General features: G+C 37.8%; 2 protein-coding genes and 2 pseudogenes across 3 annotated transcripts; all 4 read right to left on the bottom strand.

Annotated features, from left to right (window-relative positions):
• Positions 1-6668: 6668 nt before the first annotated feature.
• LOC742953 (elongation factor 1-gamma-like) lies at positions 6669-7974 on the bottom strand (annotated as a pseudogene).
• Positions 7862-13913, bottom strand: LOC107970831 (26S proteasome regulatory subunit 4-like; annotated as a pseudogene).
• A 12887-nt stretch (positions 13914-26800) lies between these two features.
• Positions 26801-53063, bottom strand: SPTSSB (serine palmitoyltransferase small subunit B). 2 transcript variants are annotated; one of them, XM_054681227.1, is made up of 4 exons: positions 52465-53063; positions 41186-41278; positions 31641-31680; positions 26801-27787 (listed from the first exon to the last, which is right to left on the bottom strand). In XM_054681227.1, the coding sequence occupies exon 4, from the start codon at positions 27753-27755 to the stop codon at positions 27525-27527; it is 231 nt and encodes a 76-aa protein (XP_054537202.1). In that variant the 5' UTR covers positions 27756-27787; positions 31641-31680; positions 41186-41278; positions 52465-53063; the 3' UTR covers positions 26801-27524. The 2 variants fall into 2 exon arrangements, with proteins under 2 accessions (XP_054537202.1, XP_003950276.1); XM_003950227.4 differs by lacking the exon at positions 31641-31680.
• Positions 53064-109986: 56923 nt separating this feature from the next.
• LOC742934 (large ribosomal subunit protein uL23) lies at positions 109987-110538 on the bottom strand. The gene has a single exon (XM_054681228.2). The coding sequence runs from the start codon at positions 110526-110528 to the stop codon at positions 110058-110060; it is 471 nt and encodes a 156-aa protein (XP_054537203.1). The 5' UTR covers positions 110529-110538; the 3' UTR covers positions 109987-110057.
• Between the last annotated feature and the right edge of the window lie 33641 nt (positions 110539-144179).

Raw genomic sequence — 144179 nt, forward strand, 5'->3', positions numbered from 1 at the left:
ATAATAAAATAGAAAGAATTGTTAAAGTAAGATGAAATTGCGGGGCACAGTGACACGTACCTGTAGTTCCAGCTCCTCAGGAGGCAGAGGCAGGAGGAACACTTGAGCCCAGAAGTTTGAGTCCAGCCAGGGCAACATAGTGTGAGACCCCACGTCTCTTAAAAAAAAAAAAAAGATAAAACAGAATAATTTCTTTTTTCAACTCTGAGTTTGCTGATTAAGATCCTCCGGGAAGCATGGGATTAGAGAGCTATGTGTGGATAGTCCCAATCTCAATCTCACATTTCTCCCTCTAGTATTATGGCATTGTTAAAGGAGGATCTAGGATTTCAATGTTGCTAAAGATGAAAGCTTAATAAAATAAGACTATTAACTCCTTTTTACAGAGAAATTAGTTTGAATTTACATGACTGTGGCAGACTATGTAACTGTCAACATGTCACTAAAAAATACATGTACACTCTGTGGATGTGGACCAAGATGGTGGACTAGAAAGCTCCACTAATTGCTCCCCCTGCAAGGATACCTAATTAACAACTATCTGCATGGAAAAATCACTTTAATGAGAACCAAAAATTAGATGAGCACTTGCAGTACCTAGTTTTAACCTCATGTCTCTGAAAGAGGCACTGAAGAGGTAGAAAAAACAGCCTTGAATTGCCAACACCTGGCCTGCCCCATCCCCTAGCAGTGGTGGCATGGTACTGAGAGCCTTTCTGTGAGCTAGGGAAAGGGGAACACAGAAATTGTGAGGCACTAAACTCAGTCTTGCTCTGTTATAGCAGAAAGAAAAACTGTACCAAACTCAGCTGATGCCTGCCCATGGAGGAAGCATTTAAATCAGCCATAGCCAGAGGGGAATCACTGATCCCAGTGGCTAGAACTTGAGTTCCACAAGCCCCACCACTGTGGGCTAAAGTGTTCTGTGGCTCTGCATAAGCTTGAAAGGCAGTCTAGGACACAAGGACTGCAACACCTGCGGAAGTCCTAGGACTGAACTGAGCCCAGCTCAGTGGACTGGGCGGGGGAAGTGGGGTGGGGGGGGCATGTGACATACTGAGATACCAGCTGGAACAGCCAAAAGAGTGCTGGCATCACCTTTCCCCTAAACCCACGCTGCACAACTTGCAGCTCCAAAATAAACACCTTTCTTCCACTTGAGGAGAGGAGTGGGAAGAGTGAGGAAGACTTTGTCTTGCATCTTGGATACCAGCTCAGCCACAGCAGGATAGGGCACCAGTTAGAGGTGTGAGGTCCCCTTTCCAGGCCCTAGCTGCCTAATGACATTTCTAGACACACCCTGGGCCAGAAGGGAATCCACTGCCTTGAAGGGAAGGACTCAGCCATGGCAGGATTCACCACCTGCTAACTGAAGAGCCTATGGGCCCTGAATAACCAGCAGCAATGCTCAGGTAATATTAATACATCCAGGGCCTTGAGTGAGCCTCTGAGACTTGCTGACTTCAGGTGATACTCAGCACATTCCCAACTGTGGTGCCTATTGGGTGAGACTCCTTCTGCTTGAGAAAATAGAAGGAAATGTAAAGGGGACTTTGCCTTGCACTTTGAATACCAGTTTGGCCACAGCAGGGTAGAGTACCCAGAAGGGTCTTGAGGTCCCTGATTCTAGGATTTGCCTATTGGATGGCATTTCTGGACCTGCCCTGGGCAGAGGGGAGCCTGCTACCCTGAAGGGTGAGTCTGATGCCAGGCAGCATTCACCACAAGCTGACTGAAGAGCCCTTGGGCCTTAAGGAAACATCAGTGGCAATCTGGCTGTACTCTCTGTGGGCCTGTGGTGGTAGTAGCTATGAGGTAAGTCTCCTCTGCCTTTGCAAAGGAGAAGGAAAAGTGGGAAGAACTGTGTCTTGTGGTTTGAGTGCCAGCTTAGCTGCAGTACAATAGAACACCAGTTATATTTCTAAGGTTTTTGACTGTGGTCCCTGGCTCCTGGATGGCACATCTGGACCTTCCCAGGGACTATGAGAACTTACTGCCCTAAAGGGAAGGATACAGGCTTGGCAGCCTTTGCCATTATGGATTGTAGAGCCCAAGGGCCTTGAGTGAACATAGACAGTAACCAGGGAGTGGCTAGAGTAGGCCTTGAGTGAAACACAATGCTGTGCTGCTTAAAGTCTGATGAGGCACAGTATTAATGGTGGTGGCCACAAGGGTGCCTGTGTCATGTCACCTCCAGTTCCAAGTGGATCAGAACAGAGAGAGACCCAGTGTCTTTGGGAGAAAGTAAGAGAAAAGAGCAAGAGTCTCCGCCTGATGATCCAGAAAATTATTCTGGATCTTTTCTAAGACCAGCAAGTTGGTACCTCGACAAATATGCAAGAACCACAGCCTTACTGGGCTTGGGGTGCCCCCTAAAACAGATACAGCTTAGTTCACAACACCCAAGTCCTTTCAAATATCTGGAAAGCCTTCCCAAGAAGGATGGGTACAAACAAGCCCAGGCTGTGAAGACTACAATAAACACCTAATTCTTCAATACCCAGCCACAGATGGACATCTACAAGTATCAAAACCATCCAGGAAAACATGGCCTCACCAAATGAACTAAATAAAGCATCAGGGAACCAGTCCTGGAGAAACAGATATGTGACCCTTCAGATAGAGAATTCAAAATAGCTGCGTTGAGAAAACTCAAAGAAATTCAAGATAACATAGAGAAGGAATTTAGAATTTTATTAGATAAATTTAACAAAAATATTGAAATAATTAAAAAGAATCAGGCAGAAATTCTGGAGTTGAAAAATGCATTGCGCATACTGAAGAATGCATCAGAATCCTTTAATAACATAATTTGTCAAGCAGAAGAAAGAATTTGTGAGCTTGAAGACATGCTAAATAAAAATACACAGACTGAGGAGGCAAAAGAAAAAAGATTAACAAACAATAAAGCACACCTACAAGATCTAGAAAATGGCCTTAAAACAAAATCTAAGAATTATCTCCTTAAAGAGGAGGTAGAGAAAGAGATAAGGGTAGCAATTTTCTTCAAAGGGATAATAACAGATAACTTCCCAAACCTAGATAAAGATACCAATATCCAAGTACAAGAAGGTTATAGAACACCAAGTAGATTTAACCCAGAGAAGACTACCTCAAGGCTTTTAATAATCAAACTCCCAAAAGGTCAAGGATAAAGAAAGGAAGCAGCAAGAGAAAAGAAACAAATAACATACAAGGAGCTCCAATACGTCTGGCAACAGACTTTTTAGTGGAAACCTTATAGGATAGGAGAGAGTGATATGACATATTTAAAGTGCTGAAGGTATAAAAAGTTTTTCTGTAGAATACTATATCCAGTAAAAATATCCTTCAAACATGAAGAAATACAGATTTTCCCAGACAAACAAAAGCTGTGGGATTTCATCAATACCAAATCTGTCTAACAAGAAATGCTAAAGGGAGCACTGGAATCAAAGAAAAGGATGTTAATGAGCAATAAGAAATCACCGGAAGGTACAAAACTCACTGGTAATAGTAAGTACAAAGAAAAACACAGAATATTATAACACTGTAACTGTGGTATAAACTACCCTTATCTTAAGTAGAAAGGCTAAACAGCTAATCAATCAAAAATAATAACTAAAATAACTTTTCAGAACATAGATAGTACAATAAGATACAAATAGAAACAACAAAAAGTTAAAAAGTGGGGGAATAAAATTATAACATACAGCTTTTATTAGCTTTCTTTTTGCTTGCTTGTTTATGCAAACAGTGTGTTATCAGGTTTAAAAAATGGGTTATAAGACAGTATTTGCAAGCCTCAAGGTAAACTCAAGCCAGAAAACACACAAAGAATACACAAAAAAATAAAAAAGCAAAAGAAACTAAATTATGTAGCCAGAGAAAATCACCTTCGCTAAAGGGAAAACAGAAAGAGAAAGAAGGAAGAGAAGATCACAAAACAATGAGAATATAAACAACAAAATGGCAGGATAAGTCCTTACTTATCAATAACAATATTGAATGCAAATGGACTAAACTCTCCAATCAAAAGACATGGAGTGGCCGAATGGATAAAAAACATCAACAGCAACAACAACAACAAACAACAACCACCAAAAAATAAGACCCAATTACCTGTTGCCTTCAAGAAATACACATCACCTATAAAGACACACAGACTGAAAACAAAGGGATGGAAAGAGATATTCCATGCCAGTGGAAACCAAAAAACAGCAGAAGTAGCTATACTTATATCAGACAAAATAGATTTAAAGAGAAAAACTATAAGAGGCAAAGAAGGTTACTATATTATGATAAAGGGGTTAATTCAGCAAGAAGATATAACAATTATATATGCACCCAACACTGGATCACCCAGGTATATAAAGTAAATTTTATTAGAGCTAAAGAGAGAGATAGACCCTAATACAATAATAACTTGAGACTTCAATACCCCACTTTCAGCACTGGACTGATCTGCATACAGAAAATCAACAAAGAAACATTGGACTTAATCTGTACTATAGACATAATTGATATTTATAGGACATTTTATCCAGTGGCTACAGAATACACATTCTTTTCCTCAGCACATGGCACATGCTTCTCTTCAGGAGATGTAACTACTTCTGACTCCAAGTAAGTGTTTCAATAACACCCTGTGCAGATTTCAAGCACTAAATTTAATTCATGTTATTGTCATTATCTATATGTCTGTTTACCAAACCGGATATTGGCCTTTTCATGTCATTTTAGTATCTTCTGTCTTTGTATCCACACAGTAAGTGTAGTGTCTGAGGTGTTGTAAGTCCTTCACAAATATTTGTTACAGACATTCATTTGTTGAGGAAAGAACTCATGTAGTTTATTTGATCACATAATGAGAGCTTTGTACTACTTTCTGTTTTCCCTGGCTTGCCAAAAAAGTTCAAGCCAAATTTTATGCTCTGTGACAATAGCTATCTTATCCTAACTCTAAAAGATATTTTTAACTTTTGTTTTTATTTTAATTAAGCTAACTACATGTTTTCATCTAAATGATCTTAAATGCATTTTGGAACTATAAGGAATATAAATTATAAATAAATACACTTAGCAAATTTTGGCTCATCTCTATGTTGAAGGAAGATCCAATCAATGCCTCTCACCACGATGAAACATTAAGAAACATCAAGCAGTAATAACTGTTAGATAAACAGGCAAAGGTATTATGTGTTATGCTTATGAATAGAAAAGGCAAATAGAGATTACTCAAAGAGTAGACTGGAGATTTATAAACTGTAAACAGACACATTTACATGGCTAGAGTTGCTGAGATGATATTATGCAGTGAGGAGACTCATGTGTTGAAAACATTCGTTTTACTGTTAGTTATGTATTGGTTGTTTTGCTACTTAGAAGAAAGACAAAAGGATCCTCAGAGGAGAAGGAGATTATAAACCTGGTGAGACAGCTGCGTAGTGGCCCAGTTATGAGAAAAGCAGAGGTCAGATGCAGGTACCAAGGTCAGGCAACAGAATCCAAAAGGTACACTTCTATCACTATGAGAGAAAAAGAGTATTAGATTTGAGATTGGAGAATCTCAATGATCCAAGGAAATTATCAGTTGCTTTGGATAGTTACAGTGACATAAATCCATAGGAATATTATTTTGTGAAGTAAGGAGCATATTCGTTGTGAAATTACTCTTGGTTTTGCTACAGGCTTACCAAAAGGCTGAAGGCTAGAGTGAAATGGGAAGACAGAAAACAACAGGAGGGAAAAGGAAAATCAGAAGGCATGATGACAAGGCAGAGCTTTATTTATTAAAGTTATACTTTGGAAAATTTGAGAAAGTAAAGGAGTTGATCATTTTCCTGAACTGTAAACATACCATTACTTACAAAGTAAATAGCACTTTCTAGATGAAAACAAACTACTGAAAGAATGAACAAAGAAGCAGTCATTTCACCATCAAGTGAGTCAATATTTGCTTTTTATGGTAACCAGAAATATCTGGGTTTGTTTTTTAATCTTAATGGTATAAATTTTAATGACAAAGATTATTTAGCCTTTAGTAAAAAATTGGAAATTCCTACAGTGAAGTTTGCTCTTAGAAATGGACTCCAGTTTTAGAATGAAAAGTGCCCTAACTTAACACTTATTTGTTTGTCAAGGTTGATGAGACTATCTAGACATTGTGAAGTGGAAAAGGAATATGCCCACAGAGAAGGCTGGCATCTGCACTGGGAAAGGAAACTTAGAGGCAGTTGCTGGGCTTGGCCTGTGGTAAGGGTTCTTGTCCTTGACACCTGCTCTCAGAGGTCAAAAAACTTTTAGCCTTCCTGAGGCCATTTGGGGAGTCTGAAACTTCCAAATTCATTATTAATATTGAATTGTGAGATTTCACATAAAAATCCACATTTCTGATTTCTTTTAAAAAATCAGATAACATTCCAGCATAGCAACTATCAATAGGAACTGAATAGAAGCTGCTCATTTGGGACAGAGCCAGGTCATGATTGTCCCTTCCCTAACCCCACTATTTTTGCCAGACATGGAGGCTGAGTTGCCATCTATCAAAATGATTGCACAGCTGTTTGCTTTATTATAGAATTAATAAAATATTGAAGCATTTCTTTTTTCTCAATGTTCAGTTTTCTTTAATGACCCTCATCTCCCTGAAACAAAGTTTCAGGTAGCTGGGTGATGGCAAGAGATGTTCACTTGACGATTTTGCCCTGATTGAAGGCTTTGCCCACATGCTGGAAGGCTCTATCCCAGGAAAAGTACTCTTGAACCTGTATCTGGGTCTCATCACTGCCAGGATCCAGTTTCTGCTACGTGTATGACTCGTAGTCCACCTGCCAATCTGGACTCAGGGGAAAGGCAAGCTCCTGGCCTCTGAAGACCCAGATTCCAGAAATGGAGCTACTATTGTTGGTTCCAAAGAGGATGACATGGCAAAGGTGTTCTTCCTCAGCTTGTCTAGTCATTGGAACATTTCAGTGATGAGGTTGCAGCTCATGAAGGTCTGGGTGAGCTCTTCAGGGAAGTGATACTCAGAGAACCATAGGGACCAGCCATCCTTAACAGAGTGCTTCCAAAAATATGGCAGTGACACAGTGTGTCCTAACTGGAGCACTTGGGTGTAAATTCACCCAACACAAAGGTACCCTTGGGCAGCTGAGCAAAGAGGCCCTTGGCCTTGGGCTCAGCAGCCGGTGCCTGCTCACATTCATCCATCTCCTCCTCAGAAGCAAGGGAAGCCACACTTTTTCCTCTTTCTGTTCAGCCTGAGGCGTCTGCTTCTCTTTTAACGAACCTTTCTCTTTCCATGGGTTTCGTTTTTAGTCGGGCTCTCTGTAGAATTTTTAGCATCAAACTGGGCCATCTTCTCACACAGTTTCACTTATTCCAAGACAGCCCGCAACTGGGTCTGGTTAATGCAGATGAGGAGCCAAGGGTTGATACTGAGAAAGGCTTGGTGGAAAGAAGGCTCCAGCCCCTGCTTATAGAGCCATAACAAGGTGCAGACAACTGTGATGTCAGCCAGTTACTCATTCACCCACCAGAAAAGTCCTCATCTTCAAGTGAGCATCCAGCAGCTCCAGAATTCATCTCATGTCCTCTTTTGCATTCTTAGTGGCCTATTTGTTGTGGTGCACGATGCCCAAGGTAGGGAAAAACCAAGTACTGGCTAAGGGCACTATGTTGTTATCAGCAAAGCCTACCCACTGCACCACCTGGGCTTCTGCTTCTGGAGTACTTTCCTGCAGCTCCTCATTGCTCACATAGTAGGTAATGACATTACTCTTAAACACACAGGCTCCACTGTCACCATCAAATGCTGGAATCTTGCCAGCAGGAAATTTGAAAAGAAATTTAGGGTTGTGGTTGGTTTGGCCAAAGTGGAAGTGGGGATGGTGCAGAGAGCATGCAGACCTGAGCCCTGCTGTATTGAGCAGTGATGAGGGCTTTGAAGGCCCTCCAGTTTTCAGCATATGTGTACAGGATCTAAGCCATCATGGTGATTCTTCAGAGAAAGGGAAGGGAAGAAAAACAAATCAAGAATGCATTTGGCTGCAAGTAACAGAAAAGCTGACCAACATGACTTAAACATGAAGGGTTTATTTTTCTCATATTACCAAACCTATGCAATTACTGGCAATTGGTTTAGCTACACAACTGCACCCAAGGGTCTAGACTCTTGCTTTACTTTCTGCTAAGCATCCTTCACAAGCTGGCTTTTGTCTTTGTGGCTATCTCCTCACAAGTACAAAATGGCGTTTGCATCTCCAGATAATTTGTCCACTTCAAAGCAGGAAGAAGGGGGAATGATCAAGGGCCAAACCAATTGTATGTCCCTTCTACAGAGAAATTTAAAATTCCTCAAGTCAGCAGCATGTTCTGCCTACATCTTATTGGTCAGAACTGGGTTACATGGCTAGAAACAAAGGAAACTGAGAAATAAGAAAATGTGAGTAAAAATTTTGGCATGGACCTGGTTCTAGGCACATTGCCACCATAAAAAGCTCAGAGTTTCACTGAAAAAAAAAATAGAAAGAAAGAAAATAAGACTATCTCTTGAGGTAGGAAATATTTTATTTAAGCCTCAGGGGTGATCTGTACCCATGGATGAAATTATAGATACAAAAACTAAGCTGGAGATCTTAAACCCAAAGTCCACAAGGGGATAAATGACTAAAACAGGCAAGTGACTTGTGTACATCTATATCTTCTCTGCATAATTATTTCTAAGATACTCTTCACAAGAAATATGACTTTTCCAATTGTTCTGGAATCATGTGGCATCTTGGTCCATTTTTATCACACTTGTGTATTTTGCATATCAGTCTCCTGTCAGATGATGGTTTGCAAATATTTTCTCCCATTCTATAGGTTGTCTCATCACTCCATTTACTGTTTCCTTTGCTATGCAGGAGCTTTCTAATTTAATATAGTTCAATTTGTCTATTTTTGTTTTCATTGTCTGTGCTTTTGGAGTCTTAGCTGTCAAGTCTTTGCCTAGGCCAGTGCCCTGAACAGTTTCCCTTTGTTTTTTTCCAGTAAGTTTATAGTTTGGGGTCTTATATTTAAGTGTTTAATCCAATTTTTTTGTACATGGTGAGAGACAGGGGCCCAGTTTCATTCTTCTGCATATGGTTATCTAGTTTTCCTAGCACCACTTATTGAAGAGATTGTACTTTCCCCAGTGTATGTTATTAATGGCTTTGTCAAAGATCAGTTGGCTTTGAATATGTAGATTTATTTCTGGGTTGTCTATTCTGTTCCATTAGTCTATGTACCTATTTTTATACCAATACTAAGCTATTTGGGTTACTCTACCCTTGTAATATATTTTGAAGTCAGATAGTGTGGTGCCTTTAGCTTTGTTCTTTTTGCTCAGGGTTGCTTTGACTATTCAGGCTCTTTCATTGTTCCACAAGAATTTTAGGACTGCTCTTCCTATTTCTGAGAAAAATGGCATGGGTATTTTGATAGGGATTGTATGGAATCTGCAGATTGTTTTGGATAGTAGAAAAAAATTTTAATGTGTAGATTATATTGAAAATATTTATATTCAAAAATAGTTTGGATTCTAAACACTTAGATTTTACCTGATTAAAATCAGAAGTATTGATCTTATTGTTAGAAGAAGCTTTGGTTATCTTAACAGACAGTTTCTACATAAACAATTATTTGATTATACAAAATATCAAATGTAAATAGAAATAGACCAAGAAACAATAGACATAAATAATTATTTAACCAGTAGCAATCATTTGGATCACCTTTTAAAGGAATTTTTGGATACATGAAAAATGGAAAGATATTGTAATAAGATAACGCAGCACACAAAGGCATTTGATCCTAACTCATCACTGTTACTACACTTCTATTTTTCAGTAGTGGTGGACCCTCATTATTGCCCATCAATCATTCAGTTTATTATATAAACCATAATGCAGGACCTTGTATTCTGCAGACAGCACAGGTCTTAGAATGCCAACATCTGTCATGGGCTGTAAGACACAAAATTTAAATGTTTATTTCATTCACTACTTTAGACTTTTCTCTTTTTTTAAGTTCTAAGATGGACCAAGTTATCCTGTTGTTTTTTCTCTTCAGGAGGAATAGACAAGCATTTAAGGCAGCAAGTACTGCAACTGGCTGCTTGGAAAGGCAACAACCAAGGAAGGGCAACAAGGAAAGCCATAGTGACATTGTGCTCCAGAGGCTGAAAGTGCTTAGGATCAGCAAGGCAGCACTTTCCCTTTTCCCTTTGCAGGCCATGTTCTCTAGCGCGTTGCCTCAGTGCCCTTGCTAATAGCAGACATTGCTGCTCCCAGCCCAGCATTTGCAGCCTCAGTTTTAGCTGGCTTGGCCATGCTGTTTCCTGTGGTTGTGGTTTGTTAATTTTCACTGCTGTATATCGTTCCATTATGCAAACCTGCCACAATTCATCAATATTACTGTTAATGGATTTTTCTTTTTCCTTTATTTTTTTTTGGTGAAAGAGCATGCTTTATTGGAAAGCAGAGTGCTGCACAGTGACCAAGAGATGAAGGCCGCCCAATGAGCATTTACACATTTTACTCCAAAAGACACACAAAACGTCTTACCAACAAAAATAAACTGGAACAGGAGTTCCTTTGGGCAACTCCCCAGCCTCATCCTTTTCAGGGATTGGAAAATCTCCCAACCATTTTCCTGATGGCAGCTGTGGTTCACTAGAGATAGAGCCCCTTGGGAGTGCCTTCCTGTTTTTTGCAAAGAACATTTTCTTTATATTTTTTGAAGTCTTCATTTGTTACCTTCGTTCTGTGGCTCTCTTAAGGCCATCAGGCAAGCTTCTGTGCAGATTGCCTTGATGTCAGCACCAAAGAGGTCATCTTTAGTCATTATCAAGTCGTCCAGGTTTACATCATCGGCCAGTGTCATCATGCTTGTATGCATCTGAAAGATGCTCTTCTTAGTATTTTCATTAGGGAGGGGAATCCCGATCTTCCTGTCAGTGCGGCCTGGTCTGCTAAGTGCTGGATCCAAATTTCTGTTTGCTTTGCGGCCATGATAACTTTCACATCTCCCCTAGAATCAAATCCATCCAACTGGTTCCACAGTTCCAACATTGTTCGCTGAATTGCTATCTCACCACCAGAATTTGAGTCATATCTTTTTGTTCCAGTGACATTAATATCATCAATAAACACAGTGGATGGTGCGTGTTCTTCAGCAACTTGAAACAATTCCAGTATGAGTTTGAGCCCATCACCCAGGTACTTCTGAATAAGTTCAGAGCCAACCACTCTCAAGAAAGTGGCTGAGGTTTGGTTTGCTACCGCTTTGGCTACAAGGTTCTACCTGTGCCAGGTGGACCATAGAGAATGACCCCCCACCCCGTAGGAAGCTTTACACCCGTCTCTTCATAATATTCAGGTTGGGTGAGAGGAGGCTCCACAGATTCCTTAATTTCCTGAATTTGGTTGTCCAACTTTTCTCCCAGTATCAGCATAGGTCTCCTGGGGAGTCTTTTCCACCTTCATCACTGTGACTAGGGGATCCGTGTCATCCATCAGCACCCCTATCACTGCATGCACCTTGTGGCTGAGCAGAACCGAGCAGCCAGGTTCCAGCAGATCCTTGTCTACAAATGAAAGAATGCTGATGTAGTGTTCTGAGCCCACAGATGTAGAATAATGGCATGATTGTGATCTCTTCCAAGGTTCCTACTGCTATTGGGGTCCCCCCTCAGATCATCCACTTTTAATCTTTTCTGTTGCTTTTCTTCTAATGGTTTCATTTATTTCTGATTTCTAATGAATTCTTCCTCCATGAGAAGACAGTCTTCAATTCTCTCTAACTTCAGTAATTTTCATCAGCACTGAGTGTGAGATGTCACCAGTGGCAGTTTGCTGGCAGCATCTGGTCCCTTTGTTTTCTTCTTCTCCACTCTAGTTGGTACAGGAGGTTCATATTTATTTTTCTTGTCCTGTCATTCTTCTTGCAAACTCCAGGACCATAACCCCCACTCTGACTTTCACCCATCTTGCCTTGGCCAATTGAGCTGCCAATTCTTTCTTAATGTCTGTCTTTTCATTAGGCTGTGGCTTCACAAGGTGTTCGTTAGGTTTTTTTTTTTTTTTTGGATGAATGGATACTGAGTAGATGGTGTAATGTCATGGTGATGTGAGATAATCCTGGAAAAGGTTAGTTGGGGCCGTACTGCGGAGAAGTGCAAAGTCTGGTGAGAAGTTTGCACTAATTTGTTAGACAATGATGCTTCAGAGTGGAGTGATCAAAAGCACAGACTAGGAGCCAGACTATCTATGTGGGTTCCACTGCCGGTCCTACCACTTACTAGCTGTGTAACCTTGGGGTTACTTACCTAACATATCTGTGTCTCAGTTTCCTTACCTGAAAAAAAATGGATTTCATAGGAGGATTGTGAAGATTAAATGAATTCATATTTATAAATTGCTTAGACCAGTACCCAGCACAAGGTAAGTTCTGCGGCAGTGATTATTAAATAAAATGGGTATCCATCACAGGTTTTTGAACAGGGAAGTGGCATTTTTTGGAGCAGAATGAGAGGCTGTAATAAAGGCAGGGGCAGTGGTCCAGGCTACAGCTACTGTTATGGTCAGAAGGCTGATTCTCACTGACCTCTGTTGCCTGTATAAGACATACTTATGAGCAACTCACAAGCAGAAAATAACTTGACAATAGGGATTGAGAAAATTACATTTTCAAAAATTTTATCCTTTACCTTTGCAGACAAATTCTGAGTGGGTGGGCAGTTTGGAATTGCAACCTCTAATTAGAGAACTTTCATCTTTTATATCCACCAGTGAATGAACTGTAGTTACCACAGTGGTGGAATTTCAGACCAGCAGGAGAGGGACTTTTTCCATCCCACTGAAATGGCACAACATAAGTTTCTCCCTATGTTGCCTAAGCATGAGGTTGATTTATTGAAATTTGCAGAAATTTCCACTGGAAGTTTCCTGCAGTGAAGTTGTCTCTGTAGAGCTGGGTCATCTCACTGAAGCCACACTATGGAACAGTGAATATGTGGGAGTTTAGGAAGAAACAGATGCTACATTCCAACTGGGCACTTTGAAACATTTAAGAAAAGGATCACTTGCTGACTAGGGAAAACAACAAGGAATGATGCAGAACCCTGAAGCTAGCAACCCTGGGGAAGCCTGATCATCTTAGGTCTGAATTGCATGCTTAATCTTATTTAATCCTCACATTATCTCCATAGCTATTATTACTAATACTTCTCAGATAAGGAAAACTGAGGCTTTAAGAAGTTAAGTGAGTTGCCCAAGGTCTCACAGCTCGTAAGAATCACCCGAATCAATTTTAGTGTTAGGTTTTCTGAAGCTAAAGTCCATGCTCTTTTCGCCACTTGAGTAATCTACTGACCTTTTATTTATGCAATAACTTTATATTTTACTCTATTAGGTGAGTATACTTGTATAAAATTCAAACATTACAGAAATTATAGAGTAAAATTATGGAGTAAAAAGTTCAGTTCAGTTCTTCTGACCTCTGTCCCTCAAACCACTTTTTTTCTCAGAAGTTATCATTATTGACAGTGGGACGTGGCTTCTTCCAGATACTTTTTCCCCTGTGCATTTACAAACTTAGCACATATATGACTATTTTTACAGAAAAGGTAAACTGAAGCTTAAAGAAGTTAAAGTGACTTGCCCATGGTCTGTTTCTGCTGGATATCCACTGTAAATAGGGTCATTTTGTTAATAATTTCCTTTAACTTCTTATTACTTTGTGCTTTTTTTCCTTTTACTTTGGACCCTTCCCTCCCAGAGTGATTTGAATTATTTCATTATACTGTGGCTTAAATTATACAGATATATATCTACATATCTATAGATAAATATCTAAATATATATTTAGGTATTAAACTTCCTGGTGTCTTTATCGTTATACATAACTACAAAACCTGAATAAAATTAAGAAACAACATAATTTAAAAATTAAAGTTAAATCATCAATGTTAATGCAATGCAATTTAATGTAATTGAAATAAAACTGCCAATGTTTGGGTTAATTATAGGAAGACATTTTATTCACTTGTTGACTTTTGATTTTGAGCATGATAGTCCATTTTTATCTTTTTTCTTTTTTTGCTTTTAAACAATAAATACATACTCTCATTTTATCCTATGGCCAGTCAAAAGGCAATAAAGCAATGTAATAGTGCATGCCCAAACAATACTGAAACATTTTTAAAGGACTATTTACCAAAAATATTTTTCATGTATTTCTACAACTGTAAGTTCTGGTGATGAACTTTTGCAATCTGATCAGTACAGAGGTAGATATACACAAAGAATCCACATTTCCCACATTTCCCAAATGGTACTAACTACCATACCACTGTATCAGAATTACTGTGTATAAGATGACTCAGTTCTCTCACAAATTATTCCTTGTTTGAACTATTGGTAAACTTTTGTTTGCATAGTATAAAATGAGGCAATCTGGCCTCCAGTGGACGTTGGTGCCTTGTTTCCATTCTGAGTCCACCTCAATTTCTTCCTCATTAGCTGCCCCAGTTGGTATATATTACTGCCCCTTGTCATTTTCATGACACCATATGTAAACCTCAGTTTATTCAGTAACTTAAAAAACTAAAGTTTCAGTCCATGAAGATGTCTTGTAATTCTATCCCCAGGAAAAAAAATTTTTCCTTCTGAAAAATTGCAAAAGGAAGAAAGTATACTATTATGGAACTTGTGATCATTCATAGAGAGTTGTGCTCAAGTTCACCTTTGTCCTGTAAAAAAGAAAGATTTGCTAAACAATTAATAGAGGAAAGGTCATAACATCTTTATGCAAAACATTCCCATTTACAGAGAAGTGTGGAAATGGGAAAATCTCAAGCTTTGTCATATAATTGGTTAAAATAAATTACAAGTACAATAGCAGATACAGAATGTTGTCATTTAGATACTAGGTTGTGCAGGCTCAGATACATTCAGTTACGCGTGTTAATACATAGAAATGAAATACTATTCCTTCATAGGATCACTTGGTTATAACCTGACTAAAAATAGCAGTACAAAATGCAGGGATTGCATTTTGTGGGTATTAAGTGGTCATTTAGACTGATGCAGAATATGCCTATCTTTTTAAAAGAGTATCAATCATATAAGAATAAAAAATTAAAATAATCTCAAGGTATTTGTGATACAGTCACCCACCCCCACCCCAACCACAGCTCTGGATAAGTGAGAAGTTCCCAGTTTGAGAATTGCTGTGCACTGTGTTCTACTTCCCTGCGTGGGGCACAGAGGCCATAGGCTCGGGGGTGGGAGGACAACGCTGCTGAAGGGAGTGAACACACACTTACCTTCAAACTCTTACAGGGTTCTGTCTGCTGCTGGCAAGGAAGTTGGCCAAGTTAAGAATGGGATGCTGTGGTCTGTGTAGTTTTATATCTCCCCAGTGCCCAGGCCAGGGAGATATTTCTCCATTTTGCAGACAGGCTTAGACTAAATTATTTCTGTGGATGTCCAGACTCTGCCGGATTGATGTCAGCCTTCCATGTTACCCATCTCCTAGTTTGTACTATGGCTTGAAGCCCCTCTTTCCTGTCCTAAGATATACTTACTCACTGTGAAAGAGAAGAGAAAAAGCCATAATGGAGGTTCTATGGCATGTAATGTCCTCATGAATCTATTACCCTGGTGCATAATACATTTATTATTCTAATTGGCATAAGTACCAGAAGTGTGTTTCTGGATCTTTCCTTGGGATTCAACATGGGTATCCACTCAAAGGAAAGTGTTCCCTTAAGATACTTCATTTCCAAAGTAACTGATAGTTAAGACAAAGACAGAGTTCCTTTTTTCTTTTTTTTCCCTCCTTCCTTCCCTTCTTTAGTTCCTCTTCTTCCTCTCTCTCCTTTTTTCTGTCAGGTATCCTTTAAGCAGAGCTGTGACTGGACAGGGATCCCCAGACCCCCAGGACTGTACTCCTCACACCAGACACCTGATGAGAAACATAAATCAACAATATATTGAGAGTAGAATGATAGTTATCAGAGGCTGGGAAGAGTAGTAGGGCAGGGGTAGGGGGTGGGATCTGGAGAGAAGTGGGGATGGTTAATGGGTACAAAAATACAGTTAGATAGAATGAATAAAATGTAGTATTCCATAGCACAGCAGGGTGACCAAAGTCAACAATAATTTATTGTAGATTTTAAAATAACTATAAGAGTATAATTGGAATGTTTATAACACAAAGAAATAATAAATGCTTGAGGTGATAGATACCCCATTTGCCCTGATGTGATTGTTATGCATTGTATGCCTGTATCAAAATACCTCATGTACCCCATAAATATTTACACTTACTATGTACCCATAAAAATAAAATAAAACCCAATATATTAAGAAACACAGCCTTACAGAAGAATTCCAATTAATAAATGTAAAATTAAAGAGGGGGAATAAAAAGCCATCACTGGGGAAATACCACAGTAATAACTGTTGCAGACAAGATCCAGTGACAGATAAAATTAGTGGGCAAAAGTTTGAGGAGAAGTAGGATATCAGCATCATCTCAAAATATCTCTCCCAAAGCACTTATCCCTTATAAAGGGAAGAATAATACATTTGCAATGGAGAAACCCAACAACACCACAGTAATCAAGTGGTCAAGATTAATGTCACTGGTATTGAGACATATCAACATTACATACCTGCTGATAGTGTGCACTGGGAAAGACACAGTATCATTTTTGCCATAATCTTTCCAAAAAGGCATAAAGCCTCTATTTAATCATGAGAAAACATTAGATAAACCCAAATTGAGGGCCAGTCTACAAAATACCTGACGAGCCCTCATTAAAAGTGTCAAGGTCACAAAAGACAAGGAAAGACTGAGAACTGTCACAGATTGGAGCAGACCAGGGAGACAATCAAATGCGATGTGGGATTCTGAATTGATTCTTGAATAGAAAAAGGACATTCAGGGAAAAACTGAAGAAATTCAAATAAGAGCTGTAGTTCAGTCAATGGTGTTGTAACAATATTAATTTCCTGGTTTTGATAATATACTATGGTTATACAACATGTTATTAAAAATATTAGAAGAAGCTGGGTGAAAGGTATATGGAAAGTCTCTTTTTTTTCAACTTTTTGGCAAATGTAAAATTATTTCAAAATAAAAATGTAAATAAATAAAAGAAACACTTAGGACTAGAATGGTCATAATAAGTTTCCTGTGTAAGAAATTATTTGATCTCAGCCTTGAATTGTGGGCAGAATTCCATAGGTGGAATTCCAGATAGGGAAGCTCCCAGATAGGGAAGGAACAAATCACCACTTGATTGATCAATGGCAAGAACACAGTGGGCCATGGATATTGATGTGAGGTTGGATTTGTAGTGGGAAGAGAGAAAACTGGATTGTGAGGATTCCTGAAAACCTGGTCAAGAATATTAGGCTACAAGCCTGCAGCAGATAAGAGAGAGTCTTTATACATCTGAGAATGGGAAGGCTGTTGTGATCATCTGGATGGGACCGGAGGCCTTGCTAAGTTTGTGTGTTGACAGTGAGGAAGGAGAATGAATATGACATGAAATATTATAGGAAATGTTCAAGATTTGATGAATATAAGGGAAATGAAGAAGAGTCAAAGAGGACTTGATTTTAAGCTCAGACAGGTGGATGGTGGTATCATTCACAGTAAGAAATTCGGGAGGCAAGAAAATCTGGGGTGAGGGGAAAGGATATCATATAGGTGTGAAGTTTGAGATATTGCAAGAGATTCAAATGAAAATATTTTAGTAATAGTTCTAAGGACATCTCTTTCTTTATTTGTTTAGCAGACATTTATTCCCTACTTTGTGCTAGGACTCGTGCTAGGTGCTGGAGATAAAAAATCCCATGATGTGGCTCTTACCCTAAATGAGCCAGGGAGGAGACAGACACTGTATGGAGGGTTGCATACAGGCTGGGATTACAGGGAGTATGACAAGCTTTAAGAATTTTCCCAGTGTTGGGAATATGGGACTACAGGTCAGGCAAATACAGAAGATACGAAAACTTAGGAGTCATTAGCCAAAAATGGTAGTGGAAGCCTTGTATGGCTAAGTTAAAATTTAATAGAAGAAGAAAGGCAAAAGTTCAAGAGGTAGTCCTGCTGAGACTCACCCCGAGAGAATAGGAGAAAGTCAAAAGTCACTCGCAGAAAGGAAGAAAGTGTTGGAAAAGTTGCAACAGAATCTGTAGTCATGGAACCACAGACATGGAAGAGAGTTTCAAGGAAGTGGGAGTTTGCCAGTTGTTTGGATTTTGAGGGGATCAGTTCAGTGGAGTGAAAAGGTCAAGAATTGTAGAGAAACTAGAGAGGAAATGAAAGCATGGAGTACTCATTTGAAAAGTATAGTAATGAAAGAAAGCCAAGAGGTAGGAAGGTTCCTGGAGGGGGCACCAAGAGTGTGTGAAGTAGAATCTTCTCCACTCATTCACTCAATTCAACAAATACTGATTTCAGTTGCCAGGCACTGTGATGGGTATTTCATGTATATTTCTCAGTTAGTTCTCACAACTTTTTGAGTGGGTATTATCTCTTTAGCAAACTTTTTTTGGGGAGTCTACTTGGCACCAGAGAGTATTTCAGTTGATGAGGACACAATAATGGACAAAAATAGGCAATCCCTGACGTCTTGTCACTATTGACATTAAGCAAATTATGTCACACGTCATGAAAAATTGCAAAAGGAAGAAAATATACTATTATGGAACTTGTGATCATTCATAGAGGGTTGTGCTCAAGTTCACCTTTGTCCTGCAAAAAAGAAAGCTTTGCTAAACAAATTAATAGAGGAAAGGTCATAACATCTTTATGCAAAACATTCCCATTTACAGAGAAGTGTGTAAATGGGAACTGTGGGTTTGCTATAACTCTTAGGGCCATTCTAATTGTGGGCACTGACTTTAGGTGACTTCAGATAGAAACTTGTTCTGCTATTCTCTTGAGTCTTTCAACTCACAAATGAACCTTTTCAAAGTCCAGAATGGTTTCAGGAGTGTGCTCTGAGGGTGGTGGAGCTGGTATTTAGCATTGAACCTGGGAAACAGGGTTAGGTTGTCCAAATGCCTCCTCCACCCTAAACCCCAAGGGCAGACAAGAATTTGGAATCTGCAGATTCTCCTTATCTGGGGTGGAAACCGTGGAGTTTCCAGGCAACATTCTCAATGCAGACTTTGGAGTTTTTCACTTGGTCTTGAGACCCTATTTCTGTTCTCTGAAGCTCCTGATCATTTTCCTTTTTGCCCAGGCCCTGATCTCTGTTTTTAACTTAGTCTGATAAATTGAAATAATCTCTGATATGTTTCTTTTTTCTAAGTTGGTTTCTTGGAAGGGTAAGGCTTTCATAATTCTGATAAGTTTTATCACTTTTTTCCCTGCCCCTCATTTGGGAGGCAGATAACTTCAAATTTCCAGGCTATATTATTGTCTTTAGAGCAGAGTAATTTTTGAGTTTGGTTTGAGCATCTTATTACAGGAATTAATTAACTCAAAGTCATTCTGGTGCACCTTTGCAGAAATGAGAAGCAGTCATGTCCTCCCTGACATTTGTTTTCTGAGCTCCTCAGTGTTTTCAGGTCTTACAGGTAAATGTGTCTTACAAGGCTAGTATCTTTGCATGACTATAATACAAAGTCACCATAATGGTTAACTTAAACAATTATTCATCATTACAACAAATTTGAAAAATGTAAAATTAAATAAAAGGCAAGATTATAAAAAAATACTATTCCAATATGGTCCCTTTTTATTCTATCTGGTCACTGTACTTTCCTGTTGGTTTAACCACCCATAAACTAGGTCACAGAGTGTGTAAGTAGAGCCATTTTTAATTTGTCTGGACTCACCAAGATGTGGCATCTATTTCTTCACACGCTCATGAAGTTAGTGGATCATTACCTTTGATTTATTGGAAAGTCTGAAGCTCTCGTCTGTAAGAAGGAACTATTTCTCTTACTCTTTTGCCCTGAATTATTTTCTCCTTCCCTAATCAAGAATTTTATCAAATTTTTCTTTACTTTTCTAACTACTCAAGAACATCACCTAGAAGTGATAATATTAAGACTTTCATATGAAAAGCAAGTTAGTCTAATTATAATAGCACTGAACTGCATTTTTATATATAATGTGAGGTTTTCTTTGAGTTTTGGGGAGGGATGGTTAACTCTGTTTACTGAAAGATATATTTAGAGGTCCAAGTAATATAACCAATTGGCAAGGGAGAATATATTAGAGAATAAACTGATTTTAATTGCTAATTTTAATGTGGCTAATTGCTGTTCATCCTCTAAGATGTAACTCAGGCATCGCTTCATGTAGGAAGACTTCTCTGAATTTCCTCATCCCCACCCAAAAGCACTAGGTAGGCAAACCAGGATCTACGGTCATCCTATATAATGCTCTGTCTAAATCTCAAAGTGCTTACCACATTGATTGATGTCCTATAATCACACAGAATCAGTGAATGATAGAATGCAGAAAAAGGTGTGGTATAGTGATGGTTTATGTGGACATGTAGAAGGTGCCATTCCTTCCAATGGTTAAACACTTCACCTCTGCAGCCTCAGTTCAAATCTCAGCTCCCTTACTAACTGTGTAACCTTGAGCAAGTCACTTAAACAATCTGTGCCTCAGCTTTCCCCATCTGTAGAATGAGGATAATGATATCTATTTAACAGGATTGTTGAGAGAGTTAAATGAATTACATATGCAAAATGCTTAGAAGAGCACCTGATGCATAGTATACATGCCGTATAAATATTAGCTATTTATTGTTATGGCATGTAGTTGGCCTAATAGAAGAGGTAGAATTTGAACTGAAGTTGAAGAATAAGTGTATCTGAGTATATAGAGACAAGCTGCCAGTATGTGTGTACACATTTCTATGTGGCTGTAAAGATTAGCAGTTACAGTGTTGTAAGTAGGTGTTTTCATTTTATGTCTACAGGTTTCCAGCCACTGCACTGGGTTAGGAAAGTAATTCTACAGTTTTTGACCCAGCAGAACTTAGAGTCCACTTCCCTTCTACTGATCTCATGATAGACACTGATATGTTCATAATGGCATTCTTTCCAACGAGCAGGTATAGCTTCAAAGTTCTTCACAACATGACCTTCTAGGGTGGCCCTGCCAGTGATCACAAGAGCCAATAAGAGAAAAACACACACACTATTCCCAGAGGAGTCATTCTTTTCACAGCAGAGAAACTGGATCCCAGAGAAGTGAAGTCACTTGTCCAAGGCCACACACAGGCAGCCAGAGCAAGAAGAACTGGGGTCACTCTACCCTCTGAGGGGTGATTATCTTTCCATCGTCCATATCACTTGTTTATCTCAGTTTCTAACTAAAATTTTCTGCCACAAATATTTGCAAACCATCTGACAAAAGTCTAATATGTAGAATCTCTAAGGAACTTAAACAGCTCAACAAGAAAAAAAAAAACCCATTAACAAGGGGGCAAATGACACGAACAGACATTTCTCAAAAGAAGACCTACAAGTGACCAACAAAAATATGAAAAAATGCTCATCATCACTAATCATCAGATAAATGCAGATTAAAACCACAGTGAGATACCATCTCACACCAATTGGAATGGCTATTATTAAAAACTCAAAAAATGACAGATGTTGGTCAGGATAAGGAGAAAAGAGAATGTTTACACATTGTTGGTGGGAATGTAAATGAGTTCAGTCTCTGTGGAATAGATTGGAGTATTCTCAAAGACCTAAAAATAGAACTGCCATTTGATCCAGCAATCCCATTACTGGGTATGTACCCAAAGGAAAATGAATCATTCTACCAAAAAGACACATGCACTCATGTATTTATTGCAGCACCATTCACAATGGCAAAGTTATAGAATCAACCTAGATACCCATCAATGGTGGACTGGATAAAGAAGATGTGGTACCTATGCACCATGGAAAACTACGAAGCCATAAAAAGTAATGAAATTATGTCCTTTGCAGTAACATGAATGTAGCTGGAGGCCATTATCCTAAATGAATTAATGCAGGAACAGAAAATCAAATACTACATGTTCTCACTTATCTGTGGGAGCTAAACAAGGGGTATACACAGACATAAAGAGAGAAAAAATAGACACAGGAGACTTCAAAAGAAGAGAAGGAGGGAGGGGGGCAAGAGTTGTAAAACTACCTTTTGGGTACTACATTCACTGTTTGGGTGATTGGTTCAATACAAGCACAAAAAGCACATTATGCAATATATTCATTATATCCGTATGTCTGTGTAACCAACCTGCATATGTACCCCCTAAATCTTAAACAAACAAACGAACAGCACCAAAAAAAACCCACACCAGTTCTGGAGCCAGGTCTGGGTCCAAATAAGTTTGTTAAAAAAAAGTTCTGCCACCAATTATATTGGTACAGGCTTAGATGGTGGAAGCATATATACATATACATAAATATATATGTGTATGTATATATGTATGTATATATTAAATTATGTATGTGTGTATAGATATATCACATTAAATACATATACCTGCAAGTAATTAAAAACAAAAGGAAGCAAGGTACATTCATTGATCCATGAGGTGCCCTATTGTGATATTATAGTGAAATGCATAAAGCTTTGCATGCTCTGCAGTAGTGCTGATGGTACTATCTATCTGGCTTAACCAAATTATTGTGACATGATCTTATACTCAGGTTGCAAATGAAAGCGCTCCACCAAGCTCCTCGGCAGCAGACTGAGTGTCCTTTAGAGCTTCATGCCTGTAAGCATAATTTGTGATATTTTACTGCTCTTAAATGATGCATGATGAAATGATTGAAGACATCATTATGTGGAACAAAATGCATTGGGGAGTGTGATGCTAACTATTAAGCACTTCAAGCTTCTATGGGAGTGTTGAGTACTTTTACTGAAAAACAGTAAGGAAGCGCTGTTTGTTATGATCAAGACTGTATCTAAAGAAAGAGCAGTGCCTTAATCATATATAGACATGTTCGGCAAGCCTGGCAAGTGGGAGGGAGTAAGAGGAGTATGCAGCTTGATGCTGGATTTTAGTGATTTAATCAGCATTCACTAAAAGCCTGTTAAAGTGGTTCCCAATCTTGGCAAAATATTAGAATTATCTGGGGAATTTTAAAAACTACTATTTGGGCACTCCCTTCTGGGGGTTTCAATTTAGTTTGAAAATTTAGTCAGGGCCAGGCATTGGTAGTTTTTAAAGCTCCCAGACCATTCTAATGTACAGCCAGAGCTGAGAACCAATGGTCTAGTACTTGAGGAGAAAACAGTTGTAGATCTTTACAGATGCATCAATGAACTTTTTAAAAAAATGTCCTCCCTTTTTAAAAAATGCTCACATGGGGATTGTTGTGAGAATATAGGAGCAGGAGAGAAGGAATAATGGGTAAAGAGAATACAGGAGAGGGACAAATGTCTCTCAAAACCTTCACCAGATGTTTAAAAACTCACCTTAGGTGAGTGGCTTCATAAAAATGCTAGTGACAAATCATGTCTGGAATATGACTCAATGTCTCTACTCTGGAGTTGTAAAAGGGCTTAGTTTGTTCATCAATCCATTCGTTTAGTGAGCTTTTATAAGAGTACATGGTGCAAAAAACAATGTGCTGTGTTCTTTGTGCTCTTCAGAAGGAACACCTGCATAATTCTGAGGCAACCAACACCTGAAAGGTACAGAATATGCACATGTGGGTGGTGGACTTCTCTTTTTCCCTCTTTGGAGCCAGGTACTTTCTCTGGCTCAGGTAAATATAACTCAGGACTGGGAGGAAGGCATTGCATTTGCATGGTAAGATAAGCAGGGTTTCAGGGGGTTACATTTTGATAGTGTAAGAGCCAAGGGAAGATGTCCGCTTTGCCCTCTGAAGGTTCACTGAAAAATCAACTGACAAAAGGGAGATTAATAGGAGAAATGGCACACAAATTTATTAATGTGCATGGAGAAGAATCATAGAATGATTACCCCAACACCCCAATGGGGGTACAGATGCTTATATGCCATCTTGAGTTTACAGAAAGAATGGAGGACTTGGATCATGGCCCAAAACAGGTTATGGTGGTAAATCATGCCTCTGTCCCATCCACTCTTACACCATAGCCAGTGCCATCATCTTACAGTATAAATGACATCACATTCCTTGCACATCACCCCCCTGCTTAGTGTCCCTCAATTAGAGACGTTTGAATCCTGCTCTACTGCAGCTGGAAGAGCTATGTTCCCTTTGCCCCAAGGACTTCATCATCCCCAACCACCTGTCGCTGTCTCTCTAGCACACTAGTGTTTTCTTTTTAAACTTTATCACAATTCATAAATATTTTGCTTGCTTGTATTTTTGTTGTTGTTGTCGTTATCTTGCCTACCAGATACTATCATTAATAAATCCAGAGATGTTTCTGCTTCTGTCTCATTCATTTTCATTTTCTAGTACCAAGCCCAAAGACTAGCACATGGTAGGCTTTTATTCCCTATGTATTTTTTTTAAAAGTTTCAAACATAATTTTAACAGAATTTGACAATTAATGCCTGTATACCTAGCATCTAGTTTCTATTGTTATATTTTCCTCATCACATATTTTTTCATTTTTCCATCCTTGTATCTATCCATCAATATATGGTTGACTTTTAATAAATTTATTGAATGAATGAATAAGTGTTACTCTTTTAGTCCATAGTCAGGAGCTGTCCATCTTTTGGTTGGCCCAATACAGACACTGAGCTTCTTTGTTTTTGTGTGGTCACAAGGTAGAAGGAGCTATATAATGTCCTCGTGGGTGGGAATTTGCTAAGCCCTGTATCAGGGGATTCAGAAATAAGGACAAATCTGCCTTCTAGAATCACCCCAGTAAGAGGATCTAAATATATTTGTGATGGAAGAAGAAAAAAATAGAAAATGTGGATGACTGTTTTTTTTCCACAAACAACTTAATGAAGATTGGTTAGTCCTATCTTGATATTTAAACTGCCTGATATCTTGACATTTTGTGTTTTTTGTTGCACAAGCAGATAAAAGTAACTGTTGACTTGGCCAATACCAGGGAAAGAACATTTTACAATTTCTCGTTCGGTGAGTGACAAATGCAAGCTCACCGGAGCCATGGAACCTTTGGCCTTTCTTGTTTTTAAAGTTCTGTACACATCATTGAAATATCCAAGTAATGGAAGCAAAGGAAAAACACACAAAAAGTGTTTCTAATCTAGGCAAACTGGGGTCAAGGTAAAGAATGTCTCTCTCCATGTCTAGAAAATAAACTTAGCAGGCAGGGAAAGTAATGCTTACTCTTCTTTCCCACTACATGCTGATAGGTTTTTTTTCCCAAACTATTTTTGATTATGTTTTTTGGACCCTGTATTTATTATTTTGACTGCTCAGAAGAAACACCTTCGAAGTGACATCCTGGGGTGGTGCTTTGCAATAATCTTTTATTAAGCTTTGCTGTGTCTGTTCATGTTTATTTTAACTCTCTTATTTTTAGATGGAGGATTTTTTGAGAAGGTCAATGCAGTATCTTTGTGATTGAATTCCAGGAGTACTTAGCAGGGGTCCATGTATATAAGCGTGTTGAATCATTATGAACTGGGAACGCATCCAAGTTCATGCTTAACTGAGAATTCTCTTTAAATATTTAGAAGTGAAAGCAATCTTTCAAAATAGTCACGTGGGCCTTGGAAGCATAGAAATGGGTGAACACAGCATCCTAGGTACAGCAGCAAAGGTGACAGCTGGGACCTCAGCTTATCATTCCTCCAACCTTGGCTGTCTCCTAACGCTCTTCCTTTTATTTGATGGAGTTCTACTTTCAAACGTTGGTGACACTCATCCCATCAACTTTCATCTGTTCATTTTGTCCTCCCCTGGGTTTTCGTGTGCAAAATATTTGCAGGGCCCGGTGTGGTCCTGACCTGGATTTGCATCCTTGCTATGCTACTAGCAGCTACTAGTAGCTGATCGACCTTGAACAAGAAATGTAACCTTTTCAAGTTCCAGGCTCTTTACCTGTAAGTAGGAGACCTTTATACCTACTCCAACATGGAAAATGTGTCCAGCATGGAGAAGTTCCTTGATAAATGTTAGGTTTTTGTTACCATTTTAAAACCAGTTACCACATTGGATTACTAAAAAATGATAAGCTGGGGAGAAATATGCAATGTAACATCTAGATATTTAGTGCAATATGAATAAAAAGTAAATCTGGAAGTAGATATTTACTTACAAAATTAATTTTATTTTGCAAAACTCAACAAATACATGTTCAGATCTGGTTTCTCTTCAAAACATGTGTTTGTTTTTTTAACAAACATGCAAGTTAATTTGGCATGCCAAACATCTTTCTCTCTAGCTCGCCTTGGAAAAATTTTTTTCATAACACAAACAAGGGTGCAAATATTGTCCAAACCTATTTACATTTTTACCCTCTAGGATTACATACATTAATATTTATTGGGAGGAAAGCAAAACTGCAAAACGTAGTCTTTGTCATTCACATTTGCTTCAGCAGTATAATTAAAACCTTATATTTGTTTTAAAGATAAACAGTTTGAAGGAAATTTAATAAATCTTGTTTTGGCTCTGCAAAGGAGCCACCATATCAAAGCACTTAACTGGAGCTGTTGAATTCCTGCTAGTAGAATATTACTTCCAGCCTATTTATTAGCTTGTCTTCCGGTGGCCCAATACATGCTTTTTTTCCTCTACACTGAATGAAAGTACAAAAAGAAAACCATTTCTTTTCTCTTTTTCCCCCAGCATCATGCGAGGCAAGGCAACACCACAAATACAATATCTGAATTTACTTTTATTATACTTTAGTTTCTTACACTTAAAATTATTTTGTATTATAATACTTACTTGGTTATCTAAAATCAACATTGTTGATTTTAAACGGTTATAAAGCCAGACTTTAAGAAGCATTTAAAACAATTCATGAACTCTGTATGAAAGGAAATAATTGCCTCCAGCTTATTCTTTTGCATTTGAAGTAAAAGAATTTCCAGTATCATCAGTTTACTAGAAAATAAGACTTAGGGGGTCCATATAATTTATTCACATCTTTTTATACATCGTAAACAAGGATAGGATACTTCTGACAGTAGCCTATAAAGATTTTTTAAAATTTATCCTTCAGTATAGAATAAGTGTCAAGCGAGCACTTTAAGCATGATTCTGGTAGGTCTGTTAGGAGTCTATTTTCCAGAAAAATTTTGTAGGAAATTGTTCTGATTTTAAATAAACTAAATTCATAGATTTGTGTTGACAGAATATGATTTGTGAGGTAAAGTCACTGTATTATCTCCGGTCTAAAGCACAATGTAGCATGTGCGAAAGAAACTGAAGAGACATGTATTTCAAACTCCAGGCAGAAAGGCAGAATATAAGAGTGCATAGAGAAGAGAGTGCTTTTCAGGTCAGATAGTGAAGGAAGACACAATAGTTACCTAAATCAATAAGTTGTAAGCAACATATAAATATGCAATGCCATTTCACTGAATGTGAACAGGATCAATTAGAAATTGTACTGTGATATCCACATATTTTTGAGAAAAATTCCCAAGCCAGGCGAATGTGGATTGGAATAAAGACATAGGCAGTGTATACCACCATAGCAATAATGGTTAGTAAGATGGTGTTAAACATAGATCGCTCCCAGGGCTCTAAAACAGCACAGCAGCTAATGATTTGGTATTGATAGTAGAGCCAGGAGAAATATTCCTTCACACGCCTCAAATCCATGGTTGGCTCCTTCAAGCTGCAGTAAGTTTGTCCTGTTAAAGAATGTAACAGATTAGAGGATGAGGAACCAAACATAGAATCTCTTTAAAATTTCATGATCTCAGCATGTTAAAATCTTTCAAAGATTTGTTAAAGATCATTGAATATATTATTAATATATGAATATTCTGTAAAATAATACATACTATATTAACTATAAAAATTAATGTCACCACTACTAATAATTACTACTAAAATTGGCAGCAATAATACTATTAGTAACAGTAACATCTATCTAAACATGACAATTGTTAGAAATAACTTTAGTGATAATGGTACCTAAAAATTGAGGTTAGCCTCATTTTCCTGAGCCATGTATACAAAGAGAAATAAAAGTGAACCTAAGCACAGCTCTGAGGAAGAGACTTTTGAGATAAGGTCCAAGGGATCATTATGAGTCAAATGGATAGAATAGACAGTGAAGTGGGGAGAACAGCCAAGACAGAGGGAACAATATGTACAAAGGTTGGAGGTGGGAAGAAGTAGGTTGGTTTTGAGGGGCCACGGAGGGAGAAGGGAGCAGGGAGTGTGATGACACTGAAGAGGTGGGAATGGCCACAGTGAGGCCAGGAGCTGTAGGGCCTAGTTGGATAAGTTAACTGTTTTATCTTCAACCTCTGAGTTAGGGCAATGCTGTGGTGGGTTTGAGAGGAGGAGGCTTTAAGTTCATGTGGTAATGCTGCATTCTGGAGTCGAGTTGAAATGACTTTGGAGCCCAAGTATTTCAGAAAATCTGTACCTCTACTCTTCCCTAGGGCATTACTATTTCAGAATCAACAGTGTACTGAGAACCTGTTTAAAATATTCTTAAATACTCTTCATTTTTACAAATGAGATAATATTGCTTATTTAGAAATATTAACTTTTCTCTATATGTTGTGGCTATTTATTTATTTATTTGTTTTTGAGAGAGTCTCACTCTGCTGTTTAGGCTAGAATATAGTGGCACAATCTTCGCTCACTACAACTTCCACCTCCCAGGTTCAAGAGATTCTCCTGCCTCAGTCTCCTGAGTAGTTGGGATTACAGGCATGCACCACCATGCCCGGCTAATTTTTTTTTGCATTTTTAGTAGAGATGGGATTTCACCATGTTGGCCAGGCTGGTCTTGAACTCCTGACCACAGGTGATCTGCCCGCCTCAGCCTCTCAAAGTGCTGGGATGACAGGCATAAGCCACTGTACCCGAACTTGTTGTGGCTTTTACAAATGCATTAATTGTTGGGCTCGGTGGCTCACACCTGTAATCCCAAAACTTTGGGAGGCCAAGGCAGGCGGATCATCTGGGGTCTGGAGTTTGAGACCCGCCTGGCCAACATGGTGAAACCCTGTCTGTACTAAAAATACAAAAAATTAGCTGGGCATGGTGGTGGGCACCTGTAATCCCAGCCGCTGGGGAGGCTGAGGCAGGAGAATCACTTGAACCTGGGAGACCTGGGAGGCAGAGGCTGCAGTGAGTCGAGATCTTGCCATTGCACTCCAGCCTGGGCAAAAATTCTGTCTCAAAAAACAAACAAACTGCACTAATTAAGTGATGAGTAATGTGGTTAGGAGAATTCATTCATTCATCGAATGAATACATTTTAAGTATTACCATGTGGCTCCTTCTGAATATTAATGGCTTCGGAAAGACTTTATTCTCAAAGGCATTACAGTCAGGAGATGCTCTTCCAGGAAGCAGCAAACTGGACCATGTAACAAACATGCAGTGATCGAGGGCCCAGGAATGAGCACTAAGTGGGAGGAAAGGACATGGAAAAATGCTAAGGCATGGTGGGACAATAGTCTCAGGTACTAGAGAGGCTGAGGCCAGGGGGAAGGATCCCTTTGGTCTAGGACTTCAAGTCCAGCCTGAGCAACATAGTGAGATCCTGGCAAAACAAAACAAAACACTCTAAATTTTAAAAAAATTGCATTGATTAATTTCCCGGCTATTGCTTTCTCTATTAAAATTAGAATTCCTTGCTTGGGCAGCCCTAGCCGACACCTTAATGATGGCCTTGAGAAAGACCCTGAGCCAGAGGCATCCAGCTAATCTGTATCCAGATTCCTGAGCCATAGAAACTTCAAGCTAATTAATGTCTATTGTTTTAAACTGCTAAAAGTCAAACAATCAATCATTGAATAAAAGAAACAGCAGATAAAAAGCACACCAACATGTATAGCACCAACAGTGGATACATGGTAAGATCTTGATCACAAATACCCCAAATCTGCAATGACTTTAAATCTGGCTGTTTTAAATATACTTCTGCACTGCTAACCATTTAAGCAGTTAAGACTTAAAAAAATTTTTTTTTGCCAGTTACCACAATCTCAGCCCTCTAAGTAGCCAGAACTGACATGTGAAAAGTGTCTCTTGAAAACACTGATTGTCTCTTTTTCTCTGATTCATTTTCCCCTTATTGATGATAAGCAATTTTAAAGACAGTTTGTGTGTCATTTCTTATCATGAGAAGGTGAGAAGAGGGAGAGTTGGTTATTATTGGTGAACCATCTGCTACAATCTATTGTTAGAATGCACACTATTTTTAGGTTCTAGATTTGCTTAGGTAATATATTTCTACCTTCTGTGAGTCAACTTTCTTATCTCCTGTGGGACTATATACAAGATTAAAAGGAAAAAACCACTTTAGACAATTTGATGAGTAATGTGGTTAGGAGAATTCATTCATTCATTGAATGAATACATTTTGAGTACTACTATGTGGCTCCTTCTGAATATTAATGGCTTCGGAAAGACTTTATTCTCAAAGGCATTACAGGCAGGAGATGCTCTTCCAGGAAGCAGCAAACTGGACCATATAACAAACATGCAGTGATCGAGGGCCCAGGAATGAGTACTAAGTGGGAGGAAAGGACATGGAAAAATGCTAAGAAGAAGGCTAGAAAAAGAGCCTGCATTTGAGGAAATAAGATGACAGAAATATGAAATTAATTATCCACTGATAACCTGGAACTAGATGATAGCAAACATTTTAAAGTCCTAAATTTTCACAGTGAAATGTGATATTAATCTATCCACTTCCTTAGAGACCTAGTGCTATATCTCAGCAAAGCTAAACCAAGAACTTGAAATGCTTACTTTATTCAGGCACACCATGCATCTCCTGTTTTTAGTTAGGTGCTTTTGAAAAGATGACTTTCGATATATGGAAAAGAAGGAGAGAGTAGTTTATTCTTTTTTAAAAAGAAAAGTTTCCTCTAAACTTGATGACTTTAAAAATGTTCTTAGATCTTTCATGAGATTGTGTATTCAAAGGTGGCACTCCTAAGCAGACTGTGATGTGGCTTCAGGCAGGGGTACAGTGGCCTGGATACAGTTTGACTCTGACATGCTGAGACAGTGATAATACCTGCTGTAGCCTGAATGTTTCTGTGTTGGAAGTCCACTAAAAGGTTATTTCATAACTGGGAATGCAGAGTAAATGATTATTTCTTATTTCTGATTGTTACTACTCTTTTATCAATGGGTGGTGATTTCCCTCTCATTAGATTTGTGTGCGGTGGAGAAGGAGATGAAGTTACATCTCCTCTCTCAGATAGAGAGGGAGAAGATTTGAGACTTATGACTCATTACACAGGGGCAGGACTTTGTTCTGGCTTGGATGGAGAAGAAAGTGAATAAATGTAACAATTTAAAAAAACCACATGTGGTAACACGAACACTGCTGTATGAGTCATGGAATGTGAACACAGTTGAGGGGAGCTTGCAAGAAAAGTATTGGCTGGGCTTGCTCGGGGAGCTCTTTGTTGTTGTTTTCTGTTTTGGGGAACAGGACTGGAAGGAAGTTAGGTAACTGCAATGAAAGAGGCGTAGCAGGTGATTTGGTACAGTGGCATTTACCTTGGAAATATTGCAGAAAACGTGATCAGTAGCCCTCCCCCTGCCAAAAAAGAATTACCCCAAGTTACTGGATTTTCTCATTAAGGAATTTCCTATTCTAAAGGTAGCTATTCTCCTGGGGAAAAAAAAAGACTTAGTACATTTTGGTTTAAATTTACTTCTAGAACATCAGAATCAGGGACTGAACAGTTAGAAGGGCCTAAAGTTGATTTTTGGGTTAACTCCTTCTCAACTCACTTTGGAACTCTACATCAATCACTCAGCTTCATTTTTTTTTGTGCTTCATATTTGGAACCTGAAAATCTGAGAAGTGATAAAAGTGTCCTGCCAGTTGCAGAGAGAGATGCTGTATCTAAAAAGAGACTCTTTCTGTACTCACAGTAGCTTTCTTTGGAAACAGCTTAATATGACTTACTCAAGTACAAGCCCTCCTTTAACTGAGTAATTCATTTATTTAAAAAATTAGAAATACAGCGATTTCCTTCCTAAGAACACAGTATGGAAAGGGGGATAAAAATGAGTAACTTTACAGTGGAGAAAACTGATAAGCCCTGCTTCAGCCAGGTGGTCAAGGCCAACATTGATCATTATTAATCATGTTGATAATAATCATGATATGAATAATCTTCATGATATGATGTCAAAAAAGACACTTTACCTCTGTGATCTTCTTCCCAATAACCCATAGATCCAGCCTAATCATGAGAAAGGTATCAGACAAATTCCATTAGAGGGACATTCTACAAGATACCTGACCAGTACTCCCCAAAACCCCCAAGGTCATCAAAAACAAGCAAACTGTGAAAAATTGTTATAGCCAAAGGAGGCTAAAGGAGGCATTATGACTAATTGTAATGTGGTATCCCAGATGGAATCCTGGAACAGAAAAGGGACATTAAGTAATAACTAAGGACATATGAGTAAGGTAAGAACTTTAGTTAATAGTAGTATATCAATATTGGTTCATTAATTGTAATGAATATGTTATACTAATGTAAGATTTTAAAGGGGACACTGGATTCAGGGTATATGGGAACTCCCTGTATTGTCTTCTTGATTTTTCTGTAAATCTACAACTGTCCTAAACAATGAAGCCGATCCAAAAGAGAAAAGATTAATTAGGAAAGCCTTCAAAGGTCCAGAGTTATCCCTATTCTAAACTCCAGTGAACTTTGCTGAAGCTTTACTTCCTATCTGGAAAATTTTTCCCAATAACTATGTACATAGATGAGTAATATCCTTGCATAAGAGACTGGCTTTTAAAATTTCTTAAACATAATAAAGAGGAAAAATACATCTTACATTGTGATCCATGGTGTATACACACACACATACACACACACAGAGAGAGAGAGAAAGAGAGAGTCATATAACTGAAACAAACGTCTCTCAAAAGAATACTTTGCAGAGCATGCTGATATTTTTATTCTATTCTGTTCCATTATATTTATTCTTATCTATTCTAGTTAATTCTACCTTATTTTGTTATTCTCTTCTTTCATTAAAAACATCATGATTGTGTTTACTACATTGATTTCTTAACCTACTAATTGCAACCTGAAGTTGGAAAAATCCAACTTTAAGGCTTAAGTGTTAGCTTCTCTAAGATGTCTCTGTACTGTCCAATATGGCAGCCACTAGTCACACATGACAATTTAAATGTCTAGTGTTTAATAGCCACATGTGGCTAGTGGTTACCATATTGGAGAGAAAAGATATAGAATATTTTCAACATTGCAGAATATTTTGTTGGATGGTGCTGTGGACTCTCCATCTGTTGCTTGCACTAATGAAATAGCTACCTGCTTGTCTCTTTTTTACCTTACAGTCTTCTAAACTGCTGCTAGAATTAACTGTCCAAACTTAACAGATTCATTTCTCTTCTTGAAAGCCTTCAATGGCTCTCCATTTCCTATGAAATAAAACCTTCGTTTAAGGCCCTTCACAGTTTCATTTCTTCACCTCTCCAGTTAAATCTCTCAACTCTCCTGCTAAATGCCATTCATTCTAAAGCTTCTATGTTTTCATTCATGCTCTTTTCTTTTCTTGAAATTTTCTTGTGCCCCTTCTCTGCCAGATAAACTCCTATTTTAAGCTATTGCTTAAAGAAGCTATTTTAAGGCATATCTTCTATATCCTTTCTTCTATGAAACATTCTCAGAAGACCCCTCCCCTGCAAAGGAAAATATTATTACTCTCTTTTATGTGTTACCATTGTAGCAACATTTTTAGTTATGCACAGTCTGTTTCCCCACAAGACTATGAGGGCTTTGGGTACTGGGAATGTGCAGCATTCATCTTTTTATCCCCAGTGCCTGGTTGGTGAGCTGGCCTGTTGGCTGACTGACCGATTCAGCTGTAAGGTGGTTGAAGGCAGGAAGCACACTCGAACGTACTTAATATTTCCACAGCACAATGTGGGGATCATAAAAGGTGCTTCTGAATTCTCATTGTCTGCTTTCAGGCAATGAGTTTTAGACAGATTATTTTGTGAAAATTCAGTACAATCTGTTTTTTTGAAGCATGGAAGGGAGCTGGTGCTAAATTTTTAAAAATATATATAACAAATGCTTTTTTACTTTCTTATAATGTTAAAAGTTCATGGACTCTGCAGGGGAATAAGAAAGACTTATGAATTAGTTTTAAATCCTATTGAAATAGCTCTTAGAAGTGCTTACTCTAGGTGAGTAATAATTTAAGATTGATAGGTAGAAAAGTGGTTCTAATGGGAAAAATTCCAGGATGGGAACACCTGGACACTTGAAGACTTGAATTCTATTGCAGCTCTTTTCCTCTCTTTCTATTTATTTATTTTATTTGTGTCTTTGGGTAAATTCCAAAATCTTCTTGTGTCACAGTTTCTCCATGTGTAAAACTGAGATAATTGATAATTGTCTCTGAGCCTGTTTGAGTGATGTAGTAAGGAGAGTTGGAATGGGTTTTAGCTCTTTAGACGTAATAGTAACATTCACAGCAACTGTAGTGTCTTGTCATTACTTGTAGATTTGTAAAACTTTAAGCCACTTGCAAGATTTTACTAAATTATAGACTCAAAGAGTCTTTGTGGAATATAACAGTTACTTCAACAATGGAGTGATTTGTATATTTGATGGGGAAAAAACTACCCCTTATTTATGTTTGCTAATTGAATCATCTAGTACCTTAAAATAAATAAATAAATACACACGTTTGTAGCCATGATTGCTACATGGCTTCACTACTTGAAAGGTATTGGAACCTGTAAACAAATGGCCAAATATTTCTTGGGCAGGGCCACCACATACTGTTGTGTGGGCTGTGCACTGCACAACCAATGTGATTGTTCTTGTCTTGGGGGCCTAATCACAAGCTGCATCTTCATGTGAGCACAATTAGATTCACAGAGATACAAAGACATGCAATTTCTTATTGTATCAGAGACATGAATGTGGTTTAAGTTTATCTGATTAATGGGGCAAAACCTTATATTGCTTCTGTGTAAGAATTAGACATAACCTCAGTTTATTGGCTGATCAGTTTCCAGATACCTTGCTCTACATTCTCTGTGGGTGACCCCAATGTTTTCTGTGCCCTACAGAAAATTCCATCCTTGTTTAAACTTTTGGAGGAGAATTTTCTTTTCATCTTAGAATACTCCCCAGCCTTCCTTTGGCAACCAATTCCTCATGTTGACAGCAGAGTGAATACCAGAAGTCAGACCAGAGGTGAAGATTTGGAGTCCAAGTTTTTAGGGGAAGCTGAAAAAAACAACTTAAAAGTTTATGATGAATCAAAGGTAGGGAAGAAAATCGAACAATCATAGGGAAATTAAGGAACTTTCTCTACACATTCATTAGTTGGATAATTTTATAGACCCTCTAGAGATAAGAAACAAACAATTGTAAGTCAAAGCACATTATTGCTTTAGGCAGCAAAGTTACTCTAATTAAATTTTATAACCTTATACTTGGAAGTTTACTGAAATAATATACTAGAAGGAAAAAGTCTCACTAACAGTTTAGTCAAGTTGTTGTTGATACAGTGTTTTGTGTTATATACAATAACAGAATGTTTTATGGCTACCTGAACTCACCTTATTTTATTTATGCATTTATTTATTGAGACAAGGTCTCGCTCTGTCACTTAGGCTGGAGTGCAGTGGCATGATCACAGTCATTGCAACCTTGAACTCCGGGGCTCAAGATATCCTCCTTCCTCAGCCTCCCAAGTAGCTGGGACTATTGGCACATGCCACCATGCCCAGCTAATTTTTAAAAAACAGTTTTGTAGAGGCCAGGTTGTACTTTGTTGCTCAAGCTGGTCTCAGACTCCTGGCTTCAAGTGATCCTTCCACCTTGACCTCCCATAGTGATGGGATTACAGGCGTGAGCCACCACACCTGGCCTGAACCAATTTTATTACCTTTCATTTGTCATTTGTATTAACACTAACAAAAGCAAAACAATTTTAAAAACATGTATTTCTAGTCCAACTATCAATTGGAGTCATTGTGCAACATGGTATGTGTTGAGTAACTGCAATTTCAAGGCAGTCCTATTTTTTGGTCATCTTCTGATAGACTACAGAGGAATTTATGAATGAAAAACTTCCAGCTGGGAAAGAAAATTTGGAATTCGACTTTAACAAAAATTCTCATGATAATATAGAAAATACTAAATTCAGATTAGATTAATCTCAATATTGTGTGGCTATCAAAAAGAAGAAACATTTAGAAAATAAAGAGTGCCACATACATTGATGCCGAGTAGATATTAGGAGTAGGAAGAGAAATTTGTAACAAGGGAATGGTCTATCTTGTCTTGCTTCTGCTGTCCTTTCACTTCCTAACATAGAAACAGGGTAAGTATCCCTGTTTATTTCTGGCAATACTGGAAGGGAGAGTAGGGCTTCTAGGTCAAGGTTTAGCTACAATGTCCTTTCTTAGGATGAGCTTCTTTATAACTATTTTATTTAAAAAGAAAAGAAACTTTGTTGTTATATAAAGAAGGAAAAGGGAAAATATATAGCTTCTGAGTGGCTTTTTCCTTTTGAATATATTGTTGCCAAGGGCTGCCAGGTTGTTTTTAGAAGCAAAAAGCGAACAAACTGCAACATTAACAATGGCATTAAAGCCATCAAAAGTTGTTTTCTAAGTCATTAAATGTGTATCCACATTCACAGAAGCATTATTCACAATAGTCAAAAGGTGGAAGCAATCCAAATGTCCATGGACAAATGGATGGAAAAAATAAGATGTGGTGTATACATACAATGGAATATTATTCAGCTTTAGAACAGAAGGAAATTCTGGCACATGCTACAACATGGATGAGCCTTTTTGTTGAAGTGAAATAAGCCAGTCACAAAAACTGTATGATTTCACTTACATGAGGTATCTAGAGTAGTCAAACCCTAGAAACAGAAAAATGATGGTTGTCAGGGACTGGGGAGATGCAGAAATACAGAGTTACTGTTTAATGGGTATAGAGTTTCAGTTTTGCAAGATGAGAAAGTTCTAGAGATTGGTTGAAGAACAATGTAAATATACTTAACACCACTTAACTGTAGTCTTAAAAATGGCTAAGATGTTAAATTGTATGTGTAGTTTACCACAATTAAACATTTTAAGAAATCAATGAATAACCCTAAAAATTATGAAGGACTGAAATTTTAAAATAAACTTTAAAACAGTCTGAATAATATTTTTAAAAAGTTATTAAAAGTCAATAAGAGTCTCAAGTTGGAATGGGGCATTACTAGTCTAGCAAAATCACATCGATGTACCATACAAAGCTGAGTAAACAAATAACCCCAAAGGTCTTCAAATAATAATTGTGATGTCCCAATTGGGGTTCCCTTCTTGGTTGTCAAAATAGAAGGGGAAAACTCAGAAGAGCCAAACCCCCAAGAACCTTCTTGAGATGAGAGCTGACATATTTAGGTTTATTCCTGGCATCAGTGAAATTCTAATAGCTTAATCTTCTACAGTACTTGTGGGAACTGTGAATTCTATGATATGCTTAACTGCCTTAGGAAAGACTTGCTTGATGTTTTTTCTAAGGCCTTTGTTTTTCTTAAGAGCTAGAAGCCTGACCATGAAAAATTAAGCCTTTTTCTCTTCCCTACCTATTGTTATTACATTTTATGAATCTTCAGCAACTGAAGACTTTTATCCAGTGAATAATTTGAGGGTGAAAATGGTGAGTTACTGCAATATTGATCTGTCAGGAGTACGTTGTTCTCAGAGTTCTGCCAAAGCAAATCTGGTTGTATAAGGAGCTGGTCAGCCAAGACCTTTCCAATAGTGTTTTCTAATACTAATTGTCTGTTTTCTTTTCACTTTTTTGGGTAATATTGAATAGATATGTTTATACAACTTTTTAAAAAAAACATATTTATCTGTCTCTCCCACTTCTGCTTATTCTTTATTTCTTATTACATTATCTGGAAAGCTGTGGTGATGAGGTCAGTGTTTTTCTTATTTTGGTGACTGACAACATTGAACTTTCATAGATGTGATTTTGTGACAGTAGTAATCTAGCCTGCTGCCCTTTCATTGCCCTCAGTTGACCTGCTTCTGTATCTCAGTTATTAACGCTTTTACAGAAAAGAGTGGAGGCTGGGCGTGGTAATCCTCGCACTTTGAGGGGCTGAGGTGGGAGGATCGCTTGAGCCCAGGATGTTGAGGCCGCACTGAGCTGTGGTCATGCCACTGCACTTCAGCCTGGGCAAAAGAGTAAGACTCTGTCTCAAAAAGAAAAAAAAAATAAAAATAAAAAAGGAAAAGAAAAGAGTGGAGAACTAGGCAGATCAGGCCATAGAGACACGCATAGCATTGATAAGGTGCTCTCTCTGCCAACCCCTGAATCAAGGGACATTTCCCTGCTTGGTTGGTTATACTGCTGTATTCCAGGTCAAATGGTTTCAGAGACAGAGGGGAGGTGAGAAGGGAAAGTAGAAGTTTATAGTCAAATTCATGAGTATTCCGTGAAAACATGTTGCTTTAGGCACATAAATCGCTTAGATTTTATAATCTTATACTTAGAAGTGAATTACTGCAATGATATACTAAAAGAAAAAACTCTCATTGACAATTTAGCCAAGTGGATTTCTGATTCTCCTGAGAATAGTGTGGATATATTACTGTTGGGTTCATCCTCCTTCACCTGCTCCCAGCCATATGGCTACCTACATGCTTCCAGTGCAAAGAAAAGGAGTGGTGAGATAAAACGATTTACTCCCTCTGAATAAAGCTGGCTTGTTGTCAGGACGAAGGCCAGAGGGAATCTTCCAAAACATAAAAATACTTATATTGGGATATTGTAGTAAGTCGGATATTAGCCGCCCAAAACCTATGTCCATGTCTTGGAAGCAGTGAATATGACCTTTTTGGAAGAAGAGTCTTTGTAGTTCAATTAAGTTAAGGATCTTGAAAAAAGAGCATCCTGTATTACTCAGATTAGCCTTAAACCTAAGGACAACTGTTTTTAAAAGAGAGACACAGAGAAGGCCCTGTGAAGACAGGCGAGATCAGAGTTAGGAAGCCACAAGCCAAAAAAAATGCCTGAAGCCACCAGAGCTGGAAGAGGTGAGGAAGAATTCTCCCTAGAGCCCTTGGAGGAAGTACAGCGCTGCCAACACTTTGATTGCAGACTTCTAGCCTTTGGGAGTATCAGAGAACAAACTTCTGTTGTTTTAAGCCGCTAAATCTGTGGTGATTTGTTACAAGAGCCCTAGGAAGCAAATACAGATATCTTCCTTAGAAATGGTAGAATCTCATAATGTGATCTCTTTGCAGGGAATAGAAACTTTTGTTTTTGTTTTTTTTGGAGATGGAGTTTTCCTATGTTGTCCAGGCTGGTCTGGAACTCCTGGAGTCAAGTGATCCTCCTCACTTCAGCTTCCCAAGTAGGTGAGAATATAGGCGTGCACCACTGCCCCCGGCAGAAACAGCAGTTTTCAGTACCAGTGTGGTAGGCAATGGCTAGATGCCTAACTTAAATTATCCCTGTTTTAAAGATAAGGAAACGGAGGCTCAATGTGTCATGAGGGCCATGTGGGGAGCTGGGTGAGAATCCTGCTGACAGGTCGTACGGTGAAGTGGTTACAAGCTTGGGCTCTGGTCCTGTCTGGGTTTGAATCCCAGCTCTGTTCTTACTAATTTTGTGACCCTGGCCAAGTTACTCAATCACTCTGACCCTCAGTTTCTGCAGCTGGAGAACAGGAATAAGATAACTTCATTCACACAGATGCTGGGATGATTAAAAAGTATAAAATATTTAGAATAACACATAGGAAGAGCTAAGTGAATGTTAGCTATTATGATTACTACCACACTATTCTAACATGGTATTGCTAGATTATGACTACCAGGCAAAGAATGAAAGAGAATGGGATCATTTTTAAGGCAGGGCATATGACTTTTATTGGTTACTAAATTCAAAACCAGTTTTAGAGAGGTTATTTTTCAGAATGTTTATTCAATTTTGGTGTGGCTGTCATAAAGGGGACAAACAGGCTTCAGCAACCTCAATGGCACCTGTTCTTTGCTGAATACCTTACAGTGTTCTGCAAATGCCAGGCATCCTACAAGTATTTTTGAATTAGTAAAATCAAGGCTTGTTATCAATAATGTTAAGGTAATATTGAGCTTTCAAAAATATTTTGAAATGAAGAAATTATTGCCAACCATTTCAGAGTTACAAATCTCCAAAAACACTGTAGCAAAAGGGGAAGGATTGGGAAGCAATCATTCATAAGATAAATCTATTTGTTTTTGTCCACATCCCCTACCCTTGGCTGATAGGTCACTTTTACTATAGGTCACTCACTATAGATTGAATAAAAGTGGACAGGCAGCTAGTAGTATCTAGGTGTTTTTTTTGTAATTCTATTTCCTTTTCTTTCTTTATTAAAAATAAAGGAACCAGAAAAAAATTAATGTTCTGTTATAAACATTAGGCATCTTCATTTTAATTGTTAATATTTTTGGAAAATAATGTTTTCATTTTACCATATTTTTCTCTTAATTTGTCTGATCTGGGTAATTAAATGCTTATTAAACATATATTCCTCTCTTGTACCAAAGGTCTTCAAGGATAAGATGCTGCTCCAGTTAAATAAAAGATGAAGGATGTCGAAACACAAGCAGCCTTTAACCAGTAGACCCATAAATAAGACAGTAGCTAGTGCTATGCAATTCTAACACTGGCAGTTGTGCTGGGATTGGCCTCTTCTAGGCTAGGAGTTCTTAACCTGGAGGTCAAGGACTTGGGGGGAGGGTCCTATGGACCCCTTGCAATGTATTCAAATTTTGCATAAACATTTTTCTGCACACATTTCAAAGGAACTTGGAATATCCGTAAGTTGAGACCTCCAAATTACTAGAGCTAATTGCCCCATTTTTTTCCTTTGTATCATCTCAAATTCCAATATAATATCTAGTGTATAATAAATGTTTGCTGGCTGCTTAGGAGAGAACTAGATGTGTTAATGACGCCATCTCACAGTGAAAAGGGGCAGATCTCTCACAGCAAGCCTCCGTGATATAATCAGAATTTACTTGCCTAAGAAAGTCCAGGTCTGGGTCTTCAGCCTTGCTCCTTCACGAAATGATCCTGTGTGGGTTAGTTCTCCTCTCTGGGTTGCTGTTTCCTCATCTGCAAAATAAAGATTTGAATTAAATAAACCAAAAGATGTCTTCAAATTTTAAAACCATTCTGTCCCATGTAAATGGTCATTAAGCCATCTAGATGGATAATCTCTCACAAAAGTCTAGAATGTGTTATAAACACAAGGCACATCAAGCCAGCCTTATTTGAAAAATTATTTTTAGAAAAGGTCACAGTTTGAAGATATGCCATTGGCTAGTGATTCCGCAATCAGGACTATAAAGTGCCACAGGTACCAGGGTTGAGGGGAGGCCCAAGGAGGGACAAAGGGAGGGGCTAAGAACACCCCACCTCACTTCTTTTGGAGCAGACTGCTTTTGATCTGCTCTCTAATTCAGTTTTTGGGTGAGATTTTGTTTGTAGAAAATATTTCTTGACTTTATTAGTCTCTCTTAATATCCATGGGGGGCACGGGGAAGAGATTAGATTAGTCACTATCTATAAAAAATTTGTCTTTAAAATCACATTGGATATAGTCAGAAGCAATAAGGCTTATATCTTATTGTGTCATTTATTTGATGTGGAACATCAGGTATGTCATACAGTCTTTCTCAGTCTTTTTCCTCATATATAGAACAGTGATATTGTCTTATGCATATATTAGGTGTGAGAATTAAATGAGAAAATATCTGTGAAAATGTCTTGTAATTTGTGAAGCATCATAAAGATGGTTAGTGTGTCTTCAGTAGTTAGCCCCAGATTTTTGCACTTTGCCCTGACCATTTGTAGCTTTTTTGTCCATATGAATTAAGTTAAGAAAAGTACGTATCATCAAATTTCCAGATGATCCCATGTTATGGTGTAGGGGGATAAGAGACTTAGCAGATTGCAGATTCTGAGGGTAAAATGGGGAAATAAAAAGGTCCTGTTCTTCCATACAAAAAGACAATTGGTAAAGATAAGATTGGAGAAAATTAGCTTATAAGGAGTCCCAGTAAAAATACTAAGGATTTTTTATTGGCTTCAAGTTCATTTTAAACCAATAGTTTTGTGATATGACTGCCAAATAAATAAATAAGTGGTCCAATATTCTTACATATCTATAGAAATATGTTGTCTCAGATGAGAAAAAGGGGATATGGCTTCTGGCTTTGATTAGCATTCTTCCTCTAGCTGTTAAAATGGTCACTCCAGCAAGCTAAGCATATCCATAGAAAGCTAGATGGAGAAGTCCTGGAAGGTTTCCTCTGGGAAATGCTGAGAGAAGATTTGGGGGGAGGAATGTGTCATGGAGGTCTTAAAAGATCTAAAAGGTATTAAAGGGTGTTATAGGCTGACATGGAGGAGAAGATTTGGAACTGTTGTTTTGTTTTCAGAGGTGAGTCTTAGGAAAAACTTTAAAAAATCAGAGCTGTCTAAAGCGGAATGGGTTATGTGGTGAGGTAGTGAGAGCTCCATTAGGAAAATTGTCCAAGCAGAGGCTAGACAACACCTTCTAAGGGTTGCTATGCATCAGGAGGCAGGTTTTAAGAAGATATTACTAAAATCTCACCGATTCTAAGATAGTATTTCTACAGTAGAATTAAATATTCCACCAGAGAATTATTTACTTTGTTAAAATGTTTTTGTCATATTAAAAAAAGTGTGGAGTTTGAAATTGGCAAACTGGAGTTTGCTATTGCATGGTATTTGGATATTGTTTAACCTCTTTGAACATTAGTTATGTCATCAGTAACATGGTGATTATCAATTATTTCTGCATTATTGTGGAGATTAAACAATGCAACATTGGTGAAAGGTCCTTAGTGATGACTGGTCTTAGTAAGGGCTCAAAGATAGTAACTTTCGTCCCAATTATTATTTGTTCCTTCTATTTTCTACATGCATTTTATTTCCTCTTATCTAACAGATTCCTTTTAGGTGATTCTACTGAATCCTTCAGGGACATATGATATAAGTGGGTGAAATGATAACTCCCATGAGCCTCGTAGGAAGAATTCACCCCGAAGGAAGTTAGCAGATCACAGAGGTACTGTTTTGTATTTGCATTGATGCTTGTTTCCTCCTAAATAGAGGTAACTTGTGGAACAGCTTTTCTTTGTTGTTGTTCTAAATTATAACCTGATTTTCCTGCCCATCAAAACCAGAACTAGGCCAACCTGATTGATTTATTTTTTCTTTGTTCAAAGTTTTAGGCAATAAAACAACCTACTAAAATTTTAAGGCCCAAGCTCTCCATCGCAGAGTAGACATGATATCTGCAGCCTCTAGGAGTAAGAAGGGTTAGTAACTGAACTATTGGGCTCAGTTATGTATGTTTCTATGCCTAATTTTTCTATCAATAAAGTGAACCTAAATCAATTTTACTTAAAATTGCTCTTCAATGGGTGAATTAATAAAGGAGAAGCAGTTTACTCTTCTTAGAAAAAGATCAAACACATGAGATCCTGTTCTCTCAAGCATACTGCCAAATATTAAGTAAGAATCTTCCACTTCAAATGCATTGAGCTAAGGGACAAATGTACTGCGACTGCACCTCCCCATGACAGACCTTTGGTAAAGAGTTCACATCAAATTTTTTAAGTTGTTCACTTTGTTTCTTAACTACTTTTTGCTTTTCCTTCTAAAAATCAAATTTGTACTCCACAGCATTGACTATTTTAGACTCATTCCCCACCAAATATAAGAATTTATTTTTTTGATTCTATAAACAAGAAACAAATTAGAATCTATAGCTAATCAAAATTGATAACTGTGAGAGTGGGAATGATCAAGGTACAGCTTGTTATTGCTTAAACAGTTGCCTTGTTTATGATGACAAGTAATTACATTAAAAAGCTGCATGACCAGACTGTGAAATAACTTATTTAAAGGATTGTTAGAGGAACTGGGGCTATTTAACATATATTATTCATAAAGCCCATGAAAATTGAGTAAGCGCTTTCTACGGTATCTAATTTAGTGAGTAGTAGTGATATTATGTTTGATTACAAATGTAGAGTTTAGACAACACTTATAAGAAGTTGTTGAATTTTTCTGTTGCAGCTTTATACAATATGATAGTAATAATAATACGTACAAATGTATGCTTCTTTGTATTATTTACAAATATATATATTTATATCCACTAATATGTATGTATATCATTTGTAAATTTAAAAGTAACCAAATTAATTTATCATTTTAAAATAAGGTGTCAATTATGTTCTTAAGAGTTTACAATTGCTAAGTACTAGATTAGAAAGTTATTTATTTATTTCAAAATTTCATTTCCATTATGTTGGTTCCATTATGTTTAGCTTAAAAGATTTTAGAGAAGACCAAATGTAAACTTTTTAGGAAAAACATTTCTTTATTTTAACTCTTAACCTCACTAGAGAGATAAGGTTCTATGTTATGTGACAAATAATGCTTCTCCATCAATAGTATAATACATTTAAAAAATGTCTCTAGAAATAGTACAGTTAATCAGATTTTCTTGACTATTTGAGTGACAAGTACTGACTTTTGTATATTAAATTCAATATTAGTGAAGGTAGATCAGATAAAGATAGTAGCTAAGTCAGAAGACTTTGCTGACAACTTTAAGAGAAATATTGTTGCTATGCTAATAGACTGGTTTTTAATCACAAAGAATAATTTCTTTGTTTATTAATAGTTTTAACTACTGTTGAAACCATACCTGCTCTTATAGAAATAAAGTATCCCCTGAAATATCACAATAAAAATTATAAAATATTATGAAAAATATAGACAACCATAATTTTACCGTTTTTAAAAAACTTTGTATATTGTTAACACTTTAGATTTTTTTCTATGCATGTTTTACTTTCACACTTGGTTGTAATCAAAGTATGTATTTAATTCTGTATTCTGATTTTTTCAATTAATTTTGCTCAAAGGGATTTTTAAATATCTTTACACAGTTTTCTAATCATCTTTCTAATGATTGCATTAGGCTAAATTTCAAGGTACCTCAAGATTTATTCCATTTGTACCACAAACATTTATTGGTCACTACTATAAGCTTAGCATTGTTTTAGGCACTTTACAAAAACTTCTACCCCTGTGCAGTCTATGGGAAGATGACACAGGATGTATAGATGGTACATGAAAAAAAAATCCATAAAATCTCTAATTCAGTGCTATTACTATCCTAGTGTTAAATACTTCAGTTTTTCATTAAGTTGCTGATTATTAGCCAAGGCAGTAAAAAATATGTATATATGTTTGTGTAGATCCTGTGGCAGGTTTAAATCTATTAAACTTAAACTACTTTTTTTTAAAATTTCTCTATCTAAACAGATATACAGCAGTCATAGCCTAGTAATAACGCCAGAAAAATTTTGAGACCAAAGGAGAGTTCTGCCTGGATAGTTGATCAGGACGGCTTCTATTTTCAGTGGGCCTGGGCATGTGTGCCAGGCATCACATGCTTTCCTTCATGTGTGATGGCTCCCAATTCAGAGATCCCACAGTCATCAAAGGTCCCTATCTGAGTAATTAAAAATGTTTTTGAGCGAGATTTAAAATTTCCTATGAGGATCCCTTTGGTAGGGGAAGAGCCCAAGCATATTCTCTCAGATAGAAGTAGAAGAAAGCAGCAAAGTTACTGGGTTTCCATATGTTGGTCACAGGTTAGCTTTTCATCTCATTTAGTTGGTAATAGATAACTCCATATGGGGAGGCACTATGCTAATTTTGATTAAAGGTCACACACAGAAAAAAGCATTAGATTTTCAAAAGAAACAAAAAGATAATACAATACCCTTAGATTTAGATAAGACTAAACTTCAAATAAGATGCATCCATATATATATAATATATATTTATTTAAATTTTTTTTGCTTTATTTTCTACTTCTTCATCAGTGAACATTCATTGGTGCTTATTTCTATGAGGCACAATTAGAATGTTCCAGAACATAAACATGAACTGATATTTTGGCTATATATGGGGAATGTAAGTGTGGTATTATTGCCCCAGAAAAGTTGCTTTGGGCATGACATCTTGCGCTTTTTTCCTTCTTTCTTTTTTTGAATCATTTTAACTTTCTTGTTCAATAGGCTATTTACATTTATTCCCAAATTCTCTTTTTAATATTTTTATAGATATTGAACTCAAAGTGATAACTTTAGCTTGGAATTACTAATTGAAAACCTTTGATCTTATAATGGAGCTGAAAGAGCAGGGATGCAATACTTAAATGGCAAATTGTCACCTGGAAGCTGCCATTTTATACTGATAATAGTAGCAGATATTTATTGAGCAACTTATGTTTTGGAAGTTTGATAAGCACTTTATATGAATTACTTTATGCAGCTCACTTAACAACAATATAAGAGATGCACTACTTCTATACCTGACAAATCATTTATCCATCCTTCCAGCCAGCTAGCCACTCAGACAAGTATTTAGCAAGGATGTAGGAGGGATATAAACTGTCAATAAGATAGACACGGTCACTGTCCTTAGGCTGCTTTCTAGAGAAGAGGAGGAGCAATTAAGCAAGCATCCACACGCAGTGTGGTTTATGCTATGATAGGGAAGTGTAAGGTTCTCAGGGGCATAGAAGAAGACTCTAATCCAGTCTGGAGGAGGTGTCAGGTCGGCAAATCAGAAAGTTGTTGTCCTTATTCCTGTGTTCTCAGACATTTTGTTGCAAAAGGCATATAACATATCATCAGAAGGAAAGGTCTTTGAAATAAGGTCCTCTTCTGTCTTGTTACCTAAGTGCCTACCACATAGTAGCTGCTCAATCAAAATTTGTTGAATGAATGAATGAGAATTCTAACGCTCCATAATAACTCCCTTGTGACAGGGGGTCTTTTGACTTATTTCTAACTTTATCTTTATTCTGAATATTCTTAAACACTTTTCCTCTAAGCCTGAAATAAATGTATCCTTTTGACTTACAAAATCAGGTCTCTGCTCCCTTTTAAGCCATTACTAAAAGCTCTAGTCCAAGAAAGCTGCTGCACCCATTATATTTCACTAGAAAGAGACCTCCTCAGGTCTCCTTTAAACCAAGTGCCCTGAGTAGGAATTCTGGGACAATCTGGTAAAGTGGAGACTGGTTGCTTTTTCCCTCTTTTTTTCAGTTGGTCTGTAGGATTTGATGCTCTGCTCACTTTCCATAGTTCTGAAAGACTTGTTCTCCCTTTACCTGGGCATGATGGCCTGGAAATTTCTCTTACCTTACTTCTCCCCAACACTTTCACTCTTCAAACGGTATTAACTTTGGGGAACTAGTTCTTAATTATTTACCACACAATTCTCTGGAAGACTGTAAGAATCCAGGACAAAGCTAGAGGAAGAGGCCAAAAGCAAACTAATTCTCTGGAAGACTACAAGAATCCAGGACAAAGCTAGAGGAAGAGGCCAAAAGTAAACTGAAAGCCCAGGCTGATGATTTCTTTGAGCAATTTTTGTTATTATAATGCAGTGATTTACATAGGTTGTAATTCGCGAGAGCAGGTGTTGGGTTATGTCTTCCTTATGCTTACTTGGAAGGCCTTTGTGCTGATATACTATTTTTTTCTGATGAAACAACAGCAAATATAGGCAGCAAAATAATCTTGGTGGTTGAAGCTAATGGCAAGGGGAAACCAAAGCTTCCCAGGGGAAGAGAGAAATTAACTGGGAGCTGGTAGTCCTTTTGGTGAGTTACAGTGGCCAGGTTTGTATGTGATTTTACATTTTTCTAATTGCATGATCTTAATTCCTAGTCTGATCTCACTATTTAAAATTGTAGCTCATTCTTTTCTCTGTTTTATGTTTCTTCAGAGCCCTTATCTTCATTATGTAATTTACTTATTATTATTAATGTTTGACATCTTGGGAATTTTTGTCTGTTTTGTTTATTACTTATCCAGGGCCTAGAAGTGACCTGGTACAGGGTAGGTGTGCAATAATTCATTTATCTTTTTTTAATCTGTTGAATAAATGAATCATTAATCCTGATGAAAGCAATATTTTAAAAGTAACTATAATCAAGTTTTTTCCTACATATATTGATTTTATAAACAAATGGCTGGGCCAGGTGCAGTGGCTCACACCTATAATCCCAGCACTTTAGGAGGCCAAGGTGGGTGGATTACCTGATGTCAGGAGTTTGAGACCAGCCTGGCCAACATAGTGAAACCCCATCTCTACTAAAATACAAGAAAATTTAGCTGGGCGTGGTGGCAGACGCCTGTAATCCCAGCTACTGGGGAGGCTGAGGCAGGACAATCACTTGAACCTGGGAGGCGGAGGTCACAGTGAGCTGAGATCATGCCATTGCACTCCAGCCTGGGCAAAAAGAGTGAAACTCTGTCTCAAAATAAATAAATCAATAAAAATAAAATAAATAAATTGCTGGACATTAAAAATTATTTTATATAAATCTTTTAATTAGAGAAAATATTACAGTGGACTTCTACAAAAGCTTTGATGGTCAAAACCCACACAAATCAGCATGATATGCTCCTCAAAAACGTACACATGAAAGAATAAGCCTGTGCTGGTGAGAATGGAAAATTCTGAGGTTTCCTGAAGCCGGTAGACTTAAATCCCTAAAGCTAAGGGTATGGTTTGTTTCAGTGAACTAATAACTGTCTGGCAGCAAGGCTGAGGCTGCTTGCCACCCCCATGACACTCTGAGGCTCACTAGTTTTATATTTCCATTTCTGGACGAAGCATTATCATTTGATTTCATGGTTCTTAGTACAGGATCAGGCAGCTTGTGGGAACTCAAAACATAAAAGATGAATAGAGGAACATATTAATTATTTGGGAGAGTCTCCTGCATTTGAGGTTGTCGTAATCACAGCAGATGCTTTCTGACAATGACATGTTAGTATGCTGTGAAGACTTCAGTGGCTGCTCCAGCTTTTCCTCTTCCCAAGACTCTCTGGCTTTTAGGGCCAGTCTAGTGTAGGCAAAACTGGGTTAATCTGAGTAGAAGGCAATTACACTTTTGGCTGAGATCCAGGTACCTTCCTCTCTCACCCAATGTGGGCCTGAACAAACTCAACCGCTGGCCTGAATCACTGATAAAGGACTAGACATATCTAGAAGTAGGAGGAACAAGTGGCCTCACAGGTCCTGGATTAATATAATGAGTTGATGAGTCCAAAAAGATATAGCATTGCAAGCAAATTCTTTGTAGGACTATACTAATGACATCTGACTTAATTCTAGGTGGAGAAAAGTTTGGGCAGGCATGTAAACATATGTGAATCACATAGCTGTGTGACACCTGTGAAATTCTTAAATATTTCATATATTTTAATGTGGTCATTGGGGAAAAGCCTCACATAAACTATTGGTCAAATGGCACATGCGGATTCAGCAACTCTAAGTTTTAAACCCATTTGTTCTTTTAATACTCTGGAAAATTTTTTTAAACCAGCTTTATTGAGATAAAACTCACCATACAGTTTACCTACTTAAAGTACACAATTCAGTGGTTTTTAGTATATTTACAGTATTGCAACCATCATGACAGTCAATTTTAGACCATTTGCATCACCCCAAGAAGACACACTGTAGCCTTTAGTCACTCCCGTTTTCTCCCTAATCTTACCTTCTACTCCAGCCTCAGGAAACAACTAATCTACTTTCTCTATAGATTTGCCTATTGTGGATATGTTATGTAAATAAATCATATAATATGTGGTCTTCTTTCACTTAACGTAATCTCTTCAATGTTCATCCATGTTGTAGTATGTATCAGCCACATGATTTTCATTGCTGAATAATATTTTATCATTTCATTCCATACTACATTTTATTTATCCATTCATCATTCAATAAACAACTTGGGTTGTTTCAATCAGCTTCTTTGGGTGTTACGAGTAATGCCACTATGAACATTTGTGTACAGTTCTTGAACGGACATAAGTTTTCAATTCTCTTGAATATATGCCTAGGAGTGGAATTGCTTGATTATGTGGTAACTCTATTCTCAACTTTTTGAGGAACAATCAAACTCTCTTCTATAGCGATTGCACCATTTTCCATCCCCACCAGCAATACCAGCAATATATGACAGTTCAATTTTCTCTACATCTTCTCTAACACTTGCTATTATCTCTTTCTTTCTTTCTCTTTCTTTTTCTTCTTTCTTTATTTTCTTTCCTTCCTTCTTTCTTTCTTTCTTTCCTTCATTCTTTCTCTTTCTTTCTCTCTCTCTCTTTCTTTCCTTTTTTTTTTTTTTTTGTGATAGCCATTCCGGTTGGTGTGAAGTGGGATTGTATTGTGGTTTTGATTTGATTTTCATTTCCCCAACCACTAATGGCTAGTAAACACCTTCTCATGTGTAAATTGGCTGTTTCTACCTGCTCTTTGGAGAAATGTCTATTCAAATTTTTTTGTCCATTTTTAAATGGGTTGTGTTTTTGTTGTTGAGTTCTTCATTTTCTGTCTTAAGAGTGGAGGATGGTTGGAGGAAGAGAGCCTCAGAACTCTCAGTTGCTCTCATCTAGAATAGAGCTCTGAAACACAAAGCTGGGGATGATGAGTAATGCTGGTGGCCTGCTTCTCTCAGGGTATACTGTAGACGAGGATCTAGGTTGAGAGGGTGCCCTGTGTTACTGGCTGCACCCATCCTTAGTGGGACATCATCACACTCAACTGGAGAGGGTGGGGAAATATATTGTGGTTCAAGCGTCACAATTGTTTGCAGTTCTTACTGAAATATAAGAGATTGTCTTGAATAAATGAATAAATTGTCTTCATGCTGTATGTCCTTAGGACAATTTCCAGGAACTTTAAATGGTTATTTATCTATAATTTTCACCAGTTATTGTTGTTTTTAGGGAGTGGATTTGAAAAGCTCTTCACATCACCATTCTGGAAGTGAGTCCCATTTGGATCATTTTTTATGAATATTTTGTTTCTTTTATACTTGGTGGTAAGATAGTGGTAAAACTCTCTTTATAATTAGCGTAGTAGAGATGGAATTGCTGTACAATTATAAAGGGCAGTTTTTATAAAAGTATTTGCAAATTTACAGTGAATTAAGAAAACCAATGAGAGTTGAGAACTGGTTGATTTTCAACTTCAAATCGACTTTCAACTTCAAATCTAGTCGAATTCTAGAATGACCATGCTTTGTTTTGACAAATAATTTTTAATTTATCGTCATTAAATAGTTGTAAATAAATATCTGGATAATGAGAGTGACAGTACATTTCATACTACAGCTTGTTGGTTTTGGTCTAGTTATCTATGTACAAAGCCTTCACAGCCATTGAGAAAGTCACCGAAATTACCTGTTTTAAACAGCATAGGAATAATTCAGATGTGGAAATCAAGTTATTAAAAATTCAACACTTTTATGTATACATTTTAGAATTTCACTAGCAAAAATGACCATGTCTTTCTTAATTTTTGTCTAATTCAAAATAAGTACTGCACCACAAAGTCTTTTTGAAAAACAACTTTCCCAACTCCCCTGATGCAGTTATTTGGACTTTGGGGCTAGTTCTTACATTTAACAATTCTTCAAACTCCTTATGTGATTGTGGACTGGGCTCATATGTGAATTGCCAACCAGTTGAATGTCACTTTAGTTGAAACAAATCTGGAGTCCAACTCATATTTAAAATGCTACTCTAAACATTTCCCCACCTTCTCCATCCCCATGGCAAAGTTAACTATTTAGCTAACTCTAGCTGGCTGTCTTTTGGTGAAGAAGTTTGGTTACTTATAAAGGATGACTTAAGTATCTTTGAGAAAATACATACTGCTTAATACTTACAAGAGAATGTTAAAATGTATTCCTTGTTGGAAATTCTTCACTTTTTGGCAGGTGACTTGTGTGTACTATTGCCTAAAGTACAGTAGTTTAAGTAGCTTATGGGCAGAGAGGGATTGTATAGGAGCACGGAACTAGGTAAAGATGAATATTTAAGAAGGAAACCAAGCACAACCCAATGATATTTTCCTGAGTCGTTAATGGACTACACAAAGGTAAATAGTGAAAATAGCAAAGAAATTTTTTCTTCTTTTAGTTTGGAAAGTTTCAGTGTTAAAGTTTGGCTTCTACTGAGTGAAACATCTTAGTTTCCCACATAGTGAAAGGTAAATGGAAAAATCCATCAATTCTGAAAATTGTAATGCAGTTAAATAATAAACTGATAAATTGCATTAAAGCTCAGTATTAATTTTTTCCTCCTATAGAGACAGGAATTCTATCCTACTAAAGCTACTTAACAGTTCAAGTAGGTATTTTGGAAGATGCTTACCTCCCAGTTGGGTGTATCTCCCTGCGGCTTAGGTGAGCGCCGAGGCTTTGGCTCCTCCCCAGCTGCTGCGAGCTTCCCACTGCGCCGGGCGCCTGGGAGCCTCCCGGAGTTAGGTGTTCGGCCCCGCCCTCGGGACTCTTGCTAAAACTCAAATTCTACCTGGCTAATTCCGGTGATTAATTATTGACAAAAGGAAAACACTCCTACGCAAACTTGTGTCCAACCGCACTGCTCCCAGCGACTCCTTCCAGAAGAGAATGCCTGCTGCAACACTCCCCTCCCCCCTTTGCTCTATGGTCCCAACTTCTCATACGCTGCCACTCTTAGTCCTGGGCGATCAGACTGGTCCTCGGAGGAATGCAGCCCAACGACTTCTACATTTTAAAATCTGGTTTTCTGCAGCTCGTTCGCACTTCTCCAGGGACCAGCCTCTCGAGAGGGGGCGCTTTCCCGGTGCAGGGGAAGCCGGGGCTCCGAGAGCAACAGAGGCGGCTGAGGCGTCGCTGTCACCTCCGGCTGCTGCAGTAAAACCCCGAGCCGAGGCGGGGACGGGGAGGAGGGGATAGGGAGGCGCCCTCCCCCGCTCTGGGGCTGGGATCCCCGACTCTACTGAAGGGGCACGTCCTTTGGCGGTGGTAGAGGGGCGGGCGGATAAACAGGAGGTAGAAGGTGGGAGCTCTGGGGCTTTAGCCTAAGCTGCGTTAAAGCGCTCAGGGAAAGCCCGCGCCCAGCATCCATCGGGCTGCAGACTTTGGCAAGGGGGCGAAGAAGCCCGGGTGTAAGCACAGCAGGACTGCGTCTGAAACTCGGCATCAGGCTGCTAAGTGAGCCCAGGGCTCGGGCTGGGGCAGCGGGCGGCCAAGCAAGCATCCCACCCCATTTATTTGTCAAAAACCGAAGAAAGCAAAGCCTTTTAGCACTGGCAGCTAATTTTGGTGCCTCTGAACGTGTGAAACGCCCCTCCCCGCCCCACTCGCATCCTGCCACCTTGCCCGCGGTAGCTGGGAGGTTAATCGTTAAAAAGGTGGACTCCCCCAGGGAAACAGATGAAAGGATCGTGCCCAGAGAACTTGTGTGTGCCCACTCACAAGTGCAGAGAATTAATCTCGGCCCGGACTGCGGCAGGAGGGCAAACTGGGGAAAGAAGGCTGGGAGGCGGCCCGATGGTGCAGAGACGCGCGGCGCCTGCTCCCGCGGCTCCCGGGGCTGGCGTGCCCTGCGCTTACGCTCCGCGCTCGAATATCTTCCCCGGAGGGCTCGGGACCAGCGCGAGCACCTTCCCTGGAAGCCCACATCCATCACCCAGCGATCTCCTCTCCATCGAGAGCAGGGCTTGCTGAGAGTGGCGGAGGACCTTGAAGGCTCCCGGTTCTGTATCTCCGTGGCCGAGACGCTTTCTGCTCGAGGCCCAGGGGAGTCCGGGAGCGAAAGCCTCTTTTGATGAATGAGCATTTGGGCAGTATCTGCCCATCAGCCCCCACTGCCGAAGGAGGAGACACTGCACATGCTCGGCCAGGGCTGATTGTGTTAAAGCGCGAATTTTAGCTGCTGGCAGGTCTCTGCTCATCCTCACAACGCGCTTTCAGCGGGTTCCACACTGCCAGGGCTATTACGAAGAGGGAGGCTCACGTTATTGGGCGGTGGTGTCTCCATGCAGGAGGGAGAATGTCCCCAGAGGAAGCTAAAGGTAGATGGGGGCAGGGAAGGGAACCAATAGAAACAGAGCACCTGCTTGGGCCCGTGTTAGCCATTTTACGTAGTTATCATTTCCTTCTGCTCCCGTGTCTAAATAGCAGCAACCACTGCTAGTGTTATTTATTTCTTTATCACTTTATGTTGGTCACATTCCTTATCTTTTGGCTTCTCCCGACACACCTTGCAATATTGGCAGGGTAGATATGACCACTCAGGGCATGTAGATCAGGAAATAGAAACCCTAAGAAACGACTTGGCGGGGGCTACCAAGCCCATTTTGGTGAGGCCAATTCTATTTACACTGGTAAATCTTATTTTTCATTATCTATTTCCCCCACTTAGTTGTGACACTCCACCCTCCATACTGTGATTGCACATTTGTGGAAATATAGAAATAGACCTTCTTGGCAAAGGTTTGTGAAATGGATATGAGACCTTGCAACTACTCCAACTGGAGGTTGGGGGAAACTGGCACTGCTGGCAGATGTATTCAGGCCATTAAAAATAATCTTAAATAACATGCACGTATTATAACCACACACAGGAACATCTTTATGAATATCTTAGCACCTCCAAACGGAGAATACATATTAACATGTTTTCCATACAACTATAGAACATTCTCGAAACTTAACTAGATCACAAACTATAGGTCAACACTTTTATTTTTATTTTTATTTTGGAGACAGCGTCTCACTCTGTCGCCCAGGTTGGAGCGGAGAGGCACAGTCACAGCTCACTGCAGTCTCAGCCTCCTGGGCTCAAGTGATCCTCCCGCCTCAGCCTCCTGTGTAGGTGAGACTACAGGCACGTGCCAGTACACCCAGCTATTTTTTAAATTCCTTAGAGAAGGGGTCTCATTTTGATGCCCAGGCTTAGGTCAACACATTTTAAAAGGCAGAAGTCATACAGACCACATCATCCATCAAAATACAATAAGGATAAAATTAACAACAAACATTTACCCTGATTGATATACTATTGGAAATTTAAAGATGCTTTGAATCTGTATTAAAAAGCACAAATGGGAAAATTACAAACTCTTTAGGAACAGAAGAAAAACAAAAACCCTACATAACAAAATTGAGAGAATACAGAAAAGCCCAACAATCTATGAAATTACACACTAAGTGTCTTTATTGCAAAACAATGTACAAGGAGACTTAGAAAAAATTGTGAAAGAATTATGTTAACTAATAAAGATAACAGCAGAAAATAATAAAGTAGGAAAGTAAAAAACAAAAACAAAAATGAAAAAGGAGACTTGATCAAGAAAAGAAAAAAATATTCTCTGGAAAGATCAAGAAATAAATCTAGAAAAGATCAAGAAGCAGAGAAGATACAGATAACATTAGGAAAGAAAGGTGGCATACAACCACAGATAAGGAAGATATTAAAAAATTTAAAAAGCACCTCAATTGATATTTTTTTGCGCATGAGATGGCATCTTCTTTTGTTCTGATTACTGGAACTTGTGAGATAATAATTAGTTAGCACTACAGCTTGTGCAGAGGTGAATGAAATTTGAAGAACCAGGCAGAATTGTTAAGAATATAATAGTGTAAGAACATAAAGTAATGATAATTGTATCAACTGATCATTTTGAACCAGGCCTTTCATCATCAGTATCCTAAAGTTTCTATCGCATAACTAAAAAACACACTGCTGGAGTAGAAAACTTTCAAAAGTAATCATCACTAGTGTGTATTCCCCTAGGTAACCTGAGATGTTTGGAGACATATTATTGGGAAAGGAATGGGTCCACTTTGTAAAACTGTGTTTAGGTTTTTTTGGGATGTCTCTGGAGTCTACAATATCAGGAAGAAGAAAGGAGTTGATGGGAGAATCCACTTAAAATGACCCATAGTCAGCTACCCAATCTTTCATGCATTTGCTGAGAGTAATCTTACTTTTAGCAGATGAAAATTCAAGGATAAAATATGAGTTTTTCTAAAGCTTCCAAACCTGACCATGGTGAAAAGAATATGGACTTTGAAGAAAAACAGCTCTGGATTCAAGTCCTAGCTCTTTCTACTAATCAGTTCTGTAGTCTGAGACAATTAGCTGTATCAGTATACTTGGTTTTCCCAATTATAAAGTAGGAATAATATTGACTTCATAGGGTTCTTTTGAAAATTAAATGAAATGTCATTTACAAAGTACTCATCATATGGTTCCTGCAGAACCCCGAACCCCATTCTGCCTTTCTTTATTGCCATCTTTTAGTAACTTCTCTTCTGGCTATTCACATTCCTTCCATTTTGTCACTGGGATGTTACCCCTTCTTCCCTTCCTTTCAGTAAACCATGCGCCTACTCCATGACTTACCAGCAATCAGAGAAATCCAAGTATCATTACTGAGTACCCTTGGGTTGCTTTGGAAAGATCCTCTTAAATCTAAAAATAACTTAGCCCCTTTTTTACAAGGTGTAAATGGCAAAAATGAGGCCTGCTTCTTCTTTCTTTCCTTCCTTCCTGCCTGCTCCCACCTTTATTTTTACTTACCACATTTTTTTTTGAGTTCCTATGAAACTATGCATGAGCGACATTCCCCAACTCACTGATTCTTGTTTAACAAGTATGCATACGCTTAGACTGAAGTCTTTCACTGGGGAAAGACCCTAATCTTGAAACACTTGTAAAATTTAATGTTAGAATAAAGACCATATTATTAATGATCAGTAATGACAATCAGTAGTTTATTCTAAAAATTGGAAAAACAGCATTCCATTAAGGGACTTAATGTTGATGTCCCCATTAATCACTAACAAAAATAAGAGATTTATCAGAATAGGCACAAGTTTTTCCCTTAAAAAGCCTGTCCCCATCTGCCACTATAGAGCTGAGGAGTAGCAATAAGACCAGTTTAACAAAAGATTTTCTGCATCATTTATTCTAAAGCAGTCTTTTAAAAACATTATTTCTATATTACATTATTATTACATACAACATCCATTTTGGTGTAGCTATATCTATTTGGGCAAGACAAAGAAGACAATGGAAAGTCAACAGAGTTAAGAGAAAAGAGTGAGGCTCCACTTAATTGTATTAGGTAATATCCTGGCTTAGCAACTCTTATCCTCTTTTATTGATCTCATTTTCAGAGGGGAAAAAAGAAATAAAATGAGTAATCCATGAGGATATTTGAAAGTATAAACAGAAATTTGAGGCAAATTTTATTTACTTTTTTTTGGTTTGCTTTCTTAAGGTGCAGATTAACCCTTGCTTATTTCTTTTAAACCTTGTTATATTAACACTATTTATTTATTTTTTATGCCCTAAAGATACTACTACTCCCCCAGAGTAGAACTCTTCCTAACATTCAGTAGAATTTGAAGGGTATTTGAGGGAATTGTCATATGTTAATGGAGTTTACATGTTCTAACAGCAAGTAGCTATGCCCCTCTGGTATACTAGCTAACTTCTTAACCATTTTTAAATGTCCATTGCAGTGGTATTAAATACATTCATAACATTCTGCAACCATTACCACCACCTCTCTCCATAATTCTTTTCATCTTATAAAACTGAAATTCTGTACCCATTAAACAACAACTCCCCATTCCTCCCTCCATGCAGCCCCTGGCAACCACCTATTCTACTTTCTATCTCTATGATTTTAACTACTCTAACTGTTTCATATAAGTGTACTCATACAGTATTTGTGTGGCTGGGTATTTCACTAGAAAACTGTTCTCAAAGTTTATGCATGTTGTAGCACAGGGGTCCCCAATCCCTGGCCCTGGACCAGTACCTATCTGTGGCCTGTTAGGAACTGGGATGCACAGCAGGAGGTGAATGGTGGGCCAGCATTATCACTGGAGCTCTGCCTCCCATCATCAGATCATCATCAGCATTCGATTATCATCGGAGTGCAAACCCTATTGTGAACTGCGCATGTGAGGGATCTAGAACGCATACTCCTTATGAGACTCTAACTAATGCCTGATGGTCCGAGGTAGAACAGTTTCATCCTGAAACCATTCCTCCCCTCCCCACCTCCCTGTCTGTGGAAACATTGTCTTCCATGAAACAGGTTCCTTGTGCCAAAAAGGTTAGGGATCATTGTTACAGCCTATGTCAGAATTTCCTTCCTTTTTAAGGCAATATTCCATTATATGTATACGACATTTTGCTTGTCCATTCATCTATTGCTGGGCATTATGTTGCACTCTTATGCTCAGTGATGCATCAGTAAATGAATTGGTTACCTGGAGTTAGAGGTTGTTCCAGGTACCTACATAACTGGACCATATCATGGTTAAACCTAAGATCTTGAATAAATTACTGGAATACATTTATCAATAAAGGAATGAATCTCACTTTCCTTCTGGCTGGTATAAGGAAAGCCCCATTAATAATCTTACAGTTATCCTTTTTTTCCCCTCAGAATAAGTAGGCAATTTTTTCTCTGTAAAATGGAAAATATTTTTCCCTTCACTGCTATATTGTTACAAAGATGCATGTGATATCCCCCATTACTATCAATTCTTTTGCTTTAGTTTTCCTGTACCAAAATAGAATTTTATTTTCTTCATTAATTAGTCCTTTAGATTAAAGGAAACAAAACAGACAGGGTGCAGTGGCTTACGCCTGTAATCCCAGCACTTTGGGAGGCCGAGGTGGGCGGATCACCTGAGGTTGGGAGTTCAAGACCAGCCTGACGAAGATGGAGAAATCTTGTCTCTACTAAAAATACAAAATTAGCCGGGTGTGGTGGTGCATGCCTGTAATCCCAGCTACTCAGAAGGCTGAGGCAGAAGAATTGCTTGAACCCGGGAGACGGAGGTTGCAGTGAGCTGAGATCGCACCATTGCACTCCAGGCAGGGCAATAAGAGCGCAACTCCATCTCAAAAAAAAAAAAAAAAAAAAAAAAAAAAAAAAAAAAAAAAAGAAACAAAACAGAAAAGTGGTAGTGACTTGAGTGTTTGAACTCTGTCAAGCTCAAAAGAAGATGAATAATAATGATACAGACAATAATGATGATAATGACTATCAGTTATTAAACTACTATCACAAAATTTTCACAAATAATCTTACAGCAAGTTTGGAGGGTAGGAGCTTTGTATCTCATTTTGTAGACCAAGAATCAGAGAGGTTGGAACCCTTCTAAAGTGACACAACTTTACGAGTTGGATACCAAAGACTTTTTTGTTGTTGTTGTTTTTGCTGTTTTTTCTACCCTTTACTCTGTTAACTCACTTTAAATTATTTCTCCATGACTACTCATATATCACTTCTCCTGATATTTTTCTCAGAGAAGATGGTTGTGCTGTGCTAGTTAAAAGAATAGATGTTGGAGCCAGACCTACCAGATTTAAATCCTAGCTTTATCACTTAACTGCATGAATGAGGGCAACTTACTTAAACTCTCCTCAGCCTCAATTTCCTTATCTTCCATGAAGGATAAAAACAGTATTGAATTATTTTAGTTAGTATATCTAAGCCATTTAGAAGAGTAGCTGGCATTGAGCAAATGCCCTGTAAGCGTTCACTACTATTGTTTTGAGAATTTGAGATAATAACACAGGTAAAGCAGTTAGGGCAGTATCTGGCCCCTAGAAAATGCTTAATGCTTCTATTTTACTTTTAAATATGTTTTATTTATATAATAATAGTTTTAAAGTAGTTTTTCAGGAATACAATCAGCATCTTCTTCCTTCCCTCTCCCCTTCCCTCTGTCACTCCCTTTCTCCCCTTCTCTCTCCCTTTTGTCTTTCCTACCTCCCCTTTTGTGACAAGTGGCTATGACTTACTCAATTTGTGTGTGTGTGTGTGTGTGTATTTTTGAGATGGAGTCTTGCTCTGTCTCCCAGGCTGGAGTCAGTGGCACAATCTCAGCTCACTGCAACCTCTGTCTCCTGGGTTCAAGTGATTCTCGTGCCTCAGCCTCCCAAGTAGCTGGGATTACAGGATTGCACCACCACACCCGCCTAATTTTTGTATTTTTAGTAGAGACAGGGTTTCATCATGTTGGCCAGGCTTGTCTCTAACTCCTGACCTCACGTGATCCACCTGCCTTGTCTCCCAAAGTACTGGGATTACAGGCATGAGCCACTGGGCCCAGCCTGCAATTGTGTTTTCTATGAACTATTTTTCAGTGAAATCCATTTATTTACCCTAATGTTCCAGACCAACAGAAAATACATTTACTTCAACATCACATATTCAGAGGCAGAACACTGCATTTCCCCCATCTCGTTAAAAGACTTTTACTAAAACAGTGGTTGATAAAAAAGAATCTTAAGGTTTTGAAAGTAGAGATTAGTTTAAAAAGAAAAAAATCCCAATTTATGAGAAAGAGAGATATTAATGATAATGACAGAACTCTCTATATTTGAACTACAGATTGAGTTGAAAGTGGCCGCAATTTTGATGATCCAACCATTTTACTTTGCGTTTTGACATGTGACCGTGTCTCTGCTCAGAACAAACTTACTTTGCCTGTCCTTGCTGAGAGATTTATTGCTTCATTGAAGGCTTTTGATTTAGCAACCATCTTCCCTAACTAGTTTTCTTATCTTGAATCACTTGGAGTAAGACTCTTCAGGTATGATGAATAGCTGTATAATGAGATGGAGAAGAAGCCGCCCCATCCTTTTATATTTCCACTGGGTGAGTTGTCACTCACCTCCAGCAAAACATCTTTCTCTCTTATGTATTATGAAAATTCATAGCAACTCTAGCGTAGTGACATTTTGCTGTGGAGAATTTGGCATTCGTTGTGAAGGTATTATTTTAATTCCTGTCAAATTAAACTTTCAGGTCAGGGTTGCTATTAGGGATGAAAAGAGCAAATCCAGAATGAAAGTAAGAAGTAAGAAAATAAGGCAACAAGACAATTCAGATGTCAAGATTAAACAACAGGAGAAGAAGCCCATGGAAACAGAGTGGCAACTGGAAGTAAAACCATGGTCTTTCATGGATAGTTCTGTCCCAGTCTTCATCTCATCTAGTGATCTGTACTTTAAATTTATTTGATGACTTGGTGGGGGGATTCGGGGAGGTTAGAGAAGCATCTCAGTGGTTTTAAGTACATTCACAGGGTTGTGCAACCATCATCACTATCTAAGTCTACAACATTTTCATGACCTGAAAAAGAAGCCCCATACTTGTTAGCAGTCACTTCTCATTCTTCCACCCCCACTGCCAATCCTAGGCAGCCATTAATCTACTTGCTGTCTCTACATATTTGTCTATTCTGGACATATTATATAAATGGAATCATACAATATGTCACCTTTTGTGACTGTTTTATTTTACTTAGCATAATATTTTCTGCTCACTGTTGAGGAGGGCAACTGGCACATAGTGGGTGCTCAAAAAATATTTACAGAATGAAGAATAAGAAATGGAAAAGTTTCTACCTTCATGCTTGGAGTTGGGAGGTGAGTGGATCCATTCCCTACTCTGGTCATTCATGTTGTAATATGTATTAGTACTTCATTCCTTTTTATTTGCTGAATAGTATTCTATTGTGTGGCTGTCCTACATTTTGTTTATCCATTTCATCAGTTGATGGACATTTGGGTTGTCTTCCCTTTGGGGTGATTATGAGTAATGTGGCTAAGAACATTTTGTGTGGACATATGTTTTCATTTCTCTTAGGTATATGAGATATGATAGTGGAATGGCCGGGTCATATGATAACTCTGTGTTTAACTTTGAGGTACTGCCAAGTTATTTTTCAAGGTGTTTGCACCATTTTACATTCCTACGCACAATGTATGAGGTTCCAACTTCTTCACATCCTGACCAATGCTTGTTATTGTTTGTGATTTTAGACATTCTGATGGGTGTGAAGTGGTATCTCATTGTGGTTTTCATTTATGCTTTTCTAATTAATAATTATATTTAGCATCTTTCCATGTGTTTATAGGTCATTTGTACATCTTTGGAGAAATGTCTATTCAAATTATTTACCCATTTTTAAACTGGGATATTTGTCTTTTTATGTACAGTTGTAAGAGTTTTTAAAATATATTCTGGGTACAAGTCCCCTGTCAGATATATGATTTGCAAAGAGTTTCTCCCATCTTATGGTCTGTCTTTTCACTTTCTTGATGGTGTCCTTTGAAACACACAAGTTGTTAATTTTGGTGAAGTCTAACTTATCTCTTTTTTTCCTTTGGTCTCTTATGAATTTGGTGTTTATGTAAGACACTATTACCTAACCCCAAATTATAGAGATTTTCCTCTAGTTTCCTTCTAGGAATTTTAGAGTTTTAGCTCTTACATTTAGATGTGTGATCCATTTTCAGTTGTCTTGTGCATGGTGTCAGGTAGGTATCCAAATTCATTCTTTTTCATGTGGATATCAAATTGTTCCAACACTGTTTGTTGAAAACAGTGTTCTTTCTCCATTGAATTGTCTTAGTACCCTTACCAAAATCAATTGACCATAAATGTAGGGAATTATTTCTGGGTACTCAATTCTATTCCATTGATCTATCTATCTAGCCTTATTCCAGTACCACACTGTTTTGATTACTATAGCTTTATTCTAATAAGTTTTGAAATTTGGAAGTGTTGATCCTCCATTTTGTTCTTCTTTTTAAATCTTGTTTTGGATATTATTTATTTTTTGCATTTTCTTATAAATTTTAAGATCATCTTGTCAATTTCTGTGAAAAAGGTAGCAGGAATTTTGATAGGTATTACTATCCTGTAATACAGATTTAATTTATAGATTAATTTGAGGATTATGCCACCTTAACAATATTAGGTGTTCTGATCCATGAACATGGGAGGGCTTTCCATTTACTTAGATCTTCTTTATTATCTTTTTCAGTAGTATTTTGTAGTTTTCAGTGTACAAGTCTTGAATTTCTTTTGTTAAAAGTTTTTTAAAACTCCAAATGTAAATGAAGCTTAGTGATGTCCAGGAACGATGTCTTGGTCAACCCTGCATCCCTCCTACCAAGCTTAGTGTCTGGGTTAGTGTCTTGAATTGTGGCTGGCAATCTTTGTACTTATCGAGGTGAGTTCAAAAAATATCTTTCATGTCCATAGAAAGTTGACAGTATCATCTCCTTTTTATTACAGCATTCCATTAAGAAAACAACATATATTAACGCCATTTAATAAGAATGGTAAATTATGGATAATATATTAAAGCCAAGATGGTTAACTGACATGGCCAAAGATATGCAGTCAATGTCAAATACAAAATTAGAGCACAACTCAGCATTTCCCCCAGTGATACATTAATTCTAAAAGCCTTTAAGTCAAGAAAGACATGAGAAAGATAAAGGGAAAAAAGGGGGGTGGAACTAAGTGATTTTTATTGGATCATATACAAATGTATATCGTCATATCATCCACCTTTTTTAGGGCTAAAAAAGGCTTTCAGTTAGGAAATGTACTTTTTTCTTGAACTTCTAAATTAGCTAAGTGTTTGAAGAGGAGACTTAAGAATTATCTCCATGCCACATATCAATGGCATTGACATGAATATTCCAGAATCTTGACTTAGTGAAAGTTAAGGTCAGACTCCCAAAGATGAAGCTAAAGATGTCGCAAATTTTCTAAACTCCCTTTTCCACTTGTGCTTCAAAGGTAGGGATCTCTTTAATGAGTTAACATTTCCTGGGATGTGGTCTGTGCTGCAGGATTTAGATTGAGCATCCAGTTAAACATCTGGCAGGGTGCTTAATAGAGAAACTCCTGAGGGGATGAAACTGGTGTTAAATTACCATGATTGAAAGGAGTGCAGGGTATGGATAACTAGCATTTACTGAGAACACTTATAAACCAGAATGGCATTGTCAAAGTGAGGCAACCAAATGGACAAAGAGGAGGGTGCTATACTGGCTAGATGTTACTGATTATGCAACTCTCATTCACAGGGGGAAATGAGGCCTATTGAGAATTTCTTGATGATGAAAACGGGAGGTGCAAGAAGAGAGATGCTTATTATCAAGGGTTTCAGACATTGTGCCCACAGGAGCTGCTGTGGTTAACTGAAACCTTTTAGATCTGAACTGGGTGAATGATGATGGCTTCCTGGACTCAAGACCCATAAAATTTTCAATTACAAATGGTTAAAAAAGAAATAACTGAATACTCCCAGAAGTGTTCCTTACGGGAGCCAGGTTAAAACCTGTGGGAAATATAGGTAGAGGGGCAGAGGACTTCTAAAATGGGAGTGAAACGAAAGATCTTTCAGATGAGGTGTGAGTTGAACTAATGTTAACTACATATTTATTATCCTATCAGTTGTCTGAGAGTCAAACCAATGACTTCATCATTAAGTGATGAAGGCCTTAAAATAAACTCTTGGCATATGTGGATGTAACATTTGTGGTTCCACTATATTTAAAGCATTCTAGAGGTCCATTAAATTTGTAATTTTGCTGAGACACAAGCTTGAATTCTGAATTTGATGTGAGAATGAGTAAGTTGATTGGTTAGGAAGTCACCTAGCTAGTGAGTAAGAAGTAATCTGAAACTAATTTTTATTTTGTTTTGAATTTGCCAGCACCTCTAGTAAAAATTAGCTCGGAGGTAATATGAATATTTACAATAAAATAGTTTAATTACTTGAGCTTTATTTCACCTTATCCCTGTCTCCCATTAACATTGATAATTCAGTTTATTTGGAGGAAATAGAGTGATTTCACATGTCTTTTTAAAAGTTTCTGAGAGGTGGCAGATAGTAGAAAGCAAGGCTTTTGTCATGAAGCTGCATTTCCATAGTAAGTATCCAAATTTAATTCAGGAGAAAATTAGATAAAAATTGGAAGGGTTTAATTTTTAATCTTAGCTTCAAGTAGGCACATAGCTTCTTGAAAGGAATTAGATCACTGTTGTTGTTAAGAAAATTGAGATGCAATTTTGAAGAATAAGTTATGTAGGCATTTTCCTCAAACCATTAGCAAATAATATGTGATCAATTCCAAGGTGTGGCTTTTAATTTTCAAGGTGAAAGCTATTTTTCTGTGGTGGCTGTGTGGATGCAATACAATTTAGTGGAGGGCATGCTGAGAAGTATCTTCAAGAGGTCTTTGTAGGCTGTAAGAATGACAACATGAATTTAAGTCCTTCTGAGGACTAAGACTATTTAAAGTTTCAGGAGAACAGAGCCAGAGTTGTTCTTATGGGATTTAGCAATAAAGGACTTAATTTTGAGAATCAATTAACAAAATTGTGAATTTGGAACCATAGCAGGATCTGATAGTGACCCTGAAGCTGGAAGGAACCTTGGAGCACAGCTTCTGTTCTTTGATGGTTATAAGCAGGGCAAGTAGTTTCAGTCAGCAGTACATCAACATTTAAGTCTTTTCTTTTGAGGCATTTGACTGTCTTTCAGTTTAGAATCTGCAGAGACAAGAAGATACCTCCTTTCCTTCTCCCCCATCAGCCCCTATCCCCCACAGGCATTTTAAAAAATGAATTCTCATTTTATTTATTTTAATTTCTTCTTTTTTTTAGATTCAGGGGGTACATGTTCAGATTTGCTACAAGGGTATATTGTATGGTGTTCAGATTTGGGCTTCTACTGGGTATCATGTTCACCCACATAGTGAACATGGTACCCAATATGTAGTTTGTCAGCCCTTGTCCCCCTTCCTCTCTCCTTTTGGAGTCTCCAGTGTCTGTTGTTCCCATCTTTATGTCCATGTGAACCCAAGATTTAGCTCCCACTTATAAATGAAAACATGTGATATTTGGTTTTCTGTTTCCCCACAGGCATTTGAGGGATGAACAAACGAAGAAATGGTAAGCCCTCCTGATTTTGAAATCAATAATAACAACAGAAGGAGCAATTAACAGATGGATCAATAGCTGAAACAAAATGAGCACTCACGATGAAATTTCTGTTTACTTTCGAAAAATGTTCTATATTAAGACAATTTTTTTAAATTTAAAAATGCTTTTTCTTCCTTACGTTTTTGTTCTCTATGCTGAAACAATATATCAGCCTGAGGAAAGAGTCATGTTACAGCTCAATGGAAGTATATTTTATTTGCACCAAATTTTCTAGAGATTTTTCTTTTATAGTGTCTTTCTTAAATTCAGTGATTGGCTTCACAAGTGGCCATGCATTCCTGGATACAATCCTCTTGCAGTGTGTGCTCCTTCCACAGGTGTGTGAAAAGCATGCTTTTCATGAGTCTATCTTACCGTGATCTTTCAGGAAGGCCTAGAGAAAGATTTACTGGACATAGCAGATTTCAAGACAATTTTATTTATTATAACATTTGGAAGTTTTAAATCAGACTGAAGCATATACAAAAGCTGAGGAATTCTTGAGAAAGAACTATTAAATTTTTTAATCAAGAACTATATGAAAGTGAGGACTTGAATTCTTCATTATGGTCACTAGGAGGGAGAAAGAGGAAGGAAAAGGAAGGAGAAAGAAGAATATGGGACATCAAAAGACCAGAAGAGATGAAAACAGATCTTTCTCCTTCAGAATAAAAAGAAGAATAAGAAGTTGCTTAGCGAGGGAGAGAGACAGGCTAGAGAATAAGAGATGGGCCTGAGTGTTTAGTGGCAGATGAGCTCACGTGCTGCTCTGCTTTTCAACCATTCTGGTAAACATTACACTCTTCTTTGAGCCCTCTTTGTGCTTTGGGGGAGGGTTTAGACTTCCTGACCTTCTGCAAAGAGTGGCATGACCATCCTTAACCTCCCTGTAACCTACTAAAAAGTCACTTGCAGTCCTTTTGGTTGACTTTTGTCCATGAGGAAATACTCAGTGTCCTTTGAATTGTCATTCTTCAGTTATATCAGACAGTATTCCTGACTAGACGCGGAAATACCCTTCCCACTCCTATCTACTAAAGTCAATGTTTATTTTCTCCAATTTTAGTCATTTAACACACGTGTGAAGGCTTGTGTTAGGTGTTAGAGATTTACTCTTAACTTTATAGCTGTTACATTATTTAATTTAAATTTATTACACAAATTACCAGATTGGCTTACTCTTGATTTCACTAGATATCTAGATTACCTGGATATAGCACCTGTTAAATGTGATGAATAAGATTGATGCTTGCAAAGGAGCCTTTTCAATTGCTTTGCACGTAACAGGTGCTCAGTGGTTATTAGTTTTCTTCTTTAACAGTGAAGTTGGTACTGAAAGATTTTAAGTAGTAAAATTACAATCCAAGATTAAATGAGTTAGCTAAAATTCCAATTTGCTTTCTGAGTAAATTTCATGTTTGTATATAGAGAGAGCTTTGTTAGGGTTCAACTAAAAGTAAAAATTCAAAGAATTTCACAACACCAATAAGTAATGTATCATATTTGCATCTATGGCTTAACATACTTTTAATTTCTCCTGCTATTTTGAAATGTTCCCTTGGTATCACTGTCATGTATGTTAGGTACAACACACAGTTGCTTATGATCTGAAGCCAAAACTTGTGTCTTTGCAGCCTCATGGGATGCTCAGCAATAGAAATTATTTAGAGTAATTCTGAAAAGTTACAAAAGTGGTATTATAGCTACAAATTGAGTCTCACTCATTGACTAATTTATCCAGGCGCATTTATTGAGCACTTATGTCCAGCTGTGCTTGCTATGGCATACAGTGGTGGCAAACACAGGCTGACTTCCTCCCTTCATGGAGCTTTTATTTTTGTGGTGGTAAATTAATTAGTTGAGCAGTCTTGGCTCCCTTCATTAGATCCCTTCATTTTAAAGGGTTTATTTGAAACAATGGTCATGTCACACGAGGAATAGGCCAGGGAGCCAGGTAATGTTACTCTGACAGAAAGAAGTCTTGAAAGTTTGTCTTCATCTCTATCTGGAAGATTGCCATATTTACATCTCCTAAGAACTTTGTAGGAAAGATTCTTGCAAAATATGCTGACAGGAAGTTAAGCCAAGAGGTTTTAAAGGACTCTTTCATATCAAGGAGTTGGTAACAAACCAAGGGAGGAAAAAAATCTCTCTTAAAACAACCTCAGAAAAACAGAAACCCCCTAAAAAGTGCTGCCTGCCTTGGTAACTGTAGTGAACTCTAATGAGCAGGCAGGCATGAGTTATGTCTACCACACTATTGACCCTTGTTCATCCTTTATCATTTTGTGCAAAGAAAGCCTGGAGACTAATGGAAAAACATTATGGAGCTTTTATTGTTCTTTGCTTCTGACTGTGAACTGTAGCTAGAGACTTGTTAAGCTAAATGAGCTCAACGGAGACTCAGGCTGTCAACATTTGTGGAGAACCTGTACATTAGCTTCTGGGTCTGCAGGCGTTTTCTTCTGATGAGGCATAAACATTGTACATGTATGGTTTTGAATTGGCCTTTCTGGTAATTATATGGAAAGAGTCTGCCTTTAACTTTTTTATACTTGTAGCACTTTTGTTGTTTTTATTTCAAAAGTAAACATGTTTAGAATGTATTATTAAAAAGTGTGCGCATGCTTGTGTGTGTGTGTGTTTACTTAACATTTGGCAGCATTTCTTCATCGTCAGTGAATGAAATGGTAATTTCCTGTTTTGTTAAGTGGATAGTGTTAATTTCACTTCAGTGTCCCTTGTGATTGGAGATATTTAAGCAGAGGCTTGGTAAGGATTAATATTATGGAGGAGTGGTTCCCAACATGTGGGCTCCAGGCTAGCAGCACTAACCTCACCTGGGAACCCGATGGAACTCCTCCTGTTCCAGGTAGTTCTGATGCATGCTGAAGTTTAAGACCCCTGTGCTAGAAAGATGAGCCTAAAATCAGTAATTATCTAGGAGGTAAGAAGAGGATGTGGAGTTTCAGCAACACCTGGGATTTTTCTTTTCCCAAACTCACAGTCTCTTTCCCCCACTCTGCTCTTCCTTCTACTCCCATTATTGCACAGTAGCCATTACTCTGGGACTCTGACACAGCCTTTGGGGGTGTTGGGATACACCACTGGACTAGATGAATGACATTTTAGAGATGATCCATCATCATGGAATTATGTCCTGACCTTGTGACATTTTTAGAATACTTGTTAATAAAAATTTCTACATTTTGCTTGTCTTTGCATCTACTCTAGGTATACTGGTGATCCCTTATGAGTTAGAAGTAAGAAAACTGCATTCTTTTACAATCTAGGAATAGCCTCTGGTTGCAGACCTTTCCTAGGAAATTTGAAAATGTTTTTACTCTTATATGAAATACAATTTTAGTTTTATTGTATAATGCTTTGCAGTTTGGGTTTATCTGAAGTAAGCGACCCATTCACTGGCATTGAGAAAACAAAGTGGAATGGTTTTCATGGTCACATGTCTTGAATCCAGGTTCCCTGGGCACAGATCTTGGCTCTGCTAAGCCACATGCATGACCTTGGGAAAATTCCTTTACATCTCTTTGTCAGTTTCTTCATTTGTAAAATCGGGCTAGCGATAATGAGTACTTCTTAACTATTTTAAGCATGTAGTGAGTTATTGCACGTTAAGTGTCTGACTCTTGATCAGGACTCAATAAATGTTGGTTATTACTATGAGTGACTGTTGTATAATGAGATAAAATTACCTACAACTGTGAAGATAACTAATTAAAACAATAATCAAGACTGGAAAACATATATTTATTGTGTACTATATAAAAAATCTGTCAGAATAGAATAAAGCTATGAAGACAGACAGATACAGGTTTGAAAATTTGATATGTGTCATATGGCAGGTAACTTAGCTGTTCCTGAGTCTTGGTTTTCTTATGTTTGAAATGGAGATAATGCTGCATTGCAGGGCTGTTGTGAGCAGAAACAAGAACATTTGGAAGAGACTGGTATACTCAATACAAATGGCTATTATACTTTTTGTTGCAACTTGCTTTTCTTGAACTAAATTTTAAATAGCAACTTCTCTTTTTTATGGAAATCTAGGGAGTCTGATTTAGAGGAAGTGAGTATATGCTGTAGAATGGCCCATATGCCACTTTGCTATTAGAATATGAGTCATTATTTCTAAACTTAGTATTGCTTTATTTGTATGTTCCTTGCTTTTCTCAGAATCCCTAAGTCAGATCTAACCATAAACTTTGGATCATAAAAGAAAGCAACTTCAATTAAGTGCATTTTTTTGAGTCACTGCAAGTCACTCATATAAGGTTGTCTGACCAAGCAGTGATGTAAAAAGGACTAATAGTATTTCAGTGAGCAACTCTGGCATTTAATGTTTGTACAGAGCTCTTCTACTTATGAAAGTTTTAAATTTGTATTATCTTTTTTATGGAGGTACAATTTACATATGGTGAAATGTGTAGACCTAAATTATGCATTCCCTCTGTCCTGACAGATGCATACATTTCTATTAACATATAGAATATTTCCATCACTCCAGAAAGTGTCCTCAAGTCTCTTCTCAGTCAATTCTTTCTCTGCTCCCATGCAACCACTATTCTGATTACTATTACCTTTGGTTAGCTTTTCTTGCTATAGAACTTCACGTAAGTGAAATCTCGCAGCCTTTTGTCTGTACTTTTTTCCTTACCATAATGCTTTTGAGATTTGGCTGTATTGTTGTATGTATCAGTAATTTGTTTATTGTTGTCGGTGACTAATATTCCATTGTATGGATATACCACAGTTTGTTTATCCATTTTTTTATTGAGAGACATCTGGAACATTTCTATTACTTCTTTTGATCATTATTGTAATGTTGTTGAATGGTCAGAAGATTCTACTATCTCATTCTCTAGATTAGGAAGCTGGGACTCAGAGAATTGAGACAACTCAAGGTCCCACTGCTGGTAAATGAGGAACTTGAGAGGAGAACCTGGTTTTCTGGTTCCAGATCCTCTGCTTCCTTTACTTCCCATTTTCTGAGTCCAGGTTGCTTAGGGCCCTGATCAGGAGTTCTGCCCTGTCTGACACCAGGATTTGATCTGACCTGTCTTATCTTTGATGGAGAAAGACCTAGAATATCAAAATTTAGGAATGTAGCCCTAATCTGGCTAACCCTTGCCTAAGTCTTAGTTTCTCATGTGGAGTGATTGGACTTCTGAGGCTAGCTCAAAAGTTGAACAAGCAGAGGGTCTGGATGACCTTGGGTTAGGTTATAGAATGTCTGAAAGTATTCTACAAGAGATGCTTTGTCTTTCATAGTGGCAAAGGGGAAAGGATGGACATAGAATAAGATAAGCCTCTCTTAAATCCCAGCTCTACTACCCATTAGTTGTGTGAGGTTGGTTAACTTAACTTCTCTGAGTCTGTTTCTGCTTCCCTCTCAAGTCTTGGCAAGGAAGTTCCTGACACAACCTGTCCTTTCTGTGCTCAATCAAGGTTGGACTTAAGGGAGCATTACAATATGATGTTGATCTTGCTGTGGGATTTGCGTTGTATGGAAGAACTAATTATTCACTTTATCTCTGAAGACAATTCATTATTTATAGAATCTGAATATAAACAGAAAAATTTATTTGTCAGTAAAGTCCTCATAAAAATAAAGCAAGGGAGGGGCAAAGAGGAATGTGTTTACTTTAAGGCAGCTGGAAAAATGAACATAGGTAAATAGGTCCTTTGAAGATACTCTTTTCCTTCTCAGGAAAAAGGCAAACATATTTAGAAGGCTACTCCTTGTTCAGGATACTGATTAGGCTGCTTGGTTAAATAAGGTCTGTAGGAGAACCAAAAGGAAAAAGGGTCTTAAAAGGAACCCCATTCCTGTACTGTTATGGATTTAATTATGTCTCTGGGTCACAGTTTCTCCATACGTAACCCCTAAATAGCACTTTTTGTCACATATCTCGGACTTGATGTGAAATTTGATGTGTTCAGTTTTCTCATAATTTGTATAGTTGCAAAAATTTTACTTAAAAAGAATAGTGTTTATGTGTATTTTTTGTAATTTGAAGCAAAGTACGCTGTCCAAGAAAACCTTATAGTTTATGAGAAGATTGATATGTGAATGAGTTAACAGCAAAATACATTAAATGCTTGTCATAACAAAAATCGGCAGGAGTCTTAGAAGAACCTAGAGTTGGATGATCAGCTTGGTTCATAAAAACTTCTAAAGGAAATTTCAAAGACTAATGACTTCACTGAGCTTTTTCAACCAATATTGAAAAAAGCTGGTATAAAATGATTCAAGGGGTATATGCTGCACTGCAAAACAGCTTTGCTTCATATCATTTGCCTTTAATGTTTCCCAAGAAAAGGACATACTTGTAAATACTTAATGGTTGTCCTTAGAGAGGAAAAACAATTCCAACAGTCAGGACATCAGAGTGGTTGAAAAGTATTCATGCAGGAAACTGAATGATGTACTTTATTTATGGATTTTCATAATTGGCATTGAAACATCGCTACTTTGCTGGCTCAGCTTTTTAATGTATGAGATCGGTCACTTGTAGGAGGAAAGAAGAATGAATGTGCCTCTGAATGTAGGGTGCTCTCTTTTAATTAAGAAACTTCAGAGGAAAGAGATGACAATAGGCAAAGATGAAACAAGTTAAAAGGAGCAGGCAGAGGATAGAGAAAACTGCATCTCATGCAGTTGACATTTATGTGGCAATTGTCTGGTTTTGGACTTTTTGTAGGAGAACATTTTTTTTTTCAGAATTTATTTTATGTATCACTCATAAGTATTGCATAAATTCCATATTTATTTATACTGTAGGTCTGTCTCCCCTTCCAGGCATAAAAAAGGACACTTTTAATTTCAGGTGACAATGGAGCATACAATTTTAGCTACCTGCTTAAAAGTTAACATTTATTGAGTGTTTTTTATGTGCCAGGCATTGGAATCATTTATATATATAAAATTTTATTTATGTCTCATAGCAACCATATGAGGAAAGTATGATTATTATTTTTATTGTTCCTGTGTTACAGATGAGGAAACCAAAGGCAAGAAGTTGCCAAGTTTAGACAATTGGTAAGTAACAGATGTCAAAGCTATGGCTTTATACTATATTGAGCTTCTTGATGGTGGAGGTTCCATCTCATACTTTTTTGATACTCAGCTCAGTGTCTGCAATAGAGTGTTTGTTGAATAATCTACAGAACCTAAATATTTTTAAAGGGACTTTTGCAAGACAGCTAGTATCCTTAGATCCTTTTTTCCCCCATGTACATAATCAAGAGCTGGAGATTATTAAGGAAAAATTTGGACTTCCTTTTTGGACATGTTAACTTTGACATTCAAATGTAGATGTTGGTTCAATAATTATATTTATGAAGCCAGAGCTCAGGAGATAAATTGGAGCTGGAGAAATAAATACGGTTGTCATCAGTGAATAGAGGCATTTAAAATCATGAGTGAGATGAGCACTGTGATGGCGTGGAGTGTGAGTGTGAGTGGGGAAGCTGGAAATGTGAAGAGGGCTAAAGACTTAGCCCTAGGCTGCTATCATTAGCAACTGAGCATAGAAGAAAAAAAGTGAGTTGGAAATGGAAAATTAGGAGTGAAAAGTCATAGGTGCTAAGAGAAAAAGGTGATTTGGGCAGATGAGTGTGGGCAGATGAATCAAAATGGTGTGAGAGGTCAGGTTAGATGAGGACAAAGCACTGACCGCTGGGTTTAGTGTGGCCAAGGCGATTGGTAAGAGTTGATTCATGGGTATGGTGGGGATGAGAGAGGAGCAGAGTGGGCTGGAAAGAGAATGGAAGCTGAAGATTAGTCAATTCCTTAGAAGTTTGCTGTAAAGGGGAGATGAAGGAAGCTGAATGGGGTCATAGGATCAAGGGAGAGTTGTCTTCTTGAAAAATAGATGACAGTAAGGCGTATTTTATGCTCAAGGGAATAATCTGGTAGTGCAGAAGAAACTGAAGATGTAGGAAAGAGAGGGGAGAATTGCTAGAATGTTGTCCTTTAGGAGGCAAAGCGGGGAGGAGAGCAGGACTCCAGTGCCAGGGGAGAGGGACCACTGGAGAAGGGACACTTCTTCCATTGGTCCAGGAGAGAAGGCAAGATAGGTGGTGCTGATGAGAAATATTCCTCCCTTACATTCATATTACTAAACTTGCAAGAGCTGATGGATTTTGCACATGCCAAGTGATACACGTTTCTTCTCTGAATAAATGCATATGTACAGAGAAAATATTCAGTCTGAAAGTGCGTGCAAGAAATAAGTAAAATTTAATAGTCAAAGGCAATCTTATGATCAAACCAACATTTAGGGTTGAACTTTAACTGCTTACTACTTCTATGGCTGTTACCTGAGGTTAAAGGAAGAAATTTGCCATAAAAATTAATGTAACAAAATCTTTAATAAAATGCTAAAATGTGAAAAATTTTAAATCAGGAATTATGTCTGTTTTTGCTCAAAGAAATTAAATCTTTATAGATATTATAGAAATAATGGTGGCTATAACCAATTGTAACTTCTGTGAACTGAGAGCCATATCATGTTCCCAGTACTTTTCAAATATTTGTGCTGATCTTCACAGCAAAACAAACAGAGTAGTTTTACTACAGTTTGACAAGTGAGAAAACTGGCAGTGAGGTTCTGCAAGGTTTAATGATTTGCTCAAAGTCACCCAGCTGGTAAGGTGATGTTTAAATTAAAGCTCATTCTGGATTCAGAATTGCTTTTCCTAATGCACTGTCTTGATATATAAATGTTGTGATGTAAATAAAGTCCCTATTTTATGTGTGAACAACTTTTGGCTCAAAAAAACAAACTTGCTCAAATATCTATAGAATTGCACTTATTTGCACAAACTACTCATTTTTTCTTCTAGTCTAGTGTATAAATTCAGCTAGAAGGAAAGAAGGAATGAAGGAGAGAAGAGGGAAGGAGAAGAGGGAGGCTAAGATATCATCATTTGTCTGATTTATAAGGTTAGCAAAGTCAGTGACTACTGGTATGTCTTTTCACCCTATCATATATGCAAAGGGCTACCATGTATTTTGTATTTTGAGTCTGACTTGATTTTTAAGCTATTTTTATCAGTGTGGTTTCACAACATTTGTGGGATCTTTATGTTTTAAAATGTGGTTAAAACATGCATGTTCCCTGTGTTCTGTCAACTACTGAGATGAGTATTTACTGAGCCTGTTTCTGCTTCTCTGCCTCAGGACCTGTGTATTAGTTCATTCTCATGCTGCTATAAAGAACTGCCTGAGATTGGGTAATTTATAAAGAAAGGAGGTTTAATTGACTCACAGTTCCACATGGCTGTGGAGGCCTCAGGAAACTTACAATCATGGTGGAAGAGGAAGCAAACAAGCCCCTTATAAGACCATCAGATCTTGTGCCAACTCACTCACTACCATGAGAACAGCGTGGAGAAACCACCCCCGTGATCTAATCACCTCCCACAAGGTCCCTCCCCCAGCACGTAGGGATTACAATTTGTATCACAATTCAAGATGAGATTTTGAGTGGGGACACAGCCTAAGCATATCAGCCTGAATGCTTCCCACCCCACCACCTTGGTTATAAAAGTCCTACTTCCTCATTGGTCATTGGCAGCTGAGGGCTCAGTCACATTTCACAACAGAAGCCTCCTGTCTGGGATCCCTCTTCCACAGCTTTTTCCTACTGGATGTCCACCATGTTTCCTGGCTGCGTAGGAATCACTGACCTTCCTGGCTGTTTGGAGACTTTCTAGTTTATGGGTCCTACATTTGCAAGACAGAATTCAGAAAACTTTCTTCAGCTTTCTTTACAGCTATTCACTCCCTCTCATGACAGCTGGATTAGAAGTGGGCAGCTGGTGGAGGGTGGATCCATGAGGAGTTCACTTTGCTAGCAAGAGTGGTGACTGAGACTGCCTGTTCTTGGGAGTGGCAGGGATTGCAAACTTAGGCTTCTGGCACAGAAGTGGCTTTGATGGTGTGGTGGTGGCAGTGGGGTCAATTTCCTTATCAGGCCAGTTCTGTGGCATAGTTTTGAGTGTTTTTTCTAGAAGTTTAGTCTTGAACCTGCTTCTCCCACCCTTCTAATGATTTTGTGAGTGGTCTAATGTCTTTCTGAAAAACTGTTGTTTCCAAAGAAGATCATCACCAGATGTACCCCTTCAATCTTTCTTCTACAATGAAGCCAGAACAACCTCTTAGGAACATAAGTCTGCCCCTGTGCCACCTAACAACCACAATTTATTTTCTTTCCATTGTTCTCAGAATACCACATTTTATAGAACTGAGAGTTCTGTCTTTTGAAAGGCACACCTTATTTTGTGAACTACCAGGAAAGAAAATGCTGCTATGTCACATCTTTGATTGTAGCAGGTATCCTGGTTTCAGAGCTGTTGAAATGAGGTGGGGTGGGCAGTGTCTTAGAAGTGAGGAAATGTGGTAACATCTCACATCTTTGATGTGGCCTTCTAAGGCTGGGAATTGATGTGAGCTGCTCCTCCCTCTCCTCTTGTGCCCCTTTACTCTTTGCCCTCTCACTAACTCTCACGAGGGTCTTTTCTCCCTCCCTGGAAAGGTTATGCTTTCTTATCTGTGCTCTCTGTTTCCCTTGCCCACTTCTTAACATAATTACTATTCCTTTCTAATGCCTTAGCTTAAATGTCATTTCCTCAGAGAAGTCCTCCCTGAACCCTCGCATTCTTCCTTCCTCTAATATTAGCATAGTACTTAGCCTTTGTTCAGCATTTACTATCTGCTGGGCTCAGTGCTAAGCACGTTACATATATTGCCTCATTTAATCCTCACTACAAACTTGCGAGATAGATGCTATTTTTTTGGTCAGTTTTCAGAAGAGAAAACTGAAGCTTAGAACTGTGCAGTAACCTGCCCAACGTTTCACAACCAGAAAACAAGGAGCAGGAGCCAGGATTCACACCCAGGCCTGGCTCATCATGCTGCTGGGCTGCCTCTCTATTTACTCACAGGTGATAAGCAGGTCTGTTATGTAATCTCAGACTGTACAGTTGAAATTATTTAAGTATTTGTATAAAATAATTATCTAGTAAGGATGCCAAATTCCATGAAGACAGTGATAGTAGATCTTGACCACTCTGGCACATATTAAGTGTCCAGCTAATCTTTATTTTTAAAATTTTAATTGTAGAAATGTACAAATGCATGTAAAACTAAAAATAATAGTATCACAAGTCCTCATATCTCTTGTTCCTGCTTCATCAAAAATCAATTCCTGGCCAATCTTGTTTCATCTCTGTCCCCACTTCCTCTCCCTTGCTACTAGATTTTTTTGAAGCAAATCCCAGAGATCATATCATGTCATCCATTAGTATTTCTAAAAGGTAAAAATTATTTTTAGGGATATAACTTTAATACCATTACCACATGTTTAAAAATTAACAATAATTCCTTAGTCAGTATTCAATTCATCCCAAATAGTTCATGAATAATTTTTACAATCAGCTCACTCCAATCCAAGCAAAGGCTGCACAATGTAGCTGGTTGAATTGTTTCTGAAATCTCTCTTAATTTATAGTTTCTACAGCCTCATTTTTCCACCATCTTGCTATTCATTTGTTATTTGTCCTGTAGACTTTTCATATTCTGGATTTTGCTGATTACATCACAGTGCTTTTGGTTTAACATGTTTCTTTGACCTGGTGTTTCTTGGAAATTGTTGATGCTTGATCAGATTCAGCAGTATGAAAGCAGGCCCATATGCCATACACCTCAGTATTTTAAAGTTATAAAGCTCTGTCCAGACAGCTGACCATTTCCACCCCCAGTTTTTCTCCTAGAGCTGAAAGAGTCATGTGCTCCTGGGGAAGAATTAATGCCCCAGTTGTCACCATGATCTGCAGGGGCACAACAGAGTGAAGTCAGTGACTAGTTTCTCACAAAACAGACTTTAAACCAACAAAGATCAAAAAAGACAAAGGCATTACATAATGGTAAAGGGATCAATTCAACAAGAAGAGCTAACTATCCTAAATGTATATGCACTCAATACAGGAGAACCCAGATTCAAAAAACAAGTTCCTAGAGGCCTACAAAGAGACTTAGACCCCCACACAATAATAGTGGGGGACTTTAACACCCCACTCTCAATAGTAGACAGATCATTGAGACAGAAAATTAACGGATATTCAGGACTTAAACTCAGCTCTGGATGAGGTGGACCTCATAGATATCTACAGAACTCTCCACCCCAAAACAACAGAATGTAAATTCTTCTCAGTGCCACGTGGCACTTACTCTAAAATCAATCACACAATTGGAAGTAAAACACTCCTCAGCAAATGCAAAAGGACTGAAACCATAACTAACAGTCTCTCAGACCACAGCACAATCAAATTAGAACTCAAGATTAAGAAACTCACTCAAAAGCACACAACTACAAGGGAATTGAACAACTTGCTCCTGAATGACTCCTTTGGCAAATAATGAAATTAAGGGAGAAATCAAAGAGTTATTTGAAACCAATGAAAACAAAAAGACAACATACCAGAATCTCTGGGATGCAGCTAAAGCAGTGTTAAGAGAGAAATTTATAGCCCAATGCCCTCATCAAAAAGTTAGAAAGATCTCAAATCAACACCCTAACATCACAACTAAAAGAACTGGAGAGCCAGGAGCAAACAAACCCCAAAGCTAGCAGAAGACAAGAAATAACCAAGATTGGAGTAGAACTGAAGGAGATAGAAACACGAAAACCCTTCAGAAAAATAAACGAATCCAAGAGCTGGTTTTTTGAAAAAATTAATAAAATAGACCACTAGCTAGAATAATAAAGAAGAAAAGAGAATAATCAGACACAATAGAAAATGATAAAGGGGATATCACCAATGAACCCACAGAAATACAAACAACCATCAGAGAATACTATAAACACCTCTATGCACATAAACTAGAAAATCTAGAAGAAATTGATAAATTCCTGGACACATACACACTCCTAAGACTGAACCAGGAGAAATTGAATCCCTGAATAGACCAATAACAAGTTCTGAAATTGAGGCAGTAATGAATAGCAAAGCAACCAAAAAAAGCTCAGGACCAGGTGGATTTACTGCTGAAATCTACCAGAGATACAGAGGAGCTGGTACCATTTTTTTTCTGAAATGATTCCAAACAACTGAAAAGGAGGGACTTCTCCCTAACTCATTTTATGAGGCCAGCATCATCCTGATATCATAACCTGAGAGAGATACAACAAAAAAAGAAAACTTTAGGCCAATATCCCTGATGAACATTGATGCAAAAACCCTCTATAAAATACTGGCAAGCTGAATCCAGTAGCACATCAAAAAACTCATCCACCATGATCAAGTCAACTTCATCCCTGTCACGTAAGGCTGGTTCAACATATGCAAATCAATAAACATAATTCATCACATAAACAGAACTAAAGACAAAAACCACATGATCACCTCAATAGAAGCAGAAAAGACCTTTGGTAAAATTCAACATCCTTTCATGTTAAAAAGTCTCAATAAGCTAGGTATTGATGGACATAGCCCAAAATAATAAGAGCCATTTATGACAGACCCAAAGCCAATATCATACCAAATGGTCAAAAGGTGGAAACCAGCACAAGACAAAGATACGCTCTCTTACCACTCCTATTCAGTGTAGTATTGAAGTTCTGGGTAGAGCAATCAGGTAAGAAAAAGATAAAAAGGATATTCAAATAAGAAGAGAGGAAGTCAAACTGTCTCTGCAGATGTTATAATCCTATGTCTAGAAAACCCCATCGTCTCAGCCCCAAAGCTTCTTAAGCTGTTAAGAAACTTCAGCAAAGTCTCAGGATACAAAATCAATGTGCAAAAATCACAAGCATTTCTATACACCAACAATAGACAAGCAGAGAGCCAAATCATGAATGAACTCCCATTTACAATTGCTACAAAGAGAGTAAAATACCTAGGAATACAGCTAACAATGGAAGTGAAGGACCTCTTCAAGGATAACTACAAAGTACTGCTCAAGGAAATCAGAGCAGACACAAACAAATTGCATGGGAAGAATCAATATCGTGAAAATGGCCATACTGCCCAAAGCAATTTATAGATTCAATGCTGTTACCATTAAACTACCACTGACATTCTTTGCAGAATTAGAAAAACTACTTTAAAATTCCTATGGAACCTAAAAAGAGCCCATATAGCCAAGACAATCCTAAGCAAAAAGAACAAAGCTGGAGGCATCATGCTACCTGACTTCAAACTATATTACAAGGCTACAGTAACAAAAACAGCATGGTACTGGTACCAAAACAGACACATAGACCAATGGAACATAATAGAGATCTCAGAAATAAGTCCACACACCTACAACCATCTGACCTTCGAGAAACCTGGCAAAAACAATCAATGGGGAAAGGATTCCCTATTTAATAAATGATGCTGGGAAAACTGGCTAGCCATATGCAGAAAATTGAAACTGGAACCCTTCCTTATGCCTTATACAAAAATTAACTCAAGATGGATTAAAGACTTAAATGTAAAACCCCAAACTATAAAAACTCTAGGAGGAAATCTAGGCAATACCATTCAGGACATAGGCACAGGAAAAGATTTAATGACAAAAATGTCAAAAGCAATTGCAACAAAAGCAAACATTGACAAATGGGATTTAATTAGGCTAAAGAACTCTGCACAGCAAAAGAAACTATCATCAGAATGAACAGACAACCTACAGAATGGGAGAAAATTTTTGAAATCTATCCATCTGACAAAGGTGTAATGTCCAGAATCTACAAGGAACTTAAACAAATTTATGAGAAAAAAACAACCCCATTAAAAAGTGGGCAAAGGACATGAACAGACAGTTCTCAAAAGAAGGCATTTATGTGACCAACAAACATACGAAGAAAAGCTCAACATTACTGATCATTAGAGAAATGCAAATTAAAATCACAATGAGATACCATCTTATACAAGTTAGAAAGATGATTATTAAAAGCCAAGAAACAACAGATGCTGGTGAGGCTGTGGAGAAAAAGGAACACTTTTACACTGTTGGTGGGAATGTAAATTAGTTCAACCATTGTGGAAGACAGTGTGGCAATTCCTCAAAGACCTAGAACCAGAGATACCATTTGACCCAGCAATCTTATTACTGGCTATATACCCAAAGGAATATAAATCATTCTTTATAAGGATATATGCACATGTATGTTCATTGCAGCACTATTCACAATAGCAAAGGCATGGAATCAACCTAAACGCCCATCAATGGCAGACTGCATAAAGAAAATGTGGTACAAATACACCATGGAATACTATGCAGCCATAAAAAGGAATGAGATCATGTTCTTTGCAGGCACATGGATGGAGCTGGAAGCCTTTAACCTCAGCAAACTTATGCAGGAACAGAAAACCAGACACTGCATGTTCTCACTTATAAGTGGGAGCTGAACAATGAGAATACATGGACACAGGGAGAGGAACAACACACATTGGGGCCTGTCGGAGGGGATTGGGGGAGGGAGAGCATCAGGATAAATAGCTAATGCATGTGGGGCTTAATACCTAGGTGATGGGTTAATAGGTGCAGCAAACCACCATGGCACACATTTACCTATGTAACAAACCTGCACATCCTGCACATGTATCCTGGAACTTAAAATAAAATGAAGTTAAAAAAAATTAAAAAAAGAAGTGTTGAGGCTGAGAAACTAATACCTTAAAATATAGTGCTTTGACATGCTCAACTAAAGCAGAAGCCTCAAGGTCTCTCTGACCAACCCCCTCCAGCCCCCCACCCCTGCCGCCCCACAATCCTGTCTCTCAATCCTCAACTCCAGACCTTACAAAGAAGAAAATAATTACCTCTTACCTCTGATCCCTACCCTGAGTTTTCATTAACTGAGCTCATAATGCATAAAGAAAGACTGAACTCTGTCAATATACCTGGACAGACTTTGGTCACAAACCATTATCTACTCTTTGGGCTGGCCTAGCCGGCTTTGTCCCAGGCCGTTGTATATTGTTCAAGCTCATTGAATTCCTCTAAAAATAATTTATTACACCACTAAAATTATCCATATTTCCCCACCTCCTTTTTCCCTAGGAGGGGGAAGAAGGAGTATTTAGCCATCTATACCTCATTGTGTGGTGGGGTAATCACTCTGATTCTCCCTCGTGCACATTAATACATTTGTATGTCTTTTCTCCTGTTAATCTGTCTTTTGTCCACTGATTTTCAGTGAATCTTCAGAGGGCTAAGGATAAGTTTTCCCTTGACCCCTACAGAAGCAACAGATACCTGTAGAGATAGCAATGTGGATGGATCTTAAAATCCTAGTGGAAAAAGTACAAAATAGAATGAAATAGAAAACTAAACACCATTTAATTTGTGTGAATTAATGTGAAAAACATGAACACAAAATAAAAATATCCATTTGTGAGAACATACACAAGCAGATACTTATTAAATATATTAGAATGACTGTCAAGTGACCAGAAAAAGGGAATGGAAGTGAAGTATGAGAATAAAAGAGAATATACCAATCAATCAACTGGGTCAAGCTCCCTTAGGCTTTTGAAGAGATAGCAGTTAGTTGCCAAGGCAGCAGAAAAAGATGTGGAAAATCTTGGGTTCCCTCCATTTCTCAATATTTCCTTATCATCACATCTTATACTGCCTAACTCATCTGTTCTCCATGAAAGCTGGCCCACAAAAATGCAATTAGTTAGAAGCAGTCTCCTGATAGTACTTCATTTCCTGCCCAATTTCATGTGAAAATGTCTTTCGCCCTGCATCTGGAGCTTTGACGCTTTCCTGATATTCTGGCCAAACCTGACAATTCTTTGGTGATCTAAATGCTAGTATAGAGTTGATAACATTACTTCTTATTACAAAGAAATTATGAAAAGCAAGCTCACATTTATATTGACAGTGAAGAAATCCCTTGTTTTGTACAAGGTCTAACTTAATGCTTGTATATGCAGCTGCTTTCTAGGAGTGAGGATGCAATGCCTGTCCTTAACATTCATTCTGGAATTGGAGTTCCAGAGCTACTAAAGTTATAGGAAGTAAGAGCTAAATTACATTAAATGGAAAAATAGCACAAATAAAGGGAATAAGTAGCATAAGAGATTTAGTCAGAAGGTGAATTGTTTAAAGAAAAGCCCCCTTTCTGTAATTTATAATAATGGGAGTTCAACAGCCTATTTCTTCCAGTCTGTCTCAAGACAATAATTAGAGTATTTTATTTTATTTTATTTTGCAGGCTTCAAAATTTAAAGGAGGTGTCAAAATGGAGGGTAGAAAAAGGGTAAGATATGTTAACAATATTTAGTATGATTTATGGGTGTGTTTAAAAATTCCCCATTATAGTAACTAATTAGATATCTTGGATATAAGAATTCTTGGCTTCTCTTGATTTATCGAATTAATTCTTCAAATTCACTAGGATCTCAGTTTCTTTACCAGAAAAGGAAGAAACTAAAGTATAGCTTTCATTCATATTCCAAGATCTTTGAAGAGTAATAAAGTTATTCTCTTCAAGTATTACTTTCAGGGTCATCACGACCTCCTTGGGAGAAGACTTCATGTGGCTGTTGTAAGTTTTAATTATCATCAGTTTCTATGTTAAATATCTTGAAAAGTCTTTAGATCTGGAAAGATTTTTTTCGTTCAAGTTTAAATAAGTTGATATCCAAATTTGAAATTTGAGAAGTTGGAATGAGAATGGGAAAAGTAGAAGCTCATGGTATAATGATAAGAAAATATCAACAGTAGTTGAAAAATGTCTTGCCCTCTCCCTGTGGGTCGTTGTAAACCATTTTTAAGTCTTTATCCGAAAAAAGAATATTCAACAACATGATAAGCTCTCAGGAAGATTGTGAAAACGCCAAAGCTAAATCTCTAGATTAAAGTAAAATGACTACTGATTTGAATAACGTTATGTTTACTCTGTTGAATCTATCATCTTTATCCTTCAAAAGTTGTATAGTTTGAGCCAGATTTTCTCATTTCAGTTTAAAAGATCCAAGCCATTCTTATGTCTAGATTTATCTATGGTTACTATGGAGATGGCTCACTTTGTGTGAGGATTTACAATGTCATCCCAAAAGAGCAAATAATTTGGGCTATTGAGTGCTTTAAAGACCTTGCGAGGTGAGAGGGTTGAGGAAAGACCAAAAGTTGCTGACATTTTAGTTGAGACTCAGTGATTCATGGATAGTGGGTCAGGGAGTGGGGATCGGTTATGTTCTGCATATGATGGTGCCCATCTTGACAATTGTGTCACCTTGTACACACCAGTGTTAGCTACTATACAGCCATTCTATTCATGTCTGTTTCTTTGATTTCAGAGAGCCATTGAGTTTATAACTTGTGGCCAGTAGGCTTAGAATTATAAAAGACATATCAGTCCACTGAAATATAGGGAAAATGAAAAGGTATTTAAAAAATGTATTAATGCCCAGAAAATCTGAGTTTTGGATCTCATTAAGTGGTCCTGGACTGTTCTTTTCACCCTAAGGCATATGAGGTATTAGACTGGGCGGGGTGAATCATCAGGGTTCCCAAGCATTTCTCTGGAGTACATCCAAGAGTTTGTATGTTTACCTTCTCCCTTCTCCCCAAGTCCATTTCATAGGCTCCCAAACACCCCAGAACTAAATTTATTTTTATTCCCCTATTTAAAATGAAAAATTAGTGCAAAATTTACATTCTACTGCATAACATATTGATATGTTTTGATATAAACTATTTCAAATGAATAAATTACCTTAAACTTTCCAGTAAAATAGATGCACCTGGATAACATGTCCTGTTACCTGTGGCTCTGAGTATAGTGCAACATACTGTCTTATATGCCTAGTGGTGCACAAAATTCCATCTGAGGAACAGCTGAAAATTATACTTCAGCAGAGCTGTGAAAGACCATTGCCTCCGGTCCTCTGTGATGTCTGAAATCCCACCATTTGAAATGATGTTCTTTAATCTCTGTGTTCTCCTTGACAATGAAGCTATAAAAGGGAGCATAATAAATTATTCATGCCTTAGCAGTGGCTAGTGATAGCTCAAAGACAGCATACATTTATAATAATGATAGTTGTTGGTGTGGTTTAAATGTTTTTCCCTCTAAAACTCATGTTGAAATTTAATCTCCAATTTGGCAGTATTGAGAGGTGGGGCCTTTAAGAGGTGATTGGGACATAAGGGCTCTTGATTAATTAACTCATGGATTAATGGGTTAATGGATTAATGAATTAATGGGCTATCATGGGAATGAGGTTGGGAAGCTTTATAAGAAGAGGAAGAGAGACCTGAGCTAGCACACTCAGCCCCCTTATATGTGAAGCTCTGCACTGCCTCAGGACTCTGCAGAGAATCCCCATCAGCAAGAAGGCCCTCACCAGATGTTGCCCCTCAATGTTGCACTTCTCAGCCTCCATCACTGTAAGTAGTAAGTTCCTTTTCCTTATAAAGTACCCAGTTTCAGGTATTTTGTTATAAGCAACAGAAAATGGACCAAGAAAGTTGCTTAATAGTTGGTTATAGGGAAAATCATAAATGAAAATTGAGTTATAGTTGTATATTTTAGAGATAAGGAAACCAAAATAATTACCTGTAAGTCATAGAACAAGTTGGTGAACTCTTAGAGGATCTGGAGATCATCCAATTATTTCTGACTTCCTAATGCCTATCATATTGGAAATACTAAATGCCTGTTTAATGAACAACTCAGGAAAGCAGAATTCACATCTTAGGCCACTGTTGTTTCTGTTTGAGGGAACTAGATGTCCTCAGTTCCTTTGAAGCAGATTTACATTAAATCGAAGAGAATTTCTGTTCATAGTACCACTGCTGAACCTGGAACCAGGGTTTGAAGTCTCACCTTTACTGCATTTATCCATTCTGTGTCCTGTTCCTGTGGCTTTTTCTGTTTTGAGGTCTTTCATATTTCTGATTTTTTTTTTTTTCTGCTTCTCTGGCTCAGGCCCTGGTGGTTTCCTTTCTGGAAAAGTATACTAGCCTTCCAGCTGTTAAATAAAATTTATGGAGGTAATTGTTTTGGACTGAGCTTCTGCACTAGGCCTCAGCAGACCAGACCAAATCAAAATGGGGTCACCCATGCTAAATGCCATGTAATGAAACTTAGGTCAGTTTTCCGAAAAGCAGGAGATTCAGCAACAACCAGTGTAAAGGGGCTTAGTTAACCTGAGCCAGCAAGACAGAGAAATCATGCTTTAACTCTATATGGAAAGTAACTTTGAAAAGACCAATCCTCTTCTTGTTCCTTGTTTCTGCCTTTTCTTCAGGTTTTTCTGCCTATAAAACCGATGTCTTCTGCTCAGCCCATTAGAGCACCTTTCTATTTTGTAAATGGGATGCTGCCCAATTCGTGAATTGCTAATAAAGGCCAATTAGATCTTTAAACTCAATGTGTTTAAATTTTGTTCTTTGACACAGCTGATCTTTCTGTTTTCAAATATTTTCCCCTCCAAATATTCTGGCAGGCTGTCTATAGGACAGTGTTACTAATTCACTCATCAATTGTGCTATCCTTGCACAAAAGCCTTTATCAACCATCTGTGACCCATGAAATGCAGTTAAACTTTCCCCCTTGGCATTGAAAACCTTGATCTCACCTGACCTACATTTCTGGGCTTATCTACATAGCCACTGACATAAAACCTACATACTTGACAATCTAGTTGTTTTACATTTCCTCATGCCTGAGGAAACGTTATGAGAAAATTTGTTAAATTATGAAATTACCTTTGCCATTTGATAGTAATCAGCTAAAGGATAGAGGATGTATCTTGTACATCCTCGAATTTATTCTCCAACATAGCAAATACCCCTGTGGAGATGCCCACTAGAGATGGCAATTTTAGCTCTTCCATGAAATCCTGTGGCAAGAGGGAGGCAGCATGCAGGGCTTAGATGTAGAAGTCTGTCCCTGATGGCATGGGACAAGGAGATGTGAAAGAATGAGCAAGGGATTAAAAGTGATAGGCAAAATTGAGAGAACTGGCGCTGAAGACACATTTGATCTGTTTAAACTTCCTGGAAGGATCAGATCACTGTGAGCAATCCTGATGTTTGCTGGGTTGGGGAAACAGCAGGCTTGCAGACTGACATGTTACTGGAAAGAAACGTTGATCAGGGTTCAAACTAATGTCAAGGAGAGGGCTTAGGTGGGTGGAATCTAGTGAAAACCAGCACATGGGTCACTAGGTTGAGAGCAGGGAGGCATGAACCAAGCTGATAACCAGCTTTCCTGGGATGGGAACAAGGGTGCTGCTATAGTCTGAATGCTCCCCCAAATTCATGAGTTTAAAGTTAATTCTCATTGTGGTTGTGTTAGAGGTGGGGCATTTTGTCATGAAGTCATGAAGTTTCCACCCCACAGTGGATTAGGGAAATAAAAGCTGGAGGAAACTAGCTTGGGCCCCTTTTGTTCTTCTGCTCTTCTGCCATGTGAGGATATAGGATTCATCTTCTTTTTTGTCCTTCCATCTTTCCTAACATGTTGCAGACATCTAGACAGTGCCATCTATGAGGAACAGGCCCTCACTTGAAACTGAACCTACCAGCACCTTGATCTTGGGCTTTCCAGCCTTCAGACTGTGAGACAATAAATTTTTATTTTTTATAAATTATCCCGGTTCAGGTATTTTTTTTAATAGCAGCACAAATGGACTAAGAGAGATGCCTAACAAAGAGCAAGGATAGCCTTGTCAGGAGGGATTGCATGCAAAATTTTATTATGCATTAAATTAATATTTCCCAGTGTCTGAGGAATTTTGGCCATTGTTTTCACGTGTGTATGTGTGTGTTTAGCTGGAGCCTAACAAAAGAAGGCTGTGGTTGATGCCACCACTTCCTCACTTCCTGTAGCCACACACCAATGTGCCTTGTGAGAGGGGCTGTTAACTCCAGAGCCACAACCTGGGTCTAGGAAAGCTCTGATTTCAAACATGCTGTTGATTCTTCCCCAAATAGCATAAATTTTTATCATAATCTATGTCTTTATTTTTGCTGCCTAAAACATGGCCCTTTTCTATCACACTATCATTGTCATGGAATGTTCTTTAAATACAAATAGAACCTTTGCTTCCTAAGAACTTTCTTTTGCACTTTGCCAGAGTTCAGTTTTGCACTTTTTGATTTCTGAATGAAATCAAAAGTGAAACTTAGTGGAGGAGTGTGGGATCCAGAAGCATAAGAATTCTGTTGTTCCCAGCTATGGGGTTCTCAGCACAATAGTAAGAACCCTTAAAATGATAATAATTCTAATTTCTCTTGAAAAATTTTCATTTACAATGGAATAAATGTCAGGAGACGTTAAGTATTTGCTACTTAGAATAGACTCTTTCCCAGCTCCAAAAATTCTTTTCAAAGCAAATATGTACATTTGATACCTGCAAGTTTTGAATGTGCAAATATTGGCTCAGCAGATGGATGAACCAAGTCTAACATATTGTTTTTTTTTTTTCTCAAGGGTTGGGACTATTATGACTCTGACTAAGGGTTACATATTTTTTCCTACCCTTACTGATAACAGATGAATTTTTAGAATGGAATGGATTCTCACCCTTTTCTCTAGAATGTTTAACACCTTTATAAAATGCTAAAGAGATTTTTTTTAATCATTCTTATGGTTTAGGCTAAATCCCTGTTTTTGCCCCTACAGTTTCTCTAGTGACCCTTGCTGATGACTTATATCAAGTTGCTCGGGGATTTGCTAGGAATCTCCAAGTTGTTTGATTCATTTCATTTTCAGTATCTTTTATTTTGAGACTGGTTAAAAAAAAAAACTACCTTCATAGAGGGCAAAGAACCTTGAATGATGGAATTTCAAAATGCTTTCAGAATTAGTTCTGAAGATAAACAAGTGAGGAGAAAATGTACATAGAATTCTAAATTCTAAAAGAGTTTTATACAAGTATGCTTGCATAAAATCATAAACTTGAAGGCAATGTAAGAAGCTAGTTGTTCTAGAATATGATTTACAAAGCAAGGGACTCATGGTTGAATCATTTACATCAACAGGTGTTGTCAAGAAGTGCTACGATTTAACAGCACCGAAAGTTTCTACCTTTAAAGTGAAGAGCAGGCACATTATTAAGTAACTTAACATGGCACAACATGATTTTCATAAAAACTGATAAAATCATCTTGGAAAAGTTAACTGCATCATGAGGCAAGTTTTAGGTACATAATTTTAATCTATAATGTATCTATGGTTATTGGCACTAGGTATGTATACAGGCTATCAGTTTCTGGAGACCCGCAGGAAAATCCAACACTGAAAGAGCTTGCCCACCCAGGCCCCACTGGTTCTGAGCAATGTTTCAAAACATCATGCATTCCAACATGTGGTCCCTAATCTCTGCTGGGAGAAGCTGCAGTTGAGTAAGGGTTTTACCTGAGACTTTGATTTTCTTGTACATGTGGGTCTTAGGGACTCAAGCTGCAGGCTGTTGGTTACCTGCTGCTTTATGCTTCTAAGCATATGTTATCTTTAGGATGTGGATCCAAACAGGTAACCCAACAATCTATTTGAATTAATTGTATGTTTAATAAAATCTTAAAATCTTACATGTGCAGACCAGGCACGGTGGCTCATGCCTGTAATCCCAGCACTTTGGGAGGCCAAAGTGGGTGGATCATTTGAGGTCAGGAGTTCGAGACCAGCCTGGCCAACATGGTGAAACCAAGTCTGTACAAAAAATATAAAAATTAGCCGGGCATGGGTGGTGTGCACCTGTAATCCCAGCTACTTAGGGGGCTGAGGTGGGAGGATCGCTTGAGCCTGGGAAGTAGAGGTTGTAGTGAGCCGAGATCTTGCCACTGCACTCCAGCCTGGGCAACAGACTGAGACCCTGTCTCAAAACAAAACAAAACAAAACATAACAAAACAAAACAAAACAAAACAATCTTACATCTGCAGACATAGCATTACACTGGGAATTAGCACCTTCCCTCTGTGGTAAATGGTGCAGGTGGGATTAATGCTGTTTTACAGATGTGAGTGGGGTTAGTGTCATTTTACAAATGTGAATGTGGAGACCCAAAGGGGCCAAAAGACTTGCCCAAGGTCAAATTTCAGTTATTACATTTCTCGATTATTTTGCTATTTAGCTATGATTGTCATGAAAAGTTTCACAGAGCTTGAAATTCTGGGCAATATTCTTAAAGTCAATTCCTGGAATATTATTTTTGGAGTGAACAACTCGATCTCTGGAAAATTTGGAGGTTAAAGAGAGGAATTACAGTTTTTTGAAGAGATGTCTTCCCTATGTAACGGCCCCATGTTGCCCCCTTATGGAACTTGCGATATTTGCAAAATTCTTTGCTGAATTAGTCTTTCACTGAAGTGTGACGTATTTGTCACACAGGATTTACAGCATGAGCCTTTTGTCACAACAGCCTTTTGTCACAACAGGATTTACAGCATCAGGATAACATATTACCTTACCATTTTCATATATTAAATCAACTGTTACTGAAATTCAGCCAAATTGAAGGAAAATGTGATTATGAGGAAGTCTACAGAAAACTTTTTTGTACTAATTTCTAACTATACTCACAGCCCCTTTTCCCATACTCTCAGGGCTGACCATTTTGCACATTAAAAAGTAATGTATCTAACGAAATAGGACGGTGTTCTTAATATTTTACTAAAAATTGTGGATCATTTTAAGTTTCACGCTTGTGAGACGTTTGGGGATTTGGTTAAGTTTTTTTTGTTCAATGGGTTTGAATTTCACCTCTGCTACTTAGCTACATCACCTCCGGTAGACTCAGTTTCTGAGTCTCAGCATCTTCCTCTGTAAAATGGGAAGAATGGCGCCATTTGTAAAGGATTTGAAACAATTCCTGGTAGAGTATGCATGCAAAAGTGAAAGCAGTAGCGGTGGTTGTAGCAGTAGTAGCCCCTGGATCTTACCTCCTCAATTATCACATGAGGAGATTGTACTAAAGGAGCTCTGAGATCCTCTCAAGTTCTTACCTCTCTGATCCTCTGGATGCAAAATAAGCAGAGGAAGAAGGAGGCACCATGAGCAATGATTCCATCTCTGCCCTCCTGAGAAAGTCTTTCCCTCCTTTCCACAGCCTCTGGGAGGAGCAGGAAGTTACTAATTTGCTGGCAGGGCCTGCTGGTTTCGGCCACAGTTTCTGAGTCTTTTGGGGAGTCAGATGCAATAGGGGATATGCCAGACAGCAGAACCTATCCAGGGGTGTGGAAGCATTCTGCCTTTGGGAACCCACCCACCCTGGATGGGGCAACTAATCGGAGAAAGTCTCAACAGAAAAATGGAAGTGGGTGGTGTGCAGTGAAAGTGGATGTAGGGAGGCTGGAAAGTGGGACCCGTCAAAGCCTAAGAGATAGACTGGAAGGAGGCACAAAGAAGGGATTGCTGGCAGGGAAATTCCTCCCTTTGTCCCAGGGTCTCAACTTCACACTTGTCCAAGATAAACACCACTGACACTAAAGTGATGAAAACATTTTATTCAGTAACTACTGACAGTCAGGGAAAGAGCTGCGCTCCATTCCAGTTTGTGCAGAGGTGGCGGTGTCTTTTATTTTAATTTTTATTATTCCAATAAGACTTTATTGTTTATGTCTGAAAATTAGCTATAAAAACTTGTAATATACATTGTTTTATCAGTTCTCTCTCTAGTTTTAGCTCTATCGAGGTACAACTGATACACAAAAAAATTGCACCCATCTAATGTATGTATCTCGATGAATCCAGACATATAAATACACCCATGATGTCATCACCACATAAAACACATCCATCACCTCAGAGGGAGAGAGTGGGAGGGAGAGAGAACTGGGGTTCAAATGAAAAGTTACCAAGGGTTGGTCAGTGTAAATGTGACTAGGCCAGCTGTGTCTGCTAGCCGGCAACGATGGCCCCAAATTAGGATTCTATCCTGACAAGTACATTTCTAAGAATGGTCTTCAGATCTTTGAGAAAGACAATCCTAAATTGCAGGAGATATGTATACATCTCAAAGGGACAGAGGAAGGATTCATGATTGTAAGGCCTTTACAGTAAATGCTTTAATAAGAGGAGGTATAGGGGCCAAGGGAAAACTTCTCCTTTGTCCTCTGAAGGTTCACTGAAAGTCAGTTGACAAAAGGCAGATTTAATAAGAGAAATAACATCCATAGACCAGGCGTAGTGGTTTACATCTGCAATATCAACACTTTGGGAGGCCAAGGCAGGAGGATTGCTTGAGCCCAGAAGTTCAAGACCAGTCTGGGCAATACAGTGAGATCCCATCTCTACAAAAATTTAAAAATTATCTAGGCTTGGCTGTACATACCTGTAGTCCCAGCTACTTGAGAGGCTGTGGTGGGAGGATCATTTGATCTGGAGAGGTGGAGGCTGCAGTGAGCCGAGATCATAACACTGCACTCCAGTCTGGGTGGCCGAGTGAGCCCCTGTCTCAGAAATACTACTACTACTACTACTAATAGAAGTGGTATATAGATTTATTAATGTCCCTGGGGGAGAATCAGAGTGATTACCCCACCACGCAATGGGGCAAAAATGGTTATATACCCCTTCTTCCTTTACTTAGGGGAAAGAGAGATGGGGAAGTGTGATGATTTTAGGGGGATAGTAAATGATTTTCAGGGGAATTCACTGGGCTTGAAGAACATACAATGGCCTGGAACAAAGTCTGCTGGGCCTGCAGAGCAGACAATGGTTTGTGAGAAAAGTCTGTCCAGGTGTGTTGACATACTTCAGTCTTCTTTCCTGCAATATGAGTTAAGTTAATAAAAACTCAGGGAAAGAACTAGAGGCGAGAGGAAATTGTTTTCTTCTTTGGTGGGTCTGGCATTTAGGCAGATATGGGAACTTCAGAGAACAACTTCATTCTGTGCTTTGGGAGAGCCAGAGGATTGAGAGACAGTAGTGAGGGGAGGTCAGAGAGACATTGAGGCTGCTTCCTTGGTTCAGCATGTCAAAGCATCGTATTTTGGGGTATTGGTTTTTGAGCCCCAGTAGAGGTCTGGGACTAACAGAAAATTCTCCTGGCAGCTCTAGGCTTTCTCAGGCAGACATGTTAATACAGGGCTGGGGCCATCCTACAGACATCGCCTTCTGCTGCTAGAAGCCAGGCTAGAGTTTGGTGCACTTCTCTTTAGTACAGAGGTTTGGATGGAGTCGTTACATGCTGAAAGTTCTGCAGTTCTTACCATGAGGTCTTCTCTGACCAATCTAACCCTTCACAGGGCCAACTTTCATGTAAAAAGTGAGTAGTTCATTCACTCATTCCACAAATATTAGTTGGGAGTCTTCTATGTGCTGGGCACAGTTTGAGAGTCAGGGAGTCTTAGAATTGTTTGCACTGTTCACTAGTTGTTTTATTTGTACTAGTCCCACCTTAAATAAATAGATCGTTAAATTCCTTGAGGTCAGAGATACTATCTTATTCTTCTGTTTTCCACACTGTATGGAATTTAGCAGAACCTATTAGTCACTTGAATTTATTAAATATAATTGAGCAATACAACAAATAAAGAAAAACACTTGAAACAGAAGTTAAGTAACTTGAGAGTTGAGTGGAGAAGAAAAAGAAAATGAAAATACTGAAGTAATGAAAGAGATTATTTAACTGCACCCCCCAACTTTTATATCTTTTTTATGGTCTCCAGAAAATTTGGTTTGAAAAAAAAATCACTTATTAAAAATAAAAGTCTGAAGACCAGTGATGAATTTTATAGGTCCAGAGAGGTGAAGTCAAACAACGAGCTTCCCCTAGAGCTGATTACACAGTATGATTAAGCCAAAGGGGACATGTTGCTCCAGGGAGAGTCTAATCAGAACACACGTTTCCTATCTTAGACCCCCAAATCCTTTGAACTCAGAGGAGCAAATCAAAAGAGGTCTCCAAAACTGTGAGCTTAGAAAAGAGTTACAGTTAGAAGATGAGGTTTCGAGGAGAAATCATTGAAGGTGATTCAACTCAAACTTCAGAACTGCTCTCTGTCCTTCAGAGACTGGGAATTTGATGCCTAAAGAAGTTGTATCCTCACTGGCCTTTTTGACAAGAAGACAAACCTAAAGTATACCCTAAAAGCTATGCTAACTTCTGTATTTTTGAACTATTCTGAAAAATATTTGCTATTTGCTTTCTTAAGTGTAAGGAAGGAATGAATCTCTGAGCGACATCATGTAGGTGATATTAAAACTACACTTTTTTGTGTGTCTGATTTAACATTGTTAAAAATAGTCAAAATTTCTACTAGTTTATCATGTATCCAAAGGTTAAGAATAGATACGAAGAATAATTTCATTCTTTCTACATGCTAGGAATATTCTCAGATCTTGCCAGCTCTGCAGCAAATGGAGGAGGTGGTTCTTGGATGTCAGACTTTCCTGGAGGGAGGCCAGGCTGCGGTAGCCCAGTTGTAATGCTTTCCTCTGAGGTGTTGGCATCAGGGCTTGCTTCCACTGCTGTTCTCCCAACAGTGATTTCTAAAGGGAGGCCAAGGTTGGGTAAGGGTCAGGGCTGGCACAGAACTGATGTCAGGAGCTGTAAGACCTAGGGCTGCTTTTACAAAGATGCGTGCATTTTATCTAACAGCCTTTTCCCCTAAAATATCCACAACATATATTCTATTTCTGTAGTTCTCAGCAGGATAATTTTTGTCTCCCAGGAGGAATTTAGCAGTATCTGGAGACATTTGTGATTGTCATAATTGGGGGAGGTTTGCTACTGGCATCTAGTGGGTAAGAGACAGATATGCTGCTAAACATGCTACAATGCACAGGGCAGCAGCCACAACAAAGAATAATCCAATCCAAAATGTCAGTTGTGTCAGGGTTGAGAAACCTCATTATATATTTCAAGACAAGAAAACCAGTTCCTTGCTTAGTGTGCTGGCTAACGCCTTACTGATGCATGTGGTCTCCAGACACCAGCATCACTTGGGAGTTCCTGAGAAATAACAGACTCTCAGTCCCCACTTGGGATACTGGATCAGAATCTGCATTTTAACAAGATCCCCAGGTGACTTATATGCATCTTTAATATTGAGAAGCACCGATAACCTTCTATGAGAACTACAAGGGCAAGGCAGTGAGACAAGTGCTTCAGCATGGCCAAGTCAAGAAGAGACAGTTCTGGCCCTACTTAGGCAACATCTTTAAATTAAAAAAAACCCTCACTTTTTCTCGGTTTTGTTTTGTGTTTTTAAATTTGCATTGAAGTTTCTTCTATTTTTTTTTTTTGCTACTTTGTCCTTCTTTCCTTCCTTTCTTTTTTTCTCTCTTCCTTCCTTTCTCTTCTAGTTACTCTGCTTCATCATTTATCTTTATCTCACATGTATGCAGTGCTTTTCTAGGTCCTTAATTTTGAGTTACTCGTGATACCAAAAAAAAAAAAAAAAAAAGAGCAGACACTTCTCATTAATTAAAGGAAGTTGTCCTAGTGGGTAGAATCTGGGAGGACAGTCATACTTTCTTAAACATAATAACGCAATTAAATTCTACCTTCCCTTCAGTAGTAAGATATTAAAAAGGAAGGCAATAAAGCTCATCCAATACTAATTTGATCAGAAGCCTGTGCAATCAGTCTCTTTGATATACCTTTTGTCAACACAGCTTTAGATTTTGAATAGGCAATCTAAAACCCTGGAAATCTACCATATTGATTTATTAGCAAAATTTCTGCTGAACCTAGGTATAATAATAGAACTGATTAAAAATAAAATTTAGTCTGTATGCCATGCAATGTACTGTAGCATTTTAGTTTCATGTTTCTCTAAAAAAAATAAGTTAAAATTTTAAATTATTAAAACAAACTTCAGTTCAACTTGCTAAACATTTACTTAGCACCTATTGTTTACAAAATGCTGGAATAAAAATTGTGGAAGATTAAAAAAGATTAAGATATAATTTTGCCCTGGTTCATAATCTGGGGGGTGTGTGTGTGTGTGTGTCTGTGTGTGTGTGTTTGTGTGTGTGTGTATGGTGGGATGGATATAATATGCAGGGTCTATTCATGTTAAGTATATTAACACACATACCAAAAAAGAGCTATAGGAGTTTACAGAAGAATATTCATACTTAGTGTTTCTTTGTTATTAAAAAAATAGATTTTGAAGTAAAAAGAAAATGACTGAAGAGGTTCCAGTTCCTAAAAAGCTTTGGTTTTCTCAGTGACATTTTACAACCTGGTTAACAATTACATTAAGTTTCAGGGAAGTTTAAGTAAGGAGCATAGATAGGCCTGATATTCTCAGTAAATTACCACTGCTATTTATGCCTATTTTCCCCAGAATTTCTTTATACTTATATTTTAAAACACATCTTATTACATCTTCATAACTTTTTCTTTTTTCTCATTTAAAACTACTGTGGTACCAAAGCAGGGAGATTTATTCTTTTTGATTGTGGATTAAAGTCATACATGTAAGACAACAAAACTGTTACGTAAGTTTTGAAAAGAACTTGCTAAAAACCATATGTAATGGGTATTGTTATCAATATAACTGAATAAAATTTATCTTGCTTAGAAATGACTTTTAAATATAATGCCTAAAATGTTATTATGCAAATTTATTCACCTGGCATCTATTAGAGACTTTAATAATAACACTGTAAAAATGAACTGCAACTTTTCCCTAGGATCTAATCAGTATGCAAAAGGACATATGCTATCTGGAAATGACAAGTAATGGGAAAGTTTGTCCTTTTGCTCATACCCTGTGACCTTAGAAATGACTGTGCCAAAAATTACATCAGTATTTGGATGAATTCCTAAATAAATTCAAATTAAATTGAGTCATACTAAAGCTTTATTCAATTAGGCAATAGCATTGAAAGATTCATTTTAAAAAAGCTAGATAGAACTGGTTTTGTGTGATAAGTTTTATAGGGCAGGGCACCTTTTGAAATTGGAGGGTGTCTTCACTATGTGATATTGAAGATCATTAAGGTAATTATGAATGTGTGTTCACTGCTGTATAAAACAAGTCTACTTCACTAATAATTCTGACCTCAAATTTTCTAAACATACTTTTATTTTCCCCAAGTTCTAGGAGTAATGTACTCTGGATTCAATCCTGTGCTCACTTCCTCCCCCGAGGCTTTTCTACAGCCTCTGGTCACTTACTGCTGGCTTGTTTTGGCTCCACATCAACACTTAGAGAAACTAGTTTACATGGGTTTTTCTTGGTGTGTTTGCTTTTTAAATGAGGTAATGAAAAGGCCTGGTTGGAATGCTGAAGTTGTCCTGGCAACTAAGGGAGTAAAAGCTGGTAAAGAAATTCTTGAAAGGAGTTCAAAACTTCTGCTTCTGAGAAAATAAATGTAAGGGAATTACAATTTAGAAAATACTGAACAGACACATTTTGTTTTGCTCTAGAATAGTTTTTATTTTTTTCCTCTAGTCTTTCACCTTCGAGCATAAACCATGAAGTCAAAATCTTCAGGGAAAGGGAAGATGAGTCCCATTGGGGCACAGAGGTCAGTTGTAGCCTACTTGACTGAGGATATCACCAATATTTCTCCAGGCAAGTCCTGGACAGGAAGGAAGATAAAGAGGAGAGCTGTTCTTGTGGTAGGAAGGAGGTAACAGAGGCAGCAGGAGCAGATGGTAAGAAAGCCTGTCTGCGGGACCCTCTCTGGACCACAGTGCTGAATATAGAGCAATTTTAGGCAGGATAAGGACAGAGGGAAAAGAAGAGTGTTTTTTGCTCTATTTCCTTCTGGAAAAAAGGAGAATTTTACTGAGAGATTCTTCTCATAACCACATGGGCAACTGCAGGGTCAGGCAGGCCTGATTCCCCACAATACTCCATTTCCGGAAGCTTCCATAATGCTAGAGAGAACTATCTAGATAGCTGGTGGTACTGGTGGATGAACTTAATGGAAGGGGTATCGGGGGAACCTGCCCCCGATTTCACGTAGGTTCTTTTCTATTTTCCCTAAGTGTCAGCTGGTTTGAGAAATAAAGGGACAGAGTACAAAACAGAGAAATTTTAAAGCTGGGCATCCAGGGGAGACATCACATGTCGGTAGGTTCCGTGATGCCCCCTGAGCCATAAAACCAGCAAGTTTTTATTAGTGATTTTCAAAAGGGGAGGGAGTGTACTAATAGGGTGTGGGTCACAGAGATCACATGCTTCACAAAGTAATAGAATATTACAAGGCAAATGGAGGCAGGGTGAGATCACAGGACCACAGGACCGGGGCAAAATTAAAATTGCTAATGAAGTTTTGGCACGCATTGTCATTGATAACATCTTATCTGGAGACAGGTTTTGAGAGCACACAACTGGTCTGACCAAAATTTTTTAGGTGGGAATTTCCTTGTCCTAATAAGCCTGGGAGCGCTATGGGAGACTGGGGCTTATTTCATCCCTACAGTTTCGACCATAGAAGATGGCCACCCCCCGAAGTGGCCATTTTAGAGGCCTACCCTCAGGGATGCATGCATTCTCTTTCTCAGGGATGTTCCTTGCTGAGAAAAAGAATTCAGGGATATTTCTCCCATTTGCTTTTGAAAGAAGAGAAATATGGCTCTGTTCTGCCTGGCTCACCGGCAGTCAGAGTTTAAGGTTATCTCTCTTATTCCCTAAACATTGCTGTTATCCTGTTCTTTTTTCAAGGTGCCCAGATTTCACATTGTTCAAACACACATGCTCTATAAACAATTTGTGCAGTTAACGCAATCATCACAGGGTCCTGAGGCAACATACATCCTCCTCAGCTTAAGAAAATGACAGGATTAAGAGATTGAAGTAAAGACAGGCATAGGAAATCACAAGGGTATTGATTGGGGAAGTGATAAGTGTCCATGAAATCTTCAAAATTTATGTTCAGAGATTGCAGTAAAGACAGGTGTAAGAAATTATAAAAGTATTAATTTGGGGATCTAATAAATGTCCATGAAATCTTCACAATTTATGTTCTTCCACCATGGCATCAGCCGGTCCCTCCGTTTGGGGTCCCTGACTTCCCGCAACAAAGGGGTAATGTGGGAGTGTGTGAGTTTTGGAGGGAAAGTGACACCCAAAGCAAGAGTAGGGTGGTCTGGCTGGCTGGACATAGAATAGAAATGGGAGGTCAGGCACCATCGGGGTTGCCAATCTCCTGATCCAGCTGAGAAAGACCTGAGAGTTCCTCAGGCCCAGGTCTGAACGTTAGTTGCCAGCCAGGGGCTGCAGTGATGAGGCAGAGGAGCTGGAGAGTGAAGAATGATGTGTGTGTTTGTATCCAGGTCCCAGTGCCATTCACTCAACTGCCATTTTGGAGAGAAGCAGAGGAAATGAAGGAAATTTAACATGCTCAGCTTTCTCAGGAAGCCAGAGTTAACCAAAGATGATATTTATTTAATGAAGTTTATCGATTAGAATAAATTTGTATTTTTTCCTCTCTTGGTGGGGTAGAGGTCCACAAACAATATCAAGTGTTATAGAAAATAAACAAGCAAAGGGCTTTCTGTGCACAACAAGTGTGGGATGATAAAATTGGCAAGGCTGCTCTATAGGCGTTGTCCATTTACCCTGGGGCCTATGGATGTCATTTACATAACTGAGTTTTTTCATAGCTTCAAGAATTTCTAAGTTGTAAAACCATATAGTGAATTTAGAATGGTAGGCAAGACCACCATCATTTAGCATGGTAGACAAGGCAATATATCACAATTGTATTATTGCCATGTTAAAAGATTTTTGCAGTAAGAAGCTCTGCTCTGTAATTTTGGGGAGTGTAACTTCCTGTGGGGAGATGTTGGGTGCTGCTGGGATTTGGAACTCTCTAAATGGAACCTGACAAGAGCTGGAGAAGGCTGTGGGGGCTCCTCCTTATTCTCCCACAGTGGACTTGCTGTTTGTCTTCCTCTTTCCACCTCCAAGTTGACTCTTCCCATCTTTTCTGTGTTCTGTGGTCCTTTTTTCCTTGTCAGAACTGTTAAGTGGGTAGACCGAGCCTGGGGACCCCAGAACAAGGACCTCTCAAGATCTTCCAAATCATAGATAACCACAGCTGTCACTGAAGACAGCTCAAAGCCACTTCTTGTGAGAAGAGTACATTTCTTCTATAACACCTGTTCTGAGTCCAAACGAGGATAATCAAAAGTCTGAACAAGCAATTTTCATTTGTTCATTTCAGTTTGTTCTTCAACGCTGCATTGCAAAGCAATGCTCTCCAATTTTTTTGTAAACTAGCATTTCTTTCTTTTAAGTGATTTTAGTTCCTTAAGGAGCCTTGTTTAGCCCAAGATGGAGTTTTCTCCATCTTTGCCCCCTGCCCATTGGCCTCACTTCCCACAAGAGGGGAGCACTCATCCATTCTCTAGACATGAAAATCCCTTTGAAGTGCTGTTTATGCATCTGTCATTCTCACTGTCAAGTTTGAGAATGCAAGTACAGTATTCATTCTGGCCCTGGTTGGTCGGGTGGGCCAGGGTCTGCAGCATGGAGGGTGTGCCTTGATTGGACGCCCTTCCCTGCTGAGTCCCCAAGACCTGTGCCATGGGATCCCAGGATGTGGTTAGAAGCCAGGGAGGTGGCGGGGTCCTGGGGTGGTGAAGAGCATGGAGTTTCTGTGTATTCCCAGCTTGGCCTACTCCAGTTTCCCAGTCTTGAAACTGTGAACATTTGGGGCCAGATCATTCTCTGTGGTGGGGCCTGTTCTGTGCACTGTAGGATGTTGAGCAGCAACCTTGGCTTCCACTCACTCAATGCCAGTAGCACCTCCCTGGTTGTGACAACCACAACTATCTCCAGACATGGCTGAGTGTTGTCGTCACATGAGATACCTGGCCTGAGTGAGCAGCTGCTTACCTTCTTGTGTTGTTTTCAAGTCTAGGGAAAGGAGAATTGACCCCCTTGTGGGGATCAAGGCAGATGGATAAGGGGCAAAGATGGGGGAAACCCATGGGCTAAACAAAGCATTCTAAGAAACTATTGTTAACTATTTTTAGGTGTCATGGTTATGTTTTGAAAGGTCTTGTTGGTTGTGTTTAATTCCTTCATTGCGATAAATGTACTGTGTCTGTGTAAGACATTTACAATGGGGGCAACTGGGTGTGGGATGTTGAGAACTCTGCTATCTATTCTAAAATAAAGTGTTTATGTATAGAAAAAGAAAGTGCTGACCTTCATGGAGGAATTTCAAACAGCATTGAATCATGAGAGATTGTTGATGAATTTATGCCACTCAAACTTCACACACTGTCCTTCCACCCCATGAAACACAAAGTGTGGAGTAGCTGTTTATAGAGCGCAAAGTAACCCATTGTTAACTAAGTGCTGAGAAAGACCCAGGCAAGAAAGAAAGGCAGACATGTTGAAATGCCCCTTTGGAAATTCATGGGAAAAAGAATCACAAATATTTCCCTCTCTACATAGACATCGATGGTAGTGAGGATATAGATAGTTTAAAATATCTTACTGATAAGGATAGCAAAATACATAGAAACAATATGAGTTCATGAGCCTGTGATTTTTTTTTAATTTCAATAGTTTTTGGGGAGCAGGTGGTGTTTGGTTACATGGATCACTTCTTTAGTGGTGATTTCTAATATTTTGGTGCACCCATCACCCCAGCATATACACTGTATCCAGTGTATAATCTTTTATCCCTCACCTCCCCCCGACCATTTTCCTGGAGTCCCCAGAGTCCATTGTATCATTCTTATGTCTTTGCATCCTTGTAGATTAGCTCCCACTTATAAGTGAGAACTCATATATAGAGTTGCCAAATGAAATTCAGGATGCCCAGTTAAATTTGAATTTCAGATAAACAACATTTTTTTTTTGGTATAAGTATATTCCTAATATTATGTGCTTGGTTCCTGTCAGCTTCAACATTCCTTTCTCCCTCTTCTGTTAGAATCAATTCACATCAGTTCATTTGCTTAACAAATATTTATTGAAAGCTGCTCTGCGTGCTGTGTTCAGGGTGCTGGGAAGAAGAGTAAACAAAACTAGCAGTTTCCTGCCCTCCTGGCGGAGGCGAGTAAAACAAGCAAATACACACTCCATGGAATTTCAGGAATAGAAAGAGCATCAAAGAAAATGCAAACAAAGAAACAAGAATGACAGGATGGTGGAAGCGAAGTGAGGAACGCATAATTCATTTGCGGAGATGTCTGTGAGACGGTGACATTTCAGCAGAAACCAGAACCATGTAAAGTGTAAATCACATGGAGCTCTGGGCAAGTGTGTCCATCTGGTCAGAGGGAATAGCAAGTAAGTCCTAAATCTAATAAAATTCGAAATATTTAAAAGACATTGCCAGTTTTTAGAAGTGGTCTCTTTTGGCCCCCACCTGGCAGTCATTTTTTCATTGTCAATTTTCTGCAACAAATCAGCAGGGAACACAAGGGAACTGGGTAGCAGGCCTTTTCTGCTGCAGCAGGAGATATTTGGGGCAAAGCCCTGCTTGTTCTCATGGGAGAATTTTTTTGTGAAAGCCCCCACTGGATGATAAGAGCCAATATTCTCTGAAGCAGGTTTTATCACCCAGTGGGCTCCCCCATGCAAAACTCAGGTCAGGCAGCTGTGGGATGTGCTACCCTTTAAACAATGGAGAGTCTAGCAGTCAGGCTGCTACACAGTTCAACTCAATTAGTTAGATATGATATTAGCTTTAACATACGCAGCTTCTATGAGGCATGTTTCCCCATAAAATACAGAATAAAGAGGCATAGAGTAACAGTGACTTTCTTTTCTTTTTCTTTTTGATGTTCAAAACATTATCCCATTGCTTTGTTAAAAAATAGATATAAATGCAAACAAAAATGAACAATAAATATCATTTTGTATCTGTCAAATGAGAAAAATGTTTTAAAATCTTAATATCTAACACTGGTAAGGATGTGCTGATGCAGGCACTGGTGAGAGTAGAATTCTTTTTTCTTATTTACTCTTTTAAATTGAAAAATAAAAATTGTATATATTTATGTTGTACAACATGATGTTCTGAAATATGTATACATTGTGGAAATTCTAAATGAAATTAACTAACATATACATCACCTCACATACTTATCATTTGTTTGCGGTGAGAACACTTAAAATCTACTCTGTTAGCAATTTTCAAGTATATAATGCATTGCTATTAACTATAGTCAACAACCTTATTTTCTTAATCAAAAGTGCTCCACATCCCCTGGCTTCTGGGCCTTTGTGGTTGGCTGTGTACTAATGGTGGCTCACTCCCAGCTTCTGCACTGGATTTTTTCTCTGCCTATTTCAGGTCAGTGCTTTGGAAAGTCTTCCATCTCTCCTGCAATCTCCACTTTTCCCTCTCTACTGCTAATAGCATAAAAGCATGCTATCAATTTTCTCATCTTTGAAAATGCTCCCTTTGAGCTCATATCATCCTCCAGCTGTTGCATCATTTCTAGGCTTCCCTTCTGTCAAAATTCCTTGAAAACACTATTATACTTGCTGTGTCCAGTATCACTCTTCATCTCTGTAATCTTGTCTGATCAGGCTTCTGGCCTCCCGCTCCATGAAATTACTCTTTATAAGGTTACCATGAGCTCCACGCTGCTTAGGTCAAGGGTCAGTCCTTGTCCTCAGCTGTTGATGATAGATCACTTTCTGCTCTTCAGAGCAGCTGGCTTCTGGATACTTTATTCCTGAGTCTTCTCCTACCTCACTCAACACTCTTTCTTGGCTTTCATTGCTGGTGTCTCTTTCCCTTGACTTCTAAACATTGAATGTTCCAGGGTTGAGCTGTCATTCTATCTCTACATGGATTCTGATGTCTTCCAAATTTTGTATTTCCAACCCAGACCTCTTCTCTGAATGCCAGTCTCCCATATGCCACTACCTATTCTTTAGCTCATCAGCACCACCCATGTCATCTGCCCCCAAACTCTTTTCTCTGTCACCATCACCTTGGTCCAAATCACCATAGTTTCTCATCTAATTAATTTCAGTAGCTTACTAACTGGTCTCTCTGTCTCTACCTTTGTCCCTGTAAAGTCTGTTGTGGAAAGAGCAATAAGAATGATTCTTCTTCTTCTTCTTCTTTTTTTTTTTTTTTGAGATGGAGTCTCTCGCTCTGTCGCCCAGGCTGGAGTGCAGTGGCGCGATCTCGGCTCACTGCAAGCTCTGCCTCCTGGGTTCACGCCATTCTCCTGCCTCAGCCTCCCGCAGTGATTCTTCGTATGCATCCAGAAAATGTCCTGCCTATGCTTAAAATGCCAACTTTTCTCCATCTCATTCAGAGTGAAAATCCAAGCCTGAGGCTGCCAAGGCCTTCCACCCTCCGGCCTCTTGTTCCTCCCTGCTCCCCAACCCCTGGCTCACTTGTCTCAGTCACACTGGTTTCCTTGCTGTTTCTCACCAGTCAGCTCTTGCAGCTGACGTCCCCTCCCTGCTTGGATTTGTCTTTCTTCAGATCGAAGTGACTCTCATCTCCCTAAGCTGTCTGCTTAGATGTCATCCACATGTGAAGCCTCCTTGGCCACTCCACTTAAAATGGTCTCCGCATGTATCTCAGTGTGCTATATCCCTTTTCTGGGCTTTATTCCCTCCTAACACTCCCGAGCCTGCCACACTCCAATGTGTATATAGGATGCGTGGATTTGTCTCTCCTTCATGTCCCAATCCTGTAACAAGTAAACTTCCTGAGGTCAAGGATTTTTGTTTTCTTCACAACAATATCCTTAGCACTCAGAAGGATACCCTGCATATCTTTATTGAATGGGAAGAAGAAATTAGGTTTTATCTTGTTATGTGGTAAGCCAAAGGTGCAAAATAATTAGAGTCAGGAATTAATCTGGTTGTCTTTAAAGAATGGCTTTTCAGGAGTCAATTGCTTTTCCTGTTTATGCTAATGGTTTATGAAGATTCTATTATAAATCATACTGCGAACATCATTCTAGAAATAATGATAATTTAAGTAAATGGATATAATAAAGAATGCTAATAGAGGCATGGTTTTCATTTGAAGTAATGATTATAATTATTGAAATTCCATTTGTACATTTTCATGTGTTGAAACAAATTAAAAAGAAAATTTATAACAATGTAACTTTTATATAATAATGTGTTACATGCATAATGAAGTATTTAACTTTATCATCATTGCAAGTATTTTTCAGGAAGATTCTTCTAGTAAAAGTAAATTGAAATCTTGAGAGCTGTAGAAGCCAGAGAAATAATAGATGGGCTAATATTGCCCTCTGGTGGAAACATTGAGACATGACAGATTGGATCATTTATTAAAGACCATGCCTTTAGCCCGGAGAAAGCCCAGGAATTGAAAGTTTCCACTCTATTATGTGATCTTACAGTGTTGTGTTAAATTTTTTAATTTAATATTTAAAACCTGAATTATATTAGATAGAAGGCTTGAATAAGCAATGTACAAAAAATACATGATCAATCAACTTCTGGAAAAAGTGTTCAAATTTCATTAGCAATACAAAAATACAAAGTAAGAAAAGACTGATGTACTGTTTCATCTCTCAAATCAGCAGAAAGTTTGAAAACAAAGGGATAGTGTGAGCAAAAGGGCGTTCATATGGTTTGTAGGGACATAAAATGCTACTGCGTTCTCAATCTGGGGTTGTTTTGGTCGGAAGGCTCCAAAGATGTATAAAAATTTGAACATATTTGCCCTTTCCTGAGAAGAGATGCAAAATCCATCAGATTCTCAAAGGGATTCATTCTCTCAAATGTTAAGAACAAATGTTTAAATTATTTGGGAGAATAATTTGGCAAAATGTGCAAGAAAGTTATGCGTATGTGTATTCCAATATTGTTTTGAATGCTTAATCACTATAAACCACCTAAATATTCAACAGTGGGACATTTGAAATAAATCACACTCCAGTTCTATGATAGAGTCAATGTAGTTATTAACAATCGTGCTGTAGAATTAATGATGCCGAAATGTTCTTTATACATGATGAGGTAGAAAAAGCAGTTTGCCATTTAGTACATGTGATATGATCCTGAGTTTATTGAAACATAAACATATGACGTGCATGAGAAAATATTTGGGAGTATCCATGAAAAATGCCAATGCCAGTTTGGGTAACTAAATGCAATGTGCTTGTCTTTATTTTTAGATAAATTTACAATGAATATATTACTTTTGTAATAAAAAGCATGATAAATATAATATAAAAAGGAATGATTAATTTTCTATCTATTAGAAGATTTGACACAGGAGATTGTTAACTTTTAATTAATCAACTGAACTGAATAGGTACAATTTGAAAAAGCATTTTAGAGGACTAGAACAATAATTATGTAATTCTCCACATTGTTACTCTCTGCAGAAAGACCTTCTTAATATTTAAAAGCAGTTTAAAAAAATCTGTAAATTTCCAAGCAAATAGAAAAATCTGTGCTATTCTGGACTTTTACAAGACACTAGAGCCTTTGTAAGTCTTTTCTAGAGCAAGACAGAGTGAAATAAAATAGAATAAATTAAAATGAAATAATTAAAAAAATTAGAGCATTAGCAAAGATAACTAGGCCACTTTAAATATACAAATAAACTCTTACAATTTTTTTTGTTATTTTTAGAAAAAAGTTTACACTTCCTTCAGCTTTTAGGAGTGAAAGGAGCAAAGGAAGTAAGAAAGGCTTGGGCCGGATGCGGTGGCTCATGCCTGTAATCTCAGCACTTTGGGATGCCGAGTTGGTGGATCACCTGAGGTCAGGAGTTCGAGACCAGCCTGGCCAACATGGTGAAACCCTCGTCACTACTAAAAATACAAAAAATTAGCTTGGCATGGTGGTGGACACCTGTAATCCCAGCTACTAGGGAGGCTGAGGCAGGAGAATTGCTTGAACCCTGGAGGCAGAGGCTGCAGTGAGCCCAGATCATGCCACTGCACTCCAGCCTGGGCAACAACAGGAAAACTCCATCTCAAAAAGAAAAAAAAAAGAAAAAAATAAGAAGAGGAGGTGAGGGGAGGGAAGGGGAGAGGAGGAGAGGGGAGGGGAGGGGAGGGGAAGGGAAGGGAGGGAAGCTTGGTAGAGGAGCAATGATTCCTGAACTGGCTTTTTTTTTTTTTTTCTTTTTAAACTACAGGTGACCAAACAGAACTTCTCCAGTACAAGTCTGTCTGTCATTCCATTTGACATTGTATTGTAGGCATAAGCCCTGCCTTCCAGTTCCTTGGCAGTGGTGAAGCAGTATGGAGCTGGGGCAGGGAGGTGGCACATTATAGGACTGTGAGAACACTGCTCCTTTATACATAAAATTCCTACCCAATGGATCACTTGAGGTCAAGAGTTTGAGACCAGCCTGGCCAACATGGTGAGACCCTGTCTCTACTAAAAATACAAAAACTAGCCCAGCTTGGTGGCAGGCGCCTGTAATCCCATCTATTTGGGAGGCGAGGAATGAGAATTGCTTGAAGCCAGGAGGCAGAGGTTGCAGTGAGCCGAGACCATGCTACTGCACTCCAGCCTGGGTGGCTGGGTGAGACTGTGTCTCAAAACAAAAACAAAAAACAAAAAACAAAACAAAACAAACAAAAAATTCCTACCCGAGAAGACTCATGACTCTGGAACACAGTGAGTGCAGCTGTTATGGTAAGTGAAACAGCTAATGATCTGGCAGAACCTTCAAGATACAAGGTAAAGAGAAAAAAGCCAGGCGCAGGGTAGTCCACTTGCTGTCTTTTGTGTGAATCTATCTGTGTTTTTAAATGCAGAGACTAAAGGAATTGGCGGTAGGTAGGCATCGCCTCCAGGGAGTGGAATTGGGTTACTGGGAGGCACAGAGAGAGGTGTACTTTCTTTTCACTGCAAACCTTTTGTGCATCCAGCCTTCTGTCTTAAAAAAAAAAATCTGCATATGGATCATTCTTCAAACAACAGAAAAAGGAAACCAAATAAAAAAAAATCTACCCAAAGAAAATTTTTTCATAATAAAAATTGTTCCAAGCCTCAGAGCTGGCTCCCATGTTTTGAGCAACATCAGCTATTCATGTATTCAGCTGAAGCTCATCCTTAGGTTTTTGATCAAGCTGTGCCATGTTTTTCATTTCCTTTGATAGGGTTTCTCAGTTCCCGTCTTGTCAGTGAAGTGGTTTTTAGTTGAACTGTTATTTGCAATAGATGAAAGTAAACAGTGCAAGACATTAATTGTGGTGTTTCTACTTTAAAAACAATCAGATAAAATTCTAGAACAAGATTTGCTGTTCGGTAGGAAGATCAGATTCTTTTCCCTATACACTTAATGCTACGTATTCATGCTCCAGTGCAGACTGCTGGCAAGGTAAAGAGGCTGACAACCAGAGTTGTAATTAGGTCCTGCTTGTTTCCTTTAGAGTTTACAGTCCAGAAAGTTCATGGAAATAATGAGAGTCTTATAGCATTTTGTTATGCATTGAAATGTATTCTCATATGTTAAAGTCCTAATCCCCAGTACTTTAGAATGTGACCTGATTTGGAAATAAGGTCATTACAGATGTAAGTAAAGATGAGGTCACACTGGAGTAAGGTGGGCTATAATCCAATATGAGCATGTCCTTGTAGAAAGGGAAAATATTTACACAGCCACATACACAGGGAGAACTCCATGTGAAGATGAAGGCAGAGACCAGAGTGATGGTTCTACCAGACAAGGAATGCTGAAGATTGGCAGCAAACTACCACATGCTAGGAGAGGGTAATGGCACAGATTCTTCCTCGCAGCAGTCAGAAGAAAGGATCCCTGCTAACACTGGATCTCTGGCTTCTGGGATCCAAAACGGTGAGACAATAAGTTTCTGTTGGTGAAGCTGCTTCATTTGTGGTAGTTTGTTGCAGCTGCCCTAGCAAACAACTACATATTCTAGTCCAATTAGAATCAAGAAGCAGAATAAAATTGGAAAAGAGAAGGCAGACCATGACAGGGTGGCCAAATTATCTCCTCCTTTTACAACTTTAAAATCTTTTTTAATGGTAAAAGAGCATTCTGTGTGTGAATAGCAAAATCGAGAAACTCCGGTTCCCAAATCGTCAAGAACCCTAACAGGTGTGATTGATTGAGCACTGACCACAGGTGCCAGCCCTGGTGCTTGGTGCTTTAACTGGATTATCTTTCTTTCTTACAGATAATGCACAAGGTTGATACAATTCTCTCCATGTTACAGGTGAGGACACTGAGACTCAGAGAAATAAGGGGGGAAAAAAAAAAAAAAAAAAAAATCCCAGGGCTGCACAGGTGTTAAGTAATGAGCTCAAGATTTGGGCCCAAGTTTGATGGGCACTGTCAAATTAAGAATTGCTAAACTATAAATTCATCAACTGTAATTTCGAGATGTTTCTCCAACCTTTCTTTTGAGTATGCAGGATTTGAATTGTTTTTAGAGATAGGCTCTCTGTTGCCCAGGCTGGAGCCCAGCAGTGCAGTTATAGCTCACTGCAGCCTCAAACTCCTGGGCTCAAATGATCCTTCCACCTCAGCCTTCCACAGTGCTAGGATTACAGGCATGAGCCACCATTCCCAGACTGAATTTATCCATTTTAGATAAAATGCAGAGTGGCAAAGCTGGCATTGGGGACAGGTTGAATGGTGGTGCAGTCTTTAGAACCTGAAAAAAGGGGCTGATTGTGTGTGTGCGTGTGTGTGTGTTTGTGTGTAGTGGACATTGGTAGTCTGTGCTTGTAGTAGATGATAGTTCTCCTAATGAAATTGATGTGTTGCAATGAGACTCTGAAGAACATGGCAAAAATCCTTTAGCCTATTTTTTATCATTTTAAGAATGGAAGGAAAGTTTTACTGTAGGATAGCCTTAGTGACATCTGGTGATTTTGTAACCTGAAGTCAATTTATCAAGTCAAGTAGATTTTCCTGGGTAGGAAATATTATTTTCTTTTTCATTCACTTGTTGAACAGAGTCTTCGAGTTATTTGGAATTTCTACTAAGTTTTGTGGTTTTTTAAATAGCAATTTTAAACTCTATAGCTTCCCATAGATTGTTCCATAATGCTAAAATTTATAACTTAATCCACTCAATATATAACATTTGGCCATAAGAAAATGATATGTAAGTTACGATACTTAGTGAATGTTTTTGGAATAAATAGTTCTGGGCACATCTGTCCTCTCTACAAAGTAAGAGAAAACTTGTTTTTCTTCTAACTTGAACATATGCTGTGTTTTTTTTTTTTTTTATGGTGAAAAGATATATATATATATATATATTCAGAATTAGGCAGCTGGGCTCAGTTTAGATGATCCCAATTTTGTTGGCAACATCCAAAGCATCGTAATCAGGAGCCAGTCGAACATATGCCTTCTTCTCTCCATCAGGCCGAATCAGGGTGTTGACCTTGGCCACATCAATGTCATAGAGCTTCTTCACAGCCTGTTTAATCTGGTGCTTGTTGGCTTTAACATCCACAATGAACACAAGTGTGTTGTTATCTTCTATCTTCTTCATGGCAGACTCAGTAGTCAGCGGAAACTTGATGATAGCATAGTGGTCAAGCTTGTTTCTCCTGGGAGCGCTCTTCCGAGGATATTTGGGCTGTCTCCGGAGTCGCAGTGTCTTCGGCCGCCGGAAGGTGGGTGACGTGCGGATCTTCTTCTTTTTGTGGCTGTGGACACCTTTCAACACTGCCTTCTTGGCCTTTAAAGCCTTCGCTTTGGCTTCAGCTTTAGGAGGGGCAGGAGCTTCCTTCTTCGCTTTCGGCGCCATCTTGTGAAAAGGGTCCATATGCTGTGTTTTAAGGTAGATTTTTATTTAAATGCAAAACCTTGTTATTTTAAATATCAAATGAAATCTTATTTGCTTTTATCTTCTCTTATGCATTCCAATTAAATTTTGTAATATATTGGCTCTTTCCCCTTATTCATGGGAAGTTAGTAAGACAAAAAAATAAGACATATAGATGTTTCATTTAAAATTTTGTCACATCTAAATAAAGTCTAGCAAAATTGTTGTATCTAACACCCCGTAAGAATGGTATATTCTCTCACAATCTTCTCTCATGTAATTTGAGAGATTTGTATTTTTGCTCTAAAGACATGCATAACCTCTGAGCACTTTTTTTTTTTTTTTTGAGACAGAGTCTTACTCTGTCTCCCAGGTTGGAGTGCAGTGGCGGGATCTCGGCTTATTGCAACCTCCGCCTCCTGGGTTCCAGCAATTCTCTTGTCTTAGCCTCCCGAGTAGCTGGGACTATAGGCGCGTGCCACCATGCCCGGCTAATTTTTTGTATGTTTAGTAGAGACAGGGTCTCACCATGTTGGCCAGGCTGGGCTCGAACTCCTGACCTCAGGTGATCCACCCGCCTAGGCCTCCCAAAGGAGCATTTTTTTTCTTTATTTTTGTTATACAACAGCATATGTGAATAACTATGAGAAGCCATTAAAAGTCTTCTCATTGGGGAATAGAGAGTTTCTTTAAATCACTTTTACAATAACATTTATTGCCCTGTTTCTTTCAGGTGTGTGATTTCCAATTTACTCATGTAAGTTCTCTGATGAGCTGCCTTGAGGCCTATAACCCCGTTCCTATCTACGGCACTGCCCAAATAGTTATTGGTCTTACAGCATGACAAAGCATTTTAAACAAACCTCCTCTGTTCATCCAGACTCTTTGTATGAAAGAGCTCTGAAACTGATCCAGGCACAGATGGCCAGGTTTTACCAGTGTTCCCAGCCTGTGTAACATCCCCCCCGCCACCATTTTCCACAGTGAGATAGATGGAGTGGAAAACAGTATTAATCTTCAAAAGCAGAATTCTTGCATTATTGGTCCCCAAGAACCAATCCTTTTAAAACAATTTGCCATCATAGACTGGGTGCCATTTTACAGAAACATGACCTAGAACAGAAGAAATCTATTTTCTAATGATTCAGCTGATTGAGTCCACAAAAGGCATTGCCTTGGTCAATCAATTTGCTTGTGTTTTAGAGATACCAGCAAACCCTACTGTGCCTAAAAACAAACACAAAGACACCAGGATAAAACTAGCATTAAGATCCTTTTCTTTTTTAGCTAGTTGTCATTCACTGCCTAAATCATTTCCCAGTTTTTTTTTATCTAAAGCAGTTTACTTTTATTAAATTTTTCAATACAAATAACAACTGGGTTAAAAATTATTAAATCAACTCTATGGGCTGTTTTTAAATGTCCTGTTTCTGATGATGAAAGCTAGGCTCAGCAGCCTTGAACCTTGTCTTAGTCAGTTCAGGCTGCCATAAGAAAATATTACAGACTGGGCATCTTAAAATCGAACATTTATTTCACCCAGTTCTGCAGGTTAGGAAGTCCAAGACCACGGTGCTGGCAGACTCAGTGTCTGTGAAGGCCCACTTTCTGGTTGGCAGATGGCTGCTTTTTTGCTGTGTCCTCACATTGCTGGTGGTGGGGTTGGAGGTGGTGGGGGTAGTTTGGGGAGAGAGCGCTCTAGTTTTTCCTCTTCTTATAAGCACACTAATTCCTTCATGGGAGCTACACTCTCATGACCTCATCTAAACCTAGTTACCTCCCAATGGTCCCACTTTTTTTTTTTTTTTGTGAGGCAGAGTCTTGCTCTGTTGCCCAGGCTGGAGTGCAGTGGTGCAATCTTGGCTCACTGCAACCTCTGCCTCCCAGGTTCAAGCATTTCTCCTACCTCAGCCTACCGAGTAGCTGGGATTACAGGCGCCCACCACCATGACCAGCTAATTTTTGTATTTTTAGTAGGGACGGGGTTTCGCCATGTTGGCCATGGTGGTCTTGAACTCCTGACCTCAGGCGATCCATCCACCTCAGCCTCCCAAAGTGCTGGGATTACAGACGTGATCCACCACGCCTGGCCGGCCCCACTTCTAAATACCATTACACTGTGGGCCCAAGTTTCAACACATGAATTTTGGGGGAACACAAACATTCAGTCCATATGAACACAGATTTTTGGTAAACTAACTCAAAAAACGCTTCTAGGCCAAAATAGTTATATCTAACATCTTTTTAACGAGAGGTTTCAGCCTCTGCAGGTTAGAAAGCAAGACAGAGTTATCAAAGAAGTATCCGTCATTCCGTTTTTGTTTTGTGTTGCTTAGGGTTATCACATTATTGTGTTTATTTCCAAATTTATTCTACAAATGTCTTGAGTGGCGTATATTTAGGAAATACTTTTTCTAGAATTGTAAGTGGTTTCTCCAAAAAGACAGAATGCTAAGTCACGTGGTATTTCCCACCACGGGCATGTGCTACCTTCTCTTTTGAATATAAATAAATCATGTACGCAGAAGAGATGTTGAGAAGGGTTTTATTAAGCATGCCTTTTCTTTTTTCAATCTGTGGCCTTTTGGAACATTGTAATGAGGTTGTTTCACCACAGTTCCAACTTGTCGTTGTCAGTCCAAAGCCTACATTTTTTAATAGGGTAAATGAGTGTCCAGGGATGCTGAAGATGAGGTAGCACTAGGGGTTATGTAGATATGGACTGAGCAAAGTCTTGGGGCATCTTATGCACCTTATGCAGTCTTGCCAGAAGATTAGTGGGCTTGCTATTTTATAGGTCAACTACTAAAGGAACTCTCATTGGTGAGACTGTTACAAGGATACTTTGAATTAGAAGCTTGATACTCCATTACTTGTGGGTTGAAACTGATGCTCTGCTAAGATCTTGGGAGGTGAGGTACATCACCATGTCCTGGGTTGAGGTAGAAGATACTCAAGACCCTGCAACCCTGACTTGGAACATTGTAAGAGGAGATGGGAAAAGAATTTCTAGGGTGAGAATTCTTCCTGTGGGAAGGAATATATCTGGAATAAAGAGGCTTGAAGATGTTATCTACGCCGGGTAGTGGGTAACATTTTCCCTTGCATGTTGCGATTCCTTTCTGAAAAGTGCCTGAACATGCCTGCACTGCCTGTTGAGCTAGTCTTGGGTCACCACAGAGTGGCAAAGGGAAAGGGAGCCTTTTCTATTCCAACTCCTCCCAGCCTCCAGGGCAGAGACAACTTCAGTCTCTCAGGGGGTTGTGCCAGCGGATGGGGATAGTAACAAAAGACAGAAAGAGTTCTCCCCAAAGCCAAAGCAGGCAGTGTCAGACCCTCCCATGGTGCTGGAGGAGTAGCCTCAATGGACTCTGCCAGATGACACTAACACAGAGTTTCTGGCAGTCCTGGTAAAATATAGAGGGGGAGAAGGTGGCACAAACTCCTGAGTTGCTTCAGTAAGGGAGGAAGAGCAAAGAGGCCATGCAGAAGAGAAGCTATGAGCATGCACAACCATAGTTTTCCTACAAATTTTAGATATATCGAAATTTCATCTGCTACTCATGATCAATATCTGTTAATATTTTCTAAATGGAAACAAATGATTCTTTAAAGGAAATGGTGTCAAGTGCATTTTGACTTGAATGTAACATCAGTCTCTTCTCACACACCAGGCTGCAGTCATGTAGGCTTTCTGTCAATTCCTAGAACTTTCCTGACCTGAAGTCTTGCTCAGGCCATTTGCTCTGCTGGGAACACTCCTACTTCAGCTTTTTGCAGAACTGGTTCCTTTTTACCCATTATGAGGATTTTAATGTTGTAACTTCAGAGAGTGAATCTTGACCTGTTTATCTGCTTAAACCTTTGCCTCTGTTGAAGTCCCTGTTTATCTCCTTTCCAGAATATCTCAAAACCTGTAATTATTTCATTTATGTATTCCTTTTCTTGCTTCCTGTTGGCTTATCCCACTGAAATATAATTTTCATGAGGGCAAGGATTTTGTCTATCTTAGTTACCTTTTGTCTTAGTACCTGGCACAGTGTTTGGCAATTGGAAAGTGCTAAATTTTTTTTTTTGGTAACTGATGATCAAATATAAATGTGGTATATTTATATATTTGCCTTATAAACGTTAGCAGCAAGTTCTCAAAAAGGTTCTGAAACCTTTGTCTCAGTGGTTTCAAGAAACCCAACCCTTAATACAAAATTGTTAGAGAGATTCTAAAGTCATTCTGACAGGTTGTAGTTCCTTTCTGAATGAGTTAATAAACAAAAGAAATCTCATTTATGTTCAAACATTTTAAAAATTGCTCTTCCTTCTTAATTATTTGCTAATAATTTGTTTTAAAGTTGTTGCACTGTGTGGTAATTGCACTGAAAGAGAAGGTAGTCTGTTTTCATGTCTGCTACCCCAGTGATTATTATTAGTATTGATCTCTTGGTTTGGCTGCATAGGAGGGGAACCACACATTTAGCACCACAGCAAGTTTCGCAGGTGGAAAAAAGCCTTTCTTTGGTTACAGGTACTGGTTTCCTGATACTTTCCCTACTTCTGGTTCAAAAATTTAGTGGACGACTTTGTTGGGAAACAATTCTTCATGGGTTTCTTGTGTTTCTGCATGTTTTGTATCAGTTTTTGTTCCCAATTATTTTTCCAAGGAAGTTTGTATGGTAAATAGTTTTGGAAGATGCTATAGTGTCTATCTCTGACAAGGACAGATTTGTTTGCTGTCTGGAATAAAAGGATATTGTCTTCTTCTGGAACAAAGGTTGGGCAAGTTTGCTAGCAGCCTTTTTGTAAGACTGAGGGCTTCCTAAGATCAGGGGTCATCAGTTGGGATACAAAAGCATAGTGTGAGTAGCATCTGTGCTGGCCACTGGACATATCCCTGTAGAACTTGTGTGCATTCAGAGATGGGAAAGGGAACTGAGGTGAACACGAGGCTCAGGCTATCTGCTGTGCCTTGAGTAATAAAGTCCTTCTTCTCTGACTCCTGAGTTTTTTTTTTTTTTTTGCCAGCATCCATAAAACTATGTCTTAGATGCTTTTCAGCTCTTGAGACTTAATTTCAAGGAAAACCTATGCTGTGATTATTGTTATTTTTTCTATGTGTAGCTTTGTTTTATTTATTTATTTATTTATTTATTTGCCTGTATCCTTGTTTGGCAGGAGGGCATTTATCCCAAAGATTCCCTTTCTCTCACTTCTAGTGAGTTCTGACAAGCACCCAGCTAGTATGATCGATTTTTGGTAAAATAGAGAAAAAGGAGAGTGTCAGAATAATAATCTGGCCACTGTATATAAAAAGAAGCATTTAATATTAATTCAAGAAAGGTTTCCTGTGTTGACAATGTTTCCTTCTGCAGCTCTTTAGGGAAGAGATATTTTTATTTATCCACTATCCATTTCTTCACATGTGCCCACAAAGAGCCCCAAACATCCTACTCCCAAACTGAGAGAAAGACATAATTATAGCAGAGTGAAGTGATCATATGAAACTTCCCACAGATAACACTGATAAAATCTGAACAAAATATTAAAAAAAAAACACCAACTATGTAGAGGAATGGGAAAGTATCCAAAAACAAACAGAAATAAGGTAAGTTTACTCCTGAGAAACTGCAACTGAAAGTGGTAAGAATTGCAAGTTTGTGGCCTGTTACCTGATAGTGCTCCCTAATCCCTGCAGGTAGGAGAAAATGTATCTTTACCAGGCTAAACAGTGTTCATGGCTTAAAAACCTGTTGGAAATTTAAGAGGGAGACTCTGGCAGAGAATGAACTGTAGAAAGGATGAGACTCAGAAATCTGAGCATACACGCTGCCCACACCTCTTCTCATCATTAAAGTCTGTACGTACAGAGACCTCAGGGACCCAGTGAAAAAGCAGACAGAGACCCCAGAGGAACAGACCCTTCAAAGACAGAGCTGCATTGTGAATACCAGTTTATTTCTATGAGATGCGTCCTGGCTTGAAATGTCAGAGGATAGAGCCTGAGGCTGGAAGAGTAGTAGGAAATTAAAAGTTTAAAACCCTACTAGGGAAAAAATACACACTACAAATTAAGAAATGGATGAAATGCAGCTTTCTCTTTTATAGAGCGTGGTATTAGTCTTGAGGAATTACTGGCCTTCTGGGAGTAGTACTTCCAGCTTATATTCCTCTCTGAACCCCTGGATTCCTTTCAGGTGGGGCTATATCCTTTCAAAATTAGCAAAGAACAACTGAGGAGCAGGTAGACAGCATAGGGTAATCTCATTTTCACCAATTGTGGGTAATATTTTTCCTTAAAATGTGACATTTGGTCTTCAAAGACATTTCTCTTCTGACTTCTTCCCTAATGTCTCTTCTTCCACTTCCATATTAATATGTGTGACTCTCAAGACTCAGTTCATTTGTCTTCATTACACTTGTTCCTTCGAAGAACTCACTCATTCTCATTGCTGCGACTATCAATTTCCTGTGGATGTTTCTCATATCCATAATTTAATTGTTTTTTCTGTAAGAAGAAAATTGGATCCCTACCTTATAGTATATAGAAAAATGAACTCCAAATGGATCATAAACCAAAATGGAAGCGCTAAAACTATAAGTCTCTTAAAAGAAAACATATATGTAAATCTTTGTGACCTTGGATTAAGCCATGGATTTTTTAGATACCTAAATACAAGCAACTGAAAAACAAATTAGACTTCAGCAAAATGAAAAGCATTGTCTTTAAAAGATACTATTAAGAAAGTGAGGATCAATACCAAGAAGAGCTCTCAAAACCACACAATTACCTGGAAATTAAACAACTTGTTCCTGAATGACTTTTGGGTAAATAATGAAATTAGGCAGACATTAAAAATTTCTTTGAAATAAATGAAAACAGAGGCACAATGTACCAGAATCTCTGGGATGCAGCTAAAGCAGTGTTAAGAGGAAAGTTTATAGCACCAAATGCTTACATCAAGAAGTTGGAAAGATATCTAATTAGCAATCTAATATTGCATTTAGAGGAACTAGAAAAACAAGAACAAACAAAACCCAAAGCTAAAGGAAGAAAAGAAATAACTGAAATTAGAGCAGAACTGAATGAAATTGAGACCCCAAATCCATACAAAGGATCAATGAAACAAAAAGCTGGTTCTTTGAAAGGATAAACAAGATCTATAGACTGCTAACTAGATGAACAAGGAGAAAAGAGAGAAGAACCAAATAAATGCAAACAGAAGTGGCAAATGTGACTTACAACTAATCCCACAGAAATACAAAAGATCCTCAGAGACTATATGAACACCTATATGCACAAACACTAGAAAATCTAGTGGAAAGAATGGATACATTCCTGGAAACACACAACCTTCCAAGACTGAGTCAGGAAGAAATAAAAACCCTGAACAGACTAATATTGAGTTCTGAAATTGAATCAGTAACAAAAAACCTACTAACCAAAAAGAGCCCTGGACCAGATTGATTCACAGCCAAATTATACCAAATGTAAAAAGAAGAGCATGTACCAATGCTACTGAATCTATTACAAAAAATTGAGAAGGGACCCCTCCCTAACTAATTCTATGATGCCAGCATAATTCTGATATCAAAATCTGGCACACACACACACACACACACACAGAAGAAAAAAGCAAGAAAACTGCCGGCCAATATCCTTGATGAATATAGATGCAAACATCCTAAACAAAATACTAGCAAACTGAATCCAGAAGCACATCAAAAAGTTAATTCACCATGATCAAGTAGACTTTATTCCTGGGATGCAGGGATGGTTCAACATACATAAATCAATAAATGTGATACCACATAAACATAATTAAAAACAATAGATGCAGAAAAAGCTTTCGATAAAATCCAACATCCCTTCATGATGAAAACCCTCAAGAAACTAGGCATCAAAGGAACATATCTTCAAATAATAAGAGTCATCTATGACAAACTCACAGCTAACATTATACTGAATGGGCAATAGCTAGAAGCATTCCCCTTATGAACTGGAACAAGACAAAGATGCCCACTCTCACCACCCCTATTCAATATAGTGCTAGAAATCTTAGCCACAGCAATCAGACAAGAGAAAAAAAGAAAAAGCATCCAAATAGGAAAAGAAGTTAAATTATCTCTCTTTGTTGATGATATGATTCTATACCTAGAAAACCCTAAAGACTTCACCAAAAGATTCCTAGAGCTGATAAACAACTTCAGCAAAGTTTTAAGATACAAAATCATTGAACAAAAATCAGTATCATTCCTTACACCAATAATAGTCAAGCCAACAGCCAAATAAATAATGCAATCTCATTTACAAAAGCCACACACACAAAATAAAATACCTAAGAATATATCTAACCTAAGAAGTGAAAGATATGTACAAGCAGAACCGCAAAATACAGCTGAAAGAAATCATAGATGATACAAACAAATGGAAGAACATCCCATGCTCATGGATTAAAAGAGTCAATGTTGTTAAAATGGCTATACTGCCCCAAACAATCTACAGATTCAATGCTATCCTATCAAACTACCAAAGTCGTTTTTTACAAATTTAGAAAAAACTAAAGTTCAAATTCATATGGAATGAAAGAAGAACCTGAGTAGCCAAAGTAATCCTAAGCAGAAGCATCACCTTACTTGACTTCAAACTATACTATAAGACTACAGTAACCAAAATAGCATGGAACTGGTGCAAAACCAGACACATAGACCAATGGAACAGGATTTATCCAGAAATAAAGTCACACACCTACAGCCATCTAATATTTGACAAAATCAACAAAAATAAGCAAAATCAACAATGTTTTGTTGACAAAATCAACAAAAACAACACACATGCATGTGCAGGTGTGTGTGGGGGCTCGCCCCCTTTTTCCCTGCGGCTGCTACCCCTTAAAGGTAGTATAAAAAAAGAAAAAAAGTAAGCAATGGGGAAAGGACTCCCTATTCAATAAATGGTGTTGAAATAGCTGATTAGCCATACACAAAATGAAACTAGACTCTGGTCTTGCACCATATGCAAAAAGTAACTCAAGATAGACCAAAGATTTAAATGTAAGGCCTTAAACTACAAAAGTCCTAGAAGAAAACCTACTAAACACCATTGTGGACATCAGCCTTGGGAAAAAATTTATGACTAAGTCCTTATAACAAAAACAAAAATTGACAAGTGGGACCAATTAAACCAAGGAGCTTCTACACAGCAAAAGAAACTATCAACAGAGTAAACAGAAAACCCACAAAATGGAAGAAAATGTCCACAAACTATGCATCCAACAGAAGTCTAATCTTTATAGATTCTATAGTCTATAGAATCTATAAAGAACTGAAACAGTCCATCAAGCTAAAACAAATAAACCACTTAAAAATAGGCAAAGGACATGAACAGACACTTCTCAAAAGAAGACGTACAAGTGGCCAACAAGTACATGAAAAAATTCTCAACACCACTAATCATTAGAGAAATGCAAATCAAAACTGCAATGAGATACCACCTCACACCAGTCAGAATGGCTATTATTAAAAACAACAGCAACAACAACAACAAAAAAAACAGGTGCTGGCAAGGATGGGGAGAAAAGAGAATGCTTATACATTGTTGGTGGAAATGTAAAATAGTTCAGCCACTGTGGAAAGCAGTTTGGAGATTTCTCAAAGAACTGAAAACAGAACTACCGTTTGACCCAACAATCCCATTATTGGGTGTATAAATTGTTCTACCAAAAGGACACATGCACTTGTATGTTCATTGAAGCACTATTCACAATAGCAAATATCAACCTAGATGCTCATCAGTGGTGGACTGGATAAAGAAAATGTGGTACATATGCATGATGGAATACTATGCAACCATTACATAGAACAAAATCATGTGTTTTGCAGCAACATGGATGCAGCTGCAGACCATTATCCTAAATGAATTTATCCTATAACAGAGAACCAAACACCGCATGTTCTCACTTATAAGTGGGAGATAAACATTGAGTACACATGAGTACACATGGACTTAAAGATGGAAACAGGGCACTACTCAAGGGGGTAGGATGTAGGGGAAGCCAGGATTGAAAAACTACCCTTCAGAGACTATGCTCACTATGTGGGTGATGTGATCATTTGTACACCAAATCTCAGCAACACACAATTTATCCACATAAACCTCCACATGTACCCGCTGAATCTAAAATAAAAGTTGAAAGAAAAAACAACCCACAAGAAAGATGAGGCTGGGTGCTGTGACTGATACCTATAATCCCAGCACTTTGGGAGGCCTAGGTGGCCGGATTGCTTGAGGCCCAGGGATTTGAGACACTACCCTGGACAAAATAGCAAGACGCATCTCTGAAAAATAAAAAAAAATTAATAAAATTTAAAAATAAGATACAACCCACAATGGGAAAAATATTTGCATATTATATATTTGCTAAGGGCCTAGTATCTAGAATATATAATTTTATTTTAACCTCTCTGAAGTTTCAATGAATATTTATAATTGCCAGGTGAATACTGTTTTACTCTGATCTCTAATGCAATGAATCTTAATTGTTTCTTTTAATGGTACCATTCTTGATCAATTGATTAAGGCTGAAAGTCATTGTCTAACTTTGATTTCTTTCTCTCTCCATAGCCAATAATTTACTAAATCTTCTTGCCTATTTATTATATATATTATATATTTTAAAATATTTTTAATAGCTGTTAATTAAGCCACATCCATTCCATTTTTACATTTTTACAGTAAATCCAAACCGTTTTTACAGTTTCCCTTACCATTCAGATTCTCATCACATTACTTAGGCAATTAAAGTAATGCCCTACTAGGACTCCTTGTGCCCAGCCTACCACTAAACACTAAAATTTGTGTTTTTATTATACCCCTCTGCTTTAAACAAATAAAAAAATAGCAAATAAAAGCCCCAAGCCTGCAAAAGTCCATCGCCACCTAAAGAAGTTGTTCTCAAATATTAGCATGAGTAAGAATCACCTGGAGGGCCATGAAAAATACAGATCCCCAGGCCCTGCCCCTGATGATCTGATTTATTAGATCTGGGGTAGTGCCCAAGAAACTGCATTGTCAAAAAGCTCCTCTGTAGCAGGTGGCTCTTGCTGACTTGTAGGATTAAGTCCATCTTCCTTGAGTGGGTCTTTAGTGCTAGCTCCATCTGACTGCAGCCTTTTCTTAACCTTTCTCCACTATGCAAGCCTTCTGCTTTTGACAGACAGCAATCCATTGTCGCCAAGCACACACTATGCCAGGAGTTTTAAAGCCATGGCCAATGAGTTACCTTCTAGGGGACATATCAGGAGTTTAAAAACCAGGTATACAAATACTTAGACTTAAAATTTTTTTTCAAATTTTCTTCCTGTTTTTCAGAAAATGGTATTGTGAAAAAATGTTTTATGTTAATATATAAAATTACATTATTGTGGTTTGTTTCAGCTCAAATATCTTGTACTGCAACTGTTTACGAGCTAAAAATGGATTGTTATCATGTCATATAATCTAAGATTTATTGATTAGAATTAAAGCAAATGTGCTCTGCCATTATGATTATTAATATTTTTGTTTGTTTGTTGATATTGGGTCTAACATAAAATTAGAAAATGTTGAAGAAAATAAAATGTGACTATAAATATAGTAGCTTGGAAAACCTAACACTCCTAAACTCTTCAAATTAAATATATACACACTCACCACAAAGATGCACAAACATACAAACTTAGATGATTCCTTCTGAATGCCTAGGTTACCTCTATTTTTCTTCCCTTAAGTAAGCACATCTTTCGAATCTAATAAATGCTTGTGATTTCAGGCAAAGAATTAATAGGAAGGTATCTCAAAAGAAGATAAGAAATCAGGACATAATACTCTTTTTATCTCCCTTTCCCCACCTTTGGATGGCATTTGTAATTTTTGTTTACTTTAACTTCCCATGCCTGTCTATGCCACAATAATATTTGAAGACAATGAAAAAATACCAGGCTAACTTTAATGCCCCAATCCAGCCACTGCTAACCAGCCGTGGAATTCCTATTAAGTGACCATAGGCCATTTTGAATGTTAGATCTATATAAAACTGCAAAACTGACTTTTATAAAGGAACAATTGGCTCAAGCTTCTGTGTTCTCTTTCCTTACTGTGATCTGTAGCTAGATGCCAGGCCCATGGATATAGTGCAATGGTGACAAAAAAGGGCTGGCTCAGGATAGCCCAGTCTACCAATGGTACCATAGCAGACACTTGAGGCTCATAGCAATGGAACTCCTATTGTACTAAATTTCCTATGAGTCAAGTGTACAAAAGTATAACATAAGTATCATTCTCCCTAAGATCTAGAAAGGTTTGACTTAGTCTCTATTCCACACTCTGTGGGAAAGTCCAGTGCTGTTCCCAAGATTTTTGTGGACTCTCTAGGGACACACTCTTGGGGCATCTCTGAGTCTGATTTCTTCTTTCTTGAGTTCGGTTCTCCATTCTGTGCTTTGTGACTTTTTCTTTACCTCCTCTCTGGCATCAATCTGAGTGTGAAATCAGCTCTTTGTTTTCTTTTAAAACCCCACTCAATGTGTATGGATATAAAAGGAAACTCATTATCACAACATTTCAAACAAAGTAAAAGTGAGTATTAGGCATCCCTGCTCTTAAAATTGTTTTGGCCACTCTCTCCTACTTCTTCTACTCTTTCTCTCTTTCTCCTCCATCCAGTCCTTTCAGTAGAAAATAAAACAATTTCCCCCCAACTCATCCCCCAAACCTTCACCCCTTTCTCTCAATTGTCATTCTCTTCAAACACACATTCTGGCCTACCTTTAGCACAGGACTCAGCAGAAACTCAGAAATCACCCCATTATTAGAGGTTCACAAAATTACTTTCTTGCGTGTGGGTTATAGGATATTCTTTTACTGCTTCATATAAAATTTGTGTCTGTATGTATGGTTTTATTACAAAATTAATAAACTACTCTGATTTGAATGATAAGTCATTGAAATTGCTATACCTGCTTTTGGCAAATGCAGAAAAAATATTAGGGTTCAGATAGAGTTTGTTGCCCAAATTTCACTTCCGTTCCTCCTTTATTGTAGAGTTCTGGCAGAAGGCAATACACAAAGATTGGGAGCTAGAAAGAAAACAACATGACTATTTATTAAATGATTATAATTACCAATGTACCCATTATTGTCTGGGAGTACTCAGGCCTATACCTGTCTTGTACCACTGGGGCAGAACTCCTGAGAACCAACTTTCCCAGACCCCCTTGACAGCTGGTTTCCAGTTTGGTTCTTCTAATGGGATGGACTCCTGTGTGATGAGAGGGAGCGGGTAGAAGTCACTTGAAGGCCCTAGACTTCTGGTTCCAGCTGCATTGCTGACATGCACCTGTGAATGCTTGCAAGGTGCCAGTGGCAGGAGTAGTGGCAGCAGCAGCAGTGCATGTGTGCTCTGTGATGGCTGCCCACTGTTTAGGGCAGACCAGTGTGGCCTCCTGCAGGTCCTGGTCTCTGAGAGACATTACTTTCCCCTCTTGTCTTCCTCTAGGCCTTCCAATAGTATAGTAGCTTAATTCTCTGGATTAGGTTCTTTTCTGTTTTAAATAATTAGAGTGCTTTCTATTGTCCTGATTGAATCCTTGACTAATATCCCTCTATAATATGGCTGTTCTGGTAAGCTAAGTTAGAGGACAGGAGAGCTACTAAGGCCCGAGGCTTGAACAGGCTTTTTCAGAACTAAGATGGCTGGATCTGAAGAGAAGATTTTGAGCAGACTTATCTTCCCAGTCAAGGGAGGAGCTGCTGGAATGCAGAAAACGTTATGAACTTTCTCCAAAGAACCAGAGCCACATACACGTGCTAATTAGACTAAAAAACAGAATAGAAGAGAAACACCAGAACATGGCTGCTAGCCTTTTAAGAAAAAGCAGCCTCAGCGGCTCATAAAATGCAGGCCAATGACCTATCCATTGATAATCTTCTTCTTATAGGAAGAAGAGTAAGGGGGAATGTGTGGAAGTACCCAACATGGATGGGGAGAGCTGGAAACGTCTGCCTGCTCTGAGCTGTGTTGGAAACCTGAGGAGGTGGGAGAAGCTGTTTCTGCTTATAACAGAAAACTGAACTCATTCTATCAGCCTAGCAGGAATGAGAAGAGGCTTATATTTTGTAATTGAGATACTCACATGGTTAAAATGATGAAATGTATATTTCATTGGGTTTCTCTTTTATCACCAACACAAAAGCTGGCATGATTCCTGTGTGGCTGAGTTCTTGCCAATGGTATCCCAAATCCCAAACAAAACCAAGGAGATACTTCATGTCTGACCATTCTGAAACTCATTGGAAAGTGTGAATCTTTTTCTTGAAACAAAGACTTGATTTGAAACAGCCAGGATTTTATACACACTCATATTTGACCCTAAATAAAAGCCTTGACTTGATGCCTGTTAGAATGCTAATTGGGCACCAGGAAAGAAAGAAACTACTCACATCGAGAGATCTTGATGAAACCGTGTGCCCTGGGAATAGTCAAGCTAGGAGTAGCATGGGGCAGGGAAGATAATTGAAGCAGTGTCTTTCCTAAATTACACAATTCTCTATGTAGCTGTTGACATTTCTCCTAATGTTTCATGACTGATCATAAAGTCAACACTAGTTTCTTCCACAGTGTTTTTCAGTGTAGCCAGCTCCTATTGATTGTCTATTGTGTGCATTCTGATGCTATCCAAGAAGTCCCATTTTGTGAACCTCTTTTGGAAACTGTAAAGGTTGTCAACAGTTTCAAAATGATGCAGTGTTTCTTAGCCAAGCAAAATTTGCCTGAAAGAAAAATCTCAATTTCTTGTGTGCAGACAGGACCCCTGTGATGCTTGGCACCACCCTGCGCTTTACTGCTTGGTAACATGTCAGGGTGATTCACTGTTGTTGACATGGGCATGCATTGGCATCAAAAGCCTTTTCAAAATTTTTGAAGGAAGCTTTGCTTACTGCTATGAAAAGTGTTAAATTTATAACGGCATCATTTCAAGATGTTTTGTCAAGAGATGGGAGCAAGATACAAAGTTCTTCTCTATTCCACCATTTACTGGCTTTCCCAAGAGCAAATCTGGTAATAAGTGATTGAATGTCACATGGAACTTTCCTTTTCTTGAGAGAAAAAGAAAGTAAATCTACTTTTAAAATAATTTTGGCATGAGAATAGCTCACTCGTGGCTTGACTTACATAACAAATATTTTTGGTTACATACTTAAGGTAAATCTTTCGATTCCGGGTTCTGCAGTGACAATGGGTGCTACTGAAAAATTACAAGCTCTTTGACCAAGCTGTTGCTAGAGGTGGGCAAGTATGTGAACTTTTTGATACTGGATGAAGATATACTTTTGTACTCTGGAAATGGGAAAGCCAAGGAGATAGTGATATATAGATTCCTGGCAATGTGGCAGAGTTCTTTTGAAAGTTATTTTATTTAAACAACCTTAAAATAGGAATCTGGATTTGCAATTTTTTTCCTTGCTAACAAAAATAACACCAGTAATTCAGACTTGCTAAAGATACCCTCATTGATGTGAGGACAAAAGAGAAGACTTGACTCATATTCAGTTCAAAGTCCTGGGGAATTCTGGTGTTGTTATGCACAAAATTATTCTAACCTGGCAAAATGAGTGATGAGTAGCTCTGATTCCATTTGCTGTGGGCAAAATGCTGTAATATTAAAAGCTGGCCCCCAAATCCCTTTTAGAGAAAACTCTGTCTAGAATCATACACTGATAAATGTGTAACTGGGATAGATTTTTTCGCTACTCAGTTTCTCTCAAATATGAGATTTGGTCACTTGCCCCTCCAAGACTTCCAACTGCTTCCTGGTGTTAAGGACCCCTCTTTCTGGAAAACTTTGGAAAAGCCTGGACTTTCGGAAAAAAAAAAAAAAAGCAATGTCTATTCAGCACATTTTGGATGGTATGTGCCAGATAAATGTCCTGCTGATCCATGGATGACAAGTTGTCTTCCATCAGCAATGGGAAGAAAACTGACATAGTTCCTCAGTGTGGTCATTGTGTTTTCTGTGACTTCTACTGGAATGGCTGTGGGTGATGGCATTGGCTCAGCTTCTATCAGGCTCCCTGTGGAAGAGGCTTTGGAAGCTTGGCTTTCCTTGATGGTGACTCTGTTCTTTCACTCCCTATCCTTTCCTCCCCCACCACGATTCAGCCCTTCTTCCTACCTCCCCTCAGGTGATGCTCCAGAACACTCTCTGCTTCCTGCTACCTCCTTATCCCAGGAACTTTCATTTAGTCACCATGGAGATTCAAGGATAAATTTTCTGTGCCTCCTTCAATTTTTTTTCAAATAAATTTTTATGGATCAAACTCCATGTCCTGTTTCCGTTAAGGCTTTCCTGCTTTAACACCTAGTAACCTATTTTACATATAAAACAGAAATCAAGAGGTGAACAAAAAACGAAAACCCTGAGTCATGTTTTTTCTTTTCGCATAACTCCCTTTCTAATTCTTTTCAAGGCAATGTAGATGCCTCTGGTGTACTGGGGAGGGTCAGTACAAAGAAGTGGCACAAGAACACCAAACACAAGGTACAACAATTACTATTGGGTAAACAGGCTGCCTAAAGGTGTTAGGGTATCAGTGGGTCCTAAAGCTTCAAAGATTGGTCATAACTGCTTTGTTTAGTAAAAAGGGAAAAATTAAGAGCCAGCAAAATGGTAGAGGTTTTGTTGATGGTCACATTATTTGATGTGACCTCTCCATGGGAATCCTCCCAAAGATACAATCAAATCTATTACTATTACAAAAGCTTGATATGTGGAAAGGGGCTAAGATGGGGTCAGTGCTGACTGGAATGGGGCAGAATGTAGGGATATCAGAGCTTAGAGGTGGAGGAGGCAGGCAGATGTCAGTTGCTGCTGACCTAGCAGAAACGTTGAGGTAGAGTTTTGGCTTTCCATTGGCTATGAAGTTACTTAGTATAAGGGATTTTACTTAAAGATCAAGGAGGTAATGCAGCCTCCAGCTGTCTAGAGAGTTATAACAATGCACATCTTTGTGATTAAGCACTTATTAGAAACAAGAGATATAAATAAAGTGTGTTATGTCAAAGATCACTACAATTTTAACTTCTTTTTCTCATTAACTTCGGATTTCTTATTTCTGAGCAGTCATCAAGTTCATTTTCATTTCATATAAACAATTTTTATTCATTTCAACTTTTTTAGGAAGTTGCCATTAATTTCTGCAAGAAAAAAATGAAAGTGTACCAGTCAGAGTTGTTAAAGCAGAAAAGGATTTTATTGAAAGAACATAGGATTGCTCCCAGAGTTTCCAGGAGGGCTGATGAACAAGCCTTGAGAAGCCAGCAGGAACAATGGCAGGCCAGGCAGGCAGAGCCATGGCCAAGACTGCACCACAGATCAACCTCAGGGAAGCACACTGATGCCTCTACAGGGACTCAGACATCTCAGTTTCAATCAGTACCACCAATGCCACTGAACACTGGACTTGGCTGCTGCTGCCTTCACCACTGTAATGGATTCTCCACTTTGCCTGTTTCTTTGTCCAAATTCACAGTGCCAGCCTGCTGCATTTAATTGACCAGGTCTGTTTCAGTCACCCATGACTTAAACTGCCAGGGGTGCTGGGGAACAAGCATCAGGTTTTGGGGTTCCCATGCTGGGAAGTGGGCATGAGCAGTGAATGGAGTTAATAGAGGGATAATATACCAGGAAGTTAAAAAAAAAGAAATTACAGTCATCTACAATATTGAGAGAAATGATTTTTTTATAAAAAGCAGTTTTTCTTCTATGCTGCCTATGTGAAAGCAATAAATATCCAAAGCAATGTTATGAGTAGTGTATTAAAATTAACATGGGTATTTTAAGACTTCTTTGGGAGGTGAGAGCAGGTCCATATGTACATACAAATCATTTTTGAGATGGCCCCTGGAGGGGGTTCTGTGGTAAGAACCTGAGGAGGGCCTCTTAGAGTAGTCCTGATTGATAGTTGTCAAGAAAACAGGGACTTTACTTGACAACTACAAGAATCTTAATTTTTCCAACCGCCAGTGAACTTGGAAGAAGACTTCAAGTTTTTGATGAGATCATAGCATTGACTGACATCTTGATTTCAGCCTCATGAGATGTTGATTAGAGGACCAAGTTATCCTGCTCTGGACTCCTTACTTACAGAAACTCAGATATTAGATTTGTGTTGTATAAAGTTGCTAAATTTACGGCAATTTGTTATGCAGCAATAGAAAACTAATACAGTGACAAACAAAATATTACCAGAATGTTCTTCAATAGGGACAGATTAAGTAAATGATGATACATTCACACAATGGAGTAATATTAATTTTAATAGGAATAAAGAATATCTGTGTGAGGTGTTTTTATATGCTAACTTTTGTATAAGAAAAGGGGACTATGAATACATACACACCAATGCTTATATTTTCAATAAGAAATAGTAGGATGATAAACCAAATTAAATAAAAAATGGTTACTTAGAAGAGGAGTCAGGGACCAAAGAGAAGAAAACAGGATTGACAAGAGAATTTTGTAAATATACCTTGTTATGTTTTTGACTTTGGTACTATGTAAAATGTTTACATAATGAAAGCTAAAATTAAATAATAAAAAGAAATCCCTAAACATTAAAAATGGAAATAAACAAACCTAGCTGCGTATCAATTTGGTAGCAAAATTACATAGATAAATTTATTATTTAAAGTGACTTTAAAGCACAGTATTTTGACTGTTTCTGCTTAGTGGGATGTATCTAAGGACAGATTTATGTATATGGCCTAGGCAACCACTAATTGACTTCAAGTAGGACAAACACAAAGAAGTCCACAACCAGGTGCATTATAGAAAACGCTGAAAAACAGACAGAGAGAAAATCTTCAAAGGAGTGAGAAACAAATTGAGTAATTTCTTCATATATGCACAAACCCCAATAAAATTAATAAATGATTTCTCATCAGAAACAATGGAAGCCAGAGATAGTGGGATGACATATTCAAAGAGCTGGAAGAAAAAAATTGTCAACTGAGAATCTTTTATTCTGCAAAAAAGATGAAATAAAGACATTCCCAGAGGAACAAAAAATGAGACAATTAGTGGCTAGGAAACCCACCTTACCTGAAATACTAAAAGAAGTTTTTCACACTGAAAGCAAGTGAGTCCAGATCTTCATTCAAATGTACCCCCTAAAACAAAGAGTACTGGTAAAGGTAATTGTGTAATATAAAATAAGTATAAATAAAATATTTCTTTTTATTTCTTTTCTTAGGTACAGTTTAACAGCAATTGTATAAAACAATATGTATATACAGTTGAACTTTGAACAACATGTGTTTAAATTGTGTGGGCCCCCTTATATGTAGATATCTTTCAATAAATATATTGGAAAATTTTTTGGAGATTTGTGACAATTTGAAAAAAAACTCATAGATGAGCTGCTTAGCCTAGAAATATAAAACAATTAAGAAAAAGGTATGGCATGAATGCATAAAATATATGTGGAGACTATCATTTACTACCATAAAATATATACAAATCTATTATAAAAAGTTAAAATTGATTAAAATTTATGCACACAAACAATTACAGACCATACATGGTGCTATTAGCAGTCAAGAGAAATGTAAACAAATAAAAATATGCAGTGTTAAGTCATAGTTGCATAAAATTAACTGTGATCATACGGTGCTACTGTAATAATTTTGGAGCCAACTCCTGTTGCTATTGTGGTGAGCTCAAGTGTTGTGTATATCTCCTTAAAATACCATATGATGCTAATCAACTCCATGTGAACAGGTCACCTCTCTGATAAACTTCTGATTGCAGTGCAATGTGATCTCTCATGGTTATTTTATATTTTTCATCATGTTTAGTGCAATACCATACACCTTGAATAGCACCACGAGACCTATATGAAGTGCCACTAGTGAAGCTGTATGTGCTCCTGAGAAGCAGAGAAAAATCATGACATTACAAGAAAAAGTTGAATTGCTTGATAGTACTATTGATTGAAGTCTGCAACTGCTTTTGCTCACCATTTCAGACAGGTGATTCATCTTGTAAACAGACAACACAAATTATGGTATCAATAAATACAGTACAGTACTGTACAGGTATTTTCTCTTCCTTATGATTTTCTTAGTGACATTTTATTTTCTCTAGATTACATTGGCATTGGAGCCAACTAGAAGGGAGCTCCCTCGTGGATGGGACAATGTGAGCATCAAAAGGAATGACTGCATCAAACTGAAACACAACACATATATAAAAATCAGTGAGTTTGTAATGATACCAAATCAAAACTAACAAAATATCTCACTATTCACCACTGGAGGTTGCCAGAGCACCAATTATTTCTCTGAAAAACTGAGCAAGAAAAATAATCAAGCTTATCTGCCTTACCTGTATGAATAGTATATGTATGTAATCAAAAAGCTTGTGACTGAAAATCATTCTTTATAGAAGAATTATAGCTAATAGATACAGATAGAATAGCAGGATTAGAAATTTACTTATTTGCAAGTCCTAATGAAATAATGCTTCCAGGCAACATTCATGTATAAATGACAAAAGCATGAGGTAAAATGTGGATGGAATAATTTTATAATGGAGAAGTCAGGCTGATGCAACATAAACCCTCTGATTTCATATTTGAAAAGATAGCTTTATTGAGAAATAATTCACATACAATAAAATTCACCCCTTAAAGTATACAATGCAGTGGTTTTAATGTGGTCACGAGCTGTGCAACCATCACCTCTCTGTCAAAAGACAGAATTACAACAAATTTAGTTGAAAGATATTAATTAATTGGCTTTTATTTGCAATTTTAGAGTAAAACAACACCTCATTCTGATGAGCTGAGTAGAGAAAGTTGGCTTCATAGAAAGGGCTGAAGAAAGTAAGACCAGGGATCTAAAGACGGATTGGTCATTTCAAAGTCACTTTCCCTGTAAAGGTTAAAGCAGAGAGGACTTTCTTACCATCCCAGCTAAAAGTGGCCTGTGTGGGGATTTGACTGTTATCCCTGTCTTCTGATTTCTTAAAGGTCAGATGAACAACTTAGCTTCAGCACAGTAACAGGAAACTTCAATACAAGTGATTCCATTTTGGTTAGGTCTGTTGGGCCTAGTGCAGGAGCTCAGTCCAAACCAATGGTCCTGTATAAATTTTATTTAACAACTACTTAATTTCAAAACATTTTTCATCACTCCAAAAGAAGCTCCATAGTTATTAGCAGTAATTCACCATTCCTCCCTCCTACCAGTTTTTGGCAACCACTAATCTACTTTTTCTCTCTGTGGATTTGTTTATTCTGAAAATCCATATAAACAGAATCTTGAAATATGTCTTCTTTTACTTACTATAATGTTTTTATGTTTGTCCATATTGTAGCATGTATCTGTACTTCATTCCTTTTAATGGTTAAATAGCATTCCATTGTATGGATGTAACACATTTTGTTTATCCATTCGTTAGCTGACGGACATTTGGGTTGCTTCAATTTTTGGCTCTTGTGAAAAATACTTCTAAGAGCATTTATGTACATATTTTTTTGTGTGGACATATGTTTTCTGTTCTCTTGGTTCTATACCTAGGGGTGGAATTGCTGGGTCATATGATAGCTTATGTTTAACTTTAAAATGTAGTTTCATCTTAGTATTACTAAAAGTGGTATTAACCCTAAAAAGGAGGCAAATAAGCGCATAGTCGGAAATGGGGGTTGTAACCCAGGTAGCAGTCATAGACTGCAGCACCAGTGAGAGTCAACAGGGCTTTTAGATTACCTAAACTGTGTGTCAGATTATTTCACCAGTTGATTAAACAAAGAAGTCTTTTATCATTAGTGGAATAGTGCATTTGCATTAGTTAGTCAAGGAAAGCTATAAACAGTATGTCCTTAAAGACTGAGGATCAATTTCATTGTGTTGTGTATTGTTGAGAGCATAGATGTTTGTGAAGGAAATGTTTTTACAGTTTCTTTGTCCACTTCAAAGTTCATCAGCAATTCAGTGTGGAGTCAGTAGCCCAAGGTGGAATCACTGGTGTCAAGCCTGGACCACTGCTAAGCTCACAGTGGGAAAATCCAGTATTGTGCGCATCAGAATGAGATGCAAAAAATTACACAGCATACATACAAATTATTCCGGCCTAAACAATTGAACTGAATATAATAAAGCATCTCGATCAGGAATCTGCAAGCTTTAGGTTTTGTAAACCATACCATCTCTGTTGCATCTTCTCAACTCAGGTAGTGTAGCACGAAACAAGTTATAGACAATATGTAAATAAATGCATGGTTGGCTTTGCCACAGTAAAACTTTATTTACAAAGCCCACAGAAGGTCAGATTTGGCCCACAGACCATGGTGTGCCAACAGATTTGAGATCTTACAACGATTTGCAGGAAACTGGTGACTTGGTTTCTCCAAAAAAAAGGTCAACGGCATGAAAAAGGCTTACATTCCACTTCTTAAATACTGGCTTACAATGTATTTTTCAGTAGTCTTATTGTGCTGCCCCTTCTCCTGGTGATAAAGGGTTCCTCTATCTGGACCAATTATAGTTCTCCATCCCTGTTGCTACAGCAATCACTCACAGATGTGAACATCTGCTCTAAGGTAGACCAATCAATTTTTCCCCTAGCACTCTTTTTTTTTTTTTTTTTTTTTTTTTCAAGTGAAGTGCTCTGGTTGTGAGAGCATGTGAGAGTATACAAGGCCCAAGATGACTCTTATCAGAGTTTCAGGTTTGAGTGGCCACTGACCTTGAGAAAATGAAGCTAACCTGAAAAGAGAAGGAGAGAGGTGTATGTGTTTTTGTGTATGTGTATGTGTATGTGTTTGTGTGTGTGTGTGTGAGACAGAGAGTGAAAGAGAGAGAGAGAGAGACAGAGAGACAGAGAGACAGAGAAAGAGACAGAGAGAGGCAGAGAAAGGCAGAGACAGACACAGAGAGAGAGAGAGACAGAGAGACAGAGAGACAGAGAAAGAGACAGAGGCAGAGAAAGGCAGAGACAGAGAGACAGAGAGAGAGAGAGAATGACAAGGGGGGAGACGTGTTATTTGCAACTAAAGAGTTCTATTTAATTTTTCACTCCTAAATAATTCTGAGATTAAACATAATATGTGTGAAATTCCTGGCATCATTGTGTATTAAATCACAAATTGTTTACTCTATCTCTATTGTTTATGTGCCTGGTTTTACAAGTAGACTGCCAGCTCCACGTAGGCGGGAAACACATTCTACCCTTCCTTGCTTTCCACAGTATTTAATGTAAGCTAAATTAAATTCTGTGAAAAAGATACTCTGTATTAACATATAAGAATATGAAGTTGTATTATTTGATTAGCGGCAGAATGACCTGTAATATCTTCTGATGAAAGTAGACTTGTTTTCTGTGAATTTATCACAAGTTAGAAGTGACATTTTAATTGAAGAGTCTTTTCAGAAGTATTATTATTGTTATTTATTATTATTTCTTTTTGAGATAGAGTCTTGCTCTGTTGCCCAGGCTGGAGTACAGTGGTGCAATATCGGCTCACTGCAACCTCCGCCTCCTGGTTCAAGCGATTCTCCTGCCTCAGCCTCACCAGTAGCTGGGACTACAGCCATGTGCCAACATACCTGGCTAATTTTTTGTGTTTTTAGTAGAGACGGGGTTTCACTGTGTTAGCCAGGATGGTCTTGATCTCTTGACTTTGTGATCCACCCATCTTGGCCTCCCAAAGTGCTGGGATTACAGGTGTGAGCCACCGTACCCGGCCCAGAAGTATTATTATTACTTTTACATTTAGTAGAAGAAATATCATTAAATTTTAAAGAAAGTTTTCCTTGGAAGTTCATGGATGAAATGTTATTGTGCATGTAATTTAGGCTCTAATGTTGACTATTTAAGGCATATTTTTAGCTTAATTGCTGGAAAGCAATATCACAAGCTGAAATCATTTTATAATGCAGGAAGACTTAAAATTATAGTGAACATGTCATTTGGAATAATTGGCATTCTAAACAAAGTCTGAAAGAAGTCATTACAGGTATTTAAAGCAATTAGCTGATGGTTTTTAAAAGACCCATACAAGTTGAATTTATTTACTTTATACATTTAATGGCTTTAAATATATAATACTAAAATTTCTGTTCTAGTTTTTAAATAAGTAACTGAAATTCTTCTATTTTTTCTAAAAATCAAATTGCCTAGAACACTAAAATATCTATTGGTATTCTAAATATAATGCTTATTTAGTTACCATATTTGATGCCAGACCCACATTAAAAAGTTTTAAAGCAAATATTAATATATTCTAGTTATAATATCTAGGTGAGGTGTATCCTATAGCTTTTTCTTTATAGTTAATGCTAATTTTTAAAAACTCTTTAAAATTTTATTGTGCATAAGTTTACATTTTTAAAACATTATTTTTATTTTTAATTTACATACAATTGTACATATTTATGGGGGATGGTGTGATGTTTTGATTCATGTAAACAATGCGTAGTGATCAAATCAGGGTAATTAGTATACCTGTCACCGCAAATATTTATTTTTTTATGGTGGAAACATTCAAAATCCCCTCTTCTAGCTATTTGGAGATACACAATACCTTGTCATTGACTATAGTCACCCTACTGTGCAATAGAACACCAGAACTTATTCTTCCTTTCTAATTGCAACTTTGTGCAAATCGACCAACCTTTTCCTATCTCCCCTGCTCTCCTACCTGGTAATGCTAATTTTCTCATTCTCAGGAAACATTATAATTAAATAAAAATTTGTCACCTCAATAATAGATATTTCCTTATTTACACTTACACATAAAATTAATTTTAAAAAATGTCCTAAGGATATATTTTCTTTTTTTTGCTTCATGTACTTATGAGCATAATTTGATTTACAAAAGTTATGGGAAGACAAACTATTATGCTTTTGCTTGAGTTTATATCTATATTTACTTTTATGTAAATAAATACAAAAAATTGTATTCTTGACTTTCATTTCTGTCCATGATGGATTAATAGAGAGAATAATTATAATAAAAAAATTAAATAACCAGACAAAATATATAAAGCCATAGTTTTTAGACATTGGAGAACAGGAAGTACAGGAAAGTGATTTCTGAGTAAACAGAACAAATAGGGTAAGCTGTATGATTGCATTAGATTACAGGATAAAGAGAGTTTCCAGGCTTCAGCACAGGGAAAGGGAGCTCAAACAGAGCCTGGAGTCTCTCTTAACTAAGGAGACGGAATGCAGAGTTCACAAAGGCCAATGCATTTATAATGGAAGGGACAGAATACAGAAGAGAGAGCTGCCCATAAAGGAATTCTGAAGATCTGGCTCTCAAATAGCACGTGGAGCTCACACAACGCCAGGAATAGTTTGTGTTTCAAAAATGTTTGCTGAGCCCCATGCTATACTAATTGCTGAGCTCTACCCTAGACTAAAAGCTGTTCTAAACCTGCCTAATAAAGCTGAAAAGCAAATTTCAAAAGTATAAAACTATTTCCAAGCAAATTAACCACTTTTTAGAACAAAGCCTAAAAATATTTAAAGGAAAAAAATCTAGTGTACATTTCCAAGAAAATAAACTGCATCCCTGAACGATGTCCAAAAATACTTAAAAAAATACAAAGCGTCCAGTATCCAACAATGTGAAAATCACACTGTCTGGCATCTAATAAAAAATTACCAAGGCATCCAAAGAGGCAGTAAAATATGACTTAAAATGAGGGAAAAAGTTAACTACTAGAAAGAGAAATGACATTGATGACATAATTAGTAGAAAAGGACATTAAATCAGTTACAATAAATGTACTTCTGTGTTGAGGAAGGTAGAAGCATAGTGAAGAGAGAAATATAAGAAACAAATAAAACCTAAACTGACTTTCTAGAAATGAAAAAAAATAGAATGTATGAAATAAAAAGTACACTGAATGGGATTAACAAGAAATTAGGCACTACAGAAGGAAATGTAGTGACCTTGAAGATATAGTAACCAAAACTATCCTAATTGAAACACTGAGAGATAGAAGACTGAAGAAGATGAGCAGAGCACTAGTAAACTGTGCTTCAGTTTCACTTGTCAATGAAGTCATACATGTGTCATAAGAGTTACAGAGAGAGAGGAGAGAGATGAGAAGGGGGCAGAAAAAATATTTTATGAAATAATGGCTGAAATATTACCAAATTTGATAAAACCATGAGTCCCATAGATTTTAGATCAACAGAATTCAATCAGAAAACACATGAAACACACACACACACACACACACACACACACACACACACTCATAAACCAGATAATTGAATTGCTTAAAACCAGGAATAAAGAGAAAATAATTACATAAGTCAAAGAAAAAAAAAGAGACATATTACATACAGAGAAACTAAGAATGACAAAGAAAGAATATAGCCAGAAAATAATGGAGCAACAAATTTAAAGTATTGAAAGAAAAAAACCTCCATCATTGTAGAAATCTATGCTTAGCTAAAATATGTTTAAAAGATGAAGGTGAAATAAAGGGTTTGTCAGACATTAACAAGCTGACAGAATTTATCACCAGCAGAGCAGCACTACAGGAAATGTCATAGTAATCCTTGAAGGAAAAAGAAAATGATGACAGATAAAAATTTATTTCTACTTAAACGAATGACAAGAACTAGAAGAATAAATATTTGGATAAATATAAAAGAGTATTCTTTCTTATTTTAAAAATCTCCTTAAAGAATACTTGTTTTAAACAAAAATGGCAACAATGTATGGTTTATAACACATGTAGAAGAAAACTGTATGACAATAGCAGTAGAAAGTTCAGGATTGGGAGAAATGAAAATAAGAGTGTTATATAGAGTTCTTATGCTATGTATAAAGTAGTATAGTATTAATTTAAGGTAGAGTACACTAGCTTAAATATATATATTATAATCCTAGAGCAAGGGCCAGCAAATCTTATAAATATTGAAAAGAATATATTATGAATACATAATGAACAATTTTATGCTAATCAATTCAACAGCTTAGATGAACAGAAAATTCTTTAATAGATAAAAACTTCTAAAGCTCAAGAATAGATGACTTGAGTAGCCCAGATCACATGGTGAATTCTACCACATAATTGGGAAAGAAATCATAACAATTCTATGCAATTTTTTTTCCCAGAAAATAGGAGAGGACACTCATTTTATGAGACCAGCATAATCCGAATACCATTAAACCAAAAACATTGTAAGAAAGCTAGAGATCAATATTCCTCATGGACATAAATGCAAGAATTAATTTAAAAACTAGTAATTTGAATTGAGCAAGGTTATAAAAGGATAATACATTATGTCCAAGTGGTGATTATCTCAGGAATGCAAGGTTGGTTTCACAGTCAATGTAATTTACAATATTAACAGACAAAAAGAAAAAAAGTATGAACGTCTTAAAAAGATGTGGAAAAACATTTGACAAAAATCAACATTCTTTTCAAATAAAAATTATTAAAATCTAGGAATACAAGAGAATTTTCTCAACTTGATAAAAAGCATCTATTAAAAACTTCCAGCTAACGTCATACTTGATAAAAGGCTGAATGATTTCCTCTCAATATTGGTAACATGGCAAAGGTGTCTACTCTCACTACTTCTCCTTAACGTTGTAGTAGAGGTCATAGTCAGTGAAATAGACAAGGAAGAGAAATAGAAGTCATACAGATTGGAAAGGAAGAAATAAGACCATCTTTATACATAGACAGCATGATAATCTATGTAGAAAATCCTGAGGAATCTGTAAAAGGTTACTAGAAGTAATATGTAAGTTTGGCAAAGTTTTAGGATACTAGGTAAACAAAATCGGTTGACTTATTTCACTTAGCGTAATTTCCTAAGGCTCATCCATGTTGCATATTGCAGGATTTCCTTCTCTTTTAAGGCTGAATGGCATTACTGTGTGTGTGTGTATATATATATATATATATATGTTACGTTTTAAAAATCCATTCAACTGTTGGTGGATATTTAGGTTGTTTCTTCATATTGGCTTTGTGAATAGTGCTGCAATGAATATGAGAATACTAATATCTCTCTGAGATCTTGATTTCAATTCTTTTGGGTAAATACCAAGAAATGAGATAGCTGGATATTATGGTAGCTCTATTTTTAAGGCTTAAAGAAGCCTTCATACTGTTTTCCCCAATGGCTGCACCAGTTTTCATTTCCACCTACAGTGCACCAATTTCTCCACATCCTTGCCAACAATTGCTGTCTTTTGTTTCTTGATAACAGACATCCCAAAAAGTGTGAGATGATATCTCATAGTAGTTTTGATTTGGATTTAGCTTTTGTTGAGTATCTTTTCATGTAGCTGTTGGCTATTTGTATGCCTTCTTTGGAGAAATGTCTCTTCAAGTCCTTAGCTCATTTATTTAATTGGGCCATTCGTTTATTTTTTGCTATTGAGTTGTAGGAGGTCCTTATATGTTTTAGAAATGAAACCCTTATTATACATATTGTTTGTAAATAATTTCTCACATCTGTTGGCTTCCTTTTGCTCTCTGTTTTAAAATTTTTATTTAATTATTTATTTTGATACTGAGTTATGAGACTTGCTAAGTTTTGCATTTTTAACAGCGATGAGGTTTCACCATGTTTCCAAGGCTGGTCTTGAACTCCTGGGGTCAAGGCATCTACCCGCCTTGGCCTCCCAAATTGCTGAGATTACAGGCATGAGCCATCACCCCCAGTCCCTTTTTGCTCTTTTGATTGTTTCTTTTGCTGTGCAGAAGCTTTTTAGTTTGATGTAGTTTGTTTATTTTTGCTTTTGGTGTAATATTCATAAAATAATTGATAGACCAATGTCATGTGAAATAAATCAGTCACAGAAGGACAAATAGTTCATGATTTCACTTGTATGAACTATCTAAAATAGTCAAATTCATAGAAGTAAGGAATAAAATGGTGATTGCCAGGGGTTACAGGAAGGGAGAAATAGTGAGTCATTAATCAATAGGCCCAAAATTTTGGTGACACAAGATGAATGAATTCTAAAGATCTGATGGGCAACATTATGCCCATCAATACAATATTATATAGATAATAATATTGTATGGTGCACTTAAAAATCTATTAAGAGGGTAGATCTCATGTTAAGTGTTCTTACCATAGAAAATTATAAAAGCATGTCTGGGTAACACTAAAAAAAACTTCAACCCAAACCAAATGAAACAAAAATCCAAAAAAAAAAATGACAGATGGCCAGTGGGTGAATAAAAACCCCAGCATCCTAACCCATCAGGTGGAATAATTCTGAAGTGTGTTCCACACTGTCCCTGAGTTCTCAAATGGTATTGAGACGTTTTTGTCCATAGGAATAATCTCCCTGATAACTCACCATATATATGTTTCCTTCCCTGCCCTGTCTCACTTCCCACTCCTCCTTTGGTCCTATTGAGTACAATAAACTATTTGTACTTGTTGGGGCTCAGGACATACCACCCCAAAATATGAATGTGAGTAACCAGAACATGCCACCCCAAAATACACATCTTTAGCATATTTTGCACAGGTTATTTTGAGAAACTGCAGATACAGGAGTAACTCCTAAAAGCTTCCCTTTTATAAAGAAAATTTGCATCTATAAAGTAAATCTGCATTAGTAAAGATATCTGCGTTAGTAAAGATATCTGCATCAGGAAGAGGGCTGCTCCAAGACAACTTTTCTTATCTGAGAGACTTTTTATCTGTATAATAAGACAGTTTTTATTCACCATACATTTTCTCCCCTCAACTTCCCATAACTTGTTTCTTCCATTCTCCATAGACCCCAGGCCTTTATTCTTTGCTGAAATTCAGGATGCTATATAAGCTTTAATTATCTGAGCTTCTTTGGGTTTCATATTTTGTGGGATTTCCATGTGTATGCGTGTAATTAAAATGGTTTATCTCCTATCAACCTGTCTTATGTTGATTTATCTTTATTGTATTTATTTTTAAAAATTTATTTTCAATTATCGTGTAATAATTGTACATATTTATGGGATATAGAGTAATATTTTGTTACATGTATACAATGTGATTATAATCAAATTAATTACCATATACATCACCTCAAAGTTTTATTATTTCTTTCTATTAGGACCATTGAAAATCCTCTCTTCTAGCTATTTGAGAATATATAATCAGTTATTATTAACTGTAGTCACCCTACAGTGCTATAGAACACTATAACTTATTCCTCCTATTTATCCATAACTTTATATCCATTAATCAGACTCTCCTTGTTCTCCCTTCCTGTCTACCCTTCACATTCTCTAATAACCACAATTCTCTTTTCTAATTCAGAGCTCAACTTTTTTAGCTCCCACATATGAATGAGACTTGGGGGAATGTTGAGGAGAAATAATTGCATTTTGCAATGTGAGAAGGACATGAAATTTGGGAGGGACCAGGGGAAGAATAATATGGTTTAGATTTGTGTCCCTGCCCAAATATCATGTCAAATTGTAATCTCCAATGTTGGAGGAGGGGTCTGGTGGAAGGTAATTAGGTCATGGATGTAAACTTCTCCCTTGCTATTCTCATAATAGTGAGTTCTCATGAGATCTGGTTGTTTAAAAGTGTGTAACACCTCTCCCTTCTCTCTTTTCCTCCTGCTCCAGTTATGTAAAATGTGCCTCCTTCCTCTTTGCCTTCTGCCATGATTCTAAGTTTCCTGAGGCCTTCCTAGCCATGCTTCCTGTACAGTCTGTGAAACCATGAGTCAATTAAGCCTCTTTTTGTATTGTAATGGAATTGTATTCTTGATTTCTTTTTCAGGTAGTTTGTTATTGGTGTATAAAAACAGTAGAAATTTTTGTATGTTGATTTTTTATCCTTCAACTTTGCTGAATTCATTTATTCATTCTAAGCATTTTTTCCTGATGAGGGCTTTAGGCCTTTTTATGTATGAGATTATGTCATCCACAAAGAGAGACAATTTGACTTCCTTTTTTTGCAATTTAGATGTTATTTCTTTTCTTTTCTTTTGTCTTGTTGAATTGGCTAGAACTTTCAGTACTATGTTGAATAAGATTGGTGAAAGTGGACATCCTTGTCTTTTTCCCATTCCAGTTCCATTCAGTATGATGTTAGCTTCGAGTTTGTCATATATAACCTTTATTGTGTTGAGGTATGTTCCTTCTATAACTACTCTGTTTAGAATTTTTATTATGAAGGGATGTTGAATTTTATAAAATGATTTTTTTTCTGCATCTATTGAGATGATCACATAGTTTTTGTTCTTCATTTTGTTGATATGATAGATTGCATTTATTGATTTGTATATGTTAAGTCATCTTTGTATCCCTGGGATAAACCCCATTTGACCATAATGTATTATCTTTCTGTTGTGCTGCTAGAGTCAGTTTGCTAACATTTTTTTGAGAATTTTTGAGTCTGTTTTCATTAGGGCTATTGGTCTGCAGTTTTCTTTTTTGTGTGTCCTTGTCTGTTTTTGGTATTAGGATAATGCTGGCCTCATAGAATGAGTTAGAAAGAATTCCCTCTTCAACTTTTTGGAATAGTTTGAGAGGAATTTGTTTTAGTTCTTTCAGAGTTTGGTAGAATCAGTAGTAAATTTATTTGATTGTGGGCTTTTTTTTGTTTTTTAAATTGGGAGACTTTTTATCACTAATTTAATCTTGTTACTCATTATTAGTAAACTCAGATTTTCTATATCTTCCTGGTTCAATCTTTGTAGGTTATATATGTCCAGAAATTTATCTATTTCCCCTATGTTTTTCAACTTGTTGAGAGTTTTTTCATAAACATCTCTAATTATCCTTCGTATTTCTGTGGTATAAGTTGTTCTTTCCTCCTCTTTTTAATTTTTTATTTTATCTATTTGGGTCTTCTCTCTTATTTTCTTAGTTAGTGTAGCTCATTATTTGTCAATTTTGTTTATTTTCACAAAAAACAATTTTTTCATTGATGTTTTGTATTTTTTAGTTTCAATTTAAAAATTCTGCTCTAATTTTTATTTCTTTTTTTTCTACTAATTTTGGATTTGGTTTGTTCTTGCTTTTCTGGTTCTCTGAGCTACATGATTAGGTTATTTTTTTGAAATCTATCTACTTCTTTAATATAGGCGTTTATTGCTATAAACTTCCCTCTTGGCACTGCTTTTGCTGTATCCCATAGGTTTTGGCATGTTGTGTTTTAATTTTCATTTGTTTCAAGAAATTCTTAAATTTCCTTCTTATTCATCAACTTACTAGTCATTCAGGAGTCTGTTTTTAAATGTATATGTATTTATATATTCCCAAAGTTTCTCTTTTTATTAATTTCTAGATTTTTTCCATTTTGGTCTGAGAAAATAATTGCTATGATTTTGATTAAAATTTTTTTGAGACTCATTTTTAGCTCTAATGTAGGGCCTTTCCAATGTTCCATGTGCTGATTAGAAGAATGTGTATTCTGCAGCTGTTTGATGAAATGTCCTGTAAATGTCTATTAGGTCATAATGGAGTATAGTGCAGTTTAAATTGATGTCTCTATGTTGATTTTTTGTCTATATGACTTGTTCACTGCTGGGAGTAGGATGTTGAAGTTCCCAAATTTTATTAGGCCTTATCACTCTCTCTAGCTCTGATAATATTTGCTTTGCATATCTGGCTGCTCTGGTGTTGGGTGCATATATCTTTATAATTATATCCTCTTGCTGAATTGATTTTTAAATCATTATATAATAATATTTTTGTCATTTTTTGTGTTTTTTTAATTAAATCATTTTATGATAATATTTTTGCCACTTTTTGTCTTTTTTAAATTTATTTTTTAAAGTTTTTATTTTTATGAAAAATAGAGAGGGGGTCTCACTCTGTTGCCCAGGGTGGCCTTGAACTCCTGGGCTTAAGAGATCTATCCACCTCAGCCACCCAAAATGCTAGATTACAGGCATAAGTTACCATGCCTAGCCTATTTTTATGTTATTTGACGTAAGATATATTTTGTTTACCATGAGTAACACTACTTCTGCTCACCTTTGCTCTTCATTTGCATGGAATATCTGTTTGTATTTCTTTACTTTCTATTTCTGTGTCTTCACAGGTGAAGTGAGTTTCTTGTAGGCAACATATAGTTGGGTCTTGTTATTTTTTTTATTCATTCAGCCAGTCTATATCTTTTGATTGGGGAATTTAAGTCGTTTACATTCAAGGTTATTATTGATAGGTGAGGACTTACTCCTGTAATTTTGTTGTTTTCTGGTTGTTTTGTGTGTATAGTCATTTCTTTATTCCTCTCTTATTGCTTATCTTTGAGGTTTGGTGGTTTTCTGTAGTGATAGTTTGACTCCTTTCCCTTTGTCATTTGTGCATTACACCTACCAGTGAGTTTTTAGTTTTGTGTGTTTCATGGTGGTAGATATTGTCTCTTCATTTCTAAATGTTACTCTTTTAGCATTTCTTCTAGGGCTGGTCTAGTGGTGATGAATTTTCTTAGTATTTGCTTGTCTGGGAAGGACTTTATTTCTTCTTTATTTCTGAAGGATAACTATGGTGGGTATAGTATTTTTGTCTGACAGCTTTTTTTTTCTTTCAGCTGTTTTGAATATATGATTTCATTATCGACTTCTCTGTAAGGTTTCTGCTAATATAACTGCTA

Source organism: Pan troglodytes, chromosome 2 (genome assembly GCF_028858775.2).
Source record: "Pan troglodytes isolate AG18354 chromosome 2, NHGRI_mPanTro3-v2.0_pri, whole genome shotgun sequence".
Lineage (NCBI taxonomy): Eukaryota > Metazoa > Chordata > Mammalia > Primates > Hominidae > Pan > Pan troglodytes.

Bases quoted from the DNA above. Each gene is read 5' to 3' on its own strand.
- SPTSSB (XM_003950227.4), bottom strand. From the start codon at position 27,755: ATGGATTTGAGGCGTGTGAAGGAATATTTCTCCTGGCTCTACTATCAA.
- LOC742934 (XM_054681228.2), bottom strand. From the start codon at position 110,528: ATGGCGCCGAAAGCGAAGAAGGAAGCTCCTGCCCCTCCTAAAGCTGAA.